The sequence below is a fragment of the Brachycentrus maculatus genome, unplaced genomic scaffold, assembly GCF_059751285.1.
Source record: "Brachycentrus maculatus isolate JH-2025_06_01 unplaced genomic scaffold, ASM5975128v1 h1tg000059l, whole genome shotgun sequence".
NCBI classification, from domain to species: Eukaryota; Metazoa; Arthropoda; class Insecta; order Trichoptera; family Brachycentridae; genus Brachycentrus; species Brachycentrus maculatus.
In genome coordinates this window covers 535666-657322 of record NW_028280813.1, presented here as the reverse complement: position 1 = coordinate 657322, position 121657 = coordinate 535666, and the positions used below count along the sequence as shown (strand labels likewise).

The 121657-nt window shown below is 40.0% G+C and overlaps 3 protein-coding genes across 4 annotated transcripts; 1 reads left to right on the top strand and 2 right to left on the bottom strand.

The window, feature by feature from the left end:
* Positions 1 to 10243: 10243 nt before the first annotated feature.
* ATPCL (ATP-citrate synthase) lies at positions 10244 to 51618 on the bottom strand. Its single transcript, XM_088256212.1, has 20 exons — positions 51483 to 51618; positions 28672 to 28907; positions 27637 to 27822; positions 27273 to 27463; positions 26022 to 26280; positions 25567 to 25779; positions 24533 to 24690; positions 23452 to 23626; positions 22540 to 22695; positions 21072 to 21198; positions 20058 to 20254; positions 18703 to 18818; positions 17876 to 18016; positions 16640 to 16779; positions 15844 to 16082; positions 15056 to 15198; positions 13772 to 13934; positions 12775 to 12908; positions 11776 to 11982; positions 10244 to 10545 (listed from the first exon to the last, which is right to left on the bottom strand). The coding sequence occupies exons 2-20, from the start codon at positions 28822 to 28824 to the stop codon at positions 10386 to 10388; spliced, it is 3258 nt and encodes a 1085-aa protein (XP_088112338.1). The 5' UTR covers positions 28825 to 28907; positions 51483 to 51618; the 3' UTR covers positions 10244 to 10385.
* Positions 51619 to 52867: 1249 nt separating this feature from the next.
* On the top strand, positions 52868 to 99992 carry LOC148311695 (uncharacterized). Of its 2 annotated transcripts, none has more exons than XM_088256184.1 (23): positions 52868 to 53153; positions 54811 to 55037; positions 55538 to 55662; positions 56728 to 57307; positions 58865 to 58990; positions 59394 to 59503; positions 60060 to 60207; positions 64580 to 64680; positions 65254 to 65392; positions 66008 to 66167; positions 66755 to 66902; positions 67328 to 67529; positions 70373 to 70524; positions 72060 to 72149; positions 73462 to 73580; positions 74205 to 74355; positions 90693 to 90885; positions 93214 to 93368; positions 93947 to 94132; positions 94940 to 95062; positions 95656 to 95832; positions 96824 to 96993; positions 97572 to 99992. In XM_088256184.1, exons 1-23 carry the CDS (start codon positions 52963 to 52965, stop codon positions 97699 to 97701), a joined length of 3903 nt encoding a protein of 1300 aa, XP_088112310.1. In that variant the 5' UTR covers positions 52868 to 52962; the 3' UTR covers positions 97702 to 99992. The 2 variants fall into 2 exon arrangements, with proteins under 2 accessions (XP_088112310.1, XP_088112309.1); XM_088256183.1 differs by having other exon boundaries at positions 56728 to 57319.
* A 2327-nt stretch (positions 99993 to 102319) lies between these two features.
* Positions 102320 to 120247, bottom strand: LOC148311694 (pickpocket protein 28-like). Its single transcript, XM_088256249.1, has 11 exons — positions 120244 to 120247; positions 117251 to 117452; positions 115571 to 115771; positions 111607 to 111746; positions 110535 to 110673; positions 109167 to 109311; positions 107928 to 108116; positions 107342 to 107432; positions 105375 to 105525; positions 103070 to 103182; positions 102320 to 102459 (listed from the first exon to the last, which is right to left on the bottom strand). The coding sequence occupies exons 1-11, from the start codon at positions 120245 to 120247 to the stop codon at positions 102320 to 102322; spliced, it is 1515 nt and encodes a 504-aa protein (XP_088112375.1).
* Positions 120248 to 121657: the final 1410 nt, after the last annotated feature.

Genomic DNA, 121657 nt, shown 5'->3' with positions numbered 1-121657 from the left:
AATGAAACACCGTAATTTTATTGAAAGCTTCAAGTGAACTAATGCTACAGTTTAAACTATGTGACCAACAGCATATAGAATTACTATGTAATCATATTACAAGTCAAAAGTAATAAATACAGCAGTTCCTCAATAAAGCAGTTGATTGTAATATAACGCGTTGTACGTTATTGCGGTAATATAGAAAACATAATTGAAACTTTGTAATTTTCCATTTTATAAGTAAAATAAATATATCGCTCACTCCTTTCAAGAACGCCATAAATAAAAAAACTTGATATTTCAGGAGAAAGTTTTTAAAGTTTAAAAATATAATACAATGTATTAAAAATAAATATCAAGCCACTTATTGAACTTTTTACTGTGCAACAGATCTTTTCAGGTAAAACCTGAATATTTTTTCTCCATTTGAAAAATATTTAGTATATTTAAAAAAATTATTTAACAATACATTTTCTTCAAAATGCAAAAACACTTTCTGCCCTGTAGCGGGTAAATATTAAGTTTAAAATATGCCTCTTCTGCTGGGATATAGTACATTTTCTGGGCATTCCGAAAACACGCACAATTAAAAATTGACGATTTTTCACTTATGACGTTCTTGAAAGGAGTGAGCGATATAATCATTTTATAACAGTTGTTTATAACGGATAACCTTTCCCATCCGGTGGTGGGTAGTCACTACACAGTAAAAAATTAGCAATTTTAAATTGGTAAAATACGGACATTCATAGCTAATCCCCTTAACCGGTTAACTGCCAAAAGCGTCTTAAAACGCATTATATTCTATGAACGGAGCGCCGCTCATACAAAAATTACGTCAAAAAACGCGCCGTTTCAAATAGGCTTTTAGTAAAGAAAATCAATTATTTAAAATGTACAAATATATTGAACGCATAGTGACATCTATTGAGAATATCTTTGCATACTTAGAATTGAAACAGAATTTGTTTTTACCACTTTAAATGTAAATTAAAGAGAGCTTTGTCGTCGGAACAACTAATGGCGCTCAGGGTTGTCCAATAATCCCCGAGTTGCCGTCACTGCCGAATCTGATGACAGGGATTTTAGTGTCCATTCTGATGATTTTTATATTAATTTTTTTTTTAATAATCATAGTTTCTGTGTGTATACTTTTGATATCAAACTAACATAAACAATTACTTTTGACATATAATTTAGTTTTCATATTTTCTATGACAAATTTTGTGACAACCCTGCACCATGAACAGTTAATTTAATGATTATGGATAAATGACTGCACGACTGGCGCGCTCTTCATTTATTTGATTAAAAACCCTTATCCGCACCCCAATGGTGCATAGGGCACTGCGTCATAAACGCAGTGTTATCTTGATTGTTTACACATGAAGGAAAGGTGATCAGCCCTCCGCTTCAGGTACCAGTCCAGGGTGATATTGAATAAATATGACAGTGAAAAAATCACTAATATTTATTTTACCCCCCTTGGGAATTGAACCCGGGACCTCCAGAACGGTAGCCGAGCGTGCTGACCATTACACTACGGAGGCGGACAAATATTAGATAAGTTTTATAAATAAACGTTATTACACTTTCAGTAACGATATGTTCAGAAGGTTTTATTTTTGTGGTAAAATTGGCGGCGTGCTGGGTACCGCCATACATGCACCTGCCGGCAGTTAACCGGTCAATCGATTATAAATGAAGTCAAAAATTTAAATAGAATCTTACTCAATGATTAAAGAAAACACTTCGTTTTTCACCACTTGAGTTTTATTATAGACTACATGTTTCAGAAGTTAAACTTCCATCATTCACATTATTACACCTTGTTCCATATAAAGGCCAAATTACGAATTATCTTGAAAATTTAGAAATCCAAAAAAACCTGTATTCTAATAATAATTTATTAAATAATATATTGTTTCAAAATTCATCACCATTGCTTTCCATTTTTCCTTTGTTTTCAAACTCCGCCCCTTGACTAACCCCTTCCCCTTACTTTCCCCTCTCCTTATTTAAAGAACAATTTTATATTTTATATTTTAGTTACTATACAGACCTGAATGATGGAAGTTTAACTTCTGAAACATGTAGTCTATAATAAAACTCAAGTGGTAAAAAACGAAGTGTTTTCTTTAATCATTGTCACACGTCTTACCACAAAGTTAATGCCGAAACAATAAATAAAATAAAGAATCTTATTCGTTAAACGAAACATTTTTTATTGACTGCGCAGAAGTCCTGCCTCACGAGTGAATGCCGTGAAAAAGGGACTTTTCTCTGTAACTCGCTATGAGAACTTTTACTTTTTGTGCGAATTACTCCTTATAAGAGGTTCCACTGTACCTTCCTAATAGTGACGCAACTCTTGTCTTCTTTGTCTCAGATTACTTAAAAACGAGAGTGCCTATGTTCATACAATGGTGATAGCTTCTATCATATAACATATTTATATTACTCTAAGTCCAAATTCTTGATTCGTTGAACAGTTCTAGCCCGTTACAGGATGGTATGGACTTATTTCAAATTTTAAAACCTATTTTTTTAGCGATAATAGTAATTCTAGTGATATGTTTGATATATTTTGAAAATCACAAACTGTCTACTTATCATATATATTTTGTATTTTAAAAGCGTTGTTAGCTTTGTGGTGTGGTAATATAACACTCTCCTTATCATTCGTTCTTTACTTTGCGTAATAAAATTCCCATAGTTGAGAGTCGAGTACAACTGTAGACTATAGTTGACAATCTAGTATGTACAAGTGTAGACTATAGTAGACAATCTAGTTTGTACATCTGTAGACGATAGATGATAATCTTGTAGTGATAAACTTCAATTTATAGATGACAGTCTAGTACAACTATAGACTATATAGTTGATAGTCTAGTATGTAGATCTATAGATGATAGATGACAGTCTTGTACAACTATAGATTATAGATGACTGTCTTGTACAACTATAGACTATATAGTTGACAGTCTAGTATGTAGATCTATAGATAATAGATGACTGTCTTGTACAACTATAGACTATATAGTTGACAGTCTAATATGTAGATCTATAGACGATAGATGACAATCGAGTATGTACATCTATAGGATGATAGATGACAGTCTTGTACAACTATAGATTATAGACGACAGTCTAGTAAAACTATAGACTATAGTTGTCAATCTAGTATGTACATCTAGATCAAAGTTGGCAGATTAGACTTATTACAACTATAGATTATAATTGACAGTCTAGTACATTTAAAGATAAAGTTGACAGTCTAGAATGTACATCTGTAGACTATAGTTGACTGTCTAGTATAACAATAGATTATAGTTGAGAGTCTACTACAACTATAGATTATAGTTGACAGTCTAGTACATTTACAGATTAAATTGACTGTCTCGTAAATTTGTAGATTTTAGTTGATTTAGTTGATCTAAAATGTACATCTCTAGACTATAGTTGACAGTCTAGTACACACTATAGATTTTAGTTCACAGTCTAGTACATTTATAGATTAATGTTGACAGTCTAGTACATTTATAGATTAAAGTTGACAGTCTGGTTCATTTATAGATTTTATTTGACAGTCTTAAATGTACATCTGTAGACTATAATAGTTGACAGTCTAGTACAATTATAGATTAAAGCTGTGTAGTCTACAGTTGACCTGACGAGGGAATGTTTACTCCGAAACGGGTAGCTGTGAAGTAGCGTTTTTAAGTGGTATTACACAAAGTAAACAACGAATGATAAGGAGAGTATTTTATTTATTACATTAAGATAAAATTTAGATGTTTCTGGGTTATTTTTAAAAATAAAACTAGTTTTTTTTTTTAAATAATTAAAACCTGCATTACAGCCCAAATTCGGAAATAAAAAATGCATACATGCCTCGGGCCTAGTACTTTTTTGAAAAGTGCAAACTGCTAACAGCAATATCCAAAAGGATTATTTCACTGTTATATATATATATATATATATATATATATATATATATATATATATATATATATATATATATATAAAACAGTGCAGCTACGTACGCACACATATCGCTCACTCCTTTCAAGAACGTCATAAATCACAAAATACTTGATTTTTCAGGAGAACGATTTTAAAGTTTAAAAATATAACACAATGTATTAAAAATAAATATCAAGCCACTTATTGAACTTTTTACTGTGCAACAGATCTTTTTAGGTAACACCTGAAGGTTTTTTCTACATTTGAAAAATATTTAATTTATTTATAAAATAATTAAACAATACATTTTCTTCAAAATGCAAAAACAACATTGTCTGCCCTGTAGAGGGTAAATATTAAGTTAAAAATATGCAGCTTTTGCTGGGATATAGTACATTTTCTGGGCATTCCGAAAACATGCACAACTGAAAATTGACGATTTTTGATTTATGACGTTCTTGAAAGGAGTGAGCGATATCATACTTACGAGTCATTTCCTAATTTTTCTAACACAGTGCCAATATCTAATAACAACACGTTCAATGAATAATGTCGCAACTACAAAATATGCTAACTAAATGATCTAGCGCGTGCTGGTCCAGAGATGGCGCTACTTGGACCAAATGTATCCGTCTCCGACATGCGCTGTAGCGGGTACGCCGAGTTGAAGAGACGAAAAGGAGGATAGAGACTGGCCATGAAAGAAGCAAACCAATCCTCACACAGATTATAACCCACAAAGAAGAGTGTAAAAACATATTTTTATTTTTAAATAAGTTTGCGTTTGGATGATAATTTAGGTGATTTGGGAGCCGTGGCTCAGAAGGGGTTGGGAGCTATTGCGGCACAGACTGTGTGCCTAGTACAAGCCCGGCGCTAGCCAACCCGGCACAGATTGTGTGCCCAGAGCAGGACGGCGCTAGCCAACCACAGACTGTGTGCCAGTGCACACCGGCACTAGCCAACCCGGCACAGACTGTGTGCCCAGTGCACGCCTGGAACAAGTCAACCCAGCACAGACTGTGTGCCAATGCACGCCTAGAACTAGTCAACCCGGCACAGACTGCGTGCCCAGTGCACGCCCGGCGCTATCCAACCCGGCACAGACTGTGTGCCAGAGCACGCCCGGAACTAGTCAACCCGGCACAGACCGTGTGCCAGTGTTGTACTTCTCCGAGTATCACCACCAGTGGAAACTCCTACTTAAATAAAACACAAAAAGTAAATAAAACACAAAAAGTAAATAAAACACTACAAAGTTACTTAAACATCCATTTAATTAAAAAAAATTCAACAAAAAGAATTGCTTTAAAACAATTATGTACAATACATATAGAGCTACAAAAGATTGCCGAGAAAATGTGTAAAAACGATATCGTTTCCGCCGTATTGCGTCGCGTTTTCGCCGTCAATTTGCGAAAAAACGCGTCTACGATCGTCGGTTGTCGCTGCATCGCTTGGGACCGTCCTACGCTCACACCGAGACAGGCATCGCTCCGAGCGGACGTTTATTCTTGAAGAGTAATGGCAACGAGTCGGAGGCTATTTTTCCCTACTTTAACGTCTACCAAATGGAGAGATTCCATTTCGGGAAAAATACCAAACGAAATCAGGCTACCGCTGTCCCCTATCTGCACCAAACGGTGCATAGGGCACTGCGTCAAATAGATGTTACTATCGTATAATTTTTTGACATCCCATCAAAGATGAAGAAGGATATGGAGGTCTGGGCATTTACGGGGCTTGGTTTAAGTGATCACTTTACACACGTGTAACATTCACCAATTATACCTATTATTGACAAACACGGGGCTGACGACCGTCATACGTTGGTTTTAGTGATCACTTTACACACGTTTTCTTCTTAATCTTGATGAGATGTCAAAAAATAATATGAAAATAACTCCTGTAATTGGAGACCATCCAGATTTTGTGAACAAGTATTTGGACACACTCAAAATGTTGTAGATGTTATTTGATCTTTTATCACACGTTCGCCAGGTGATCAGCCCTGCGATTCAAGTGCCACTTGTATTTACTATGACTCGGGACTTCCAGCACGATGGCCGAGCGCACTGACCGCTAAAAAGCGGACGCAAATGGCGAAAATCACGTAGATTTTTACACAGTTCCAAAGCCCGTTGTTAAAAATTATTTAAAATAATAATTAAGGTTACTATCTAATATATATATCATGGTCGTATAGGAGAAAGTGACCAACTAACAAAACGTAAAATGTCCAGGGGGGCCATTTAAGTCACTTTTGCTTGGCAACAAAATAAACACCAATGCAGTTAGTCATTTTTACTAAATAATAATAAAAACCCTTATCCGCACCAAATGGTGCATAGGGCACTGCTTCATATAAACGCAGTGTTATCTTGATCGTTTACACATGAAGGAAAGGTGATCAGCCCTCCGCTTCAGGTACCAGTCCAGGGTAATATTGAATAAATATTAAAGTGAAAAAATCACTTATATTTATTTTACCCCCCCTGGGAATCGAACCCAGGACCTCCAGAACGGTAGCCGAGCGTGCTGACCATTACACTACGGAGGCGTAGACAGTCATTTTTACCAAGTCAATATATTATACTTACAAGTTTAAATCCTTTGGGATGTTTTTCAGGGCAATATTAAGCTAGTAAGATATCAAATAGTCAATGATCACGTTTTTGTAAAAACATGTACTTGGTCACTTTCTCCTGTATGACTGCGATATATATATATATATATATTAAAAAAATATGAAAAAAACAGGTCTTAAATAATGGAATTGTTTTGAGACATGTGTGGGGATTTTCTGAGAGTTTTGCCGGCGTACGCACTGCGGAAAATTAACCATTTAAAACCCACCCTGCGAATGTGCGATACTGCGGCGTACGCGCTTTCAATATTCGCCGTCTGCGCATTAGCTTCGAACGAGCGCTCTCGAATATTGGGCAAATCGCTCGTTGGACATGACGCGTCACGGTGTATGCTTTCTTGTGACTCGGCATGCAGACCGGATTCATCGCATGTTATAAACCGGATTCATTTGACTTTATAGGTCGGGTTAATCAGACTTTATAGACCAGATTCACCAGATTATGCAGACCGGAGTCATCCGATTTTATAGACCGGATTCAAAAGATGTTATACACCGGATTCATAAGATTTTATATATCGGATTCATCAGACTTTATAGACAGGATTCATCAGATTTTGTAGACCGGATTTATCAGACTTTAAAGATCGGATTCAACACATTTTGTAGGCCGGATTCATTGAGCATTCATTAGACTTTATTCCCGGACCGGATTCATAAAACATTATATACCGGATTCAACCCATTTTGTGGGCGGATTCATCATACGTTATAGATCGTATTCACCAGACACATCACATGACTGTATGTGTTTTAAATATTCGAGTATGCAGAAACACTGCATAGTTTGCTAGATACAATTTTTTGATAAACACGGCCCGCGGCTAGGCATTTAATGAGACGTGTTTCCTTGTGACTCTTCATGTTTGAGCATGCGGAAACACTGCAGTTTGCTAGATACAATTTTTAGATAAACACGGCCCGTGGCTAGGCATTCAACATCACATGACGAGGCGTATTTCCTTGTGACTCTTCATGTTTGAGCAAGCGGAAACACTGCAGTTTGCTAGATACAATTTTTAGATAAACACGGCCCGCGGCTAGGCATTCAACATCACATGACGAGGCGTATTTCCTTGTGACTCTTCATGTTTGAGCAAGCGGAAACACTGCAGTTTGCTAGATACAATTTTTAGATAAACACGGCCCGCGGCTAGGCATTCAACATCACATGACGAGGCGTATTTCCTTGTGACTCTTCATGTTTGAGCAAGCGGAAACACTGCAGTTTGCTAGATACAATTTTTAGATAAACACGGCCCGCGGCTAGGCATTCAACATCACATGACGAGGCGTATTTCCTTGTGACTCTTCATGTTTGAGCAAGCGGAAACACTGCAGTTTGCTAGATACAATTTTTAGATAAACATGGCCCGCGGCTAGGCATTTAATGCGACGTGTTTCCTTGTGACTCTTCATGTTTGAGCAAGCGGAAACACTGAACAAGCACGGCCCGCAGCTGCCTGTATAAATGCCCTTGAGGTGTCTTTGCGGTTCCGACGACGGAGGATGGAGAACGGATCAGGTATTCTAGTGCATGCTCAGCGACAGGCGTGCAACACTAGACATACAAACTATGGCCATCTAGCGACTACGAGGTGCGCCACATTCTAAAGACACTACAACGACCACACGACATTCTACAAACAACAGTAGAACCACTCCAGGTCATGCTGATGAAAATTCAAGGTATACATGTAAAATCTATACATATAAATTACCTGAAGGTTCTACAGTCCTCACAGTAGACTCGGTTAGAAGTGTGGCAAGGCCTAATGGGGGGCGTATTCAGAGCCCTGGCGAGGGGCCGGTTTGGGGGACCGTTTTGCCGTTCACGGCTGCCATAGGTCGTCACCCCCGGTCAGGACTCTGAATACATGCCCAGTCTAACTTCACTCGGTTGGAACCGACCTATTGTGAGGACGTACGACCATTTGTAAAGGTCACAAGCCAACATGACTCTTTTTTAAGGTCAGTAGACTTTAAGGTTTTGAACTTGATGAATGGAGAGAAACAGTACATTATACTGTGAGGATGTTCGACCACTTGTAAAGGTCGCAAGCCAACATGACTGTCTTATAAGGTCAGTAGACTTGCAGGTTTTGAACTTGGTGAATTGACCAAAACCATACATTATACTGTGAGGATGTTCGACCACTTGTAAAGGTCACAAGCCAACATGATTCTTTTTTAAGGTCAGTAGACTTGTAGGTTTTGAACTTGATGAATGGAGAGAAACAGTACATTATACTGTGAGGATTTTCGACCACTTGTAAAGGTCACAAGCCAACATGACTGTCTTATAAGGTCAGTAGACTTGCAGGTTTTGACCTTGGTGAATTGACCAAAACCATACATTATACTGTGAGGATGCTTGACCACTTGTTAAGGTAACATGACACTCTTACAAGGTCAGTGGACTTGCAGGTTTTGAACTCGATGAACTGACAAAAACCGTACATACTGTGTGTTATAGAAAGTTAGGTTTTTTCCCATTTTACTTTAAAAACCATAATTTTAATAAAAAATCAACACTCGATTTTAAATATTTACGTCGCTTAGTATTCTATCACGCCCCGTCAACGACAAGCGTCAAATAGCGGTGCCGCTTCAAGCATCTTCGGAAATTTACTATATATATATATATATATATATATATATATATATATATATATATATATATATATATATACATATACATATATACAAAATGCTGTTTGGTATGTTCTCCACCAATACCAGAAACAAATACAAAAATCGGCAGTCATTTCAGAAAAATATTACCAATTTAAAATACACCTAACAAAAAGTACATATCGCTCACTCCTTTCAAGAACGTCATAAATCAAAAAACTTGATTTTTCAGGAGAACGTTTTTAAAGTTTAAAAATATAATACAATGTATTAAAAATAAATATCAAGCCACTTATTGAACTTTTTACTGTGCAACAGATCTTTTTAGGTTTAACCTGAAGGTTTTTTCTCCATTTGAAAAATATTTAGTATATTAAAAAAAATAATGAAACAATACCTTTTCTTCAAAATACAAAAACAACACTTTCTGCCCTGTAGCGGGTAAATATTAAGTTTAAAATATGCCACTTTTGCTGGGATATAGTACATTTTCTGGGCATTCCGAAAACATGCACAACTGATAATTGACGATTTTTGATTTATGACGTTCTTGAAAGGAGTGAGCGATATGTATATTGTCAATTTTTATTTCACTCCATCGTTTTCAGGGTGTTTGAAACAAAAGCATCGAAACACACGTCAGAAAATATCTGGAGAAATAGTGGTATTGTGGGAGTGAAATTTAAATTGATATACACGGTGTTTAGCGGCCGTCAAGAAGCACGCCGTCCGCCACGAGCATTGCTTTATAGCTGTTGTTCTCTTATATATTGGTATTTTGGATTGCGTGAGGAGTGTACTGCACACACACACATACATATACATATATATACATATATATATATATATATATATATATATGTATATATAGTATATATTTATGTAGTACGTTTTTTTTTTGCATTTTTGAACTAAGTAGAATCTACTTAGTAGATCTCCAGGATTCTCTAAGAATCTAGTAAGCAGAATCTACTATCCAAAAATGCAAAAAAAACATACTACAAAAATAATGTCCCTCACTGTGTTTTGAGTTTGAACAGCCGCGTAGGTAGTAAGGTAGGGTAGGTGTTTTTACATGTCACGCAGGTAGGTGCTGGTTTCCTGCCCGTATGGAATGCGTGTGCGTGTGAGCGCGCGGCGTCCGGTTGTGGCGGGTTCACTGGCGCGGCATGTAGGTGATGTCGTCCCAGGGGTGGCGGTAGAGCGGCTGCTGCAGGCGGTTCTGGTCGAGGAAGTGGCCCACGAGGCCGATGGTGCGCCCGAGCACAAACAGCGCGTTGATGGACCCCGCCGAGATGTACTGCTCCGCCTCCTCGCTGCGGACAGACAAGAGAGCTTGTTTAATGTAACTGCAGACAGTTGGTAGAATTCCATATTGAATTGTTGGGTAATTTATCCAAAATTATACAAGGTTTATTTGGTTGAATTCTACATTTATTTATGTATATGTTAATACGTGACGCGTTTCGTCTTATTAAGACATTATCAAACTCTTGCACTTGTCAACTATGCCCACATCTCCCAGTTCGACACTTGATAACTAATTACTACGGTGCAGTGCCGAAATGGAGATCAACCATTAATGACTACAGTTCAGTGCCGAAATGGGCATATACAAATATATACATTTAATTAATAATTTACATTTGTTTTGTTGTATGTATAAATAATATGTACTTTCTTTATTATATTTCATATATTGTCATTTTAACCCTTTGCGCATTGTTTTTGGTACGATCCATCAAATTTCCGATTGATGGAAATTCCGCTATTTATACTAAAGTGTAACTAATATGATTTTATGAAAATGATCTCTATGGCCGCACTCAAGTAGTACGCCAAACCGAGCATGCCGCCTCTATAGCAGCACTCTAGTAGTACAGTTAAACAATCATGCCGCCTGTATGGCGGCACTCCAGTAGTAGTTAAACAAGCATGCCGCCTCTATGGCGGCACTCGAGTAGTACAGTTAAACAAGCATGCCGCCTCTATGGCGGCACTCAAGTGGTACCGTTAAACAAGCATGCCGCCTCTATGGCGGCACTCGAGTAGTACGTTTGAACAAGCATGCCACCTCTATGGCGGCACTCGAGTAGTACAGTTAAACAAGCATGCCGCCTCTATGGCGGCACTCGAGTAGTACGTTTGAACAAGCATGCCGCCTCTATGGCGGCACTCGAGTAGTACAGTTAAACAAGCATGCCGCCTCTATGGCGGCACTCAAGTGGTACCGTTAAACAAGCATGCCGCCTCTATGGCGGCACTCGAGTAGTACGTTTGAACAAGCATGCCACCTCTATGGCGGCACTCGAGTAGTACAGTTAAACAAGCATGCCGCCTCTATGGCGGCACTCGAGTAGTACAGTTAAACAAGCATGCCGCCTCTATGGCGGCACTCGAGTAGTACGTTTGAACAAGCATACCGCCTCTATGGCGGCACTCGAGTAGTACAGTTAAACAAGCATGCCGCCTCTATGGCGGCACTCGAGTATAACGGCGCTATATTAGCTGTCCAGTATATAAAGGATAGTGTCCGTCCGGCTGACCTGGTGAAGTGGCCCGAGTGGCGGAACATGTCCACGAAGGCGGCCGCGATGAGCCCGTCCACATTCAGGATCAGGTTGGGCTTCTTGCGCGTGGTGACGGCCTCCACGTCCAGCGCGTACGTGAGCGTGGGGTGGCGCGGGAACTTGGCCTGCACGTAGCGCCGCATCACCGCCACACGCTCGTCCGGGTTGTTGATGGACTTCACCCTGCGGTGACCATGAGACACAAATTTGAGTGGACACAAGGTAGAAATAAGAGTGGCAATGAGGCACAAATTTGAGTGGTAGAGGTGGAAATAAGAGTGACAATGAGGAACAAATTTGAGTGGACGCAAGGTAGAAATAAGAGTGACAATAAGGCACACATTTGAGTTGACACAAGGTTGAAATAAGAGTGACAATGAGGCACAAATTTGAGTGGTAGAGGTAGAAATAAGAGTGACACTGAGGAACAAATTTGAGTGGACACAAGGTAGAAATAAGAATGACAATAAGGCACTAATTTAAGGTTGACACAAGGTTGAAATAAGAGTGACAATGAGGCACAAATTTGAGTGGCAGAGATAGATATATGAGTGACAGTACGACACAAATTTGAGTGGATACGAGGTAGAAATAAGAGAGACAATGAGGCACAAATTTGAGTGGTAGAGGTAGATACATATATGAGTGACAATGAGACACGAATTTGAGTCCTCACAAGGTTGAAATATGCATGATACTGAGACATACGAGTGGTCACAGGGTAGAACTACGTGTAACAATGAGGCATAAACTAGAGTGACAACGAGCTAGAAATATGAGTGACAATGAGGAACAAATTTGAGTGGTCACAAGGTAGAAACATGAGTAACAATATGGCACAAATTTGAGTGGTAAGGTAGAAAAATATGAGTGATAATAAGACACAAATTTGAATGGTCACGTGGAAAAAATAATAGGTAAAAATTAAAAGTCATCAAAACACATGAGCAGTATCGTATGGCCATCTCCCCTCACCTGTGGCCGATTCCCATGATGAGCTCCCCCTTGGCGCGCTTCTCCATCACAAACTCCATGGGGTGCTTGCCCGAGGCGCACGCGGCCCCAAAGTCCTGCGCGGCCTTGTCCAGCGCGCCGCCGAACCTGTCGCCCTGCGGAGGAAGTCGCCCGTTATACCACAGGTCTTACACAATACAGGAAATTCAAAATGAACAGACATATTTCGAATATGTGAGTTTGTAATAAGCCTTTCCTTCCCGGTGATATGTATTTACTACACTTTGACTCTAATTACGAGATCGATATAAATTTTGATAGGATTTACGAATACCGATATAGAATTTTACAGGATTTATGATGTCCATTATAAATTACAAGCATATAATACACTAATAACGAGACCGATATATATTGTGATAGGATTTACGAACACAGATATAGAATCTTACAGGATTTACGATGACCGATATAAATTTTGATAAGATTTACGATGACCGTTATAAGTTTTGATACGATTTGAGATGATAGATATAAATTTTGATAGGATTTAGATGACCGATACAAGATTTTGATAACCAATATAAAATTTGATAATATTTATTATGTTATGATATAAATTTTTATAAGTTTTACGATGACGGATATAAATTTTGATAAGAATTACGAACACAGATATAAATTTTGATAGAATATACGAACACCGATATAGAATTTTACAGGATTAACAATGACCATTAAAAATTTTGATAGGATTTACGATCACCGATATGGAATTTTACAGGATTTACGATGACCATTATAAATTTTGATAGGATTTACGAACACTGATATAAATTATAAAAGGATTTACAATGACTGATATTTTTTTGATGAGATTTAGAATGAAAAATATACATTTTTATAGGATATACATGGCCGATATAAATTTTGACAGGATTTACGATGACCGATATAAATTTAGACGGGATCCGCGACGACCAGAGGTTGAAGGATAGGTTTCAGGAGAGCCACTCACGATGGTCAGCAGGCCGCTGACGACGCTGGAGACAAGGTCCTTGCCGGCGCGCGCGCAGACCATGGTGTTGTGGGCGCCGCTCACGGCGGGCCCGTGGTCGGCCGTGATGACCAGGCACATCTCCAGGAAGCGGCACAGCTCCTCGTCCAGCTCCCGCTGGAACCTGCACCGGACAGAAACGCAACGCCCCGTCAGCAATACAGGATAAACTTGGCAATAATAATAATAATAATTCTGGATAATTTATACAGCGACATTTTCGTAAAATACTACCTCAAGGGCGCTTATACAGGTTTGGAATTTGATATCAAAATGATAAAACTTGTCAATCGGCTGAGTCTGAAGGGGGAAAAGTGGAGTCGCCGTATTATTGCGCCTTCTTCTCGGTCTTCTTGATCTTCTTGGGCTGGAGAATGGCCAAGATGTTGGGCAGGACGCCTCCCCGAGCAATGGTAGCGCCGGAGAGCAGCTTGTTGAGCTCCCGTCATTGTGGATAGTCGACTGCAGATGGCGGGGGGTGACGCTGGTCTTCTTGTTCTCACTGGCGGCATTGCCGGCCTTTGCATTGCATCTCCAACACCTTGGCAGCCAGGTACTCCATGACGGCAGCGAGGTATATGGAGTTCTGCTAATCCGAACGTCCAGACAATCCCAACATTCCCAGGAACGATTTTTATTTAAAAAAAAAGAATAACCCGCAAAGCCTCTACTTTTAGAAGCTTATTTGCATGTAAGATAGGTTTGAAGATAGAGAAGATTACGCGTTTCTATCAACTGTTGCGCGGTATGATGGATAATCCTGAAACTATCCGGAGCATCGGTCTGTATGTTCCCGATAGTTAGCTAAGGACAGCGTGGGCATAGATAGTTTCCCATTCCTATATACAGGAGCAACCTGCCGATGGTTATGCCTGTAGGAAGATATGCTGGACAATACCTGTTCCATGTGCCTGAGGGGGTATTCCCATAAGGGATTCTTCTACATCTTTAACAAGAGTCTTCTTGCTTACTTTCCATTTTTTGTCAATATATACACGCTTTGAATTTTAGTTTGTAATGTAAATAAATTTAATGGAAAAAGATTGAAAATGTGAAAGTAAAATGTGTATAGATTTTACTGCGAATTTACATATGAAAGCTCTCAATATCCCTGTCACTGCCAATCTAAATAAACACAAGTTTGTAAAACCACCACTAAGTTTTGTAGAAGCGCAAATCCCAGTGAAAGGGATCAGCAGCTAGTCAGCCAGAGAGACTGTTGGCGTGCGGGAGGCGGGTACTGACCACAGGAGGCTGAGCGTGAGGCCGACGCTGTGGCTCCTCTGCACCAGCTGGCTGATGGGCACGCCGCTGTAGGCGAGCTCCTTGCCCCGCTCGTCGCAGATGGTCGATATGAAGTTGGCCGGCTTGCGGATCAGGCCCAGTTTCTGCAAGCGGATAAACCAATCAGCGGGGTGTGACGAGGCGAGACGCCCAAGGACTAGAGGCGTTGCGATCAAGGAGGAGAGTAGGGACAATTGGGAGAAGGGGAAGAAGGCAGTCGGGACTAGGGCTAGAACGCAGTTGGGTATAGGGCCAGAAAAGCTCGGAAAAACGACTAGGAGTAAGGCCAGAAAACAGTTCAGAGGATGGTTGGAAGGATACCCAGAAGGCAGTCAATAAAAGTGGTAGAAAGCGGTTGGGAGAAGGGCCAGAAGATGGTCAGGAAAAAGGGTAGAAGACAGTCGGGAGTAGGGCCAGAAGGCGGTCAGGCGTAGGGCCAGAATATGGTGGGACTAGGGTTAGAATGCAGTCAGGAGTAGAGCTAGAAGGTAGTCAGGTGTAGGGTGAGCAAATGTCGGAAGAAGAGCCAGAAGACAGTCAGGAGTAGGGCCAGATGAGGGTCAGGAAATAGGGCCAGAAGGCAGTTAAGGAATGGGCAGAAAGGCAGTCAAGGAAAGAGCTAGAAGACAGTTAGGAGTAGGGCCAAAAGGGAGTCGGGAAAGGTTGGTAGTAGAGCCAGAATGCAGTTAGATTAGGGCCAGAAAGCAGTCAGGACTAAGAAGACGAATGAGAAGCTGATTAGTTGTTACCATGGCCCAGTCGTAGTCCATGGGCAGCTTGGGCGGCTGCACCTCCGGCTTGGGCACGATGGCGCCGGCCGCGACCAGCTCGCGGTAGGCGCGCGCGATCTCCGCGCCCAGCGAGTCGAAGGAGCCGGGCACGCGCGCGCCGTGCCGCGCCAGCGCCGCGTTCTTGGCCGCCGCCTCCTCCAGCTTGGAGCCGGCGCACGACCCCGCGTGCCCAAACTGCACCTCCGACGTGAACATGGCTGCAACGACACAAGGATGAGACATGTTTCAAGGGCTTGAAAATGAATGATGAGACGATTTGCTAACTTTTTAAAATTTTTATCTTTTGTTCCCTGTTAGAATAAAATATTTATAGTTTATATTAATAAATAATAATAAAACCCTTATCCGCACCCCAATGGTGCATAGGGCACTGCGTCATATAAACGCAGTGTTATCTTGATCGTTTTTACACATGAAGGAAAGGTGATCAGCCCTCCGCTTCAGGTACCAGTTCAGGGTAATATTGAATAAATGTTACAGTGAAACAATCACTTATATTTATTTTACCCCACTTGGGAATCGAACCCGGGACCTCCAGAACGGTAGCCGAGCGTGCTGACCATTACACTACGGAGGCGGACAAGTGTAAAAATTAGTTTGTATTAAATGTAATATAAGCTAACTAAAGAAATAAAAGAAAATAAATAACTCCTATAATTGTAGATAATCCAGATTTGTGAACAAGTATTGGACACACTCAAAATAATAAAAGGGATTTATTGGGATCCGGAAAATTCCGGCATGAGTGACTTACATGAGCATGTCCCTATGCACCACGCCACGAGCGGCTTGGTGAGCCTGCGCTCCAGTATGGCGCGGCACACGTGGTACTCCTCCACGCCGCCCACCTCGCCCAGCAGCACCATCATCTTCACGTTAGGGTCCTTCTCGTACCTGCCGCAAGGGTCGTGTTCGTGAATGTGAGATTACTTGGGCGAATAGTGCGCAAATGTGGGTGAAGATAGGGCGTAAATGTGGGTTGAAATAATGCTCAAATGTGGGTTAAAGTAAGGAATAAATGTGGGATACAATAAGACTTAAAATAATGCATAAATGTGAGTTAAAATAATGCATGAATGTGGATTAACATAAGGCATAAATGTGGGATACAATAAGGCTTAAAATAATGCATTAATGTTAGTTCAAATAATGCATGAATGTGGGTTAACGTAAGGTATAAATGTGGGATACAATAAGGCTTAAAATAATGCATTAATGTTAGTTCAAATAATGCATGAATGTGGGTTAAAGTAAGGCATAAATGTGGGATACAATAAGGCTTCAAATAATGCATAAATGTGAGTTAAAAATAATGCATGAGTGTGGGTGAAAATAAAATATAAATGTGAGTAAAAACAATGCTAAAATAATGCGTTGATGTAGGTCGAAATAGTGCATACATATGGGTTAAAATAAGGCATGAATGTGAGTAAAAATAATGCATGAATGTGGGTAAAAATATAACATAAATGTGAGTAGAAATAATGCATAAATGTGAGTTAAAATAGTCATAAATGTGGGTTAAAATATTGAATAAATGTAAGTTAAAATAAGTCATAAATGTAGGTTAAAATAATGCGTAATTGTGGGTTAAAATAATGAATGAATGTGGGTAAAAATAATGCATACTACTCATATTTACACACTATTTTAACCCACATTTATGTACATGTTATTTTTTTTAATAATGTAAGTTTATTGCGTAATACTCAAAATGTCTTTGATCATTTTTGGTATGTATGCTCTCACTCTCTCCCTTTTTCTCCCACCCACCCTCTATCCTTCTCCCTCCTTTGCTCTCTCACATTCCCTCTTATACCCCTTCTTTCTGTCTCCTAAATTCCCTTCCCCTCCCACTCTCATTCACTCCCTTTCTTTCTATCATTCTTTCCCTGTCTCCCGCCCTATTTCCCACTGTCTCCCTTACTCCCTCTCCTTCTCCCCATCGCTCTCTCTCCGTCTCTCCTTCTCATCCTGGCAGACGCCTTACCTAATGAGGTGGTCCAGGAAGGTGCTGGCGGGGTAGCGGTCTCCACCGATGGCGACACCCTCGTAGACTCCGTTTGTTTCCTTGGAGATTATGTTGTTCAGCTCGTTGGACATGCCGCCCGACTTGGACACGTACGCGACACTGTGAACATCACATCAAGCCGTGAGTTGTACGAGGGGAGAGAAATAGTATATTATTAGGCAGCGTGGAAGGTAAACGCAGCGTAGGAAGAAGGCGTATATCCTGGCTCGGCAACTCCGCGTATATCCTGGCTCCGCTGCAGCACTGGGGCGCTGCTCAGAGCGGCTGCAGACTGACACGATGATTGCCAACCTTCAGCGTGGAGTACTCGGGCCGTTGTATGAGGGGAGAGAAATAGCGAGTAATAGGTATTATATTACAAGGCGGCGTGGAAGGTAAACGCAGCGTAGGAAGAAGGCGTATATCCTGGCTCCGCTGCAGCACTGGGGCGCTGCTCAGAGCGGCTGCAGACTGACACGATGATTGCCAACCTTCAGCGTGGAGTACTCGGGCCGTTGTATGAGGGGAGAGAAATAGCGAGTAATAGGTATTATATTACAAGGCGGCGTGGAAGGTAAACGCAGCGTAGGAAGAAGGCGTATATCCTGGCTCGGCAACTCCGCGTATATCCTGGCTCCGCTGCAGCACTGGGGCGCCGCTCAGAGCGGCCAACCCTTAGTAAGGAGAAATTAATCACTAAGGGACTTTTTTTGAGTCAGGAGTTCCTCAAGGAACGTCTCTCGGGCCAATTTTTTTAAATTAATTGCCACAATGATTGGAAGTAACGATGCTACATAGTCACTGACCTGCCCGCGCGATAGAGTTTCGACTCAACGATATTATCAATCATGCCGGCAGTGTTGCCGATCTTGAAGCAGCCGGGTTTGATGCCACCGACCGTGGCGGGGCCAATAATCGTCACCTGGAAGTGAAGAAGAAGATGAATCACAATCACAACAGGGCCGTGAACAACATGCCCCCTATATTTAACATTGTACCCTAACTGTGAACTGCAATGTAATGTAACGTTGCGTGTGTGCCGCGGCACACTGGTCGGCTGTCCAAACTCAAAACACAGTAAGTTTTTTGCATTTTTGGACTAAGTATTAATTCGACTTAGTCCAAAAATGCAAAAAAACGTACTACAAAAAAATGTCTCTTACTGTGTTTTGAGTTTGGACAGCTGCGGTGTACCGCGGAAAACAGTCTAGTTATTTGAGAATAACACAATTGCTCCAAATTTAGATTGCCTGCGCTCAGTTGAGAAGGATCACATTTGGCATTAAACACAATTGTCCGTCTCCGAAGTGTGTACAGGGATGTGTAATGTCACCGTGGCTGTTTAACCTATCCATGGATAATTGCATGAAAGAACTCATCATCATCTTCTAAAGGCAGCGCCTTGTAGTGTCAGCCACTTGTCTCTGTCAGTCGCCATCCTCTTGAGCTGCGAATAGGAGGAGACGTCCATGAGCCGCTTCAAATCCTGATGAAAGAACTGAAAGGTTTAAATGTTGGAGCTAGAATGAATCATTTGACTGTCTGTTGCCTTTTGTATGCTGACGACGCTGTTCTTCTTGCCGATAGCGGAGAAGACCTGCAGGCGTTGGTGACAAAAGTGTATAATCTGTGCAAGGAAAGTGATTTATTGATGAATGTTAGCAAATCCAAAATTATGGTTTTTGAAAGAGAAGAATGCAGATCTGAATGTGAAATGTGAATGTGTAATGGTCAGCACGTTCGGCTACCGTTCTGAAGGTCCCGGGTTCGATTCCCGAGGTGGGTTCAAATAAATGTAAGTGATTTTTTCACTCTAATATTTATTCAATATGACCCTGGACTGGTACTTGAAGCGGAGGGCTGATCACCTTTCCTTCGTGTGTTAACAATCAAGATAACACTGCGTTTATATAATGCAGTGTTCTATGCACCGTTGGGGTGCGGATAAGGGTTTGATGATGATGATGATGGTACCTGAAGCGGAGGCCTGATCACCTCTCCTTCGTGTGTTAACGATCAAGATAACACTGCGTTTATACAATGCAGTGCCCTATGCACCATTGGGGTGCGGACAAGGGTTTGAATGAAATGAAATTTCTTAGTTTGGTAGGTGCGGTGCACCTTGAGTAGAGAAAATTTGCGGAACAATGGGTCTAGCTACCTTCTTGGCGTCTGCCACCTTGATCAGCTTGCGCGTCATGTTCTCGGGGATGCCCTCGGCGATGATGATGACGCAGCGGAGCTGCTCGTGGTTCATGGCCTGCAGCGTGCTGTCGTAGGCGGACCGCAGCGAGGCGAAGTTGATCAGCACCGTCGCGTCCGGGTGGCGCTGGAACCCCTTGTCCAGATCGCTGTAAACTGCGGAACAAGATCATTTTTATTTTTTTTAATATGTTTAAACGGTTGACTGCCAAAAGCGTCTTAAGACGCATAATTTTCTGTGAACGGAGCGCCGCTCATACAAAAATTACATCTTTAGACGCGCCGTTTTAAATGGGCTTTTACTAAAGAAAATCAATTATTTAAAATGTACAAATATATTGAACGCATAGTGACATCTGTTGAGAATATCTTTGCATACTTAGAATTGAAACCGAATTAGTTTTTACCACTTTAAACGTAAATTAAAGAGAGCTTTTTCGTCGGAACAACTAATGGCGCTCAGGGTTGTCCAATAATCCCCGAGTTGCCGTCACTGCCGAATCTGACAACAGTGATTTTAGTGTCGATTCTGATAATTTTTTAAAATCATAGTGTGTGTGTGTGTGTGTGTGTGTGTGTGTGTGTGTGTGGGCATATTAAATTCATTAAGTTAGGTATATTATCAGTGCTAATATTAATATAGGGGTAACCTCCAGCACATTACGGCTGTCCAAATTAAAAACACAGTAAGGGACATTTTTTTGTAGTATGTTTTTTTTTGCATTTTTGGACTAAGTAGAATCTACTAAGTCCTAAAATGCAAAAAAAAAAAGTACTAATGGAACTGAAGGAAGCGTACAAATTGCCCATCAGAAGCTACAATCATTACCCCCACAGACGGTGTATTGAAAGCGCGGCGGGCACAGAGTGTGTGCCATATCCGCAGCATGCGCTGATCGCATGCCTGACATGCGGCTGTCGCTGTCCAAGCGGGCACTGACTGTGTGCCGAGAGTGTGAGTTTGCGCAATTACCGGGTATGAATATCTCCTTGTTCCCGAAGAAGAACTTCTGCTTGTGGTCGGACTGCGTGAAGGGGTACACGACGGCCACCACGGACGGCTCCTTGCGGCTGCACACTATGTCAAAGTCCAGCATGTTCTGGAAGAAATGGCGGCGCCATCAGTTGCGATGTCGCTGACGTTCCAACTGGCGATCGGCGAGGTTGGATATATCGATAGGGTTGGGTATATCGCCAAGGTTAAATATATCGACAGCGTTGGATGTATCGCCAAGGTAGGATATACCGGTAGGATTGTATTTATATAGCCAGAGTTTGATATATCGCCAGGGTTGGATATATCGATAGGGTACGCTATAGCCAGGGTTTGATATATTGCCAAGCTTAGACAAATCACTACATAATAATGGATATATCGCCAGGGTTGGATATATCGATAGGGTAGGCTATAGCCAGGGTTCGATATATTGCCAAGCTTAGACATATCACTAATAGTGGATATATCACTAGGGTTGCATATTTCGCCAGGGTTGGATATATCGATAGGGTAGGCTATACGGCTGTCCGTAACTTAAAACACAGTAAGGGACATTTTTTTTGTAGTACGTTTTTTTTGCATTTTTGGACTGAGTAGAATCTACTTAGTCCAAAAATGCAAAAAAAACGTTGTACGAAAATATGTCCCTTACTGTGTTTTGAGTTTGGACAGCCGTATAGCCAGGGTTTGATATATTGCCAAGCTTAGACATATCACTAATAATGGATATATCAATAGGATTGTATATATAGCCAGGGTTGGATATATCACAAAACTAAAATATATCACGAAAGTAAGATATATCACCAGGGTTAATTCAATACATCGTCAGGGTCGGATATATCATTGAGGTTGGTTATATAGCCAAAATTTAGATATATCAATAATGTTTGATACATTGATATATTTGGATATATCGTTTAGTTTAGATACATCCCTAGTGTTGGATATATCGCTAAGGTATGATATATTGCCAGGGTTGAATATATCTCAAAACTAAAATATATCACGAAAGTACGATATACCACCAAGGTTAACTCAATACATCCTCGGGGTCAGATATATCATTGAGGTGGGTTATATAACCAAAATTTGGATATATCATTTATTTTAGATATATCCCTAGGGTTGGATATATCTCTAAGGTATGATATATCGATAAGGTATGATATATCACTAAGGTTTGATATATCACCAAGATAAGATATATCACCAAGGTTTGATATATCACTAAGGTTTGATATATCACCAAGGTATGATATATCACTAAGGTTTGATATATCGCCAAGGTTAGATATATTGCCCGGGTAAGGTTAGGTTTTTACTTTATCCATATAACCTTCGATATTTACAAATAACACTTTTAAATGGTCACACCCAATGGAGCAGAATCTTGGCGTACATCATGCTTCTTGATGTTCATGACTCCCCTTGTCGCGCCTACCTGTATGGCCCGGTTCTGCATGCCCAGCACTATGGACTTGGTGCTGCTGTTGAAGAGCTGCATCCCCTCGGCCGCGGGCCTGTCGCCGTCCCTCTCGCATATCGCGTCTAGCTCCCTCTTGCTCATGGGGCCTTTCTTCATCTCTGCGTCGTTAGCCTGCACAAAAAATCAAGCGATAGCTTCTATCTTAGCATTGCACTTTGGATATCGCTCACTCCTTTCAACAACGCCATATATCAAAAAAACTTGATTTTTCAGGAGATCGTTTTTAAAGTTTAAAAATATAATAATAATTATTAAAAATAAATATCAAGCCACTTATTGAACTTTTTGCTGTGCAACAGATCTTTTTAGGTAAAACCTGAATGTTTTTTCTCCATTTGAAAAATATTTTGTATATTTAAAAAAATAATTAAACAATACCTTTTCTTAAAAATGCAAAAACAACACTTTCTGCCCTGTAGCAGGTAATTATTAAGTTAAAAATATGCCTCTTTTGCTGGGATATAGTGCATTTTCTGGCCATTTCGAAAACATGCACAACTGAAAATTGACGATTTTCGATATGTGACAAACACTCAATTTTGTGTTTGATAATGTCCTTAGAAGAGGAAACGCGTCACGTATTAACATATACATAAATAAATGTAGAATTCAATCCAACAAACCTTGTTTGGATATATTACCCAACAATTTAACACATCAAAGTTCAAGTAGCCCCGTTCTACAGTATTACATTTTTATTTTTTTATTTTTTCCATTTGGCATGCAGTTAGGACACCTTGGCTCAGGGTGACAGATATCTAAAGTCGGTAGTGACAGAGAAGGGGGTTTTTGTCTTGCGCGATTGATGTAGACACACGCCAGTTCGCGAGCTAATCGCGGATAAGGTTTAGCGACGTCTCCACTCACCCCGGCGGCGGCGTCCCGGCGCATGAGCGGCAGCTGCGCGGCGGCGCCCGGCGCGAGCATGTCGCTCGGGATGGGCTCGTGGCCGAGCGCGTAGCGGCAGATCTGCGTCATGTGCGCCTCCGGCCCAAACACGTACAGCGGGATGCTCAGGCGCACGCCCACCTCGCGCATTTGCCTGAGGGACGAGAGGGATTTTAGTGGAGGCTGTATTGTTAAAATTAGTTTCCTTACAGCTCTCGTACTATCAATGCAATCATTACTATACTGCTCTCATTCCATTACTGTCATCATTCCATTACTGCACTCATTCTATTACTGTCATTATTCTATTACTGTCATCATTCCATTACTGTCATGATTCCATTACTGCTCTCATTCTATTACTCTCATCATTCAATTAGTACACTCACTCTATTGCTATCAATATTCAATTACTGTCAACATTCCATTACTGCTCTCATTCTATTACAGTCCTCATTCCACTACTGCACTCATTCTATTGCTGTCATCATTCCATTACTGTCATTATTCCATTACTGTCATCATTCCATTACTGTCATCATTCCATTACTGCTCTCATTCTATTACAGTCCTTATTCCATTACTGCACTCACTCTATTACTCTCCTCATTCCATTATGGCTCTCATTCTATTACTGTTCTCATTCTATAACAGTCCTCATTCCATTACTGCACTCACTCTATTACTGCCCTCATTCTATTTCTTTCCTCATTCAATTACGGCTATCATTCTATTATTGTCATCATTCCACTACTGTTATCACTGCATTACTACACTCACTCTATTACTATCAATATTCAATCTTTGTCAACATTCCATTACTGCTCTCATTCGATTATAGTCCTCATTCCATTCCTACCCTCATTCCAATACTGCTATCACTCTATTACTGTCATCAATCCACAACTGAAATCATTACTATACTGACGTTATTCCATTATTATTATTCCATTACTGATCTCATTCCATTTTCAACATTACATAACTGTCCTCATTCCATTACTATACTGCTCTCATTCCATTATCGACATTACATTAGGGCAGTGCGGTGGATAGCTACCTCAGGCCCTCCTGGTAGTTGGGCCCGCCCCGGCGCACGAAGATGGTGACGCGGTGCTCGCGCAGCTGCTCCTTGAAGGCCTCGATGGCGGAGATAATGCCGCGGAAGGTGTCCGCGATGTTGGTGAAGTTGGCGATGCCGCCGCCGATGATCAGCACCTGTCAAATGTAAGACGATAAGAACTCCGCAATATTCGGTGAAGATGAATATGCAAGTCTGGGTATTTGCAGGGCTCACGACCTGTCACACCTGGTTAAGTGATCACTCTAAAATATGTATTTGCAGGGCTTATGACCTGTCAAATGCTGGTTCAATCATATGGCCATACGGCCTCTACTCAAATTTTGGAAGCCATACATGTATGATCTCAGTCTCATGACTTTCTTCTTCATCTATGTTGAGATGTCAAAATGTAATAACTTTGATTTGAAACCCAGATTTGTGAACAAGTATTTAGAGACAATATTAAGCCAGTAAGATATCAAATAGGCAATGATCACGTTTTTGTAAAACAATGGACGTGGTCACTTTCTCCTGTATGACTACTCGATATTTTCAGATTTCAAAATAATTTAAATTCGAAACCCAGATTTGTGGACAAGTAGTTGGACACACTTAGAAAGAGGTTACCATAGGAGACTAGAGCGCTAGGCTACCATAGTGGAGGTACCCGGGTTCGATTCCCAAGAGGGTCAAAATATATATTAGTGATTTTTCAGTATAATAATTATTTAATATGACCCTGGACTGGTACCTGAAGCGGGAGGCTGATCACCTTTCCTTCGTGCATTCAACAATCAAGATAACACTGTTTCTATACGATGCAGTGCCCTATGCACCATTAGGTGCGGATAAGGGTTAGGTTAGGTATGCACCATTAGGTGCGGATAAGGGTTAGAGAGAGAGAGGTTTCTATCGGGCGTTGAGCAGCACGCCGTCCGCCATGAGCTCCTATTGCGAGACGTGGCACGGATCGCCCTATCCCTACCTTGCCTCGCACACGTGTCGGAAGATGGTGTGGGCCGAGTTCCTACCTTGCCGAGCGGGTGCGGCGCCTTGCACATGAGCCGGAAGATGGTCTGCGCGTAGGCGGCCGTCTGCGACTCGGTGGGCGCGCCGCTGTACTCGCCGTAGTTGGCCAGCTCCGCGGCCCCGCCCAGGTCGCAGATGGTGTCCGTGTACACCACGGAGGCGCCGCCGCCGGCCACCATCGTCCACACGCGCCCCTCCTTGTTCAGGATCGTCAGCTGGGGGACAAAATCAAGGTTAGAGGATTCACTCTAAGGCTAACCAACTAGTTTCATAAATTAAACCCTGAAGAGGGCAACAGGTTGTTGCCGAAACTAGTTGGTTGTTAATAAAAATGTGAGTGGAAAAAGCTCTCTCCTGTAAAGTAACAGATTTGCAGATAGAGTACTTTACGTAGGGGCCGTCTGGTACGTTTTGATCAATATACCAGTCTGTAATTGGTTGGTTTCAGCAGTGTTACCTTGAGGCTGGCGCCGCTCTTGGCGTCCAGCTCGGCGATGTAGCTCTCCTCGGGGTAGGCGTCGCGGCCGAAGGGCGGCGGGAAGTGCACGCCGCCCCAGGCGCGCGCGCAGGCGAACTCGGCCGCCTGGTCCAGCTTGGCCGCCAGGTCCAGCACGTGCACCTCCGTGCCCGTCACCACCAGCGGGTTCACCTCCAGGTACGTGAAGTGCAGCTCCGCGTACACGCGGTACAGCTCCGCCACGAAGGGCACCAGGAACCTGCGATGCAAGCGCAGTTATAGCCACACAGAGCGCAGTTAGCAAGGGTCTATAGCCACACAAAGTTCAGTTAACGCGAATATATAGCTACACCATGTGCAGTTAGTACATAGTCATACTAGGTGCAGTTAGCATGGGTATATAACCACACCATGTGCAGTTAGCACATCACCATACTAGGTGCAGTTAGCAAGGGTCTATAGTAAGACTGACTGCAGTTAGAACGGGTTTATAGCCACACAAGGCGCGGTTAGCAAGGGTCTATAGCCAAACCAAGTTCAGTTAACGCGAATTTATAGCTATACCATGTGCAGTTGGTACACAGCCATACTAGGTGCAGTTAGCATGGGTATATAGTCCACACCAGGTGCAGTTACCGCAGGACTCTAGCTACACCAAGTGCAAATAGCATGGGTCTATAGTCACACTGACTGCAGTTAGCAAGGGTCTATAGCCACACCAAGTGCAGTTAGCATGGGTATATAGCCACACCAAGTGCAGTTAGCATGGGTATATAGCCACACCAAGCCACACCACAGACTGGTTCGAGATATAGTCTTCGAATACGAGGAGAAGCTAGCATAGCACGAGGGTGTAAAACACCACCATCAAAGGGACATAAGAGTGGTTAGCACGGGTATATATCTACACCATGTGAAGTTAGCACCAGTCTATAACCACACCATGTGCAGCTAGCACGGGCCTATAGCCACACCATGTGCAGTTAGCACTAGCCTATAGCCTCACCATGTGCAGCTAGCACGGGCCTATAGCCACACCATGTGCAGTTACCACGGGCCTATAGCCACACCAAGTCCAGTTAGCACGGGTGTATAACCAACCAAATTCAGTTAGCACGGGTCTACAGTAACACCAAACGCAGACTAGTCCGAGAAATGCTCTTCAAATACGACAGAACCTGATACAGCATGATGCTGCTAACCAATAAAACCCTACAAGATCCTCGAAACGGCCAGAGAGCAAGAACCTACTTCCTCTTGGCGGCCGGCACCGCCTGCAGCAGCGCCTTCTCCATGGCCGGCGCGTCCAGGCCGTCGCCGGTGGGCACCAGGAAGGTCTTGGCCACGGCTTCCACGTCTCCAATGTCCACCCCGCCCTCGTGGTGGAACAGGATGCTGTCGCCGGCGCGGCCCGACGATATGCAGATGTACATCTCCTCATTCTGCAAGGAGAACAGACTGCTCAGATGTGTCGGAGATTGGAAGAACACCTTCCGGAATATGTGCAGCTGAGGCAGGTATAGTTGGGAAGATCAAGCGTGTATTAGATGGTGTGATCATGTATGGAGAATGGTTAGAGCAGTACATACGGGAGAGTAGGGTCACGGTGCCTTACCTGGGTGTGCGGCACGAAGGGCTCCACGATGAAGGAGTGCAGGCGGCCCTCGGTGGCGCCGACCACGCAGCGCTTGTCGGCGCGCTCCGCTATCCACTGCTGCACGCCCGCCAGGGGCTTGCCCACGCACACCAGCTGCAGCTTGCCTCGCCGCTTGATGAGCTGGTCCGCCTTGGCGACTAGTTTCTGTTAACATCAGACACCGTGTCAATCCTCTGCTGTGGACTTTCCACACACGTCATATTGGGGCATCAATAATTGCTTCATAGAAAAGTATAAAGAATGAGCAATTCAATACACCCCATAGAAGAGCATCGATGCCCAAAAATGAAGACTAATGCCTTAAAAACATCTAAATGGACTAACAACGCCTTTAGCCCATTTAGGGTGTTTTTAAGGCGTTAGTCCTCGAGAATGGCTTAGAAAATGAGCACCGATACCTTCAATGTACCCTAAATGAACTCAATGCCTTTACTAAACATCGCCAATGCCTTTAATCACCCTGAATGAATGAACAATGTCTCCAGTAAACATCAAATATGGCCTAAAAAAGGAAAGACCAATGCTTTCAATACACCCTAAAAGGTCCAACAGTGCCCCCGGTAAACATCATGAATGGCTCAGAAAACGGGGAACAATATCCCCTAAAAGGACCAACAATGCCTTGAGTAAACATCATCTATGGTTTGGGTACGTCCCATAAAATGAGTATAATGCCTTCAATGTACCCTAAAAGGGCCAATAGTGCTTTTTCAGTAAGCATCATGAATGGCTCGGAAAACAAGGACCAATGTCCCCAAAAAGGACCAACAATGCCTTCAGTAAACATCACCAATGCCTTCAATGTACCCTAAAAGGACCGACAACGCCCACAGTAATCATCATGAATGGCTTAGAAATTGAGCATCAATAATGACTTCAATGTACCCTAAAAGGTCCAACAGTGCCCTCAGAAAAGGACTAGTAGAGGACCAATGTCCCCTAAAAGGAACGAAGATGCCTCCAGAGCGGCCCCATAAAGGGCCCCGCACTCACCTCCGTCCGCAGCCAGGGGTTCTCGGCGACGATCGCCTCCCAGTCGTCCCCGGCCGCGTAGGCGGCGCAGCGGCACGGCACCATGGCGGTGCCGGCCACGGCGGCCGCCAGCAGCCGCTTGCCGCTCGCCTCGCTGATGGCCTTGGACGCCATGCTCTAGTGGGTGGGTGCGCGGGGCTCAGCCGGCGCGCATCGGCCTCTCGGTCGCCTGGGTACGCTCACTGCCTGCCACGCTCCTGGGGACAACGTACACACTCGAGGTTAGTCATCATCAAGCGTTCCTGAGTAGTCAAGAGGGCAAAACACTACCGAGAGCAAGGAGACCTATCACCTTGCATTCCTTGGTGGAAAACATACGTTATGGATTCTAAACCCACCTGTGACCTTGAATCCCTCTTATCTGGTACACTCCTGAAGAGAAGGAGGCCTCTCTCTTCTCTTCAGGTCAGCAAGTATTATCACGTGACCTTGAATCTCTACACACCTGGCACACCGCTGAAGGTAGGGAGGCCTCTCATTTAGCATTCCTAAGTGGAAAACATACGTCATGGATTCTGAACCCATCCTAGGTCACTGTGACCTTGAATCCCTCTTATCTGGTACACTCCAGAAGAGGGGGAGGCTTATCATCTAGCATTTATAAGTACTAAACATACGTCGTGGATTCTAAACCCTAAAAAGGTCAGCCGTTATTGACACAGTGACCTTGAATCTCTTTTATTTGGTACTCCTGAAGAGAGGGAGGCTTATCATCTAGCATTTCTGAGTAGTAAACCCTTCCTAGGTCAGCAGCTATTGACACTGTGACCTCGTGTTTCAACAGCCTGCCACACTCCTGACATGAGGAAGCCTATCATCTAGCATTCCTAAGAAGTAAGCATATCTAAACCCTTCCTAGGTCACCAGCTATTAACACTGTCACCTTGAATCTCTACAGCCTGCCGCACTCCTGAAGAGAGGGAGGCCTATCTTATAGCATTCCCGACTAGTAAACATATCTAAACCCTTCATAGGTCAGCAGCTATTGACACTGTGACCTTGTGTTTATACAGCCTGCCACACTTCTGAGGTCAGAGGGGGCTGTCATCTAGCATTTCTAAGTGGAAAACATACGTCGTGGATCATGAACCCTTCCTAGGTCATTGGCTATGATACTGTGACCTTGAATCTCTACACCCTAGCACACTTCTGAAGAGAGGGAGGTCTCTCATCTAGTATTCCTAAGTGGAAAACATACGTCGTGGATTCTGAACCCTTCCAAGGTCAGCAGTACCCATTGGCATTGAAACTTGATCTTGAATACATATTCACTGTCATTCCCAGATTATAATTAAGTGGATAAAATTAATAGAGATGCTAACTTCGTAAAAATTACGTCGACGCTTTCGTAAAGGTTGTTCATTGATGAGACAAACTGAAAACTGTAGAACTTGTTTGAAAAAAGAATGTCACCCTCATCTTGCTAAAAATCGTCACATTCACCACGTGTCAAAAACCCCAAAGTGAACGCAACCGCCGTCGTTCAATATGACGAGACTTTAGATAAAAAACAGTCAACAAACTATGTCAAAAGAGGTCAATAAAATATATCAAAAATGGTCTACAAAATATATTTTAAAAAGTCTACAAAATATATCAAAAACAGTCTACAAAATATTTATAAAAAAAGGTCAATAAAATATATCAAAAATGGTCTACAAAATATATTTTAAAAAGTCTACAAAATGCATGAAAAGGGTATATATTAAAAAAAGTCCTACAAAATATATCGAAAACGGTCTACAAAATTTATCAAAAACAGTCTAGAAAATATTTAAAAAAAGTTTTCAAAATATTTGGAAAAAGGTCTACAAAATATATGGGAAAAGGTCTACAAAAAATATGGAAAAAGGACTATAAAATATATGGAAAAAGGTCTACAAAATATATGGAAAAAGGTCTACAAAAATATGGAAAAAGGACTACAAAATATATGAAAAAAGGTCTACAAAATATATGGAAAAAGGTCTACAAAATATATGGAAAAAGGTCTACAAAATATATGGAAAAAGGTCTACAAAATATATGGAAAAAGAAATGTGTACAACAAAATATGGAAAAAGGTCCACAAAATTCATTGAAAAAACCTATATACGTAAAATACAACAAGGACGGTCTAAAAAATACATTAAAAAATATCTTCTATATACATTTTTTTAAAAGCTACAGAATACATAAAAAATGGTCTACAAAATACATAGAAATACTTGAAAATATATGAAAAATGGTCTATAAAATACATAAAAATACTTGAAAATACATGAAAAACGGTCTACAAAAAACAGTAATTTTTGAAAATATATGACAAAATACATAAAAATACTTGAAAATATATGAAAAAATGGTCTACAAAATACACAAAAATACTTGAAAATATATGAAAACGGGTCTACAAAATACATCAAAACATCGGTTTCGCGTGTCAGGCATAGAATTTGGGTCAGCTATTACGATGGGAAAGGTCTTACGAGCCTGTTAAGCAAGAAGGAACCAAGCGTGACCGTAGCAACAATAGCGACATGGGTGCTTTATGCAAATCCGACTGTCGATAGGGCACTTATACTGCCTTCAGGGTCATTCAATTAGGTCTACGCTATAATACGTGTAAAAGATGATTTATAACCAACTAACTAACCATCACGCCGCCAGCCGCAGGGGTAGGCAGAGAGAATAGAACGCCACACCGCTCTGTCTTTGCAAACATTCTGTTCCACGTTCATGCATCTCCTCATACAAACACGCCGACTGTTTGAACTCCTAACCTGACCCCATGAAGGATTAAACTTTACATATTTTAATAAAACGAAAAACGTGCGTTCGCATACGTCATCGGGTGTATTATGGGGCGTATCCCCATGTATTTATGTATCCGATTTATAGAGCTGTAATAATAGTGTAGTGAGGATTCGTTTATGCGACATCATTCGTTACCAACTTACGAAAACAACGTTTTCACGAAGGCGAATTTTTCAAAAGAAAATGACGAATGAAAATATTGATTATATCGGCTGCTATAAACACTTCACGAGTCTAATACAATCCTTTATAGGTTGAATATGTTAAATTAGATATTCCTCCCGAGTGATAATGCCCTATTCACCATGGCGGCCCTAGGTGAAGCAAGATGTCCGTATTAACGCCAGGTTGACAATTTTTTTCTGTATCCATGGTTGCCAAGTTGCAATTGTGATAATACCGTTCGGTCGGCAGAATGGATTTGTGCGTCTGAAGCAGCTATTAGGCATGCGGACACGCCAATTGGTCCATTGTGACGGTATTAAGATGTTCCGAGATGAAAACCCATACGAGTAACGTCTGTTTGAATGTTAGTCTAAACTCCAAACAGATTTCTGTAGTATCTATAATTCAATTCAATTTATTAAATTTTCATATCATTTTTTGACATCTCATCAAAGATGAAGAAGAATATGGAAGTCTGGGCATTTACGGGGCTTGGTTTGAGTGATCACTTTACGCACGTGTAACATTCACCAGTTCTACCCATTATTGACAACCACACTACTCGAATTCTTGGAAGCTCTATATATAATAATAAATGATAAAACCCTTATCCGCACCCCAATGGTGCATAGGGCACTGCGTCATATAAACGCAGTGTTATCTTGATCGTTTACACATGAAGGAAAGGTGATCAGCCCTCCTCTTCAGGTACCAGTCCAGGGTGATTTTGAATAAATATGACTGTGAAAAAATCACTTATATTTATTTTACCCCCCTTGGGAATCGAACCCGGGACCTCCGGAACAGTAGCCGAGCGTGCTGACCATTACACTACGGAGGTGGACGCTGAGCTCTATATATATGAACCAATTTTGAAACATTGTTCTTGAATCCCTAGAACTTAACTAGAGACATCTATTGGTGAGATGAAAAGAAGATTTTTATTGGGCAGAAATTCTTATATTAGTATGTGAGGTCCGAATCCTGGATTATAATCACACACATGAGAAACGCCAGAAAATACCATTTTCATTTTTAATTATTTAAGCTTATAATTTGACCAGATAATTTATTTACAGCATTTTGAGTGTGTCCAAATACTTGTTCACAAAATCTGGATTATCTCCAATTACAGGAGTTATTTTCATATTATTTTTTGACAAAAAAAGACTGTTATACCATTTAATATATAACATTAAACCGCGAGTGTAAGTCCCTCTCCAAGCACAAGAACTCAGTCTCCTTTTTTGGAGAGGCACAGCGAATCGAAATATAAAAGTTTTCCATATGTTTTTATGTCCGCCTCCGTAGTGTAATAGTCAGCACGCTCGGCTACCGCTCTGGACGTCCTGGGTTCGATTCCCAAGGGGGGTAAAATAAATATAAGTGATTTTTTCGCCGTAATATTTATTCAACATTACCCTGGACTGGTACCTGAAGTGGAGGGCTGATCACCTTTTCTTCATGTGTAAACGATCGAGATAACACTGCGTTTATATCAAGCAGTGCCCTATGCACCATTGGGGTGCGGATAAGGGTTTTTATTTTTATTTATTTATGTATATATTATTTTTTTGTTGAATAAATTGAAAATTCCTTTTAGTCTCTTAACTGTTGCAGCCGAGCATACCCTGGTGACGTTCTGAAGTCGCCGTCACGAGGCGTGTTTCGGTAATTGTATGCGCAGAGGTAGGTGGCCGGCTCGGTGGCCCAGTGGCGTGCGGAATGCGGAGAAAGTGGTCGGACGGGTGCCGGTTCGATGGCGGGCACATTTGGGCGGGCCTGTCGCAAGGCCAAAGAGAGGCTTCCTCGCTTGTCGGTCAGTTCAATTCACAATTGACTGCATTTTGATAATTACAAATTTTGATATAAAGTGTGGAAGCTCGTATGGAGTATTTAAAAAAAAAAAATTTAGTATTTATACATATATATATATCTATTTATATATCTATATGTATATAAATAATAATAATAAAACCCTTATCCGCACCCCAATGATGCATAGGGCACTGTGTCATATAAACGCAGTGTTATCTTGATCGTTTACACATGAAGGAAAGGTGATCAGGCCTCCGCTTCAGGTACCAGTCCATGGTAGTATGGAATAAATATTACAGTATATATATACATATATATACTGTATATATATATATATATATATATATATATATATATATATATATATATATATATATATATATATATATATATATATATAAATTATATATATATTATAATCACATCACTCACTCCTTTCAACAACATCATAAATCAAAAAACTTGATTTTTCAGGATATCGTTTTTAAAGTTTAAAAATATAATAAAATATATATTAAAAATAAATATCAAGCCACTTATTGAACTTTTTACTGTGCAACAGATCTTTTTAGGTAAAACCTGAAGGTTCTTTCTCCATTTGAAAAATATTTAGTATGTTTCACAAAATAATTAAACAATACCTTTTCTTCAAAATGCAAAAACAACACTTTCTGCCCTGTAGCGGGTAAATATTAAGTTAAAAATATGCCGCTTTTGCTGGGATATAGTACATTTTCTGGGCATTCCGAAAACATGCACAACTGAAAATTGACAATTTTTATATAGTATATATATAGCAAAATATACTAAGTATATTTTGCTATATAGCACAAGTCGGCTGTCCAAATTTAAAACACAGTAAGGGACATTTTTTGTACTAGTTTTTTTTTGCATTTTTGGACTAAGTAGAGTCTACTTAGTCCATAAATGCAAAAAAAACCTACTACAAAAAAATGTCCCTTACTGTGTTTTAAATTTGGACAGCCGAAGTGCTTCATAAGATGTCAGTAGCGTATCTATGCCCAATCGATGTATACATTTTAAACACATTATTATGATAAGAAAGTGGGCAAAATGTACTGAATGAACTAGCTAAATGTAGAGCGGTGTGTCGTCCACGGCTTCTCAAAGTGTGCCCGAAAAAATGTATATTTAAAAAAATTATATAAAGCGGTCACCTAAACCAGTGCTCCGCAAACATTTTCTATTTAAGGTGCACCTGCCAAATTAAGAAATTTCAGAGGTGCATATTTACCATATCGCTCACTCCTTTCAAGAACGTCATAAATAAAAAAAACTCGATTTTTCAGGAGAACGTTTTTAAAGTTCAAACATAAAATACAATGTATTAAAAATAAATATCAAGACACTTATTTGACTTTTTACTGTGCAACAGATCTTTTTAGGTAAAACCTGAATATTTTTTCTCCATTTGAAAAATATTTAGTATACTTAAAAAAATAATTAAACAATACCTTTTCTTCAAAATGCAAAAATAACACTTTCTGCCCTGTAGCGGGTAAATATTAAGTAAAAAAAATATGCCTCTTTTGCTGGGATATAGTACGTTTTCTGGGCATTTCGAAAACATGCACAACTGAAAATCGACGATTTTTGATTTATGACGTTCTTGAAAGGAGTGAGCGATATGTTTAATGCGCAGGCAATCTAAATTTGAAGCAATGGATAAGTATCACGTGTGTGATTATTGGCTAATAAATTAATATGAAAAATCACAAGACTATCGGTGGCATTCTTATTGACATCTGTAGGGAACTAAGGGAGATATGAAGGTTTAAACTTTACATATTTTAATAAAACGTAAAACGTGCGTTCGCATACGTCATCAAATATCCTCTACAGATTTCAATAATAATGTCACCGATAGTCTTGCGATTTTTCATATTAATTTATTAGCCAATAAACCATCATCGTGACAAAAATCTATTCCAATCTAAAAAAAAAGGCTTCTGAACCAGATCTGAAAACGCTGTGGGACAGTTTTCAATATATTTATTTATTTATTTTAATTTATTTCATAAATACATATATATTATTTTGTAACATCTCATCAAAGATGAAGAAGAATATGAAAGTCTGGGCATTTACGGGGCTGACGACCGTCATAGTCTGGTTTAAGTGATCACTTTACACACGTGTAACATTCACCAATTCCACCCATTATTGACAACCACACTACTCAATTTTTTTTTGAATTACCTAACGTCCAAGTGGCTCTGAAATCTAGCTACGGCTTATGCAACACCGTTTATCATGTCCCTACTCAGGCTTCAACTTTATAAGTTTCATAGCCTATGCCTACTCGTGAGTGGATTTACTCTTTATGTTTAAAGTTACTATAATTTCATGTAATTCATGAGTGAAAATTCTAGGCAAAAACACTCGCTGACCACACTACTCAAATTCTCGGAAGTTCAATATATTTAATTCAATTTGGAAACCTTGTTCTTGAATCAGTAAAACTTCACTACAGACATCTTTTGGTGAGATGTATTTGGACACACTCAAAATGTTTTTAGTAAACAATTAGTTAAAAATGGATAGATTTTACCACAAAGTGACTGCCGAATCAAGTAATGAAAAAAGACTAATCGATTTAAGAATCGGCCCCTCCCGCGAGCCCCACGTTGGGCGCCGCTGGGGGCCCACCGAGCCGGCGGCCAGCGTTTGCATAAGCAATAGCGACCTCTGAACCGCGAGACAACACTTCCGCTAGCGGCAGGCGCGGGGCGCCGGAGGGCCACGTGCCCGCTTCTCACGCGGGTCCTGCGCCCGGGCTAGAGGCGTGCCCGGTGGAGAGAGTATATATATATGTATGTATGTATATATATATATATATATATATATATATATATATATATATATATATATATATATATATATATATATATATATATATATATATATATATATAAACATATATATATATATATATATATATATATATATATATATATATATATATATATATATATATAAACATATATATATATATATATATATATATATATATATATATATACTACTACTACTACTACTACTACTACCACCACGCCGTTTCCCCGCAGGGGTAGGCAGAGAGGATGGAACGCCACACTCTTCTGTCCTGACATACACTCCTCGCCTCCTTCACATCCATACATCTAGTCATACATGCCCTCCGATTACGCTGACTTTTGACACCGCCAGATTTTAGGTTCTGATTGGTTGATATGTATATAAATATATGATATATAAGATGTTCGAATAGTGAAATAAGGAAGGAATGCAAAGCTGAGATAAGCATTATCGATAAAATTAAGAAAGGTGTGTTGAGATGGTTTGTGCATGTGGAACGTATGAGTGAGGAAAGAACGGTAAAATAAATTTACGAGGCGAATGTTTTTGGAAAAAGGAGCAGAGGAAGACCGAGAAAAACATGGCACGATCAGGTATGCCAAATACTTGAAAGTGGTCAGGTTAGGAGTCGTAACAATCGGCGGGTATGTATGAGGAGATGCATGAACGTGGGAGAGGCGAAGGATGTTTGCAAAGACAGAGTGGTGTGGCGTTCTATCCTCTCTGCCTACCCCTGCGGGGAAGCGGCGTGATGGTTAGTTAGCTATTTAGTTTGTATTTATATTATCTTGTCGCCTCTCTGAACTCTTCGAAACACCCATAGTACACGCGTTACAAAGTCAGGCAATAATGTATATACATAGTATTAATTTCACATTTTTCCTATAGTGACGTCACCGTTCTCTCGATACGAAGATCAACAGATTATAAAAGCAATAATTATACGTCCTTCCATAGACTAGCCGCCAATAGTTTAGCAATGACACCAACATTAAAATAACGCCATCATTTCTGTGACGTCATTCATTGCCAACTTACGAAAATAACGTTTTTTCGAAGGCCAATAATTTAGCAATGACACCAACATTAAAAAACGCCATCATTTCTGTGACGTCATTCATTGCCAACTTACGAAAATAACGTTTTTTCGAAGGCCAATAATTTAGCAATGACACCAACATTAAAATAACGCCATCATTTCTGTGACGTCATTCGTTGCCAACTTACGAAAATAACGTTTTTTCGAAGGCCATTAATTTAGTAATGACACCAACATTAAAAAAGCTCGTAAAATAATTGTTTCTGTGACGTCATTCATTGCCAACTTGTGAAAATAACGTTTTTTCGAAGGCGAATTTTCCAAAAGAAAATGATGAATGAAAATATTTTCTAGAATGTTTTCATACCGCGCAACAATGGATAAAAATGCGTAATCAAATTTTTATCCATTGTTGTAGTCTCTAGACTATTGTAGCCGAACATACCCTGGAGAAACTCGGTCGGGTAGAGCCAAGGATAATAGCCGAGAATACGCAAGTCTGGGTATTCCGCGGGGCCTCTGACCCACAGGCTGGTCGAGTGATCACCCCCTACACGCGCGCGACATTCACACTCGACCACGGTCGCCGGGCGTCGCGAGGACTAGGATCGCAGAGCGCAGAGGTCAGACAGGTTGGGTCGCGCTCGGCGGATAAGGTTAGTTATATCTGATAATTTATTCAGCAAACTAACGTCAGATTGCCAAATACGCTAAAACGAGATACAGCTAGAGAAATATATATATATATATATATATATATATATATATATATATATATATATATATATATATATATATATATATATATATATATATATATATATATATATATATATATATATATATATATATATATATATATATATATATCTTGCCGCACTGAGAGATGGCATCCCGACTGCATCCAGTCTACTCTCATCCTTCCCAAACCATCCCAAGCCGCCTTCCTTAGTTTGCTGGATAGTGCTCATCTCAGCCTTGCACCCTTTCCTTATATCACCATTGGAACATCTACCATACATGGTCTTGCCGCACTGAGAGATGGCATCCCGACTGCGTCCAGTCTACTCTCATCCTTCCCAAACCATCCCAAGCCGCCTTCCTTAGTTTGCTGGATAGTGCTCATCTCAGCCTTGCACCCTTTCCTTATATCACCATTGGAACATCTACCATACATGGTCTTGCCGCACTGAGAGATGGCATCCCGACTGCGTCCAGTCTACTCTCATCCTTCCCAAACCGTCTCAAGCCGCCTTCCTTAGTTTGCTGGATAGTGCTCATCTCAGCCTTGCACCCTTTCCTTATATCACCATTGGAACATCTACCATACATGGTCTTGCCGCACTGAGAGATGGCATCCCGACTGCGTCCAGTCTACTCTCATCCTTCCCAAACCATCCCAAGCCGCCTTCCTTAGTTTGCTGGATAGTGCTCATCTCAGCCTTGCACCCTTTCCTTATATCACCATTGGAACATCTACCATACATGGTCTTGCCGCACTGAGAGATGGCATCCCGACTGCATCCAGTCTACTCTCATCCTTCCCAAACCATCCCAAGCCGCCTTCCTTAGTTTGCTGGATAGTGCTCATCTCAGCCTTGCACCCATTCCTTATATCACCATTGGAACATCTACCATACATGGTCTTGCCGCACTGAGAGATGGCATCCCGACTGCGTCCAGTCTACTCTCATCCTTCCCAAACCATCCCAAGCCGCCTTCCTTAGTTTGCTGGATAGTGCTCATCTCAGCCTTGCACCCTTTCCTTATATCACCATTGGAACATCTACCATACATGGTCTTGCCGCACTGAGAGATGGCATCCCGACTGCATCCAGTCTACTCTCATCCTTCCCAAACCATCTTAAGCCGCCTTCCTTAGTTTGCTGGATAGTGCTCATCTCAGCCTTGCACCCTTTCCTTATATCACCACTGGAACATCTACCATACATGGTCTTGCCGCACTGAGAGATGGCATCCCGACTGCATCCAGTCTACTCTCATCCTTCCCAAACCATCCCAAGCCGCCTTCCTTAGTTTGCTGGATAGTGCTCATCTCAGCCTTGCACCCTTTCCTTATATCACCATTGGAACATCTACCATACATGGTCTTGCCGCACTGAGAGATGGCATCCCGACTGCATCCACTCTACTCTCATCCTTCCCAAGCCATGATACTGTTCTAGACAGGGTTGGCCCAACTGGTGGAGGTCACCACGGAGGGTCGGGGTGATAGTGACAGACGGGATGAGCGGTTGGATCAGGTTGGATCCGGAGAATCGAAGCAAGGACGCTGACGTCACGCGAGAGCTGATCTTTGAACCGTGAGTGCGGTGACGTCACGATAGGAAAAACGAGAAATTAATATTATGTATATACATTATTACCTGACTTAGTAACGTGTGTACTATGGGTGATTCAAAAAGTTCAGAGACGAAATATATGTACCTGTTCACATTTTGGAGTTTCTTGCAAGTATTTGTAGACATACTTATTAAGTATGTATACAAAACGCTTTTTTTGAAGAACACAAATAATTAGTTTCAAGTATTACATTATAGAAAACATATAGATGTCTCTAGTGAAGTTCTAGTGATTCAAAAACAAGTTTTCTAAATTGGTTCATATATATAGAACTTCCAAGAATTTGAGTAGTGTGGTTGTCAATAATGGGTAGAATCGGTGAATGTTACATGACGGTCGTCAGCCCCGTAAATGCCCAGACTTCCATATTCTTCTTCATCTTTGATGAGATGTCAAAAAATAATTTAGAAAACAAACGCTTCGAAGAACTTACCGAAACGTCCTCGCATTTTAGACTTGTACCAGAATATCAAACAAAACGAATCCCACTAGACTTTAGACATTGTAACTCTGAAGAAAAAATGTCGACGCAAGCGAATGTCGGAGAAAAAAGGGTCCGAAAGTGCGCAAGCCGTGGTTTTCTATATGCCCACGGACGTAATAATTAATTTTCATTAGATTTAAATTAAATTTCAAACGTCATCATAGCATTTAATGAATTATAATAGAATTTTCAACGTCATTATTGGCATAAATGAATTTTAATGGGATTTTCAACGTCATTATTGGTTTTAATGCATTTCAATAGAAATTTTGAACGTCATTATAGAATTTAATGATATTTCGAACGTCATTAAAGGATTTAATGAAATTTTAAACGTCATAACAGGATTTGATGAATTTTAGTAGAATTTTTAACGTGTTTGACGTTTAATTGGCTGCTACGATATTTCTAACGTCATTTTAGGATTTAATGAATTTTAATACAATTTTAACGTCATTATTGACTGTAAAGATATTTCGAACGTCATTTTAGGATTTAATGAATTTTAATAGAATTTTCAACGTCATTATTGGCTGTAATGATATTTCGAATGTCACTATAGGATTTAATGAATTAGAATACAATTTTTAAAGTCATCATTGGCTGTAATGATATTTCGAACGTCATTATAGGATTCAATGAATTTTAATAGAATTTCAACGTCATTATTGGCTGTAATGATATTTCGAATGTCACTATAGGATTTAATGAATTTTAATACAATTTTTAACGTCATTATTGGCTGTAATGATATTTTGAACGTCATTAGAGGATTTAATGAATTTTAATACAATTTTCAACGTCATTATTGGCTGTAATGATATTTCGAATGTCACTATAGGATTTAATGATTTTTAATGAAATTATGAACGTCTTTATTGGCTGTAATGATAATTCGAACGTCATTATAGGATTGAATGAATTTTAATAGATTTTTTAACGTCATTGTTGGATTTAATGAATTTTAATGAAATTTTGAACATCATTATTGGCTGTAATTATATTGCTCCTAATACCAACTAAATTCGTCCTTTCCTCACTCGCTCGTTCCACGTGCCCAAACCATCATTAGACACTTGATCATGCCAAGTTTTCATCGGTCTTCATGTGCTCCTATTTCCAACTAAACTCCTTCTTTCCTCACTCACTCACATGTCGAACATCATTTAGCACTTGATCATGCCGCAATTATAAGTGCCGGCGAAATGTCGTGCGTCGGGGCCCTAAGCGCGCGCGGCGGGTGCACGCGCACCGGGAGCGGCTAGAAAGCGGCCTGCGCGCACGACCAACACAATGCCCGAGCCGCTGACCCCTGAGGCCGGCGCTAGATACCCCCGAATGCGGCCACACGCACCTATATTACCTCGACTGACTATTACTAGTCGTAATAATCGTCGGGTATGTATGAGGAGATGCATGAATGTAGAAGAGGCAAAGAATGTTTGCAAAGACAGAGTGGTGTGGCGTTCGATTCTCTCTGCCTACCCCTGCGGGGAAGCGGCGTGATGGTTAGTTAGTTAGTTTACTACTAATGACTCTAGTATCGCGGGTTGGGACGTTATCGCCCGGCGGGAATATGGGAATGCAGGATTTGTGTGCGCAAGGATAGTGTGGCGTTCCATCCTCTCTGCCTACCCCTGCGGGGAGACGGCGTGATAGTAGTACTAGTGATATGGTCCTGAAGTACTCTTGTATGTTACAAGTGTTAATGTTACGTGGAAGAGGCGAAGAATGTTTGCAAGGACAGAGTGGTGTGGCGTTCTATCCTCTCTGAATGTTTGCAAGGACAGGGTGGTGTGGCGTTCTATTCTCTCTGCCTTTTTTATAATGAATGTTACGTTATATTCGTATGTATAAATGTTTGAATGTTACGTTATATTCCTATGTTACAAATGTATGAAAGTTACGTCATATTCGTATGTTACAAATATTTTAATGTCACGTTATATTCTTATGTAACAAATGTTCGAATGTCACGTCATATTCGTATAAAACAAATATTTTAATGTCACGTCATATTGGCATGTTACAGATGCTACGTTATATTCCTATGTTACAAAAGTTTGAATGTTATATTCGTAGGCCAATTTTTTTTAATGATACGTCATATTCCTAGGATACAAATATTTGAATGTTACGTTATATTCGTAAGTAAATATGTTTAAATGTTACGCCATATTCCTAGGATACAAATGTTTGAATGTAACGTTATATTCGTATGTTAATATGTTTAAATGATACGTCATAATCATAGGATACAAATGTTAGAATGTTACGTTATATTCGTAAGTAAATATGTTTAAATGTTACGTCATAATTCTAGGATACCAATGTTTGAATGTTACGTTATATTCATATGTACAAATGTTTAAATGTTACGTTATATTCGTATGTTACAAATGTGTGAATGTAACGTTATATTCGTATGTTACAAATGTTTAAATGTTACGTTATATTCGTATGTTACAAATATGTGAATGTAACGACATATTGGCATGTTATACATGTTGGATTGTTACGTTAGTTCGTGTATTACTAAAGTTCGTCCTACATTTTCTAGAAGCGATGGAAAATATATATTTTTTTAAATTGTCGAGTCCAACTATAGTACGTGTTTAGTATCTAGAAAGCTACTGTAATGGGTGTCGTCGCACACAAACGTCGATGGTTTTGCATATTTACCGGGCAAATAAATCTCCAGTGGCTGACTGAGATGCTAGAAGAGTCGTTCCTATTGAAAAAATCAATACATAATCACCTAAATCAAAGTTCAAGTGTCACAAACACACACTTATATGTAAATACATATCACTCACTCCTTTCAAGAACGTCATAAATAAAAAAAAACTTGATTTTTCAGGAGAACGTTTTTAAAGTATAAAAATATTTTACAATGTATTAAAAATAAACATGAAGCCACTTATTGATTTGTTTACTGTTCAACAGATCTTTTTAGGTAAAACCTGCTGGTTTTTTCTCCATTTGAAAAATATTTGGTATATTTAAAAAAATAATTAAACAATACCTTTTCTTCAAAATGCAAAAACAGCATTTTCTGCCCTGTAGCGGGTAAATATTAAGTTTAAAATATGCCCGTTTTGCTGGGATATAATACATTTTCTGGGTATTCTGAAAACATGCGCAACTGAAAATTGACGATTTTTGATTTATGACGTTCTTGAAAGGAGTGAGCGATATGTGTACATATCGCACATCCATATCAAAACTGCATCAACTCAAAAATTATGATTTTTTTAAGATAATCAATTATTCGGATTCTACAAACGAAGACGCATATCGCTCACTACTTTCAACAACGTCATATATCAAAAATCGTCAATTTTCTCTCTCTGCCTACCCCTGCGGAGAAGCGGCGTGATGGTTAGTTAGTTGGGAAAGTGATTTATTAAATTTTATACCGTTCCTAATTACAATGTTATTATATTATGCTGATGATGTACATTTAAATAGGTCCTTTTTAGGGCCACTAAACCTATCCATATATTGGAGTTTCTTGCAAGTATTTAACACATCGCTCGCTCCTTTCAACAACGTCATATATAAAAAAAATCGTCATTTTTCTCTCTCTGCCTACCCCTGCGGAGAAGCGGCGTAATGGTTAGTTAGCTGGGAAAGTGATTTATTCATTTTTATACCGTTCTTAATTCCAATGTTATTCCAATATTATATAATGCTGATGATGTACATTTAAATAGGTCCTTTTCAGGGCCACTAAACCTATCCATATATTGGAGTTTCTCGCAAGTATTTAACATATCGCTCGCTCCTTTAGACAACGTCATTTATTAAAAAAAATCGTCAATTTTCAGTTGTGCATGTTTTCGGAATGCCCAGAAAATGTACTATATCCCATCAAAAGCGGCATATTTTTAACTAAATATTTACCCACCACATGGCAGAAAGTGTTGTTTTTTTATTTTGAATAAAAAGGTATTGTTTAATTATTTTTTTAAATATACTAAATATTTTTCAAATGGAAAAAAAAAATATTCAGGTTTTACCTAAAAAGATCTGTTGCACAGTAAAAAGTTCAATAAGTGGCTCGATATTAATTTTTAATACATTTTATTATATTTTTAAACTTTAAAAACGATCTCCTGAAAAATCAAGTTTTTTTGATTTATGACCTTGTTGAAAGGAGTGAGCGACATATCCGAACCGATTTTAAAATCTGATAAATACTATGAACTCATCTGTGCAAAGTTACAATGCTGATAGCGACATCGTTTATTTTGCAAACTTTATACAGAGTTATCATCAAAATAGCACTTTGTGTGAACGAAGCCACCACGTGCTGTCACCGACCTTGCCGCGCCAGCAAATGTCGATAACTCGCAAGTGTGTCGCTAGATATGTCATATCTGTGCGTGATATACGGCGAATCAGGTGTACGTGTGTGTGTCATCAGACCAGAGAGTCGGGAAGTCAGGCTGGGAGCGAGACTTTCTTAATATGTTCCAATTATACCTGCCTCAGCTGCACATATATACCTTCTGATTCCTCCACTCCTGACCCTGGCATACAGTCCTAGCTACTAGCCATACATGCTGTGTAGACTCTCGGGCCTACTTTCCCATATATACTGCTCTAACTATACCCCCCACATGGCTACACCATCTAATAGACCCTTGATCTTCCCAACTATACCTGCCTCAGCTGCACATATATACCTTCTGATTCCTCCACTCATGACCCTGGCATACAGTCCTAGCTTCTACCCATACATTTTTAATTGATGTTTTACTTAGTAAATACCATTATTTCTTAAAATCTACTGTGACTTTGAAAATGATGCGGAGAGCATCGAAACACGTGGGACAGTAGATTTTAAGAAATAGTGGTATTTACTAAGTAAAACATTAATTAAAAATGGATAGATTTTACCACAAAGTGACTGCCGAATCAATTAATGAAATCTAGCCATACATGCTACGTAGACTCTCAGGCCTACTCTCCCATATATACTGCTCTAACCATTCTCTATACATGATCACACCATCTAATACACCCTTGATCTTCCCAACTATACCTGCCTCAGCTGCACATATATACCTTCCGATTCCTCCACTCCTGACCCTGGCATACAGTCCTAGCTTCTAGCCATACATGCTATGTAGACTCTCGGGCCTACTCTCCCATATATACTGCTCTAACCATTCTCTATACATGATCACACCATCTAATACACCCTTGATCTTCCCAACTATACCTGCCTCAGCTGCACATATATACCTTCCGATTCCTCCACTCCTGACCCTGGCATACAGTCCTAGCTTCTAGCCATACATTTTTTTAGATGTGCTATATTTGTGAACAAGGATCTGGATTGTGTTTGTTATATTTGCTTATAATAATCCTGGATTATAATATTTGTGAACAAGTATTTGGACACACTAAAAATATGAAATTTTCCTATTATCTCGTACGTCACGGGGTCTACAGTGTAATGCATCGCATCTTCACATATCGCTCACTCCTTTCAACAACGTCATATATCAAAATACTTGATTTTTCAGGAGATCGTTTTTAAAGTTTAAAAATATAATAAAATGTATTAAAAATAAATACCTAGCCACTTATTGACCTTTTTACTGTGCAACACATCTTTTTAGGTAAAACCTGAAGGTTTTCTCTCCATTTGAAAAATATTTAGTATATTTAAAAAAACAATCAAACTAAACATTTTCTTCAAAATGCAAAAACAGCACTTTCTGCCCTGTAGCGGGTAAATATTAAGTTAAAAATATGCCGCTTTCGCTGGGATATAGTACATTTTCTGGCCATTCCGAAAACACGGACAACTGAATATTGACGATTTTTTATATATGACGTTGTTGAAAGGAGTGAGCGAACATTGGGGCGATCTCGACCGACCTGATCCAGCGTCAGGCGAACTGCAAGCGACTGTTTACATAACATCGCGATAAGGCAAGAAGCTGAACAATGCTGGGCTGATGCATTGATAACGCCGCGTAAACATTGTCAGACCTCCCAAGGTCAACACTCTTCACTTTCGGCACCTCGGATATCAAACAGTAACGCTTGTTCAGTTTTAGTGTCCAGCAGGTTAAGTGGCCCAAAAAAGGACCTCTACAAATGTACGCATATATCGCTCACACCTTTTAAGAACTTCATAAATCAAAAATCGTAAATTTTCAGTTGAACATGTTTTCGAAAGGCCCAGAAAATGTACTATATCCCAGCAAAAGAGGCATATTTTTAACTTAACATTTACCCGCTGCAGGGCAGAAAGTGTTGTTTTTGCATTTTGAAAAAAAGGTATTGTTCAATTATATTTTAAATATACTTAATATTTTTCAGATGGAGGAAAAACCTTCAGGTTTTACCTAAAAAGATCTGTTGCACAGTAAAAAGTTCAATAAGTGGCTTGATATTTACTTTTAATACATTTTATTATATTTTTAAACTTTAAAAACGATCTCCTGAAAAATCAAGTTTTTTATTTATTATGTTCTTGAAAGGAGTGAGCGATATATATGTATACATATATATATATATATATATATATATATATATATATATATATATATATATATATATATATATATATATATATATATAGTCAGCACTCTCGGCTACCGTTCTGGAAGTCCCGGGTTCGATTCCCGGGGGGGTCAAATAAATAAAAGTGATTTTTTTCACTGTAATATTTATTCAATATTACCATGGACTGGTACCTGAAGCGGAGGGCTGATCACCTTTCCTTCATGTGTATACGATCAAGATAACACTGCATTTATATGAAGCAGTGCCCATTGGGTTGCGGATAAGGGTTTATATATAGGGTTTATATATATATATATATATATATATATATATATATATATATATATATATATATATATATATATATATATATATATATATATATATATATATATATATATATATATATATATATATATATATATATATATATAAATATATATAAACATGTAATATACACACTGGGTCAAATTTGAGCGGCGCGTCACGCCGGCGTGTGCCGGACGGGTGCTGGGCCCGTGCCCGCGGCCGGCGCCGATAACCCCGCGTAACCCCGGGATTACGCCGGCAAACGGCCACATTGGCGCGGGTCGTGCGAGATAAAGTGCCGGCGCGCGAAAGTGTTACGCAACGACGATAGAGGAGGAGGCGTGACCTCGCTGATACTCCGCCTAGACTTACTCCATCCTTCTTCAGGTGTCCAGAAGAAGAAAATCCTCCCTCTTGGACTTGCACAGTTTATTTATTTATTTAAACTTGACGTACAGAAGAGAGATAAGTACATTGGCGGGCCTATTGCTAAAAAGCAATATCTTCCAACTAACCAAAAACAGACTAGTGATATTAGTCAAAACGTTTGATACCATATATAGCTGTTTGCAATCAGAGGTTGATAGTTCTTGAACATTTAACAAAAATATACATTACAAATTAACATGTCCGCCTCCGTAGTGTAATGGTCAGCACGCTCGGCTACCGTTCTGGAGGTCCCGGGTTCGATTCCCAAGGGGGGTAAAATAAATACAAGTGATTTTTTCACTGTAATATTTATTCAATATTACCCTGGACTGGTACCTGAAGCGGAGGGCTGATCACCTTTCCTTCATGTGTAAACGATCAAGATGACACAGTGCCCTATGCACCATTGGGGTGCGGATAAGGGTTTTATTTATTAATTAACATATAAAAAAACATAAATTACAAATTGATGATAATAAGGAAGGCAAAGGAAGAAGGGAGTTTAGGGAAGGAGGTAGAGGGAGGAGGTTTGATGGACAGTTAGGGTTCTAATGATAGATAGTAATGTCTCAGACGTTTCTTGAAAGTTATTAGAGAATGTGCATTTCGTTCACTCCTTTCAAAAACGTCATAAATAAAAAAACTTGATTTTTCAAGAGAACGTTTTTAAAGTTTAAAAATATAATACAATATATTAAAAATAAAAATCAAGCCAAAACTGAACTTTTTACTGTGCAACAGATCTTTTCAGGTAAAACCTGAAGGTTTTTTCTCCATTTGAAAAATATTTAGTATATTTAAAAAAAATAATTGAACAATACTTTTTCTTCAAAATGCAAAAACAACACTTTCTGCCCTGTAGCGGGTAAATATTAAGTTAAAAATATGCCTCTTTTGCTGGGATATAGTACATTTTTTGGGCATTCCGAAAACATGCACAACTGAAAATTGACGATTTTTTATTTATGACGTTCTTGAAAGGAGTGAGCGATTTGTTTACGCGGAGAGGTAATTCACTCCATAGTCTGGCCTGGACAGAGAAGGAATTACCGAAGAACGATCTGTTACATCAAGTTCAACCTCCTTCCCTAAACTGCCTTCTTCCATTGCCTTCCTTATTATCGTCAATTTGTAATTTATGTTTTTTTTTAATGTTCTAGTACTACCTACCCTCTGATTGCAAACAGCTATATATGGTATCAAACGTTTTGACCAATATCACTAGTCTGTTTTTGGTCGGCTTGAAGATATTCCTTTATAGCAATAAGCCCGCCAATGTACATATGTACACCGTACACGAAGTTCAAATAAATAAATATATGTATGGAAATGAAATCATAGTTTATCTGCTGTTGAGATGGAGAGATTCACACAAATCGCTGTTATCAGGAGCCACTGTTACCATTCAAGATTGACCATAGAGATACAGCGTGATAACTGAGCAGATATCACTCACTCCTTTCAAGAACGTCATAAATAAAAAATCGTCAATTTTCAGTTGTGCATGTTTTCAGAATGCCCAGAAAATGTACTATATCCCAGCAAAAGCGGCATATTTTTAACTTAATATTTACCCGCTACAGGGCAGAAAGTGTTGTTTTTGCATTTTGAAGAAAAGGTATTGTTTCATTATTTTTTTAAAATATAATAAACACCTTTTATACAGAAAAAACCTTTAGGTTTTACCTTAAAAGATCTGTTGCACAGTAAAAAGTTCAATAAGTGGCTTGACATTTATTTTTGATACATTGTGTTATATTTTTAAACTTTAAAAACGCTCTCCTGAAAAATCAAGTTTTTTGATTTATGACGTTCTTGAAAGGAGTGTATATATATATATATATATATATATATATATATATATATATATATATATATATATATATATATATATATATATATATATATATATATATATATATATATATATATATATATATATATATATACCATTCTTTCCTCACTCGCTCGTTCCACATGGCCCAAACCATCCCAATACACAATAATTCTTAATTTTACCGATAACATTTTGAGTGTGTCCAAACACTGGGTTTTTATTAAATTTTAAATGAGTAATTTCAGTCAATTCTGCTGGTTACAATGTAAAAATACAATTTAAAACATTATCTTCTTATAAAGTTCCCTCCGATAACGAGGTACCTATCTCAACGTTATAGGGGAGTATTAATGTAATTATCTGTGCTCGCCACTGCCTATTGCATGTTAGAAAAAGTAGTGCGACAAAAAAGTGTTTTTCGGTTATATATTCCATATTTTTTGTATCCATTTGTTCTTGAAAGCAAGGCCTTATATACATAATAATAATAATAATAATAAAACCGGAAATATTATCGATACGAATGAAAAAAAAAGCGTTGGACCCGTTCAATTTTTAAAAAGTTGCAATACCTGTTTTCCGGCACGCAATATTCGTAACGCGGCCTGTCCCGTTATGTGCTGCTCTACAAAACACAAAAGTACGTCGAATATTGCGTAAATTTTGAGTTTTAACGCATAAAAATTACGCAAATGGGTGAGAAATCCAGCGCGATCAGAAACTGGTTGCGAATCGATCAGAAAATTTCTAAAAACGGTACAATATTTCGACGCTTGGCACGAATTTTGCACGACCGACGGATGTAAGGTTATATTTGGATAGAAATTTAGATGAACGATGAGTAAAATGTCAAAAGATGATGAAATATGTGTAATTTAAAAGAAACTGACTTGCAAAAATGATTTTTGACGAATCAAATCGAATGTCATATTTCAGAATACCTGATTTTTAGGGAGATCGTTTTTAAAGTTTAAAAATGTATTTAAAATAAATATCAAGCCACTTATTGAACTTTTTACTGTGCAACAGATCTTCTTAGGTAAAAACCTGATGGTTTTTTCTCTATTTGAAAAATATTAAGTATATTTAAAAAAAGTAATTGAACGATACCTTTTCTTCAAAATGCAAAAACAACACTTTCTGCCCTGTAGCGGGTAAATATTAAGTTAAAGATATGCCGCTTTTGCCGGGATATAGTACATTTTATGGGCATTCCGAAAACATGGACAGCTGAAAATTGTCGATTTTTATATATGACGTTGTTGAAAGTAGTGAGCGATATGTAATACGAAATTTGTAAAAGCCCTTATGTTTGCGTTTTTCGACAGTCGAAGCGAATTTTGAATGGTGAATTTTGCGTATTTTCAGTTTTATTTGGTTAAATTTATTCAATTAACAAACTACTTCCACCTGCAAGTAACTGTAATATCGCGTGTTTACATAAAATTAAAACATGTATTTGAAAAAAAATCAGTGCATAAAGTATGTCAAAATGGTGAATTTTTTTGTTTTTTGGGCCGGATTTTTGAACGAAAAAATGCGTTATTTTTGGGGTCTCGTTACATTTTAAACTGCGCAAATATAGGTATTATTTTGTACATTAAAAACTGTTAAATGTTAAGTTATTTTGGATTTGTGGAAATTTTTCCTGTTGACACGTACATTGCACAGTACTTAGAATCTATTTCCTGACCTCCAACGAGGCATTTAAAACGAGTACTATGATAAATAAACACCTTTCTGTTTGCCTATTGTAGTGTGGCGTGCATTTTAACTCATAAATAAATAAATAAAATCATTTTAAGTGTTACGGCGGGCGATAGTCACACCAGATTTCTAGCGAATGGCGTACGCGCTTTCCATGTAGTTGTCAGAGCGACACGTTTATACCTGAATTTAATACGTTCACAATAGAAAGAGAGGTTCAAAATTGCTATTCAGTCGCTCGTTTTATTCACCGTGAGTGAAATATGTAAAAACAGCGCATAATACGACCGTACCTGGGTCCTCATTTTTATAGACCCGTTCGAAAGAACAGGGAATCGACCGGCATGGCGCTGTCAGTCGCGATCGCCGCCGAATTGAAATTCGATAAATTTCGGTGCTTTTAAAATTACTCGCTGTAGAAATATGGCTTTGCTCACCCAGAATCCAATTGGAAGCGGTATGTCACGATTTAACCGTCGTAAAGAGCGCGACAACTCGACGAGCGCGACACTAAACGGCAGATTCAAAGACTAAGGCAGATTTCCACTAACTGAAATCACAAATGAAATCAGCCATCTTCGCATTGACAATTGACGTCACGACGGCTATAAAGATTTGATTTACCTAACCTGCTGTATTTTTGTCTATGGTGCCTTTTGTTACTGTCAACATTTTGACTAATAGTGACGTACTTTTTGGCATTGACACATTGACACATACTTTTTCAAAAATACTTAGTAAAGAAAAACATTTACCACTTATTTAAAGTATATCCAATAAGTTAAAAAGGGTTAACAATAATTTTTAAATAAATATTTACCTACCTTTCAGACGATTTTAATATATTTCTGTGTCCTTATGACCTGTGCTTTTTGTCAATGTTTTGAGCAAGGACATGCATCATATGAGAACATACTTTTTTTGCATTTGATTTTTATGAACGTTGAATTTTAAATTCAACAGTTTAATGTTAAAAATTTAATATAATTTAACTAATATACCTTCGTCGGATGAAATTCAATTTGAATGCTGCGGTAAACTAAAAGATTTGAGAAATCAACATTCTTTGATATTATTTTAAGATTCCTATTTTCGTTATTCGTATTGCTTAGTAACATTAAACCAATGCACATCAATTATATGAAAGAAGTTTATTGATTACAATAAAAAAAGAACATACGAAATAATCAGTATGTGTATAAATTATGTACTAAACAGCCGGTGTGCGACTGAACCACCAAAAATGTTCAATTTATTTTGTAGTTAAATAACGACTTTAAAAAAAAATTACAGTTAATTTGGCTTTTAATTTAAACGATTTAAAGCTTGTCGCACTAATCAGAGTAGAACCACCTCCGTATGGTAAGGACGTTCGTCTACTGTACTGGATTTCCCGGGTACGATTCCCAGAGGGTTAAATAAATATAGCTACCTGAAGCGGATGTTTGACCACCTTTCATTTATATGAGTAGGCAGAGAGAATCGGATGCCACACCACTCTGTCTCTGTAAACATTCATCGCCTCTTCCACATTCATGCATCATCTCCTCATACATACCCAATGATTATTACGACTCCTGATCCGGTCGCTTTCAAGTATTTGACATCCTTTTTGTGCCAAGTTTTGCCGATATAAAAAACTATGTTTTTAAATGATGCAGTGCCCTATGCACCATCGGGTGCGGATAAGGGTTTGGAGTTGGAGTAAAATATTCCATCCAAGCCCTTCCCTAAAGTCGGTTATCATGTTGTTGTTTTATTTTATTTTTATATGGTAACATCGTCAAGGTTTCCAATAATTGTCTATGACGAGTGTCTTCCGTGGACGCCGCGGTCTTCCGCGAAGTGACAAATTGATTGAAAATACTGGATTAAGTAGGATATAGAACACATTGCAAGTTGTCCGAGCGTCTAGCGATGATGGACGAAGACTACAACAACGACTCGCAGGACTCTCCGGGCAGCGGAGGCGCCATCAACGAGGACGACAGGATGAAGGATGGCGCTGTCGGCGACAGGAGAGGAAGCGACGACGGGTACATGGACGATTATCAAGACGAATACGAAGACGAGTTTAGACAAAACAACAGGGGCAGAGGCAATTTCAGGTTTGCCGCGAAAAATGTTAAACAAAACAATTGATAATCCTTTTAAAATGCATTTTTCGTGAAAGTGAGGTTATGTTTGTTGCTAGCCGAAACGTCAAATGATATTATCCTTTATCTAGTATTTACCTGAAGCGGAGGGCTGATCACCTTTCCTTCATGTGGAAACAATCAAGATAACACTGCGTTTATATGAAGCAGTGCCCTATGCACCATTGGGGTGCGGTAAGGGTTTTTATTTTATTAATTATTTAATATTTACACTTTTCCATTTGACCAAGATCTTTTCGAATAATCTCGTTACGATCTCTTAATAATGTCTCAACATAGACGCAGATGTTATTGGAACGTGAATGTCCCGAGTGTTTACAGATCCTACTACCTGTCATTGACTATTTTGAGTGAAAAACTAATCACCCTAACACCTAACCTTCACACAGCTTCCCCGCAGGGGTAGACAGAGAGAACAGAACTCCACAACACTCTGTCTTGGCAAATAATCTTCGTACCCATCCAGAGTAATATGGAATAAATATTAGAGTGAAAAAATCACTTATATTTATTTGACCCCCCTGGGAATCGGACCCGGTACCTCCAGAACTGTAGCCGAGCGTGCTGACCATTACACATTCACATTTCACATTCAGATCAGCATTCTTCTCTTTCAAAAACCATAATCTTGGATTTGCTAACATTCATCAATAAATCACTTTCCTTGCACACATTATACACTTTTGTCACCAACGCCTGCAGGTCTTCTCCGCTATCTGCAAGAAGAACAGCATCGTCGGCATACAAAAGGCAACAGACAGTCAAATTATTCATTCTAGCTCCAACATTTAAATCTTTCATTTCTTTCATGCAATTATCCATGTACAGGTTAACCTTTTAACCGCGTTCACTTTGTTCCTGAGAGACGCCCGTGCGCGGCGGTATTTTGCCGTTTTTTAAATGATTACTTTTATCATGTATTTAGTTAAGAAACGATTTATTTTCCTAAACAAAAATGTTCAATGGGATTCATTGAGCCTTTTTGGTACTCTATAATACACTTGTGTCACATTATTCTTGAAATATATCGTAATATAAACAAATTAGATCGTAACATAAATAAATCAAAGCACGCATCGTGTGTCACTCTTACCCACTGGCGATGCGTAGCGTCGAGAGTGAGACAGATATAGGGCATGATTATGGCGCGGACTAATTACCGACCGCAAGAAAAATCAGGGATCTGTTCTTTTATTTATCCTTGTGATGTTACAAATTATTAGTCAGATATTTCAACAGATGTCATAAGGCCAAGGATTGACGTATTATTTTATCCAAAGTTCCACACCATGAAAAAATCCCTCCAAGTTGAACTGAGGTTCGAAACTTGGAGTGAAGTAAAAACACAAACGGTTATGTCAGCCGCGTACAGGGAATGTTTTGTGAAAACACATACGGTTATGCGAGCCGCGTGGATCCGGTTTAACAGCCACGGTGACATTACACATCCCTGTTTAACACTGTCTACTCCCCATCGCATATTTTCAACATCGCAGATTTGTCTTATTTCAGAGTTTCTTACTCTGTCACCAAGTGTTAGGCCTGCAATGGTTCAAATAGTCTTAGAGATTTTGAGAACATTTTCTTACCGATTGATTTGTGTCCGCAGATTCCAGGGCCGCGGGCGCGGCGGCCGTGGGGGCCCGCCGCCCGGCTGGATGGGCGGGCCGCCGCGGTTCCGCGGGCGCGGCTACGGTCCCGGCGGGCCGCCGCGGGCCGGCCCGCCGCGCGGCCCCGGCGGGCCCCCGCCGCCCTTCTTCCCGCCAGCGCGCGGCCACCACCCGCACCACGGCCCCCCGCGCCACCCGGACCAGGGCGGCCCCTGGGGCCCACCAGGTGAGTCGCCCGGAAACGTTGGACTTTAAAAAAATTAATAATTTAAAATCATCAGAATCGACACTAAAAACACTGTCATCAGATTCGGCAGTGGCGGCAACTCGGGGATTATTGAACGACCCGGAGCGCCATTAGTTGTTCCGACGACAAAGCTCTCTTTAATTTACATTTAAAGTGGTAAAAACCAATTCTGTTTCAATTCTAAGTATGCAAAGATATTCTCAATAGATGTCACTATGCGTTCAATATATTTGTACATTTTAAATAATTGATTTTCTTAAGTAAAAGCCCATTTGAAACGGCGCGTCTAAAGACATAATTTTTGTATGAGCGGCGCTCCGTTCACAGAAAATTATGCGTCTTAAGACACTTTTGGCAGTCAACCAGTTAATCATCTATAAACCTTGTACATAATAAGCCAGGTAAATAATAAATGCGATTCCTATAAAAAATATATATATATATAGTTCTCTGTTATTAATATTCAATTAATTTACTAGGGATGATGGGTCCAGGAGGTCCGGGCGGGCCGTTTGGGCCCCCGGGCATGATGGGCCCGGGCGGGCCCCCTCCCCCGCACATGATGGGCCCCGGAGGCCCCTTCATGGGACCGCCTCCAAATATGGTACGTAAAATGATGATTTTTTACTAACACTTGAAAGAAAAAAAACCCAGCTTATTTGTATTTATAGCAAAAAATACACTCAGTCAACAATATCGCTCAGTCCTTTCAACAACGTCATGTATCAAAAATCATAAATTTTCAGTTGTGCATGTTTTCGGAATGGCCAGAAAATGTACTATATCCCAGCAAAGGCGGCATATTTTTAACTTAATATTTACCCGCTACAGGGCAGAAAGCGTTGTTTTTGCATTTTGAATAAAAGGTATTGTTTAATATTTTTTTTTAAATATACTAAATATTTTTTAAATGGAAAAAAAACCTTCAGATTTTACTTAAAAAGATCTGTTGCACAGTAAAAAGTTCAATAAGTGGCTTGAAATTTATTTTTTAATACATTTTATTATACTCTTAAACTTTAAAAACGATCTCCTGAAAAATCAAGTTTTTTTAAAATATGATGTTGTTGAAAGGGTGAGCGATATGTTCATTCATAATATCTCTACCAATTGATCATTATGTTTTTTATTTTTATCGTATTGACTACTAAAAGCCGACTAGTCAGCTTTTACAACATTTTTAGTGTGTCCAAATACTTGTTCACAAATCTGGATTGTCTCCAATACGGTACGGTAGCCGAGAGTGCCGACCATTACAGTTGGACATAAAAGGCGGAGAAAATGAATGTAAAATAGTAGATAAATGAAACACTAAAATAAGAGTAAAATAGTCTTCTTCTCCGTCTTAATCCTCATTGCTGAGGGTTGTGACCCTTGCAGAAGCAATGACTCTTCTCCAGTTATCCCTTGACTGCGCTGCACGTAGCGCTCCAACCACTGAGGTGCCTGCTGCTGCCTTAATTTGATCGGTCCATCGTGTGGGGGATCTTCCTCTCCCTCTCTTTCCCTCCAGGCTACCGATCACAACTAGTCGTTCCAGGCTATCCTCGTTGCCACGCGCAACGTGTCCAAAGAACTGGAGAATCCGTCGGGTACAGATATTGGCCAGAGACAGTAAAATAGTATAAAAATAAAAAAATGATTCAAATACGGTTTTGATATATTCCAGCCTGTGCCGGAACTTTGGGTGGAAACAAAGACAGAAGAAGGAAAGTCATATTTCTACCACGCGCGCACCCGCGAGACCACCTGGACCCGACCACAGGAGAACCCGCACTGCAAGGTCATCACGCAGGGCGAGGTGGAGGCCATGGCGCAGAACCAGCTAGTGCCCAGCGGGCCCATGGGGCAGAACGGCGGCCCCATGGGCCCCAACGGCCAGATGGGCCCCAACGGCCCCATGGGACCCAACGGCCCCATGGGACCCAACGGCCCCATGGGCCCAAACGGCCCCATGGGGCCCAACGGCCAGATGGGCCCCAACGGTCCCATGGGCCAGAACGGCATGGGCCCCAACGGCCCCATGGGCCAGAACGGCCCCATGGGGCAGAACGGACCGATGGGCCCCAACGGCCCGATGAACCAGGGTATGGGCCCGATGGGCGGGCCGCCGATGGGGATGGGGCCGATGGGACCCATGGGTCCGATGGGCCCCATGGGCCCCATGGGGCCTAATGGACCCATGGGATTCATGCAGAACCAGGGCCCGATGAACCCCATGCAGATGGGACCTATGGGCGGAATGCAGGGTAAGATGGACGGTGAGTGGAAGTGAATGCATTTTCAGTTGAGTGATTTAATACCACAGCGTAATGGTCATCAGGCTTGGCTACAGCGCTGGAAGTCCTCAGTTCGATTCCCAGGAGAGTCAAACAAAACATATATATTTTTGTGATTAACACATTGTTAGCGGGAAACGCTTAAAAGCGTATTTTCCATACTGTCGGTAGAGAGCGAGAGACGCCTGCAAACATTGTACAGATGGGAATTGGGTGTTGCGGCTACTTGTGATTAGTATACTGAGGGTCGGGCGGCAGACTGCCAGAGTATAATTAGGGTCCTTTTCCATACTGTCGGTAGAGAGCGGGAGACGCTTGCGAGCGTTCTATTTGCTTACTTTAGGTAGAGCGCGAGAGACGCCTGCAAACATTGTACAGATGGGAATTGGGTGTTGCGGCTACTTGTGATTAGTATACTGAGGGTCGGGCGGCAGACTGCCAGAGTATAATTAGGGTCCTTTTCCATACTGTCGGTAGAGAGCGGGAGACGCTTGCGAGCGTTCTATTTGCTTACTTTAGGTAGAGCGCGAGAGACGCCTGCAAACATTGTACAGATGGGAATTGGGTGTTGCGGCTACTTGTGATTAGTATACTGAGGGTCGGGCGGCAGACTGCCAGAGTATAATTAGGGTCCTTTTCCATACTGTCGGTAGAGAGCGGGAGACGCTTGCGAGCGTTCTATTTGCTTACTTTAGGTAGAGCGCGAGAGACGCCTGCAAACATTGTACAGATGGGAATTGGGTGTTGCGGCTACTTGTGATTAGTATACTGAGGGTCGGGCGGCAGACTGCCAGAGTATAATTAGGGTCCTTTTCCATACTGTCGGTAGAGAGCGGGAGACGCTTGCGAGCGTTCTATTTGCTTACTTTAGGTAGAGCGCGAGAGACGCCTGCAAACATTGTACAGATGGGAATTGGGTGTTGCGGCTACTTGTGATTAGTATACTGAGGGTCGGGCGGCAGACTGCCAGAGTATAATTAGGGTCCTTTTCCATACCGTCGGTAGAGAGCGGGAGACGCTTGCGAGCGTTCTATTTGCTTACTTTAGGTAGAGCGCGAGAGACGCCTGCAAACATTGTACAGATGGGAATTGGGTGTTGCGGCTACTTGTGATTAGTATACTGAGGGTCGGGCGGCAGACTGCCAGAGTATAATTAGGGTCCTTTTCCATACTGTCGGTAGAGAGCGGGAGACGCTTGCGAGCGTTCTATTTGCTTACTTTAGGTAGAGCGCGAGAGACGCCTGCAATCATTGTACAGATGGGAATTGGGTGTTGCGGCTACTTGTGATTAGTATACTGAGGGCCGGGCGGCAGACTGCCAGAGTATAATTACTGGTGTCACTCGCGCTCTACCAAAACTAAGCAAATAGAACGCTTGCAAGCGTCTCCTCTCTACCAACAGTACGGAAAAGACGCTTTTAATCGTTCCCCGCTAACAATGCATTAAGTGATCAGTTGAGCTAGCCTAGTGTAAGAAAGAAATAAAAATGGAATTGTGCGTAGAATTAAATGTGTTCTCCTCCGCAGTGGACCAGATGGGCGGGCAGCGGCCCGAGGAGGACCAGAACTCGGCGCAGTCGGAGGACGGAGACCAGATCGAGGACGGGGCCTCTCCGGGCGGCCAGTTCAGCCAGCAGCCCCCCAACATGGCCGGTAATTACACTAAAAATTGAAAAATAACTCCCATAATTGGAGATAATCCAGATTTGTGAACAGGTATTTGGACACATTCAAAATATTGTAAAAAAATTAACTGGTCAAATTATAAGCTAAAATAATAAAATGAAAAAGGTTATTTGCTGGCGTTTCTCATGTATGTGATTATAATCCAGGATTCGGACGTCACATACAAAGGAAAGAGTTTCTGCTCAATGAAAAGCTTCTTTCATCTCACCAATAGATGTCTCTAGTGAAATTGGAAACATAGTGCTTGAATCACTAGAATTTCACTAGAGACATCTATTGGTGAGATGAAATATTCTTCGTAATCTGTGTGTAGATGTCAAAAAATAATATTCTCAATTTGCCCGAATTTCATTATTTTTTTCTCTTGCAGGGATTCCTCCGAAGGGGCTTTCGGACGGGCCCCCTCCGCAGCAGTTCTCGCTGCCGCCGCCCGGCTTCCCGCAGTGGGGGGCGCAGCCCCAGTGGCCCCCGCCCACACAGGTAGGGCTCTGTCTCAAATGCGTGCCGGAAGTCTGTTAATCGCGGTTTCTCAGAATGCTTATATATATAGCAAACTAGCATTTAAGGCGTATACATTAAAAACATAAATTAAAAAGTAAGGAAGAAGACTCTTGTTAAAGATATAGAAGAACCCCTTATGGGAATACCCCATCAGGCACATGGAACAGGTGTTGTTCAGCATATCTTCCTACAGGCATAACCATCGGCAGGTTGCTCCTGTATATAGGAATGGGAAACTATCTATGCCCACGCTGTCCTTAGCTAACTATCGGGAACATACAGACCGATGCTCCGGATAGTTTCAGGATTATCCATCATACCGCGCAACAATGGATAGAAATGCCTCATCAAATACACATTCCTTCTAGTCCCTTAACTATTGTAGCCGAGCATACCCTGGAGGAACTGGGTCGGGTAGAGCCAAGGATAATACCCGCACTCTCTCATGTAGAATATGATATTTTGCGGGCGCAGTTCCCCTCTGGCCTTGCGAAACGCATCGCACATGTCTCATCTCCCGATTGCGTATCCGCAGCAGGCCCCGCAGGCGCCCCCGCCGGAGCTGGTGGCGCTGGCCGCCGAGTGGACCTCCCACCGGGCCCCCGACGGCCGGATGTACTACTACAACACCAAGAAGCAGGAGAGCGTCTGGGAGAAGCCGCAGCCCCTCAAGGACTTGGAAGGTACGTCAGCCGTTTAGCTTTTGACCAAATTTTAAATAAAAACACTTGTTATTTCCACTTGATAATATGTATAAACTTTAAATATATCATACAGGAGAAATTGACCAAGTGCATTTTTTACAAAAACGTGATCATTGACTATTTGATATCTTACTAGCTTAATATTGCCCTGAAAAACATCCCAAAGCAATTTTAAACTTTTTTAAAAAAATTTTGTCCGCCTCTGTAGTGTAATGGTCAGCATGCTCGGCTACCGTTCTGGAGGTCCCGGGTTCGATTCCCAGGGGGGGGTCAAATAAATATAAGTGATTTTTTCACTCTAATATTTATTCAATATTACCCTGGACTGGTACCTGAAGCGGAAGGGTGATCACCTTTCCTTCGTGAGTCAACGATCAATATAACACTGTGTTTACAATGCAGTGCCCTATGCACCATTGGGGTGCGGAAAAGGGTTTGAATGAATGTTGAAAATGACTAACTCTGCATTGATGTTTATTTTGTTGCCAAGCAAAAGTGACTTACAACATTTTGAGTGTGTCCAAATACTTGTTCTCAAAATCTGGATTATCTCCAATTACAGGAGTTATTTATTTATTAGTCAAGAATTTGAGTAGTGTGGTTGTCAATAATGGGTAGAATTGGTGAATGTTACACGTGTGTAAAGTGATCACTTAAACCAGTCTATGACGGTCGTAAGCCCCGTAAATGCCCAGACTTCCATATTCTTCTTCATCTTTGATGAGATGTCAAAAAATAATATAAAAGTGACTTAAATGGCCCTCCTGAACATTTTACATTTTGTTAGTTGGTCACTTTCTCCTGTACTACTACGATATGCGTAATCAAGCGGTTATATGTGACTGCAAGATGCAAAAGAAAAAATGGTAGTTACAACCGTCAGAATTATGTGGGGAATTTGTGGGGAATCGGGACTTTGTTTTTTTTACCCAATTCGGGGAAATTGACATTGAATTTCGGGGAGTTCTGAAAATTGGCATCGGCAACACTGGATGTAACATGCTATTTCTTACAACATTTTGAGTGTGTCCAAATACTTGTTCACAAAATCTGGATTATCTCCAATTACAGGAGTTATTTTCATATTATTTTTTGACATCTCATCAAAGATGAAGAAGAATATGGAAGTCTGGGCATTTACGGGGCTTACGACCGTCATAGGCTGGTTTAAGTGATCACTTTACACACGTGTAACATTCACCAATTCTACCCATTATTGACAACCACACTACTCAAATTCTTGGAAGTTCTATATATATGAACCAATTTAGAAACCTTGTTCATGAATCACTAAAACTTCACTAGAGACATCTATTGGTGAGATGTAAATTTACGGGTCGTAAGCCCCGTAAATGCCAAGACTTCCATATTCTTCTTCATCTTTGATGAGATGTCAAAAAATAATATGCTATTTCTTGTTTGTCTATGCTTATTTTTGATCTGTATTTTCTTCTCAAAGCCTCTCCTGCCTCCTATTTCCTTCTTTCCATATTCTTATCACCCATGTATGATTCACTGATACGCACATACACACCCTCTTACATACACACACACACACTCACCCCAACCACAAACATCACTTTCATTCATCACTAATAATAATAATAAAACCCTTATCCGCACCCCAATGGTGCATAGGGCACTGCTTCATATAAACGCAGTGTTATCTCGATCGATTACACACGAAGGAAAGGCGATCGGCCCTCCGCTTCGGGTACCAGTCCAGTGTAATATTGAATAAATATTAGAGTGAAAAAATCACTTATATTTATTAAACCCCCCTGGGAATCGAACCCGGGACCTCCGGAACGGTAGCTGAGCGTGCTGACCATTACACTACGGAGGCGGACTCACTAATTATAATAATAATAATAATAATAATAAAAGCCTTACCGCACCCCAATGGTGCATAGGGCACTGCATCATATAAACGCAGTGTTATCTCAATCGATTACACACGAAGGAAAGGTGATCGGCCCTCCGCTTCGGGTACCAGTCCAGTGTAATATTGACTAAATATTAGAGTGAAAAAATCACTTTTATTTTATTTTACCCCCCTTGGGAATGGAACCCGGGACCTCCAGAACGGTAGCGGAGCATGCTGACCATTACACTACGGAGGCGGACTCACTAATTATAATAATAATAATAATAATAATAAAACCCTTATCCGCACCCCAATGGTGCATAGGGCACTGTGTCATATAAACGCAGTGTTATCTCGATCGATTACACACGAAGGAAAGGCGATCGGCCCTCCGCTTCGGGTACCAGTCCAGTGTAATATTGACTAAATATTAGAGTGAAAAAATCACTTTTATTTTATTTTACCCCCCTTGGGAATCGAACCCGGGACCTCCAGAACGGTAGCCGAGCGTGCTGACCATTACACTACGGAAGCGGACTCACTAATTATAATAATAATAATAATAATAATAAAACCCTTATCCGCACCCCAATGGTGCATAGGGCACTGCATCATATAAACGCAGAGTCATCTCGATCGATTACACACGAAGGAAAGGCGATCGGCCCTCCGCTTCGGGTACCAGTCCAGTGTAATATTGACTAAATATTAGAGTGAAAAAATCACTTTTATTTTATTTTACCCCCCTTGGGAATCGAACCCGGGACCTCCAGAACGGTAGCCGAGCGTGCTGACCATTACACTACGGAGGCGGACTCACTAATTATAATAATAATAATAATAATAATAAAACCCTTATCCGCACCCCAATGGTGCATAGGGCACTGCATCATATAAACGCAGAGTCATCTCGATCGATTACACACGAAGGAAAGGCGATCGGCCCTCCGCTTCGGGTACCAGTCCAGTGTAATATTGACTAAATATTAGAGTGAAAAAATCACTTTTATTTTATTTTACCCCCCTTGGGAATCGAACCCGGGACCTCCAGAACGGTAGCCGAGCGTGCTGACCATTACACTACGGAGGCGGACTCACTAATTATAATAATAATAATAATAATAATAAAACCCTTATCCGCACCCCAATGGTGCATAGGGCACTGCATCATATAAACGCAGAGTCATCTCGATCGATTACACACGAAGGAAAGGTGATCGGCCCTCCGCTTCGGGTACCAGTCCAGTGTAATATTGAATAAATATTAGAGTGAAAAAATCACTTATATTTATTAAACCCCCCTGGGAATCGAACCCGGGACCTCCGGAACGGTAGGCGAGCGTGCTGACCATTACACTACGGAGGCGGACTCACTAATTATAATAATAATAATAATAATAATAAAACCCTTATCCGCACCCCAATGGTGCATAGGGCACTGCTTCATATAAACGCAGTGTTATCTCGATCGATTACACTTGAAGGAAAGGTGATCAGCCCTCCGCTTCAGGTACCAGTCCAGTGTAATATTGAATAAATATTAGAGTGAAAAAATCACTTATATTTATTAAACCCCCCTGGGAATCGAACCCGGGACCTCCGGAACGGTAGGCGAGCGTGCTGACCATTACACTACGGAGGCGGACTCACTTATTATAATAAGAACAACATTATCAGTGGATTTTTGTAATTATAATTTCATAATGGCTGGTTTATTATAAGCTTAATAATAAAAATGAAAATAGTATTTTCTGACGTTTCCCATGTGTGTGATTATAATCCAGGATTCGGACCTCACATACTGATATAAGAGTTTCTGCTTGATAAAAAGCTTCTTTACATCTCACCAATAGATGTCTCTAGTGAAGTTCGAGTGATTCAAGAACAAGGTTTCTAAATTGGTTCATATATATAGAACTTCCAAGAATTTGAGTAGTGTGGTTGTCAACAATGGGTAGAATTGGCGAATGTTACACGTGTGTAAAGTGATCACTTAAACCAGCCTATGACGGTCGTCAGCCCCGTAAATGCCCAGACCTTCATATTCTTCTTCATCTTTGATGAGATGTTAGAAAATAATATGAAAATAACTCCTGCAATTGGAGATAATCCAGATTTTGTGAACAAGTATATTTGGACACACTCAAAATGTTGCGTATTGTATTGTTATAGCTGTAAAAATCCCAAATAAATAAAAAATACATGGTAAAAAATACACAAAATACCGTGGTCAGTCGTATCATACTTCATGGCGGACACTGACCGGAGCATTTCGTCATAATGTGACACGTTACGATGAGAGCATTCAGGCAGTCGGTACAGCGAGCCGAGCTCTCCGTCCATAGTTTCGGATGCTGGCTGATGCTCGCCGCGAGCGATGTTACGACGTTACGTTACGACGAAATGCCTCGGTCAGTCTCCACCTTCAGGCTTATTGCCAAGGAGCGATACCTTCCTACTGACTGATTTGTATTTCTTTTCCAGGCTTCCAGAAGCCGGTAGCCACCAACGTTCCCCCGCCGATGATCACGGGACAACCTTCGCTCGTGAGCGGCGTAAACGTGGCCAACGCGCCGCCGGTCAATGTGAGTCGGATTCCACCTAAACTTATGCAAGTTACATTTGTGTGTTGACAAAATGTACAAAGACGCATCGTTCTTATACTGGGTAATGTATGAACGTTTGTGGACTTTTTGCTGTGAAGCGATATCTTCCAACCGACCAGTCTAATGATACAGGTCGAAGTTTTTACTTTACACGGCTGTTTGCAATGAGCGGGCAGATAGTGTTTGTACATGATTGAGAAGAAGTCTTCTTCTTCTTACTTGCTTGATGTAGGCCTTGTGGCCTGTTTTTAAGAGGGATTAGACGTGGGGTTCTGGTTCAATTCTCCTCACACGCGCATACCATTGTCTCCTCAAAGTCTCCTTATAAGCGGTGTTATCTTGATCGTTAAATATACGAAGGAAAGGTGATCAGTTGGCTTCAGATACTTTTGCTACAGGGTCGCTTTTGACCCTCTTGGGAATCAAACCCAGGACCTCCAGCATGGTAGCCTAGCGCGCTAACCACTATGCTAAGGAGGCGGAGAAGTAATATACTATAATGTAATTGAATGTCATAATACAGATCCTTATATGTGATTGAATGGTTTCCAGAGTGTGCTGTTGCAGAATTCGGTCGCGGTTGGCGGCACGCCGGCTGCAGCAGTCGTGTCGCAGGCGGACTCCGTTCCCGCGGTGAACTCCACGCCCATGGAGGTGGAAACCGCCACCAACGCCAAGCCGGCCGATGCTCGTACGTATACCTTGTACCTCACCTAGACTGCGAATGTCCGCAATCCTCACTACATAAGAATTCCTCTCATCCTGGCTGGTCCGCCACTCTTTTTATAATGATATCAATCAGATTTGACGTGGCCGAATGACGCAATCTATTTTAGATCTACCCACTTCCATTTTTTTAAAGCCTCTACTGGTTTACGAGTGATTTTAGCTCTAACAGACAAAGTACATTGGATTAACGATAAATGAAGAATATAGAAGGAGTTGGAGATGCAAAATAAAACAATAATAATAATTGTAATACACCTGTAGTGTAATGGACAGCACGCTCTGCTACCGTCCTGGAAGTCCCGGGTTCGATTCCCAGGGGGGGTCAAATAAATATATGTGATTTTTTCACTGTAATATTTATTCAATATTACCCTGGACTGGTACCTGAAGCTGAGGGCTGATCACCTTTCCTTCATGTGTTAATGATTAAGATAACGCTGCGTTTATAATATGCAGTGCCCTATGCACCATTGGGGTGCGGATAAGGGTTTGAAGGATGAAGGATGATGAAATCCAAGACTTTAATTATTATTTTATGCAAGATGTAACGATGGTTTCACTGTGCGTCTCTGTGCAGCTGCGGGCGCGGGTGCCGGCGCGGCCGCCGATCCGGACGACGCGGCGAGGAAGGAGCGCGAGGCGGAGGAGGCCCGGAGGGAGCGCGAGAGGGAGCAGCTCGCCAAGCAGCAGGACAAGTCCCGCCCGGTCTCCAGCACGCCCATATCCGGAACACCTTGGTATCTGATCGATAATTAATTCAACGCATTGTTGTCGGGCGGGTTTTGTTCATCGACCACGCCCCTGATTGTACTCTGGCAGTCTGCCGCCCGACCCTCAGTATACTAGTCACAAGTAGCCGCAACACCCAATTCCCATCTGTACAATGTTTGCAGGCGTCTCTCGCGCTCTACCTAAAGTAAGCAAATAGAACGCTCGCAAGCGTCTCTCGCTCTCTACCGACAGTATGGAAAAGGACCCTAATTATACTCTGGCAGTCTGCCGCCCGACCCTCAGTATACTAATCACAAGTAGCCGCAACACCCAATTCCCATCTGTACAATGTTTGCAGGCGTCTCTCGCGCTCTACCTAAAGTAAGCAAATAGAACGCTCGCAAGCGTCTCCCGCTCTCTAACAACAGTATGGAAAAGACGCTTTTAAGCGTTTCCCGCAAACAAAGTGTTAAATAAATATTGAGAGTGAAAAATTGCGTATATAAATTAATTTTTACTCCCCTGGGAATGGAACCCAGGACTGTACAGTGTTTTTTGCTGTCAGACTGTGTCTGTCTGTCCGACGATGCTGACACAAGCGCTCTGCTTGCAGGTGCGTGGTCTGGACGGGAGACGGGCGCGTGTTCTTCTACAACCCGACGGCGCACTCGTCCGTGTGGGAGCGACCGGAGCAGCTGGCGGGCCGCGCGGACGTAGACCGCGCCGTCAGCAACCCCCCGGAGGCCTTGGCCGACAGTCAGGTAAGAAAATTTGTCGCAGCTTTAATAAATCTTTTATAGTAATAAAATAAACGTCACAGTTATTAAAAATATATCATGCTGATAAAAAATCTTTCATAGTACTCAAAAAATTAGTCACAGTAATAAAAAAATTGTCACAGTAGAAAATAAATATCTGTCACAGTACCTAATAAGAAATCTGTCACAGTAATAAAATATGTTATGATAATAATAAAAATATCTGACGGTTATAAACTATCTTTTGAAATAATAAGAAATCTGTCAGTTATAAAAAAAAAGTAACAATAATGAAAAATCTGTCATAGTATGTAGTAAAAAATCTGAAAAATATCTCATGGTAATAAAAAATCAGTCACAGTATCTTGCCTTCAAGTCGCTGTGAGATTCTCTGTAACGATAACTCATTTGACGTTGTTCTATGCCAGGCGGCGGCGGCGACGGCCGCGTCGCAGGCGGCGGGCGTGGCGGCGAGCGCGGCGCCCGCGGTGGCGGCCAGCCTGGCGGCCGCGGCGGCCAAGCGCGCGCACGCGGCGCCCGCGCTCGCCACCACCACCGTGCGCGGCAGCGACAGCGAGGACGACAGCGAACCCGACGCCAAGAAGAACCGCCCGGAGCCGGCGGAGACAAGTGAGTGGCTCGCCAGGAGCGCCAGGAGCAACAGGAGCAGAATCACTTACAGTGCTTACTGTGCCTTGTCCTAACCTAATCCAACCCTGACCTCACATTGTAGCAGGCATAGTGGCATGAGGCGTGCCCTCTATATAGGCCCTCTATATAGAAAGCAGTGCCGGCCCTAGGTTACTCGCATTTCATACAGAAACACGACCAGTGCCTACTCGGCTGTCCAAACTCGAAAAAGTTTTCTTAATTTTCAATTTATTTATTTTCAAATTTTTACATTAAATAAATACAAAAGTCTAAAATATGCAAGAACTATTCGGCTGTCCAAACTTAAAACACAGTAAGAGACATTGTATTTGTAGCACGTTTTTTTTTTGCATTTTTGGACTAAGTAGATTCTACTTAGTCCAAAAATGCAAAAAACGTACTGCAAAAAAAATGTCCCTTACTGTGTTTTAAGTTTGGACAGCCATACTATGCCTTATCTTTACCCAACCCTTCTGCCTACACTAATCAAACACTCTTTCATCTCTCTAGATCCCAATCAAACATTCAAATAAAGCATTATTATTTCACATGTTTGGAAAGCACACTGCAATATTTTGTAACAATAGAAATCCATAAAAATATTCAGCATTTAACAATATTTATAACATTTTGAGTGTGTCCAAATACTTGTTGGCAAAATCTGGATTGTCTCCAATTACAGGAGTTATTTTCTCACATACTAATAAAAGAGTTTCTGCTCGATAAAAAGCTTCTTTTCATCTCACCAATAGATGTCTCTAGTGAAGTTCTAGTGATTCAAGAGTAATGTTTCAAAATTGGTTCATATATCGCTCACTCCTTTCAAGAACGTCATAAATCAAAAAACTTGATTTTTCAGGAGAATGTTTTTTTTAGTTTAAAAATATAATACAATTTATTAAAATAAATATCAAGCCACTTACTGAACTTTTTATTGTGCAACAGATCTTTTTAGGTAAAACCTGAATGATTTTTCTCCATTTGAAAAATATTCAGCATATTAAAAAAATAATTAAACAATACATTTTCTTCAAAATGCAAAAACAACACTTTCTGCCCTGTAGCGGGTAAATATTAAGTTAAAAATATGCCGCTTTTGCTGGGATATAGTACATTTTCTGGGCATTTCGAAAACATGCACAACTGAAAATTGACGATTTTTGATATATGACGTTGTTGAAAAGAGTGAGCGAAATGTTAAAATGATTGACGTAAGATGCCATTTGCAAAAATTAAAATATCTTCCTATAATATAACCATATCCGCTCCCTAGGTGGAGCATATGGAGTCCACAAACTGTCTCCAGCCTTTTCTGTCGGCTGCAAAATCTTCCTATATAATAATAATAAAACCCTTATCCGCACCCAAATGGTGCATAGGGCACTGCGTCATATAACGCAGTGTTATCTTGATCGTTTTTACACATGAAGAAAAGGTGATCAGCCCTCCGCTTCAGGTACCAGTCCAGGGTAATATTGAATAAATATTACAGTGGAAAATCACTTATATTTATTTGAACCCCCCTGGGAATCGAACCCGGGACCTACAGAACGGTAGCCGAGCGTGCTGACCATTACACTACGGAGGCAGACTTCTTCAGACCTCTTCAGACTTCAGAGAAATCTTCCTATAGTGTGATTAATTTTGACTTTGATGCCAACCTTTTTTGTTTATATATAGTGTCGGAAAATAATTGATAACCCGGTGTTAAATGGTGTCTAAAATGCAAAATACAACTTACCATTGATTCCACCATAGCTGGCAAGGGTTTTTTTTAATTTTTACAGCATCAAATTTGTCATTTTTTTCTTCTTGCCGATAGCAGAGAAGACCTGCAGGCGTTGGTGACAAAAGTGTATAATGTGTGCAAGGAAAGTGATTTATTGATGAATGTTAGCAAATCCAAAATTATGGTTTTTGAAAGAGAAGAATGCAGATCTGAATGTGAAATATTGGTAAACGGAGAGATTTTGGAACAGGTAGATGATTTTGTGTATTTGGGTAGTATGTTTTCTAGGGATGGAAAGATTGATAAAGACTTAGAAAGGAGAGTGAATGCTGGGAACAAAGTTAATGGTGCACTGAAATCAGTTATAGCAAATAAAAACCTATCAGCGGAAGCTAAACTGGCAGTGCACAACGGAGTCCTGGTTCCAACTCTAATGTATGGAAGTGAAACATGGAGTTGGCAAAAGAAGGATGAAAGCAGACTGAATGCAGTCGAAATGCCATCTCTCAGAAGAATGTGCGACAAAACGATGTATGATAGATGTGCAAATAGTGAAATAAGGAAGGAATGCAAAGCTGAGATAAGCATTATGGATAAAATTAAGAAAGGTGTGTTGAGATGGTTTGGACATGTAGAACGAATGAGTGAGGAAAGAACGGTAAAACAAATTTATGAGGCGAATGTTAGTGGGAAAAGAAGCAGAGGAAGACCGAGAAAAACATGGCACGATCAGGTATGCCAAATACTTGAAAGTGGTCAGGTTAGGAGTCGTAACAATCGGCGGGTATGTATGAGGAGATGCATGAACGTGGAAGAGGCGAAGAATGTTTGCAAGGACAGAGTGGTGTGGCGCTCTATTCTCTCTGCCTACCCCTGCGGGGAAGCGGCGTGATGGTTAGTTAGTTAGTTTTTCACGTCATTTCAACGTACGATATGTTAACACGTTGAAAGGCGTGAGCGACATGATGTTTGAAAATGATTCGGAATGCATGAAAACACGTGTCATAATGGATTTGAAGAGATAGTAGTATTTACCGAGTAAAACTTAAAAATTCCATGTTTTCCTTTACCAATGTTGGCCGTCTCTCCGCAGCCCTTCCGGAGAAGAAGGTGGCGCCGTCGGGCACCATCGACGCGGGCAAGGAGGCGGCCATCGAGGCGGAGGTCCGCGCGGCCCGCGAGCGCGCCAACGTGCCCCTGGATCTGCGCGTCAAGTCCTTCCGGGAGATGCTCGCCGAGAAAGAGGTACGTCGCTCTCATTCAAAGGTCTCAACGTAACGAAAGATTAAGACGAATCGTGTCTCGTTTTTATATGAAAGAAGATGGAAGTCGGAGAATCCCAGGGCTTTCGTTCTGACATTTGACTAGCTCAATAGGGTATTATCTCTCTCTCTCTCTCTGGTCTCAATCCTGCGGATTGGTCGGTAGCAACAGATGACATCTCTTTCGCCATTCTAGCCTATTTCGGGAAGTCCTCTTCATCTCCTCATACGTGGAGCAGCCCATGTCTTGGTGTAAGTTGCTTAGGTATTGGCGGCGTGGGCGTCCTCTGGTGTGTATTCCCTCTTTTATTTGGTGCAGGAAACCCTCTTGTCTCAGCACGTGGCCGATCCATTCAGCGTGTCTTTTGGAGATAGCCGCGAGTAGGTGCTTCCTTTCCTTGACCAATCATAGTACCCCATCGTTGGAGATGTGGTCTCTCCAGGATATCCCGACATTCTTCTATAGATCTTTGGGGGGGTGAGTGATGAGTGAAGAAGACGGTCGTATTGAATAGGTATTTATTGGTCAACAAGGGCTACACGAAACGGTACGGTGTAGCGATGACGTAGTGTGACGTGACGGGATAGAATCGATAACGTATCTGCGGAGTTGTAGCGTTGTCGTAGATGGACTGTCGGGCAGACCGGAGTATCTTCGTGATGTTGACGAGGGTGCTGGACTGGAGATCGTAGCGAGGTCTTGATGCGGTGTTCTCGTGACGACGTCGGTAGATGGGTGTCGACTGTATGATGATACTGGCTACGTTCCCAGTGTGGGAGTGAGATGTCGATCGTCGTAGTCGCGCTGCTGGTGGAGAAATGAGATGTGGATCTTCGTAGTCGCGTTCCCGGCGGAGGAACGAGATGTGGAGGCACGGGCTGTACCCCTTTTATATCGTTTGGGAACTCTTTGTTCCTTTGTCTCGGTTGAGGATCAAAGTCTGTTGACATGTTAGTCAAAACAAATCCAGCTAGCCTTTCACTGGACGTGTGCACTTCTTTTGTTCCCGGTCACTGCCTCCTTTGTTCTACATAGTTGCAGTTTATGGATTCTGAGAATTTACTAATGTTAACGGTTTATTGACCGCTACAGATCCACATCTCCAACGCATTCAGCCTATTCTTATCTCTTTCAGATAGGCACCCGAGCGATAGGTATTATCACTCGGGAGGAATATGTAATTTAACATACTCAACCTATAAAGGATTGTGTAAGACTCGTGAAGTGTTTATAACACCCGATATAATCAATATTTTCATTCATCATTTTCTTTTGGAAAATTCGCCTTCGAAAAAACGTTATTTTCGTAAGTTGGCAATGAATGACGTCACAGAAACGATGGAGTTATTTTAATATTGGTATCATTGCTAAATTATTGGCGGCTCTATTTGTTGATGTCTATGGTCCACCCTCCCTTCATATTTATATAACACAAATGGTGGTGGTAAACATTATTTTCGTAAGTTGGTAACGAATGATATCTCAATTCTTTTAACCCTCTGTCGCCCGTTTTGCAGGTGTCTGCGTTCTCTACTTGGGAAAAGGAACTCCACAAGATCGTGTTTGATTCAAGATATCTGTTGCTGACTTCCAAGGAGCGAAAGCAGGTAAACCTCCGATCAAATTACCAATATTTTAAATGTCAAATTATAACTGATATTTGAAGTGTCCAATAATAATTTAACAATATTCAAAATGTTAAATAGTTAAATGTTTTAAAGTCTCATATATGTTCACCTCCATAGTGTAGTGGTTAGTGCGCCAGGCTACCGTGCTGGAGGTCCCGGGTTCGATTCCCAAGAGGGTCAAAATAAATATTAGTGATTTTTCAGCCTAATATTTATTTAATATTACCCTGGACTGGTACCTGAAGCGGAAGGCTGATCACCTTTCCTTCATGTATTTAATGATCCAGATTACATTGCTTCTATACGATGCAGTGCCCTATGCACCATTGGGTGCGGATGAGGGTTAGAATATTGGTTAACCTGCCGTTATTTGAAGCAACCTTAAAGGCGAATTGCCATGATGTTTGCCGGCCGTCGGCGTTGATAAAAAAAATGACAAAAAAAACCTCATGAACTATTGCCAAAATGCAATACGTCAAATGATGCTTAGAGCGTCCAACAGTCACCAACATTATAAATGTCAAATACTTACTGATATTCAAAATGTCAAATAATCACTTTTATTTGAAATATCAAACTTTTATCAACATATCGCTCACTCTTTTCAACGTCAAATATCGAAAAACTTGATTGTTCAGAAGATCGTTTTTAATGTTTAAGAATATAATGAAATGTATTAAAAATAAATATCAAGCCACTTATTGAACTTTTTACCGTGCAACAGATCTTTTCAGGTAAAACCTGAAGGTTTTTCTCCATTTGAAAAATATTTAGTATATTTAAAAAAATAATTAAACAATACCTTTTCTTCAAAATGCAAAACCAACACTTTCTGCCCTGTAGCGGGTAAATATTAAGTCAAAAATATGCCGCTTTTGCTGGGATATAGTACATTTTCTGGGCAATCCGAAAACACGCACAGCTGAAATTTTAAAAATTTTGATAAATGACATTGCTGAAAGGAGTGAACGATATATAAAATGTTTAATAATTAACCTTATTCAAAATGGCAAACAAATACCGATATTCGAAATGTCAAATAGTTATTAATATTCGAAATGTCAAATAATCACCGATATTCGAAATGTCAAATAATTACCCATATTCAAAATGTCAAATAATTACCCATATTCGAAATGTCAAATAATTACCCATATTCGAAATGTCAAATAATTACCCATATTCGAAATGTCAAATAATTACCCATATTCGAAATGTCAAATAATAACCGATATTCGAAATGTCAAAAAATTACCGATATTGGAAATGTGAAATGCTTTTTTTTAACTAGGTGTTTGACAAGTACGTGCGGGAGAGGGCAGAGGAGGAGAGGAAGGAGAAGCGGAACAGACTTCGGCAGCGCAAAGACGACTTCAGGGCCCTGATGGAGGAAGCCAAGATCCACAGCAAGTGAGTCCGTTCTCCCGTTTACACTAGGCTGATGTTATATTGGCCTTATTTTTTTACAATAAACCAATTCTTTGTCCTTCTCCGTGGTGTAATGGTCAGCGCGTTGAGCTACCATGCCGGAGGTCCCGGGTTCAATTCCCAGGGGGGTGAAATTGAATATTGATGATTTTTACACTCTACATTTTGAGTGTGTCCAAATACTTGTTCACAAAATCTGGATTTTCTCTCAAATGCCCAGACTTTCGTATTCTTCTTCATATTTGATGAGATGTCAAAAAATAATATGAAAATAAAAACTAACTAACTAACTAACTAACCATCACGCCGCTTCTCCGCAGGGGTAGGCAGAGCGAATAGAACGCCACACCACTCTGTCCTTGCAAACATTCTCCGCCTCTTCCACGTTCATGCATCTCCTCATACATACCCGCCGATTGTTACGACTCCTAACCTGACCACTTTCAAGTATTTGGCATACCTGATCGTGCCATGTTTTTCTCGGTCTTCCTCTGCTGTTTTTTCCACTTACATTCTCCTCATAAATTTGTTTTACCGTTCTTTTCACACTCAAAATGTCATATTGCTTTGTGGATTTTCCGTGTCAAATATAATTTATTTCACCAGGTCTTCGTACTCCGAGTTCTCTGTGCGGTACGCCAAGGACGACCGCTTCCGCGGCGTGGACAAGATCCGCGAGCGCGAGGGCCTCTTCAACGAGTACGTGCTGGAGGTGCGCAAGCGCGAGAAGGAGGAGAAGTCGCTGCGGCGAGACCAGGTAACTCGCGCAATACTACCGTCTTACCGGCGTTTCTTGCCGGCGCCCGTTCCGGTTCCTACTTGATTTGTTAGCCGTGAAAGTTTGCCGTTTGACGGCAGATCGCGATATTGTGACGAATCGTGTTTTTGTGACAAATCATGTTTTGTTGCATTACGAGTTTTTGTGACAAATTATGTTTTGTTATATGTCGTGTTTTTGTAACCAACTATGTTTTATAACATATTGTATTCTTGTAACAAATCATGTTTTGTTACATGTCGTGTTTCTGTGACAAATTGTTCTTTGTTACATATCGTGTTTTTGTTACAAATTATGTTGTGTTACGTTACGTGTTTTCGCGACAAATTATATTTTGATACATATCTTGTTGTTGTTACAAACTATGTTTTGTAACATAACGGTTCTTGTAACAAATCATGTTTGTTACATGTCGTGTTTCTGTGACAAATTATCCTTTGTTACAAGTCGTGTTTTTGTGACAAATCATGTTTTGTTACATGTCGTGTTTTTGTAACAAATTATGTTTTGTTACATGTAGTGTTTTTGTAACATATCGTGTTTTGTTACTAATCATGTTTATGTAACAAACCATTTTTTTGAAACATTCCTTTCTCGGTTACAATTCGTGCATTTGCCTCAATACGGTCACAATATTTTTCACTGTAACAAAAAAAGTAGTGAATTTTTATGTTTTAATTTTATAAAATTTTTTGACATCAGTCTTGATTTTTATTTTTTCATTTTTACATATTTTTTTACAAAATTCGATTTTATTTTATGATTAAAAAATAATGTCAATTTATTTTTCATTTAAATAGAACATAATTGTGTTTATTTCATCGATATATTATAATATTTCCATGATACGTAACGCATTTGTGACGATTCGCGTTTTTGTTACAACTCGTGTTTTGGTTACATCTGATGATCTACTGTTTGAATCCAAGCAAAGTACTGTGAACGCATTCTCCGTCCAACGCTTTTCATATATCGCGTTCACATCGCTTTGCTTGCGATTCGTTTTTATGTGTCCAATTTAAAATATTTAGCCTTTACGCGCCCGAGCATTATTTCAAATAATATTCTAAAAATAAATTAGTTTAATTTTTAACAAATTTGTTTGCAAAAAGTGCCGCGATCGCCGGTCCCGTATGGGACCGCAGGGCGTTGGACGACGTTAATCCTCGGTCCCAAACGGGACCACTCGGGCGCTCAAAGGTTAAATGACGCTTTTAATTTTTGATATATCTTGAATATGTTGAATAATTTTTCAGCTCTTTTTCAGCGCTAAGTATGTAAAATTGTTTATAATTTTATTATCACTATCATACTGTACGTATTCGTGGACCAATCGGGTGATAGGATGAGCGGTTAGGGTTGCCATATGTCGGGATTTTTTTAATATATTTTTTTTTAATCCTAAATTACCAAACTATATTTGCAGATATGTAGTAACTAAACATTCGTCAGGCGGACTACGCAATTGAAAACGTGAAAATTATCAAAAGTATTTATTAAAAATAGTAACTGGTTACACGGCACTTAAGTTTGATTTATTAGGAACGAATGCAAGAGACTACACCTTAGTAGTAATAATAATAATAAAACCCTTATCCGCACCCCAATGGTGCATAGGGCACTGCGTCATATAAACGCAGAGTCATCTTGATCGTTTTACACATGAAGGAAAGGTGACCAGCCCTCCGCTTCAGGTACCAGTCCAGGGTAATATTGAATAAATATTACAGTGAAAAAATCACTCATATTTATTCTTACCCCCCCTGGGAATCGAACCCGGGACCTCCAGAACGGTAGCCGAGCGTGCTGACCATGGCGGCGGACAAAATATATATAAATACCCAGTATTATCATGATCGTTGATTGCATGAAGGAAAGGGAAGCAGCCCTCTGCTTCAGGTACCAGTCCAAGGTAATATTGAATAAATATAACAGTGAAAAAATCACTCATATTTATTCTTACCCCCCTGGGAATCGAACCCGGGTCCTTCAGAACGGTAGCCGAGCGTGCTGACCATCACACTACGTAGGTGGACAACTATACCACCAAGTTAACAATGCTTTTAAAATTAAATTAAGAAATCACTTATATTTATTTAAAATTTATGAAAACTGGCTACATTTGTGTTGCCAGTTTTCAGTCTAAATATCCACGGGGTCCGGGGAATGTATGGCAACCCTATACCAGCGTGTGAATGCATTTAATATGTTTTTATGAGTATTTTGACGATTACAAATTTAGGAATTGATCAAATGGATTGTTTCAGGATTCTACTGGAAATAATATGTATTTCGTTAGTTGGAAGATATTGCTTCCATGCAATGTTTTTGCCAAAAGTGTAAAATTTACTTTAATTTAATTTTGAGATGGGACAGACGTAGAAACAAAAACGGAAGTGTCCATTTACTGCTCCGTTTCGGTGATATCCGAAGCGCTTTTTTCTTCTTTAAACCGACCGCAACGAACCCCACGCTTCGCTGAGACTCAGGCCGGCCAAAGAGAATAGAAAGCAAACACTTCTAGTATGATTAATTTCACAATCTTTGTGAAGCTATGGGAATGATAAAAATCTATTAAACAACAATGCTTACGTGACAACAGCTGTCAAGAAGCACGCCGTCCGCAATGAGCGACGTCTAGCGCTGCGTGTGTTGCTGTTACGTTCAACAGATGGCGCTGCCATTGCTGTTAAAAAAAAACTGTTTAAAAATTAACACGATTTTATCTGCCACATAAAGACACTCTTTGCAAGTGCATACCAATCACGTCAACGTTGTGTCAAAATTTCAAAGCAATCTCTCCATGACTTTGGGAGACTTGCGATTTCAAACGAACCAACATTTACATACGATTCGTAATGGATATTATATTTATTTTTTTATTTTTTTATTCTTTAAAATTGTCGTTTGCATAAGGGTTGAGTACGAATCGAAGGTTTATTGTCAAATTACAAACGGAAACGTTGGTCGAACGGGGTATCGCTGGAAAGAGCTTTTTAAACGCGATACTAAGCACAGCTTTATGACTAATAATAAATCCCTTAACGCATCCCAATGGTGCATAGGGCACTGCTTCATATAAACGCAGTGTTATCTCGATCGATTACACACGAAGGAAAGGTGATCAGCCCTCCGCTTATTAGAGTGAAAAAATCACTTATATTTATTCAACCCCCCTGGGAATCGAACCCGGGACCTCCAGAATGGTAGCCGAGCATGCTGACCATTACACTACGGAGGCGGAGGGGCTTTATGACTACTCACTTTAAAAACCCAACATTATCAAATGGACACTTCCGCGTTTGTTTGCAGCCGCGCTAAGCGAAAAGGCAGTAAGTCATTATCGATAATTTGTATTTTTGACTTACAAACAATCAAGTCAACGTTATAGGTGTTTCATCTTGAAAGGAAACATCTATCGTATTTTTATAAGAAAGAAGATGGAAGTCTGAGCGTCCCGGGGCTTACGACCTGGCACATCTATACTCTCGTGTAACGTTCACCAATCTGCTCGTTATTGGACATCCATATTGCATTATTACTTGTATATATGCAATGTTCTTGGATTCCTTTCATATGTGGGTACAAATTCAATAGGTTTGGGTGTATGGCTGATTGCGGCGCCATCATTTGAGGAATTGGTGAAGTATTTATCAAGCTTTTGAACATTAGATTCAGAGAATATTGTAGAATCACTCCTATGTATGGAAGCGAAGCATGGAGTTGGCAAAAGGAGGATGAGAGTAGACTGGATGCAGTCGGGATGCCATCTCTCAGTGCGGCAAGACCATGTATGGTAGATGTTCCAATGGTGATATAAGGAAAGGGTGCAAGGCTGAGATGAGCACTATCCAGCAAACTAAGGAAGGCGGCTTGGGATGGTTTGGGAAGGATGAGAGTAGACTGGATGCAGTCGGGATGCCATCTCTCAGTGCGGCAAGACCATGTATGGTAGATGTTCCAATGGTGATATAAGGAAAGGGTGCAAGGCTGAGATGAGCACTATCCAGCAAACTAAGGAAGGCGGCTTGGGATGGTTTGGGAAGGATGAGAGTAGACTGGACGCAGTCGGGATGCCATCTCTCAGTGCGGCAAGACCGTGTATGGTAGATGTTCCAATGGTGATATAAGGAAAGGGTGCAAGGCTGAGATGAGCACTATCCAGCAAACTAAGGAAGGCGGCTTGGGATGGTTTGGGAAGGATGAGAGTAGACTGGATGCAGTCGGGATGCCATCTCTCAGTGCGGCAAGACCATGTATGGTAGATGTTCCAATGGTGATATAAGGAAAGGGTGCAAGGCTGAGATGAGCACTATCCAGCAAACTAAGGAAGGCGGCTTGGGATGGTTTGGGAAGGATGAGAGTAGACTGGATGCAGTCGGGATGCCATCTCTCAGTGCGGCAAGACCATGTATGGTAGATGTTCCAATGGTGATATAAGGAAAGGGTGCAAGGCTGAGATGAGCACTATCCAGCAAACTGAGGAAGGCGGCTTGGGATGGTTTGGGAAGGATGAGAGTAGACTGGATGCAGTCGGGATGCCATCTCTCAGTGCGGCAAGACCATGTATGGTAGATGTTCCAATGGTGATATAAGGAAAGGGTGCAAGGCTGAGATGAGCACTATCCAGCAAACTAAGGAAGGCGGCTTGGGATGGTTTGGGAAGGATGAGAGTAGACTGGATGCAGTCGGGATGCCATCTCTCAGTGCGGCAAGACCATGTATGGTAGATGTTCCAATGGTGATATAAGGAAAGGGTGCAAGGCTGAGATGAGCACCATCCAGCAAACTAAGGAAGGCGGCTTGGGATGGTTTGGGCGTGTGGAACCAATGAGTGAAAAAGGGATAATTGAACAAATTTATGAGACGAATGTGGTTTGTAATAGAAGCGGAGGAAGACCGAGGAAAAATTGTCATTATCGAATAATTTAAATACTCAAAAGTGGTCAGGTCAGGAGTACCAATAATCGGCGGGTATGTATGAAGAGATGTTCGAATGTAGAAGGGGCAGAGAATGTTTGCAAATATAGAATGGTGTGGCGTTCTATTCTCTCTGTCTACCGCCGCAAGATGTGGCATAACAGTAAGTAAGTCGGTTAGAAGCAGAGGAAGACCGAGTAGAACTTGGCATGATCAAGTATTGAAAGTGCACAAATAATCCTGCCATTTCGCTTATCGCGGCTAGTATATATATATATTCACAACATTTTAAGTGTGTCCAAATACTTGTTCACATATCTGAGTCTCTCCACGTGGGAGTCATTTTTACATCTCTGTCATCTCAACATAGATGAAGAAGAATACGGATGTCTGGGCATTTACTTTTTTTTATTTTTTTTATTATCTGCCAAATAAAAGCTTTCGCAATCCGACCATAGATGGCTCTAGTGTCATGAGTTTATTGATATATATAGGAGTTCCAAAATAATTTTTAGAGTGGTTTTCAATCATGAGTTGAATGAGTGATTACCCAGACTCCCACATTCTTCTTCGTCTATGTTGAGATGTCAAAAATGTGTCATATTTATTTTTTAAATTAAGACATTTTCATCCAACCATAGACGGCTCTAGTGAACTCACACGTACAGTGTAATAAGATCAATGATACATGTATGAGTTACAACAATTTGAATAGTGTGGTTGTCAATCTCGGGTAGAAAGGAAGAAATTTCTTCTTCGTCTTTGTTGAGATGTCATAAATGTATCTTATATAATATTTATTTAGACATTTTTATGTACAAATCACAGAAAACGAAGGATATTTGATTTTATATTTATATATATATATATATATGTGTATTGGTAAAAGCAGCATAAGTATATGATGTATCAATGAATAGCGCTGGCGTACGTGGCCACGCGGTTGCGGAGCTTTGCGGACGGGCGGAGAGGCGCCATCCGCGCGTGCCTCAGCCGATCCCGCGCCGGCGGCCGCCTAAACTATGACAATGTAATGTATGATCAACCTTCGACATGATTTATATTGAATGAGACGCGTCATTCGGCACCGTCGTCGTGACAAATTGCCGCTCACTCGGCGCGCTGGCGGTCAGTCCAGTGTCTGGGCGTTGTACCGGGTCGTATGTGTGTGTGTGTGTGGGGAGATGATGCCGTGCGGCGTTCTATCCTCTCTACCCACCTCTGCGGGGAGTGACGTGATGGACAGGGATCACTTGACAATATCTCATTTAATTATTTGTTTGCATTGATACCATCATTCGTGATAACAATAAGCATTGATGCTATTATTCGCGTCAATAACAAGCATTAATGCTATTATTTGTAATAACAATAAGCATTGATGCTGCGATCAGTGATAACAATAGGCATTGATGCTATCATTCGTGATGACAATGAGTATTAATGCTACTATTGGTAATAACAATAAGCATTGATGCTATCATTTGTGATAACAATAAACCATGTTTTGATAATTCGTTTTAAGAATAAGCATTGATACCATCATTCATGATAACACTAAGCATTGATACTTTTATCCATGATAACAACAAGCATTGATGCTATTATTCATGTTAACAACAAGCATTGATACTTTTATCCATGATAACAACAAACATTGATACTCTTATCCATGATAACAACAAGCATCGATACTCTTATTCATGTTAACATCAAGCGTCGATGCTATTATCCGTGATAACAACAAGCATTGATACTCTTATTCATGTTAACAACAAGCATTGATACTTTTATCCATGATAACAACAAGCATTGATGCTATTATTCATGTTAACATCAAGCGTCGATGCTATTATCCGTGATAACAACAAGCATTGATACTCTTATTCATGTTAACCACAAGCATTGATACTTTTATCCATGATAACAACAAGCATCGATACTTTTATCCATGGTAACAACAAGCATCGATACTTTTATCCATGATAACAACAAGCGTCGATGCTATCATCCGTGATAACAACAAGCATTGATACTCTTATTCATGTTAACCACAAGCATTGATACTTTTATCCATGATAACAACAAGCATTGATACTTTTATCCTTGATAACAACAAGCATCGATACTATTATTCATGTTAACATCAAGCGTCGATGCTATTATCCGTGATAACAACAAGCATTAATACTCTTATTCATGTTAACAACAAGCATTTATACTTTTATCCATGATAACAACAAGCATCGATACTTTTATCCATGATAACAACAAGCGTCGATGCTATCATCCGTGATAACAACAAGCATTGATACTCTTATTCATGTTAACAACAAGCATTGATACTTTTATCCTTGATAACAACAAGCATCGATACTATTATTCATGTTAACATCAAGCGTCGATGCTATTATCCGTGATAACAACAAGCATTAATACTCTTATTCATGTTAACAACAAGCATTTATACTTTTATCCATGATAACAACAAGCATCGATACTTTTATCCATGATAACAACAAGCGTCGATGCTATCATCTGTGATAACAACAAGCATTGATACTCTTATTCATGTTAACAACAAGCATTGATACTTTTATCCTTGATAACAACAAGCATCGATACTATTATTCATGTTAACATCAAGCGTCGATGCTCTTATTCATGTTAATGTTAAGCATTGATGCTATTATCCGCGATAACAACAAGCATTGATGCTATTATCCGTGAAAACAACAAGCATCGATACTCTTATTCATGTTAACAACAAGCGTCGATGCTATTATCCGCGATAACAACAAGTATAGATGCTATTATTCACGATAACAATAAGCAGATTCTATCGCATTTCAAAACACCATCACCCCAAAGATTTGTTTACCCCCGTACCGCAGTGGTCGGCGCATTCAACCTCCGTGAGCGATGTCCCGAGTTCAATCCCCGCAGGGACCAAACGAATATAAATAATAATTTAATTCTTTCACTCGGACACCGGCACCCGAAGTTCAGGACTGACCGCCTCGAGGCCTACGATCGGGCCAGCGCAGTGCCCTATGCACCACTGGGGTCCGAAATGAGGTCGAAAGAAGGACTTGCGGTATCCGACGCCTAGTGATATTTAAATGAGATTTTTGCTATTGCGAGTCCCGATTTTCGTCACGGCAGACACTCAATTCATCGAGATGACCGGCAACTCACGCACACACATGCACTTGATGGTGCATAGGGCACTGCATTATAGAAACGCAGTGTTATTGATCATTAAGACACGAAGGAAAGGTGATCAGCCCTCCGCTTCAGGTACCAGTCCAGGGTTATATTGAATAAATATTAGAGTGAAAAAATCACTTATATTTATTTGACCCCCCATGTGTATAATAGTCAGCAAACTTGGCTACCGTTCTGTCCCGGGTTCGATTCCCAGGGGAGGGGGTCAAATAAATATAAGTGATTTTTTCACTATAATATTTATTCAATATTACCCTGGACTGGTTACCTGAGGCGGTATGCTGATCACCTTTCCTTCGTGTGTCAACGATCAAGACCACGCTGCGTTTATATGATGCAGTGCCCTATGCTCCATCGGGGTGCGGATGAGGGTGTGAAGAAGAATATATAAATGTATGTAATTTTTAAAAATTGATACTCATTCGTGATATTCAAAGTATGATAAATCCCGGTCAATTGATAGTCTGCCGTGATATTGAATGTCCTAAATATACAACACCCTTCAGAATGCTCCTTTCCATACTGGTTTTATGGTGTGTGCGGTAACTTACCGAAAATTAATAAGACTTACCTAAAATTACCAAAAAAATGTGCCATTACCGGAATATCGGTACTTGTTAGAATACCAATTAACCGGTAGTTTTGGTAGACATTAATATTTAAAAAAAATTGACATTATTATATATGATTCAAAATACAGGCGATTTGGATCATATGCCTGTATATAACTCTTTTCCTGCGTTTGGCACGCAGTCTGTGCCGCACCCAGCGCAGTACCTAATTTCTTCGAATCTTGCATGAATATGTTATTCTTTTCCGGCGTTTGATGCACAGTCTGTGCCAGCTTGGATACCGCCAGGCACGAAGTTTGCGTCGCACTCGGCGCAGTATCTAATTTCTCCGACCGCCTATAGGAATATTGCATGAATTTCTCTTTTGCGGCGTTTGGCACACAATCTGTGCCGGATTGGTTAGTGCCAGGCACACAGTTTGTGCCGAACCTGATGAAGTATTTTATTTCTCCGGATTGCCTATTGAAATCCGGTATGACTTCCGGCTTACTCTCTCCATACATGATACATTTGTGATATTTCCCCCCCACAGTGATATATCGCTCACTCCTTTCAAGAACGTCATAAATCAAAATTCGTAAATCTTCAGTTGTGCATGTTTTCGGAATGCCCAGAAAATTTACTATATCCCAGCAAAAGCGGCATATTTTTAACTTAATATTTACCCGCTACAGGGCAGAAAGTGTTGTCCTTGCATTTTGAAGAAAAGGTATTGTTTTATTATTTTTTAAAATAAACTAAATATTTTTCAAATGGAGAAAAAACCTTCAGGTTTTACTTAAAAAGATCTGTTGCACAGTATAAAGTTCAGTAAGTGGCTTGATATTTATTTTTAATACATTGTATTATATTTTTAAATTTTAAAAACGTTCTCCTGAAAAATCGAGGTTTTTGATTTATGACGTTCTTGAAAGGAGTGAGCGATATGTGGTGTGTTGAACACTCATTGTGTTGAGAAGCATTCATTCTGTATTGCACGAGCAATGCGGCACATACTGTGTGCCTAGCGCACCTTGGACCATCCAACCTGGCACAGACTGCGTGCCAATCTAGGGTAAATTCGCCGGGTGTTGTATATATGGGAAATTATTATTCAAACATTTTTTCTATTGTAAGTACATATAAAAAAGATGTGTATTTTTTTAATATGAAATATAAATTTTAGAATAAGAGGTATTTTTAATAAATTATCGAACAATGTTTTATTTTTTTAAAAAGAAAATTGTTCCAAAAATTGAGTTTTTTATTCTTCAAATTATGAAAATTAAATATTCAAGAATTTTAATAATTTTATATATTATATTTTAAGTTGTAAGAAGTAATTCAAGTCTCAATATAAAAACACTTTAAAATTATTTTTTCACTTTAAAATTTCACTTGGTTTACTCGTGAAACCTACATATACATTATCTGCAATAAATAAAATAAGACCCTTGTCCGCACCCCAATGGTGCATAGGGCACTGCCTCATATAAACGCAGTGTTATCTTGATCGTTTACACATGAAGGAAAGGTGATCAGCCCAGTCCAGGTACACGTCCGCCTCCGTAGTGTAATGGTCAGCACGCTCGGCTACCGTTCTGGAGGTCCCGGGTTCGATTCCCAGGGGGGGTCAAATAAATATAAGTGATTTTTTCACTATAATATTTATTCAATATTATCTACAATAGGGGTCTCTTTATTATATTAAATACCATGATAGGGAACATTTTATAATGTTACGTACTGTGATAGTGACCTTTTCCTAATGTCAAATACTTAAAGAACCTTTTTCTAACGTTAAATATTAATTTAACGTCAATAAGGAGCAGGAGGAAGACCGAGAAAAACTTGGCACAATCCGGTATGCCAAATACTTGAAAGCGGTCAGGTTAGGAGTCGTAACAATCGGCGGGTATGTATGAGGAGACGCACGAACGTGGAAGAGGCGAAGAATGTTTGCAAAGACAGAGTGGTGTGGCGTTCTATTCTCTCTGCCTACCCCTGTAGGGAAGCGGCGTGATGGTTAGTTAGTTAATTAATTAATTTCAAACATTAAATATAACAAAAAGGGCTTTTCTAGCCTTAAATACTAATCTAGGAACCTTCTCCTAATTCTACAAGTAGGGATATTTTTCTGATGATAATATATACTACAATAGAAACCTTTTTTATGTTAAATACTACAACAGCGACCTTCTGATGCTAAATTCTACAAATAGTGATATTTTTCTGACGATAAATACTACAATAGGAACCTTTTTTATGATAAATACTACAATAGGAACCTTTTTTATGATAAATACTACACTAGAAACCTTTTTTTATGATAAATGCTACAATATAAACCTTTTTTATGATAAATACTACACTAGAAACCTTTTTTTATGATAAATGCTACAACATAAACCTTTTTCTCATGATAAATACCAAAAAAGGAACCTTTTTTCTAATGGTAAATACTATACTAGAAACCTTTTTTTAATTATAAATAATACAAAATAAACCTTTTTCTTACGATAAATACTAAAATAGGAACCTTTTTCTAATGATAAATACTACAATAGAAACGATTAACATTACATACTACATTAGGATCCTTTTCTTACATTAAATACTACAAAAGGAACCTTTTCTAAAACTTTAAATACTACAGTAGGGACCTTTTCCTAATGAACCTATACGAACCTTTTTCTAATGATAAATACTACAATGCGGACCTTTTTTATAACATTCAATACTACAATAAGGACCTTTTCAGCACTATAATTTGAATACAAAATGTATATATTTGAACACATTCCTTACACTGCAAGATGCATAAACTGTTTTTATATTGGGACTATTTTTTTTAATGATATATTCTGTGTGTAAATGTATTTAAAATGGGTATATTAATTTACCCGTATGTTTCAAATGTATTTAACCATTAAAATATTTTTAGATACATATTATTCATAAGTTATCGTTAGGGTATTTAAAAAACTATGTCTTTTTTACTAAGCTCCATAGAAAAACATATGTTTTAAGATGATCTTGAACCATGCAAAACATATGTTTTAAGATGATCTTGAACAATGGATAAACATATGTTGTAAGATGTTCTTGGACCATAGAAAAACATATGTTTTAAGATGATCTTGAACAATAGATAAACATACGTTGTAAGATGTTCTTGGACCATAGAAAAACATTTGTTGTAATATCATATTGAACTATTAAAAAGCATATGTTTGAAGATATTTTAAGCATAGAAAAACATATATTGCGAGATGATTCAAATTTAAAATAAACATATGTAGCTCAAAGGTTTTAAACCATACATGTTTCAAGGCGATATTAAACCGTAAAAAACATACATATTAAGGTTATTTTAACCATAGAAAAACATATGTTGTAAGATGATCTTGAACCATTAAAAAAACGTATTTTGTAAGATGATACATAGCCATTTTGTTATATTTCAAGTTATATTTCAATTTGTGGACGTACAATGATGCCTCGTATAACGTAACAAATTCGTTCTAGGAGCAAGTTTGTTATAGGAAAAGTTCCTTATATGAAACGCTTTTTCCTATTACAATACATGGCAAAAAAAAATAATTCCTTCTGGAATAACTTAAAATATGGTACTGTAAAATAGTACTTCTTCAAACCCTTATCCGCCCTCCAATGGTGCATAGGGCACTGCATCACATAAACAAAGTGTTATCTTGATCGTTAACACACGAAAGAAGGGTGATCAGCCCTCCGCTTCGGCCACCAGTCCAGAGTAATATTGAATAAATATTTTCCCCAACGGTGCATAGGGCACTGCATCACATAAACAAAGTGTTATCTTGATCGTTAACACACGAAAGGAGGGTGATCAGCCCTCCGCTTCGGCCACCAGTCCGGGGTAATATTGAATAAATATTTTCCCCAACGGCCCATAGGGCACTGCAGCACATAAACAAAGTGTTATCTTGATCGTTAACACACGAAGGAAAGGCGATCAGCCCTCCGCTTCGGGCACCAGTCCGGGGTAATATTGAATAAATATTTTCCCCAACGGCCCATAGGGCACTGCAGTACATAAACAAAGTGTTATCTTGATCGTTAACACACGAAGGAAAGGCGATCAGCCCTCCGCTTCGGGCACCAGTCCGGGGTAATATTGAATAAATATTACAGTGAAAAAATCACTTATATATTTTTAATTCACCCCCCCCCCCTGGCCGGCTAGGTTATGCGAGGCTTCACGGTAACGGATCAAAAAATTAGCCTTTAAAATACTTTTTTTTTGTATACCTAAAACCCCTCAGCGATGTCTTTAAAAAATAATCTGCTTAATAAAAAAGCTTCTTTACATCTCACCAATAGATGTCTCTAGTGAAGTTCTAGTGATTCAAGAACAAAGTTTCTAAATTGGTTCATATATATAGAACTTCCAAGAATTTGAGTAGTGTGGTTGTCAATAATGGGTAGAATTGGTGAATGTTACACGTGTGTAAAGTGATCACTTAAACCAGCCTATGACGGTCGTAAGCCCCGTAAATACCCAGACTTCCATATTCTTCTTCATCTTTGATGAGATGTCAAAAAAATAGTCTTTAAAAAATATATATTTCCCTTGTCACCATTTGGACGCATGACTTGTATGATGAGCTGTGTTTCAAACCAAGCTCGGTTAGCGATCTCGGTATTTCGGTCTGACGTCTTGAATCTTGATAATATTGGTCCATCTGTGAGGGGTTTCAACATGGTAGGAATAAATTATGGTTTAAATAAGACTGATAAATGAAGGGTATCTCCATGTTTGATTTTAGAGAAAGCGATTTCAAAAACGGGTGTGGCTTATTAAAAATAATGCGTATTGACTGTTTTTCGGAAAAGGTTATTTCAAAATTTATGTTGACTCTTTTCCGGCAAAGGTTATTTCAAAATTTATGTTGACTCTTTTCCGGCAAAGGTTATTTCAAAATTTATGTTGACTCTTTTCCGGCAAAGGTTATCTCAAAATTTATGTTGACTCTTTTCCGGCAAAGGTTATTTAAAAATTTATGTTGTCTCTTTTCCGGCAAAGGTTATTTCAAAATTTATGTTGATTCTTTACCGGCAAAGGTTATTAAAAAAATTATATTGCCTCTTTTGCGGCAAAGGTTATTTTAAAATCCCTGTTGACCTCTTTCCAGTGGCTGATTTTAAATCCAAATCGTCCTTTTTCTGGCAACCAATTAAAATAATCAACCCTTTTATGTAAATGTAAATTTTTACATTATTAAAAAAAGAAAAATAGGTTTAAAGACTCAAATATTGTCTTTTTTTTCATGTTTGATTTTAAAATCGCTCTCTCTATACTAATGTGTAAAGGCAACTAGCCGTAAGTCAAGTTGCGGCTGTTTGGCATAACACGGCTCAAAGCATTCTTATAACCGGCCTCTATCATATACAATCACAGATTTTGCTATATCCCTTTCCTTTACCGAGATATTCATTATCCAAATAGCCGCAAAATTGTATTAATTTGATACATGTGTTGGCAAAAAGCATCATTTTAAGTTAACTATAAACGCGCTTATCTCAAAACCACTGTTTTTAACTTGCGGCTATTTGCCTTTGCACATCAGTATAAATATATGAAAAAATCCTGTTAAAAAAATATGTATATTAATAAAATTTTGCTAATTTTTCAGGTATTTTTTTCAGCTCTACAAAAAATTTCGAATAAAAACTAATTTTTACTTTATCTTTCAGCGTTATTAATATAATTTTTTTCACAGTGCCGGAACGTTGGAAGCGGTCTTTGATAATATTTCCAAACGACGACGATTCGCCTTTTAAAAAACGCGATAAATGACGTTCTTAGCGCTTCAGCGTCGGGCATAAATTGCGTTTAAAATGACCACTGTGCGGGGGCGTCTTTCCACATCTGCAAAATAATGAAAAATGAACATTGTCTTTGAAAGATGGCCATAAATTTGAAACTGGTGGGAATTTTAAAACGAAAATTACTGTATGACCCCAAGCATTTAGATGTAATATATTTTTTTGAGGTTCCCAATCTGTGTTCCGTATGTCATTCTGTTCCGGTTGATAATGTCCTACCAGTGGCATCTGTGGGCAAAATCTTAAAGCAGTATTGCTCTGGTCCATCTTTCTTACGTTCAGAGTGAGATACGAGACATTTGTGTTGCCTTTAAGAAGTCTTAAAGACTCTTATACGAGTCATCCGTGTTTCCTCTAAGATATCCTAAAGACTCTTATACGAGCTATCTGTGTTTCCTTTAAGAATTCTTAAAGATTTGTATACGAGTGATCCGTGTTTCCTTCAAGAATTCTTATAGACTTGTATAAGAGTCATCCATGTTTTTTTTTGTACTATTATCTCATATACGAGTCAATCGTGCTTCCTTTGAGATATCCTAAAGACTCACATATCGCTTACTCCTTTCAACAACGTCATATATCAAAAAACTTGATTTTTCAGATCGTTTTTAGAGTTTAAGAATATAATGAAATGTATTAAAAATAAACATAAAGCCACTTATCGAACTTTTTACTGTGCAACACATCTTTTTAAGTAAAACCTGAATGTTTTTTCTCCATTTGAAAAATATTTAGTATGTTTAAAAAAATAATCGAAAAAAACCTTTTCTTCAAAATGCAAAAACAAGAATTTATGCCCTGTAGCGGGTAAATGTTAAGTTAAAAATATGCCGCTTTTGCTGGGATACAGCACATTTTCTGGGCATTCTGAAAAAATGCGTAACTGAAAATTGACGATTTTTGATATATGACGTTGTTGAAAGGAATGAGCGATATGAGCTATCCGTGTTTCCTTTGAGAATTCTTAAAGACTCGTCTACAAGTCATCTGTGATTCCTTTAACCTGTTTACCGGGCGGTCCGGTGTCCAATTATGCAACTTGTAACGGGCGCGAATACTGTTTCACTCCGTGTCTTAAATTCATGCGGAGACATGTATGGATGACTAATACCCTTGTTGTTCGATAAATATACGTCCATATATATAATAATAAAACCCTTATCTGCACCCCAATGGTGCATAGGGCACTGCTTCATATAAACGCAGTGTTATCTTGATCGTTTACATATGAAGGAAAGGTGATCAGCCCTCCGCTTCAGGTACCAGTCCATGGTAATATTGAATAAATATTACAGTGAAAAAACCACTTATATTTTATTTTACCCCCCTTGGGAATCGAACCCGGGACCTCCAGAACGGTAGCCGAGCGTGCTGACCATTACACTACGGAGGCGGACATATAATATAATAAACATATATTTGAACGACGTATTCATATGTCCTACTTGTACTCGTTTGCGTTGGACGTATTTATGCTTCCCGCCCGGTCAACAGGTTAGAATAGCTTAAAGTCTTTTATAAAAGTCGTCTGCGTCAAACGTTTACATCAAACAAAAGGCTATATCGTCGACTTTGGAAATATAGAGTCCCAGATGAAATATTGTATTTGGAGCCCTCATCCCCACCGCACATCCGCGACGCCTTTGCTAATTTGGTTCTCCCCTTCTTTTCCCGTTTGGGCGGTCCTCTCGGCCCGGGAATCCGTCTCTGCCCGGGAATCCCTCTTGGCTCGGGAATGGCGGCGCGCAGGTCAAGAAGGACTTCCTCGCTCTGCTGCGCGAGACCAAGGAGGTGGACCGCCACTCGCACTGGTCCGACGTCAAGAAGAAGCTGGAGGCGGACGCGCGCTACAAGGCGGTCGACGGCTCCAGCGTGCGGGAGGACTACTTCCGGGACTATGTCAAGATGCTGAAGGAGGAACGGCGCAAGGAGAAAGACAAGGGTTAGTAATAAGAGAGTTTTTTTTTTTAATTACCTAACGTCCAAGTGACTCTGAAAAATAGCTACGGCTTATGCAACGCCGTTTATCATGTCCCTACTCAGGCTTCAACTTTATAAGTTTCATAGCCTGTGCCTACTCGTGAGTGGATTTACTCTTTATGTTTAACCGGATCCACGCGGCTCGCATAACCGTATGTGTTTTCACAAAACATGCCCCATACGCGGCTGACATAAGCGTATGTGTTTTTACTTTGCTCCAAGTTTCCAACCTCAGTTCAACTTGGAGGGATTTTTTCATGGTGTGGAACTTTGGATAAAATAATACGTCGATCCTTGGCCTTATGACATCTGTTGAAATATCTGACTAACAATTTGTAACATCACAAGGATAAATAAAAGAACAGATTTCTGATTTTTCTTGAGGTCGATAATTGCCAGCGCCATAATCGTGCCCTATATCTGTCTCACTCTCGACGCCACGCATCGCCAGTGGGTAAGAGTGACACACGGTGCGTGCTTTGATTTATTTATGTTACGATCTTATTTGTTTATATTACGATATATTTCAAGAATAATGTGACACGAGTGTATTATAGAGTACCAAAAAGGCACAATGAATCCCATTGAACGTTTTTGTTTAGGAAAATAAATCGTTTCTTAACTAAATACATGATAAAAGTAATCATTTAAAAAAAGGAAAAATACCGCCGCGCACGGGCGTCTCTCAGGAACAAAGTTAACGCGGTTAAAAGGTTGAAGTTACTATAATTTTATGTAATTCATGAGTGAAAATTCTAGGCGAAAACATTCGCTATCTCGCTAGAGGCATGAGTTTATACATTTCAAAGATTCTAAGTCGGCAGTGAAGTTACTTAGGTGTATGATTTCAATTCTTGATTTTACTCAGGTAGTGAATTTACTTATGTGTTCTTATATCTGTCCGCCTCCGTAGTGTAATGGTCAGCACGTTCGGCTACCATTCTGGAGGTCCCGGGTTCGATTCCCAAGGGGGGTAAAATAAATATAAGTGATTTTTTCACTGTCATATTTATTCAATATTACCCTGGACTGGTACCTGAAGCGGAGGGCTGATCACCTTTCCTTCATGTGTAAACGATCAAGATAACACTGCGTTTATATGACGCAGTGCCCTATGCACCATTGGGGTGCGGATAAGGGTTTTATTATTATTATTATATCTATGTGCTCAACTTATCATTACACTTGACTAACTTATGATTAAGTACCGTCTGTGTGCGAGGCTGGAAGTAATAAGAGAGTCAAGTGCTTTATGTATACAGCAGGGATCCGAAATAGTGTCGATGAATAATGGTTGAGTGGAAATACGATGACTGACCATTTTCTGTAAATGTTTTTGTACTGTTCCGTGTCTGTCTGCTGTGCTGGTCGGGGTTGTGGGCATCTGTGTACCGGCCAACGTCGAGTCGTGATCGGATCTAGCTGACTAATTGAACTAAACACTAATCCCTTTCACTGCCTACACCGGGGTACTTCTAGAAAATTTGGTGATGGACTTACAGCCTTGTATTATTTAGATTGGTAGTGACAGGTATATTGAAAGCTTTTAAATGTAAATTCACAGTAAAATCGGGATACAATTTTATGTTGTTTCACATTTTCAATAAATTTCGCAACTTAGTTCAAAAAAAAAAAATTGCTTAGCAAGAGCAGATCTGTCAGGAAGCCTAGATGCTTCTGTATCAGGTCTGGGTATGCAGTGGGACAGCTTTCAATGTATACAGCAGGACCTCTATACCAGTGTTCCTCAAACTTTTTCTACTCAAGGTACACCTACCAAAGTAGATTCTACTTAATCCAAAAATGCAAAAAAAACGTACTACCAATAAAAAATTCCTTACCGTGTTTTAAGTTTGGACAGCCGATCTATTAGAGAGATGAAGAAGCCTTTTTGTTATGGGATTATTCAAACGGGGATTTTAGAGTTTACGTTTTTTGCCAGTATACTTACACTATCGTCCGCCTCCGTAGTGTAATGGTCAGCACGCTCGGCTACCGTTCTGGAGGTCCCGGGTTCGATTCCCAAGGGGGGTAAAATAAATATTAGTAATTTAGTCATATTTATTCAATATTACCCTGGACTGGTACCTGAAGCGGAGGGCTGATCACCTTTCCTTCATATGTGTAAACGATCAAGATAACACTGCGTTTATATGACGCAGTGCCCTATGCACCATTGGGGTGCGGATAAGGGTTTCATTATTATTATTATTATACTTACAATATATATAACTTAGTTTTGTATCAGTACCGAGTGAATGCTCTCATTGGGTGTTTGGTCTGCCCGCAGATCGAGAGGGCAAGAGCGGCAAGAAGGAGAAGAAGGACAAGGAGCGGGGCCGCGACCGCGAGAGGGAGCGCGACCGCGAGGAGCGGGAGGAGCGGGAGGGCGGCGCTCGCAAGGCCAGCAAGAGCAGCGACCGCAAGGAGGGCAAGGCCAGCGACGTGAGTCCATCGGAACGCTCTCTGTTATGTGTGTGTGATCTGATCGGGTGCTAGCTTGTTGGTACTTTGATCGTGGGTAAATAAGTAACAGTACTAGCTGTTGGTACATCGATCGAGTAGCAGTATTCATTTATTGATACTTTGATAATATATACATAATAATACTAGCTTGTTGATACTTTGATAATTGATAGGAAAATAACAGTGCCAGCTTGTTAATACTTTGAGCATATATATATATATATATATATATATATATATATATATATATATATATATATATATATATATATATATATATATATATATATATATATATATATATATATATATATACATATATATATATAGATTTATATATATAAAAAAAAATAACGGTACTAACTTGTTGATACTTGATCCTAACAGTGTCAACTTACTTACGAATTTTGATCACTTTTTTGGGATCGCTTATCCATACTGTAAATTGCGAAGCGCCCTTGAGGTGATTTCTCACTAAAACGGCTGAATGCTTGCATTGTGGTGAGGTACAGGCGAAGCGTTGTAACGATAGCCCCCGGGGGGCGGTGTGTCCGCAGGCGGAGGAGCCGGCCGACTCGGCGGACTCGGACGCGGCCGCCAAGGACAAGGCGGCCAGGGACAAGGCGGCGCGCGCGGAGGCCTCCATCAAGGAGCGCGAGCGCGAGGTGCAGCGTGCGCTCGCCACCTCGCTGCGCGACCGCGACAAGGAGCGAGAGTTCCACAAGCGGGACGAGGCCGTGCAGGTGACGGAACTCTCTTATTGTCATGCTCTCCCGTTCTAAGTGGTCCTCATTCCGGCCGATGTAGAGGCCACATAAGGGTCATTTATGCAATATTCCTATCCAATAAGCCCTGACAATGGCCATTTGTGTAAAATTCCTATCCAATCAAGCCCCAATAAGGATCTTTTATGGAATGTTTATATCGAGTTGAGCCCTGATAATGGCCATTTATGCAAAATTCCTATCCAAGTGAGTCCCAATAAGGACTGTTTATGTAAAATTCTTTTTTTTTAAAGAGTCTCAATAAGGACTGTTAAGATCCAATTGTGCTCTGATGATTGTAATTTATGTAAAATTCCTTTCCAATTGAGTCCTGATAAGGATTGTTTATTCAATATTTATATTTTAATGTGCCCTGATAATGGTCATTTGCGCAAAATTCTTTCCCAATTGAATCTCGATAAGGACTGTTTATGCAATATTTATATCCAATTGAGCCCTGATAATGGCCATTTACGCAAAATTCCTTTCCAATTGAGTCCCGATAAGGAGTGTGTACGCAATTTTAATATACAATTTTGCCCTGATAATGGTCATTTATGCATAATTCTTATTGAATTGAACCCTAATTAAGGACCTTTTATGCAGTGTTTTTATACAGTTGCTTATTTGAGCCCATATAAGGGTCATTTATGCAGCATTGCTATTCAATTGAGCCCAGAAAAGGACCATTCTTATTCAACTGAGCCCCAAAAAGGGCCATTTATGCAGCACTGACATTACTAGTCCTGAAAAGGACCAACATTATGAACGTTTAACCTGATGCAGCACTTCAACGCGCTGCTGGCGGACCTGGTGCGCAACCCGGAGCTCACCTGGAGGGAGGCCAAGAAGCAGCTCAAAAAGGACCACCGCTGGCCTCTAGCTGATCTGCTCTCCAAGGAGGACAAGGTCAGTGGCGCCCGACCCGACCCAACCCTGCCCAGACCAACCCAACCCTGCCCAAACCGACCCAACCCTGCCCAAACCACCCTAAACCCTGCCCAGACCAACCCAACCCTGCCCAAACCACCCTAAACCCTGCCCAAACCAAATGTCATATTGCTATTTAGAATTATTTAATTGGTAAAAAATCTCCTTTCTTGTACTAACAGAAAAGGTAAAAATATTTTTTTTACTAATTTTTCATTTTTCATAAATTTTGTGAAAATATTGTATTTTGATTTTTGCTATTTAAAAAAAAAAATCAAGGCTCATTTTTCCCATTGGTCATTTTTTCTAATTTCAAAGTACAATTTTTATTTTAAAAAAAAAATCAAAACTTGTTTTTGCATTTAATTTTAAAAAATAAATTCTATTTATAATTTATTTTGTTGGTCTTTGCAATTTTTCTTGCATTTTGATTTTTGACTTTTTTTTATAAATCATACATTTTTTATTGCTACTTATGCTAGCCATGTGTTTGTTGCTTTTTTCTATTAAATTTCACCATTTTAAAACGGTCATAATTTCAATCAGCTAGATTATTATTATTATTGATACAGGAGCGCCTGTTCACGACGCACACGGGCTCGCTGGGCGCCAAGCGGCGCGACAAGTTCCGCGAGATGCTGGACGAGCTGGGCGCGGCGCGCGTGCCGCTCACGGCCGCCTGGCGCGACGTGCGCAAGCTGCTCAAGGAGGACCCGCGCCTCACCAAGTTCTCCGCCTCCTCCGAGAAGGTGCCAAATGTATTCTGTTATTTAAAATATGCGGTCGATGATAATACAGTGTGCGATAAAGAAAACTTGGCTTTTCGCCCACTGTTTTATCGGAAAAACACTTTAAGTTGAAAATGTATTTAATATTTGTTTTAATTTAAAGTGTTCTGACGATAAAACAGTGTGCGACAGAGATAAACCAAAACACACCCTGTACCGCCGATAAAACAGTTTGTGACACTGATAAAACTAAAATACACACTGCTCCGTCGATAAAACAGTGTGCGACACTAATAAACCACACACTGTTCCGTCGATAAATCAGCGTGCGACAAAGATAAACATAAACACACGGTTTGTTCCGTCGATAAAACAGTGTACGACAAAGAAAACACTGCTTTCCGAGCGCTGTTTTATCGGCAGAACAGTGTATGTCTTCGTTTATCACACTGCTTTATCCACTTCAAATTCAAATGTGTTTAAATGTGTTATTTTATTTTCAAAACTTAAAGTGTTCTTTAACCCTTTCCGGTCCCTTAAAATTAAAAAAAAAAAAACAAATCTAGGTAGACAGTTACATTCCAATTGGAAAATAATATTTTCTCCTCTGCTCCACATACTGTTGTAATAGATACGAGTGACAAAAATGTAAGCTTGGAATTTAAATAAATAATGCTAATGATGAAAAAAATGTGGAATACCATCCGACATGGGACCTCAGAGGAAAAAATCCATGTCGAATGAGATTCCACATTGGACCAGTAAGGGTTAGGGCGTGCGACAGAGGAAATGCTGCTTGTCGCACACTGTTTTATCGGCAGAACAGTGTGTGTCTTAGTTTTTATCTATCGCACACTGTTTTATCCACTTCAAATTAAAATTTGTCAAAAATCGAAATGAATTTTCAAATACAAAGTTTTCCGCCGATGAAACAGTGTGCGACAAGCAGCACGCCGTTTCGTCGATTCGATTGTGTAGAAGGATGTAGTGTAAGCTTGGAGACGCGTTTCAGTGCGAGCGCGAGTTCCGCGACTACCTCAAGGACCGGACGGCGGCGGCGCGGCTGCAGCTGCGCTCGCTGTTCCAGGAGACGCGCGCGCTGTCGCACCGCTCGCTGGCCGCCACCAGGGACAACCCCGCGCACCTGCAGGAGCTCGAGGCGCTGCTCAACCAGGACGCCAGGTACTAGCGCTTCTTACAAAACACAGTTTACACCCTTATCCGCCACACCAATGGTGCATAGGGCACTGCATCGTATGAACGCATGGTTATCGTGATCGTTAACACACGAAGGAAAGGTGACTGGCCCTCCGCTTCAGGCACCAGTCCATGGTAATATTGAATAAATATCATAGTGAAAAAATCACTTACATTTATTTGACCCCTCCCGCTGGGAATCGAACCCGGGACCTCCAGAACGGTAGCCGGGCGTCCTGACCATTACAATACGGAGGCGGACAAAATACAGTTACTTGAATTTTATTACGAAATTCAGTTTTTTTTCAACGATTTTTTTTAAATACAGTACTTATACAGTTCTCTGATTTTTTTTCACGTAATACAGTTATTTGAATATTATGACAGTAGTGCCCACGAAAAATTACAGATAATGGAACTGCATTTGGATCACCCCCATGATCCAGTCTCGGCAGCATCTCGATTCGACTAACAAAATTAAAAATCAATGACTGAAATCGAATAACAATATATTATATTTGATTTGGTGTCAAATTGACCGGACAACCCGTCCATTCTTCCAGGTACATAATCCTGGAGCACATAGCCGAGGAGAGGACCCTGGCGCTGACGTCCTACCTGGAAGAGCTGGAGAAGCGGGGCCCCCCGCCGCCGCCCACAGCCACGGAGCCGTCCCGCCGGTCCAACAAGTAACCGCCGGCACGGCACAGCCGACTCTCGGACAATCAGTCGGCCGCTTCGGAACCAATCACCGTCTTTTCATGACTTGCGTTTGAATAATATCGCGAGTTTATATAAATTTCATCACATGAATTACGAAAAATTAGCGGATAATTCTAGTTTTGATCCCAGCACGGATTTGTAAAAAAATATATGTCAATAAAAGCTGGCACAATTTTTTTTCTTCTCATTTTTATGCACTAGTGCATAGGGCACTGCGTTTGATTGTTGCGGAATCGTCCTGTTTTTAAATTATGGCAAACCACTTGCAGTCTAGTCTCTAAGGTTATTTTTGTTTGTATATCAGCCGGGGATTGAACCCAGGACTTGTGCACGGTAGCACAGTGGATACATCACGCCGTATTACAAAATAATTATAATTTAATATAGATATTGGGAATTTTGAATTTATTGAGAGATTCTATGAAAAATTAAACTTTTAAGCTGTGCCAGTTGAAAAAATTTAGTTATTACGCTGGTATTTAAGCAGTCCGAGTTAAAAAAATTATGATATTAAGCTGGTATTTAAGTAGTCTGAGTTAAAATGATATTTTGCAGTCTGAAGACATCATATTATTAAACTGGCATTTTAGCAGTCCGAGTTGAAAATGTCATTTTATTAAACTGGTATTTAATCAGTCAGAGTTGAAAATATCATTATTTAAAACTGGTATTTAAGCAATCCGAGTTTAAAATGCCATGATTAAAGAAAACACTTCGTTTTTTACCACTTGAGCTTTATTATAGACTACATGTTTCAGAAGTTAAACTTCCATCATTCAGGTCTGTATAGTAACTAAAATATAAAATATAAAATTGTTCTATAAATAAGGAGAGGGGAAAGTAAGGGGAAGGGGTTAGTCAAGGGACGGAGTTTGAAAACAAAGGAAAAATGGAAAGCAATGGTGAAGAATTTTGAAACAATATTATTTATAGAACAATTTTATATTTCATATTTTAGTTATTATACAGACCTGAATGATGGAAGTTTAACTTCTGAAACATGTAGTCTATAATAAAACTCAAGTGGTAAAAAACGAAGTGTTTTCTTTAATCTTTGTAACATGTCTTACCACAAAGTTAATGCCGAAACAATAAATTAAAATGCCATGTTATGAAACTGGTAATTACGAATTCCGAGTTAAAAATAGCACCGAGTTGAAAATATCGTTATCAAATTGGTATTTAAGCAGCCCGAGTTTAAATGCATTTACTAAGTTATACGAGTTGAAATCGTTGAATTTTGTGATTAGCCAGCTTTTATGATTTGATTATGTTCTATTTTTTTTAATGATTTTTTTAAAAAAGTGTATAATGTATGTAGCTTGTGTAATGATAGTTTTTAAATTTAAAAATGGTAGCCGTTACATGAATAATTTTAAATAAAACACATTCACTTATATAATGGTGTAGTTTTAGGTTATTACCATAATCTCACATCTCGTGAATGTCATAATCTCGCAGCTTGTGGATGACAATACTGCCATTCGTGAATATCACAATCTCACAAGTTATGAATATCACAATATCGCAACTTGTGAATGTCATAATCTCGCAGCTTGTGGATGACAATACTGCCATTCGTGAATATCACACCTCACAAGCTATGAATATCACAATACCGCAACTTGTGAATGTCATAATCTCGCAGCTTGTGGATGACAATACTGCCATTTGTGAATATCACAACCTCACAAGTTATGAATATCACAATATCGAAACTTTTTAATATCATAATCTCGCAACTCATGATTATGACAGATTCTCATCCCAAACCAGACCAATGGATACGACATGTCCCTCACTCCTTTCAAGAAAGTCATAAATCAAAAAACTTGATTTTTCAGGAGAACGTTTTTAAAGTTTAAAAATATAATACAATGTATTAAAAATAAATATCAAGCCACTTATTGAACTTTTTATTGTGCAACAGATCTTTTTAGGTAAAACCTGAATGTTTTTTATCCATTTGAAAAATATTTAGTATATTTAAAAAAAATGATTAAACAATACCTTTTCTTCAAAATGCAAAAACAACACTTTCTGCCCTGTAGCGGGTAAATATTAAGTTAGAAATATGCCGCTTTTGCTGGGATACAGTACATTTTCTGGGCATTCTGAAAACATGCACAACTGAAAATTGACAATTTTTGATTTATGACGTTCTTGAAAGGAGTGAGCGATGTGTTAAATAATTAAATTTACCAATTATATATTACTTTGTAAAATGTTGACTTGGATATTGTTAATTTAATTTAATTGGAATAAATACATTTTCTTTAATTATGTTTTTATTTTTACACACTATAAACTAAATACACAATATGGGGGCTTACCTCCCAAGGAAATACATATTAACATTTTCGAATTTAAAAAGTATTCTAAAACACAAACTGTTTGTCGCATACTGTTTTATCGTATAAGCACTTTTTAAATTGAAAATTCAAGGAATACATTTCGATATTTATAGCAAATAAAAACCTATCAGCGGAAGCTAAACTGGCAGTGCACAACGAAGTCCTGGTTCCAACTCTAACGTATGGAAGTCAAACATGGAGTTGGCAAACGAAGGATGAAAGTAGACTGAATGCAGTCGAAATGCGATCTCCCGGAATAATGTGCGACAAAACGATGTATGATAGATGTGCGAATAGTGAAATAAGGAAGGAATGCAAGGCTGAGATAAGCACTATCCATAAAATTAAGAAAGGTGTGTTGAGATGGTTTGGACATGTAGAGCGAATGAGTGAGGAAAGAACGGTAAAACAAATTTATGAGGCGAATGTTAGCGGGAAAAGAAGCAGAGGAAGACCGAGAAAAACTTGGCGCGATCAGGTATGCCAAATACTTGAAAGTGGTCAGGTTAGGAGTCGTAACAATCGGCGGGTATGTATGAGGAGATGCATGAACGTGGAAGAGGCGAAGAATGTTTGCAAGGACAGAGTGGTGTGGCGCTCTATTCTCTCTGCCTACCCCTGCGGAGAAGCGGCGTGATGGTTAGTTAGTTAGTTAGTTACGTTTCAATATTTTCATTAAAAGTGTTCCGCTGATAAAACAGTGCGGATAATCAAAACACACTGTTTTATCAGTTGAACAGTTTTTAAATTAAAAAATTACAGGAATCGCTCATGACAAGGACAATTACTCTCAAGGGGGACCTCACATGACACGCACAGAAGAGGAAAGAAATACATATTGATATCTTTTAATTTAAAGTGTCCCGCTGATAAAACAGTGTGCGACAGAGAAAAACCAAACACTGTTTTACCGGCGGAACACCTTTAACCGGATCCACGCGGCTCGCATAACCGTATGTGTTTTCCCAAAACATTCCCTGTACGCGGCTGACATAACCGTTTGTGTTTTTACTTTACTCCAAGTTTCGAACCTCAGTTCAACTTGGAGGGATTTTTTCAAGGTGTGGATCTTTGGATAAAATAATACGTCAATCCTCGGCCTTATGACATCTGTTGAAATATCTGACTAATAATTTGTAACATCACAAGGATAAATAAATGAACAGATCCCTCATTTTTCTTGCGGTCGGTAATTAGTCCGCGCCATAATCATGCCCTATATCTGTCTCACTCTCGACGCTACGCATCGCCAGTGGGTAAGAGTGACACACGATGCGTGCTTTGATTTATTTATGTTACGATCTTATTTGTTTATATTACAATATATTTCAAGAATAATGTGACACGAGTGTATTATAGAGTACCAAAAAGGCACAATGAATCCCATTGAACATTTTTGTTTAGGAAAATAAATCGTTTCTTAACTAAATACATGATAAAAGTAATCATTTAAAAAACGGCAAAATACCGCCGCGCACGGGCGTCTCTCAGGAAAAAAGTAAACGCGGTTAAAAGGTTAACAGTAATAAATGAAAAGGTATTTCTGGTACATTTCTTTCAAGAAATGTACCAGAAAGAACAATGTTTTACCGACGGAACACCTTGTAACAAATGAAAAGGAATACATTTCTTGAAAGAAATGTATTCCTTATTTTTTTTTTTTACAAAAATGTTAATAAAATTAGTATATAACCACTCACCGAGATTTTTACATCTACCGGTTTCGAGACGTACCCGTCTCTTCGTCAGGACAATCACTAACACAGCATGCAAACAATACTCCCTTCACCACCATAGCACCATTTACACACTCAAAACTACACAAAATGTCTAACACATGCGATTTTTGGTCGACCCGAAGACCAACATGCACTATAGTTTTCAATACAGACATGCGTTACGAGCCGAGGTTAAACGTACATTAAAATTAGACTAGGAATCGAATCTACTTAAATACTTGTAGGATGAAAGGAGTGGGGGGGGGTTCGAATTGGATATTGACGAATCGTGTTTAACCGATGTCGAATCAAACAATGGACTATATGTAAAATGTATTCCTTTTCATTTATTACTGTTAAAGGTGTTCCGTCGGTAAAACAGTTTTCTTTTTGGTTTTTCTCTGTCGCACACTGTTTTATCAGCGGAACTTTTTAAATTAAAAGATTTCAATATGTAAGTTTCAAGGTAAAATATTTACGACATTTCTGAATACGGGTGATACAATGCTCTGAAGGTTAGTTGGTGTACTCCAGATAGGCGCTCTTCCCCGCCAGCGGCGTCAGCCGGACCAGCGTGTTCAGGACGCAGATGAGGATCTCCACGCACGAGATGACGCTCACTCCCAGGCACAGCGCGCTCACTCCCCCGAAGGAAGCTGCAACCAGATAACAGCTATCAGTCTGCAGTCGCTCTGGGCAGCGCCCCAGTAATGCAGCGGAGCCAGGATATACGCCTTCTTCCTACGCTGCGTTTACCTTCCACGCCGCCTTGTAATATAATACCTATTACTCGCTATTTCTCTCCCCTCATACAACGGCCCGAGTACTCCACGCTGAAGGTTGGCAATCATCGTGTCAGTCTGCAGCCGCTCTGAGCAGCGCCCCAGTGCTGCAGCGGAGCCAGGATATACGCCTTCTTCCTACGCTGCGTTTACCTTCCACGCCGCCTTGTAATATAATACCTATTACTCGCTATTTCTCTCCCCTCATACAACGGCCCGAGTACTCCACGCTGAAGGTTGGCAATCATCGTGTCAGTCTGCAGCCGCTCTGAGCAGCGCCCCAGTGCTGCAGCGGAGCCAGGATATACGCCTTCTTCCTACGCTGCGTTTACCTTCCACGCCGCCTTGTAATATAATACCTATTACTCGCTATTTCTCTCCCCTCATACAACGGCCCGAGTACTCCACGCTGAAGGTTGGCAATCACCGTGTCAGTCTGCAGCCACTGTGGACTGGACTTTGAGACTTGTTGAATGCTACCTACCGATTAGGTCCACGAAGGTGAAGATGACGTCCTTGTGCATGATGACCTTGGGGAGCTGCAGCGCCAGGCGCACCGAGGCCAGGCGGTCAAACAGGGACGACTGCGATGCATTCCTGTGCAACACAATACTTGTTAAGTTTATGTTACAAGTGTGTAAAAAGTAACCACTTAAACCAGCCAATGTGAGCCCTGTACATACCCAGACTTCCATATTTCCACCTCAATACACTTTTTCTATGCTAAGTTATCAATGAAATATTCTTCAAACCCTTATCCGCACCCGACGGTGCATAGGGCACTGCATCATATAAACACAGTGTTATCTTTATCATAAACACATGAAGGAAAAAGGATCATTCAGCTTTCCGCTTCAGGTACCAATCTATACCAATAAATATAAGAGTGAAAAAATTCACTTATATTTATTTGACCCCCCTTGGGAATCGATCCAGGACCTCCAGCACGGTAGCCGAGCGCGCTGACCATTACACTACGGGGGCGGAAGTGGCTTTTATAGTATTATTTATTCATTTTTTAATTATTATTAGGTTTTTTCATATGTATATATGAAAAATAATAGAGGCAATATCTTTCAACTAACCAAACACAGGCTAGTGGTACAAGTCAAGGATTTTACTTTACACAGATGTTTGCAATGAGTGGGTAGATAGTACTTGTACATAACGCTCACTCCTTTCAAGAACGTCATAAATAAAAAAAATTGTCAATTTTCAGTTGTGCATGTTTTCGGAATGCCCAGAAAATGTACTATATCCCAGCAAAAGTGGCATATTTTTAACTTAATATTTACCCGCTACAGGGCAGAAATTCTTGTTTTTGCATTTTGAAGAAAAGGTATTGTTTAATTCTTTTTTAAAAATAACTAGTTATTTTTCAAATGGAGAAAAAACCTTCAGCTTTTAACCTAAAAAGATCTGTTGCACAGTAAAAAGTTCAATAAGTGGCTTGATATTTATTTTTAATACATTGTTTTATATTTTTAAACTTTGAAAACGTTCTCCTGAAAAATCAAGTTTTTTGATTTATGTCGTTCTTGAAAGGAGTGAGCGATGAGAGAGAAGGAGTAAGGAGTTGCCGTATGAATGGTTCAATCATTACTCTACTCGAAGTGTACATAAAAAATGAAAATGCATAGTGTGCATTGAAAATGCTAGGATTTGTCCTGCGTACTGCCAGGGTTTTCGAAAATACCCGCGTGCTGAGAACTCTTTATAACTCCTTGGTGCGAAGTAGACTCGAGAGTGGCTCCATGATCTGGGGGCCACACGAGCTTAAGTACTCTCTTATGGTAGAGAAAGTCCAAAAGAAGTTTTTGAGGTATCTCTACATGAGAGAGTACGGCTATTATCCTCGGCTCTACCCGACCCAGTTTCTCCAGGGTATGCTTGGCTACAATAGTTTAGAGACTAGAAGGAATGTGTATTTGATTACGCATTTTTATCGATTGTTGCGCGGTATGATCGATAATCCTGAAATTATCCAGAGCATTGGTCTGTATGTTCCCGATAGTTACCTAAGACAGCGTCGGCATAGATTGTTTCACATTCCTATACACAGGACCAACCTGCCGATGGTTATGCCTGTAGGAAGAGCTACCGCTATGTTGAACAATATCACATTGGATATTGATCTGTTCCATGTGTCCGAAGGAGTTTTCCGAAGCGAGATTCTTCTACACATTTAACAAGAGTCTTCTTGCGTAATTTTTAATTTGTTTTTTTAATGTATACGCCTTAAATGTTTGTTTGTAATGTATATATTAATTATTGAATAAATTGAATTGAATTGAATTGAATAATGGTACATCTGCAAGATGTCCGCCTCCGTGGTGTAATGGTCAGCGTGTTTAGCTACCGTGCTGGAGGTCCCAGTTTCGATTCCCAGGGTGGGTGAAAATAAATATTAGTGATTTTACACTGTAATATTTATTTAATATTACCCTGGACTGGTTCCTGAAGCGCAAGAGTGATCACCTCGCCTTCATGTAAGTAATGATCAAGATAACACTATGTCAATTCGATGCAGTGCCCTATGCACCATTGGGTGCGGATAAGGGTTATAAGTAAAAGTAATAACAAGATATCCGGATGATATGATGGACAGTTAGGGCTCCGAGGGTAGATAGTCTCCTGAAGGGGTACAGAGAAGGCGCACTCTTGGTGTGGAGATGCGGGCTGGTCCAGTGCAGGAATGGCTGAAGGATGATGTGTTATGTGGAGGAATTGAAGGTGTTCTCTCCCGAGAAGTGTGCAGATAGATCCCTCGGAGAGTTGGTCATACCGACCACACGTTAGTGCGCTGCACGTGCGGGATGTAGTTGGTCTCCGTGCACTGGGGCACGCACTGGCACTTGGCCAGGTTGGTCGGCAGGTTCACGAGGATCTCCATGCTGCGCCCGAGGCACGCCATGCCGCTGGCGTCGCACGGCTTTCCATCTGACAACAAATCATATCACCATGTCATCAAAGTAGACTGGATGCAGTCGGGATGCCATCTCTCAGTGCGGCAAGACCATGTATGGTAGATGTTCCTATGGTGATATAAGGAAAGGGTGCAAGGCTGAGATGAGCACTATCCAGCAAACTAAGGAAGGCGGCTTGGGATGGTTTGGGAAGGATGAGAGTAGACTGGATGCAGTCGGGATGCCATCTCTCAGTGCGGCAAGACCATGTATGGTAGATGTTCCAATGGTGATATAAGGAAAGGGTGCATGGCTGAGATGAGCACTATCCAGCAAACTAAGGAAGGCGGCTTGGGATGGTTTGGGAAGGATGAGAGTAGACTGGATGCAGTCGGGATGCCATCTCTCAGTGCGGCAAGACCATGTATGGTAGATGTTCCAATGGTGATATAAGGAAAGGGTGCAAGGCTGAGATGAGCACTATCCAGCAAACTAAGGAAGGCGGCTTGGGATGGTTTGGGAAGGATGAGAGTAGACTGGATGCAGTCGGGATGCCAACTCTCAGTGCGGCAAGACCATGTATGGTAGATGTTCCAATGGTGATATTAGGAAAGGGTGCAAGGCTGAGATGAGCACTATCCAGCAAACTAAGGAAGGCGGCTTGGGATGGTTTGGGAAGGATGAGAGTAGACTGGATGCAGTCGGGACGCCATCTCTCAGTGCGGCAAGACCATGTATGGTAGATGTTCCAATGGTGATATAAGGAAAGGGTGCAAGGCTGAGATGAGCACTATCCAGCAAACTAAGGAAGGCGGCTTGGGATGGTTTGGGAAGGATGAGAGTAGACTGGATGCAGTCGGGATGCCATCTCTCAGTGCGGCAAGACCATGTATGGTAGATGTTCCAATGGTGATATAAGGAAAGGGTGCAAGGCTGAGATGAGCACTATCCAGCAAACTAAGGAAGGCGGCTTGGGATGGTTTGGGAAGGATGAGAGTAGACTGGATGCAGTCGGGATGCCATCTCTCAGTACGGCAAGACCATGTATGGTAGATGTTCCAATGGTGATATAAGGAAAGGGTGCAAGGCTGAGATGAGCACTATCCAGCAAACTAAGGAAGGCGGCTTGGGATGGTTTGGGAAGGATGAGAGTAGACTGGATGCAGTCGGGATGCCATCTCTCAGTGCGGCAAGACCATGTATGGTAGATGTTCCAATGGTGATATAAGGAAAGGGTGCAAGGCTGAGATGAGCACTATCCAGCAAACTAAGGAAGGCGGCTTGGGATGGTTTGGGAAGGATGAGAGTAGACTGGATGCAGTCGGGATGCCATCTCTCAGTGCGGCAAGACCATGGCTTCCTTAGTTTGCTGGATAGTGCTCATCTCAGCCTTGCACCCTTTCCTTATATCACCATTGGAACATCTACCATACATGGTCTTGCCGCACTGAGAGACGGCATCCCGACTGCATCCAGTCTACTCTCATCCTTCCCAAACCATCCCAAGCCGCCTTCCTTAGTTTGCTGGATAGTGCTCATCTCAGCCTTGCACCCTTTCCTTATATCACCATTTAAACATTTATCATACCTTGTTTTGCCGCACATTCATCGCAAGAGATTGCAATTCTAAGAACTTCATAGTGGTTAGTTTAACGCAGAGAAAATCATAGCCTAAGCATAACTCCAAGAGAATTTCTCATAAGGTATCAGAATCTCAAATCTAAGAAATGATATTAAAAGCTGTCCCACTGTTTCCATTGATACAGAAGCATCAAGGCTTCTCGACAGACCTTCAATTCTAAAATTTTTGTTCAATATTGGTGTAACTACTAGTTCGGTGATGAACTTACTGCCTATAATGTAGAAGAATGGCCGACAGCCGCAGAAAACTAGTGACATCCTGCTCCGGCAGTCTATCTGGCACAGAGAATTACTGTAGGCCTGTGGGAGACAGAAAGAAGAAGGCAAGTTTGAAATATCAGTATAGCAAGCATATTGAAAGCTGTCCCACCGCATGCCTAGATCTGATACAGAAGCATCTAGGCTTCCTGACAGATCTGCTCTTGCTTCTTCAAAATTTATTGAAAATTTGAAATAATATAAAATTGTATCCCGATTTTACTGTGAATTTACATTTAAAAGCTTTCAATATACCTGTCACTGCCAATCTAAATAAATACAGGTTTGTAAATCCGTCACCAAATCTTCTAGAAGTACCCTGGGTGCAGGCAGTGAAAGGGATTAGTATTTAGTTCAATTAGTCAGCTAGATCCGATTCCGATTCGACGTTGGCCGGTACACAGACGCCCACAACCCCGACCAGCACAGCAGACAGACACGGAACAGTGCAAAGACACTTGCAGAGAATAGTCAGTCATCGCATAACAACCAAAAGAAATACTATAAAAATCAGTTATAGCCATAGCAAGTGTTTACCGGAATGGTCTTGGAGATGTCCTCCCAGGGGAAGCGGCAGCCGCGCTGCGAGGGGCGCAGCTGGGCCACCTCTTTGTCAGAGCGCACCTGGAACACCCGGAACACGCTGTCCACCTCCTGCCCGTCCTCCACGGGGCCCGTGGTGGCCGACGTGGTCTCCGCTATCTCCCACGGGGAGTGGATGTAGTACTGGAAGCGCGCGCCCTCGGGCGTTAGCAACAACACTAAGGCACACCTCCCAGCACAGCACACATATCGCTCACTCCTTTCAAGAACGTCATACATCAAAAAACTTGATTTTTCAGGAGAATGTTTTTAAAGTTTAAAAATATAATACAGTGTATTAAAAATATACATCAAGCCACTTATTGAACTATTTACTGCGCAACAGATCTTTTTAGGTAAAACCTGAAGGTTTTTTCTCCATTTGAAAAATATTTAGTATTTTAAAAAAAATAATTAAACAATACCTTTTCTTCAAAATGCAAAAACAACACTTTCTGCCCTGTAGCGGGTAAATATTGAGTTAAAATATTAAGTTCTGTGCTTTGCAAAGCACACAAATCACAATTCAAAAGTCATCACTTGAGAGTAATTGCCATTGTCTCGGGCAGCTTAGGGAAATTTCCTTTTTTTATTTAGATGGGAGTGGCATTTATTATTTACCTTGCTTATTATTGTCCGCCTCCGTGGTGTAATGGTCAGCACGCTGGGCTACCGCACCAGAGGTCCCAGGTTCGATTCCCAGGGGGGGTCAAATAAGTATAAGTGATTTCTCAATCTAATATTTATTTAATATTACCCTGGACTGGTACCTGAAGCGGAGGGCTGATCACCTTTCCTTCATGTGTATAATGATCAAGATAACACTGTGTTTATATGACGCAGTGCCCTATGCACCATTGGGTGCGGATAAGGGTTAGAAGAAAAATTATACAAGGTTTATAGATCATTAAGTGGATTTTTCTTTCTTTAATTAAAAAAAAGTTTTATTTAAATCTATGTTGGGAACAGGAGGGATAATTTAGTGTGGGCCAATGAACTTGTCAGCATTTGCTCATTGCTGAGAGGAAACCACGTAGAACTGCTCAGGAGAAGCCGCTCAGAGTCTGCTGACTGTCCTCAGCAGGCCTCCCGTTCCACTAGAAGAGGGTTCTGCATTTTGTGTCCTAGCTTGCGTGTAACCTCAATTGGAGTTTGACTTTGGATGACGTCACTCCGCAGACTGTCCTAGCTCACCGTGCCCGTGGAGTTGATGATGCTGATCCGGGCGTAGCACTTCCCGCTCATGAAGTTGCACGAGAGCAGCTCCTTCTCGGGCATGGCGGGAGAGAAGGCGTCGGGGCTCTTCAACTGCCCGCTCCAAGTCTCCACGCTCTGGTATCTGCACAAACAATATCCACTCGTCCATATGAACACACATGAATTGATATCTCAGCACAGAAATTCATCTAAGAGTGTGTGGTGATTCGGGTAGGTCCCTAAATGGACCTCACAAGCTGTCAAACTTCTTCAAACCCTTATTTTAACCCAACGGTACAAAGATCATTTGCACAGCTTCAAATAATCGCAGTATTATCTTGATCGTTAGCACATGAAGGAAAGGTGATCAGCCCTCTGCTTCACGTACCAGTCCAGGGTAATATTGAATAAATATTAGAGTGAACAATCACTTATATTTATTTGGCCGCCCCGGGGAATCGAACCCGGGACCTCCAGTATGGTAACCGAGCATGCTGAACATGACACTATGGATATATGTATATGTACTTATCACAAGTAGCCGCAACACCTAATTCCCATCTGTAAAATGTTTGCAGGCGTCTCTCGCGCTCTACCTAAAGTAAGCAAATAGAACGCTCGCAAGCGTCTCCCGCTCTCTACCGACAGTATGGAAAAGGACCCTAATTATACCCTGGCAGTCTGCCGCCCGACCCTCAGTATACTAATCACAAGTAGCCGCAACACCCAATTCCCATCTGTATAATGTTTGCAGGCGTCTCTCGCGCTCTACCTGAAGTAAGCAAATAGAACGCTCGCAAGCATCTTCCACTCTCTACCAACAGTATGGAAAAGGACCCTAATTATACTCTGGCAGTCTGCCGCCCGACCCTCGGTATACTAATCACAAGTAGCCGCAACACCCAATTCCCATCTGTATAATGTTTGCAGGCGTCTCTCGCGCTCTACCTAAAGTAAGCAAATAGAACGCTCGCAAGCGTCTTCCACTCTCTACCAACAGTATGGAAAAGGACCCTAATTATACTCTGGCAGTCTGCCGCCCGACCCTCAGTATACTAATCACAAGTAGCCGCAACACCCAATTCCCATCTGTACAATGTTTGCAGGCGTCTCTCGCGCTCTACCTAAAGTAAGCAAATAGAACGCTCGCAAGCGTCTCCCGCTCTCTACCGACAGTATGGAAAAGGACCCTAATTATACTCTGGCAGTCTGCCGCCCGACCCTCAGTATACTAATCACAAGTAGCCGCAACACCCAATTCCCATCTGTACAATGTTTGCAGGCGTCTCTCGCGCTCTAGGCAAGCGTTTCCCGCTAAAACGTGTTAACTTAACCTAACCTAACCAAAACTAACCTAACTCTTACCTGGAAAAGACGGAGTTGAAGGTCCTGCAGATGCCCATCTCTGTCATGACGGTAACCCAGTTCACGGGATGCTTCGGGTCGTGTAGCCTCGCCCGGAGTCCAGAGACAGGAGATACTGCAGCAGCCACTTCCATCAGAGCTATTCCAACACAACATATTGCATTTTTTAGTAGGCTTTTTTTTTAAATATAGTTACATTTTTTAATATAATTTCTGTACATATGGCAATCTTATCATTTTAGTTTCGCTGTGCCTCTCCAAACTTTTTTGGGCATACAATTTTTGTATACCTCCGTAATATAATCATGTATTACATGAAAGTATTATAATATCAAGTTATTCATTTACAGCGACGGAAATAAATAATTTGTAAAAAAATCGGGTATAAAATCACAAACGTTTGTTTACCGTGTCATTATACACACATGTTGTAGCGTGCTGTGCCAGTAGTGCGCAGATTGTCTTACGCGGCGGTCGTGTCCCTACGCCAGCTATTACAGCTACTTGGGATGTATTTTTTTCTCTCATTTTCAGATACTTACCAGAGCTACCATTACAAAATTATTACATTTCAACTTCCACTATGGTCAATAAAAGCAACATTTAACATTCACATTTTTCTCGCCATCAAACCACATTTTCATATGGTGTACAAAATACATATCTCCGGTGCACATGGAATTTTTAGCACCAAAAAATAAAATATAATTTAATAATAATAATATAATAAAACCCTTATCCGCACCCCAATGGTGCATAGGGCACTGCTTCATATGAACACAGTGTTATCTTGATCGTTTACACACGAAGGAAAGGTGATCAACCCTCCGCTACAGGTACCAGTCCAGGGTAGTGTTGAATAAATATTACAGTGAAAAAATCACAAATATTTATTTGAACCCCCCTGGGAATCGAACCCGGGACCTCCAGAATGGTAGCCGAGCGTGCTGACCATTACACTACGGAGGCAGAAATATAATTTAGTAGACTCTAAATATCTATTGTGTTAGATTTAAACATTTAATATGTAAAGTTCTTCTGCTTCTTAAAAGGAAGAAGAAGAAAATGGTACCTATGCCGGCGAAAGAGCTGTCACTCTCGTACTTCCAGAAGAGCCGCAGGTTGGAGCGGAAGGAGACGGTGGCCACGAGGCGGACAAACCCGTTGAAGTATTCGTAGCGCTCTTCGTCGTCTTTGGTCACGTTCCACTTGCTGAAAGAGAGAAGGACCAATGTGCGTGTGTCGTAGACCAATACGCATATTGGTATTTGGTCTGACTTATAACGCGTGAGATTTATACTTAGTACAGAAATGTTGTACTATAACTAACTAACTAACTAACTAACCATCACGCCGCTTCCCCGCAGGGGTAGGCAGAGAGAATCGAACGCCACACCACTCTGTCTTTGCAAACATGCTTTGCCTCTTCTACATTCATGCATCTCCTCATACATACCCGACGATTATTACGACTCCTGACCCTACTATAATAATAATAATAAAACCCTTATCCGCACCCAATGGTGCATAGGGCACTGCGTCATATAAACGCAGTGTTATCCTGATCGTTTACACATGAAGAAAAGGTGATCAGCCCTCCGCTTCAGGTACCAGTCCAGGGTAATATTGAATAAATATGACAGTGAAAAAATCACTTATATTTATTTCACCCCCCTTGGGAATCGAACCCGGGACCTCCAGAACGGTTGTACTAGTCAGTAGTATCTATATATGAATTTTTATTATTTTCCAGTTGATTTACTCTTGGTCTAAAGAATTTTCATTTGCAGAGTAACTTAGGTGGGATATTCAATGGCCTGCAATCTAATTTTATTTAAAACCCAGGTAACATTTAATATAATCACAATGATTAAAGAAAACACTTGTTTTTTACCACTTGAGTTTTATAATAGACTACATGTTTCAGAAGTTAAACTTCTATCATTCAGGTCTGTATAGTAGCTAAAATATAAAATATAAAATTGTTCTATAAATAAGGACAGGGGAAAGAGGTTTGTTTTCAAACTCCGTCCCTTGACTAACCCCTTCCCCTTACTTTCCCCTCTCCTTATTTATAGAACAATTTTATATTTTACATATATTTTAGTTATTATACAGACCTGAATGATGGAAGTTTAACTTCTGAAACATGTAGTCTATAATAAAACTCAAGTGGTAAAAAACGAAGTGTTTTCTTTAATCATTGTAACATGTCTTACCACAAAGTTAATGTCCAAACAATAAATTTAATATAATTGTTTTCTTTTCTTAAAACACCGTTTTTGTATTGAAAAATAAAGTTTTTCTTACAAATAAATATATGGTTTTGAAAAGAAAAGATTCATTGAAAAGCAAGGAGTTTAAAAAAATTATAAAAATGTTTTTTCAATATACATTCCAGAAGAAAATGTAAATACAATATCCGTTATTAAAAAATATGTGCGTGGAAACAAGTCTGGCTTCTCGCGCAGCCGATCGCTTTCTAAATTGTGTGTTTGGGAGTTCCCATCCACTCACAAGTAGGTACAGGTTACAATGATTAAAGAAAACACTTGTTTTTTACCACTTGAGTTTTATTATAGACCACATGTTTCAGAAGTTAAACTTCCATCATTCAGGTCTGTATAATAACTAAAATATAAAATTGTTCTATAAATAAGGAGAGGGGAAAGTAAGGGGAAGGGGTTAGTCAAGGGGCGGAGTTTGAAAACAAAGGAAAAATGGAAAGCAAAGGTGAAGAATTTTGAAACAATATATTATTTAATAAATTATTATCAGAATTTAGGTTTTTTTGGATTTCTAAATTTTCAAGATAATTCATAATTTGGCCTTGAAACATGTAGTCTATAATAAAAGTCAAGTGGTAAAAAACAAGTGTTTTCTTTAATCATTGTAACATGTCTTACCACAAAGTTAATGCCGAAACAATAAATAAAATATAGGTACAGGTTATTAAACTTTTAGTATTGGAGTCCAAATAGGGCCCTGGTGTTGTACAATCAATGTGTAAAGGCAACTAGCCGTAACTCAAGTTACGGCTGTTTGGCGTAACACGGCCCAAAGCATTCTTATACCCGGCCTCTATCATATACAATCACAGACTTTACTCCATCTCTTTCCTTTACCGAGATATTCATTTACAACATTTTGAGTGTGTCCAAATACTTGTTCACAAAATCTGGATTATCTCCAATTACAGGAGTTATTTTCATATTATTCTTTGACATCTCATCAAAGATGAAGAAGAGTATGGAAGTCTGGGCATTTACGGGGCTGACGACCGTCATAGGCTGGTTTAAGTGATCACTTTACAATAATAATACTTTTTAATTATAAGCTTAAATAATAAAAATGAAAATGGTATTTTCTGGCGTTTCTCATGTGTGTGATTATAATCCAGGATTTGGATCTCACATACTAATATAAGAGTTTCTGCTTAATAAAAAGCTTCTTTACATCTCACCAATAGATGTCTCTAGTGAAGTTCTAGTGATTCAAGAACAAGGTTTCTAAATTGGTTCATATATACAGAACTTCCAAGAATTTGAGTAGTGTGGTTGTCAATAATGGGTAGAATCGGTGAATGTTACACGTGTGTAAAGTGATCACTTAAACCAGCCTATGACGGTCGTCAGCCCCGTAAATGCCCAGACTTCCATATTCTTCTTCATCTTTGATGAGATGTCAAAAATAATATGAGATATTCATTATCCAAATAGCCGGAAAATTGTATTAATTTGATACATGTGTTGGCAAAATGCATAATTTTAAGTTAACTATAAACTGGTTTATCTCAAAACTACGGTTTTTAACTTGCGGCTATTTGCCTTTTCACATTAGGGCAAACCACGTATGCCACCTCTATGGCGGCACTCAAGTGCTAAGGGTATTCACAACACTTATAGTGTGTCCAAATACTTGTTCACAATTCGGAGTCTCTCCACTTGGTTATTTTTTATTTTGGACATCTCAACATAGATGCAGAAGAATATGTCCAGGTAGTATAAGTCTATAATAGTATAATTGTCCGCCTCCGTAGTGTAATGGTCAGCACGCTCGGCTACCGTTCTGGAGGTCCCGGGTTCGATTCCCAAGGGGGGTAAAATAAATATAAGTGATTTTTTCACTGTAATATTTATTCAATATTACCATGGACTGGTACCTGAAGCGGAGGGCTGATCACCTTTCCTTCATGTGTAAACGATCAAGATAACACTGCGTTTATATGACACAGTGCCCTATGCACCATTGGGGTGCGGATAAGGGTTTTATAATTTTATTTATAGTATAAGTCTAGGTATTTACAGATTTGTGAACAAGCATTTGTTCTCTACTATTAACTCCTAAAGCAAGCTTTAGCGGAAGCTAAACTGGCAGTGTACAACGGAGTCCTGGTTCCAACTCTAATGTATGGAAGTGAAACGTGGAGTTGGCAAAAGAAGGATGAAAGTAAACTGAATGCAGTCGAAATGCGATCTCTCAGAAGAATGTGCGACAAAATGATGTATGATAGATGTGCGAATAGTGAAATAAGGAAGGAATGCAAAGCTAAGATAAGCATTATCGATAAAATTAAGAAAGGTGTGTTGAGATGGTTTGGACATGTGGAACGAATGAGTGAGGAAAGTACGGTACAACAAATTTATGAGGCGAATGTAAGTGGAAAAAAGAGCAAAGGAAGACTGAGAAAAACATGGCACGATCAGGTATGCCAAATACTTGAAAGTGGTCAGGTTAGGAGTTGTAACAATCGGCGGGTATGTATGAGGAGATGCATGAACGTGGAAGAGGCGAAGAATGTTTGCAAGGACAGAGTGGTGTGGCGCTCTATTCTCTTTGCCTACCCCTGCGGAGAAGCGGCGTGATGGTTAGTAAAAAACTAGTTAGTTAGTTTTTTATTAACTCCTAAATACAGTCAAAATGCGAGAATGTGTGACAAAACAATGTATGATAGATGTTTGATTAGATTAGACAAGCCGTAGCTTAGATTTCAGAGTCACTTGGACGATAGGTTATTCTCAGCCGGTTCTAGTTACCGCTTGATGTACTGCTCGGCCAGAGCGTCGTCCACGCGCTCCGTGAGGCACACGGTCACCGCCGGGAAGTTGATGGACCACTGGCGGTAGTCCTTGCGGATGGAGACCACCGTGGGGTTGGTGATGAAGCGCGTCAGCTGCGTGCGGCACAGCAGGAACGCGCTCACGAAGGCCACCAGCACGGACGCCACCCAGAACAGCCTGCGATCGCGATACTGTGTTAGTGATGTTCAAATGGTGGTAGGAAATGGACCAGTTGAGAATATGACCAAAAACCGAATAGAATTTAAGAAAAAATTAATTGAGTTTTTACTATAGTATTTTTTTATTATTAACCCTTACTGGTCCAATGTGGAATCTAATTCGACATGGATTTTTTCCTATTAGGTCCCATGTCGGATGGTATTTCACATTTTTTTCATCATTAATAATAAAACCCTTATCCGCACCCCAATGGTGCATAGGGCACTGTGTCATATTAACGCAGTGTTATCTTGATCGTTTACGCATGAAGGAAAGGTGATCAGCCCTCCGCTTCAGGTACCAGTCCATGGTAATATTGAATAAATATTACAGTGAAAAAATCACTTATATTTATTTTACCCCCCTTGGGAATTGAACCCGGGACCTCCAGAACGGTAGCCGAGCGCGCTGACCATTACACTACGGAGGCGGACATCATTTTTCATCATTAGTATTATTTATTTAAATTAAGTTTACATTTTTGTCACTCGTATCTATTACAACAGTATGTGGAGCAGAGGACTAAAGATTATTTTCCAATTGGAATGTAACTGTCTACCTAGATTTTTTTTTTAAATTTTGGGGGACCGGAAAGGGTTAAATTTAATTAGTATTATAACATTTTTTTAACACAATTTAATACAATCTTATATTTTGAGTTGCGCTGAGCCTCTCCAAAGATACCGAGTTCTTGTGTTTGAGAGGGACACTTTCCTTCTTTTATTTGTTGTTAATGACATGTTACACATTTAAAAAAATATATTACTGGGAACATATATATTTATACAGTGTGTATCTTGTTTAGTTTTCTATTGTATAGTCTGTATATCGCTCACTCCTTTCAACAACGTCATATATCAAAAATCTTCAATTTTCAGTTGTGCATGTTTTCGGAATGCCCAGAAAATGTACTATATCCCAGCAAAAGCGGCATATTTTTAACTTAATATTTACCCGCTACAGGGCAGAAAGTGTTGTTTTTGCATTTTGAAGAAAAGGTATTGTTATAATTGTTTTTAAATAAACCAAATATTTTTAAATGGTGAAAAACATTCAGGTTTTACCTAAAAAGACAGTAAAAAGTTCAATAAGTGGCTTGATATTTATTTTTAATACATTTAAGTATATTTTTAAACTTCTTTAAACGATCTGAAAAATTTAGTTTTTTATATATATGACGTTGTAGAAAGGAGTGAGCGATATGAACCATTTTCAAAACATTGTTCTTGAATCACTAGAACTTCACTAGAGACATCTTTTGGTGAGATGAATATCATGATCTCATGTAGGGATTATTCAAAACAGGGATTTTAGAGTTCACATTTATTGCTAGTATAATCATGATATGGCCAACACGAGACGTCTATAAGTCACTCTGTCACGCGCCATCTCCTTGGCTTCCTCGGAAAAAGTAAGTTCGTCAGTCAAATATCTTACCTCTCCACAAAGTGTATGTGTGTGGTGACGATGTGGTTGAATCCGTGAATGGTTGTGTTTTTGCTGAACTCGACAAAGTTCTCCCTGAGGATGGACACAGCTCCTTCCAATCTAGGTCTCAGTTTGGCGAACCTTGGCTTGCCCCCCCTCGACCCAAACAGCCTCCATAGCCTGGGCCTGCTCTCGGCCTTGCTAGAAGCGCCTGCCAAAGATGACAGTTTTTATAATTACCAAGTTGAAAGATGAAGGATTGAATAGTGCTCCCGGTAGACGGTTTGTGCCAACTTGGAAAGTGCTCTCGGCACACAGTGTTTGCCAACTTGGAAAGTACTCCCGGCACACATTCTATGCTAGCTTAAAAAGTGCTCTCTACACTTAGTGCCAGCTTGGGCACTGTAGTAGCACGGCACTAATCTGTAAAGGCAACTTACCGTAACTCAAGTTGCAGCTGTTTGGCGTAACTTTTTTTTTTGAATTACCTAACGTCCAAGTGACTCTGAAATCTATCTGCGGCTTATACAACACCGCTTTTGTTTGGCGTAACATGGTTCAAAGCATTCTTATACCTGGCCTCTATCATATACAATCACAGATTCTGATCCATCTCTTTCCTTTACCGAGATATTCATTATCCAAATAGCCGCAAAATTGTATTAATTTGATACATGTGTTGGCAAAAAGCATCATTTTAAGTTAACTTTAAATGCGTTTATCTCAAAACTACTGTTTTTGACTAGCGTCTATTTGCCTTTGCACATTAGGGCGAACCACGTAGCCGCCTGTATGACAACACTCCAGTGCTTATGGTATTTATTTACATCATTTAGAGTGTGTCCAAATACTTGTTCACAATTCGGAGTTATAATATAAAATTAACTCCCAAGGAGAGTCTTGGGAGTTAATTTTATATTTTTGACATCTCAACATAGATGAAGAAGAATATGGAAGTCAGGGTATTTACAGATTTGTAAACAAGTATTTGTTCTCTACTATTAACTCCTAAATGCAGTCAAAATCAGATCTCTCAGAAGAATGTACGACAAAACGATGTATGATAGATGTTCGAATAGTGAAATTAGGAAGGAATGCAAAGCTGAGGCAAGCATTATCCATCAAATTAAGAAAGGTGTGTTGAGATGGTTTGGGCATGCGGAACGAATGAGTGAGAAAAGAACAGTAGAACAAATTTATGAGGCGAATGTAATTGGAAAAAGGAGCAGAGGAAGACCGAGAAAAACTTGGCACAATCAGGTATGTCAAATACTTGAAAGTGGTCAGGTTAGGAGTCGAAACAATCGGCGGGTATGTATGAGGAGATGCATGAACGTGCAAGAGGCGAAGAATGTTTGCAAGGACAGAGTGGTGTGGCGCTCTATTCTCTCTGCCTACCCCTGCGGGGAAGCGGCGTGATGGTTAGTTAGATAGTTAGTTATTAACTCCTAGAGAGAGAATTTTCAATATTTTGAACATTTTCTCTGTGGGAGCCCATCTCAGAGCTTCGAGTACTATTTTTGGGCAACAATAATACTATTTGATAATTCTGCTTTTTTAGATTACCTGAACGTATTCTAAACATTTTTGAAGTCAGATATTGGAGAGAGAAATTTCTATGACTGATGAATTTCTTTATCGCTATCTTTGACTGAAAGAATATCACATTTTTGGGCTACAGGGTGTTTCATTATAAAAATAACAATAAAAATACATTTTTTTGACATCTCAACAAAGATGAATATGGAAGTCTGGGCATTTACAGGACTTACGACCGTTATAGGCCTCGTTAAGTGATCACTTTACACTTGTGCAATATTCACGGCGATTGACGACAACCACACTATATGAAGGTATTAGGAACGTCAACCCCGTTCGAAATTGGCTTTCAGCGCTTACAGCTTACAAAATTGTATTAATTTGATACATGTGTTGGCAAAATGCATCATTTTAAGTTAACTATAAACTAGTTTATCTCAAAACTACGGTTTTTAACTTGCATCTATTTGCCTTTTCACATTAGGGCAAACATGTATGCCTCGTTAAGTGATCACTTTACACTTGTGCAATATTCACGGCGATTGACGACAACCACACTATATGAAGGTATTAGGAACGTCAACCCCGTTCGAAATTGGCTTTCAGCGCTTACAGCTTTGACTGTTGAAGCATTGGTGAACCGGTCAGATGAATGCTGCGAGTAGCTCAATATTTTTTTAGATAATAATTTTTTAATGTGTGTTTTTTAAGTGGTGAATCTTAGAAGGTGAATATGGCAACACAGCTCTGAAGTTAGCCAACATAACAACTAGAGGTGAAACAAACATGAACAGACTATAGTCGTCATTTACAGTAACGCCAACCGAACAATACGACACACTGTAGCTGTCAAAGGTAAAATAAATATGAATGGACTAAATGAACGATGTCCGCCTCTGTAGTGTAATGGTCAGCACGCTCGGCTACCGTTCTGGAGGTCCCGGGTTCGATTCCCAGGGGGGTCAAATAAATATTATTGATTTTTTCGCTGTAATATTTATTTAATATTACCCTGGACTAGTACCTGAAGCGGAGGGCTGATCACCTTTCCTTCGTGTGTAAACGATCAAGATAACACTGTGTTCATATGAAGCAGTGCCCTATGCACCATTGGGGTGTGGATAAGGGTTTTTATTATTATTATTATTAAATGAACGAGGTAAAATAAATATGAATACATACATTTTTAGAGCTCCTAGAAATATGATCAATATGATGATACAGAACATGTGAGTTTACAACAGCCATCTTTGTTGGATTGAGAATTTTTTTCACTTAACAGAGACCCTTTATTTGCATTCAAGATCCGAACTCGGATTATTTCACATACTGGAAAGCGCCTGAAAATCTGATTTTCAATTTTTTTATGCAGCGTATTATTTGACCAGTTATTTATTGCAGCATTTCGAGTGTGTTCAAATACTTCACAAATCTAAAAATACCCTAACATTCACCAATTTTACCCATGACTAAAGTGCAAACAGCAAAACCCCTAAGGTTACCCAAAAACCTTGGGACATTGAAAGAACATCCTGTAATACAAATGACTAATGGTTTATTGGGTTAAGTAATATGACTAATTGAACTCCTATCAGATTCATTGAAATATGTGAAAATACATTATGGTACATTAAAAAAGCTTTTAGCCTCAAAGTGAGAATGTCCAGTCTTTTATTACCTTTGTGCTATGATTTTTAAACATTTATAATAAAAGAAAGTAAATATCTTCTTTTTCTTCTTCTTCATGAGCCCTCTGCCCCCCACTGCTGGATATAGGCCTTTTGGTCACCTCGGGCGTGTGTGCGTTATTGAAACGGGAAGCCAGAAAAGGATATTTAAAGAATTCTTACTTACAGATCGTTTATTTATATAAGCTCTTACACTTCAATTAATAATAATAAAACCCTTATCCGCACCCCAATGGTGCATAGGGCACTGCGTCATATAAACGCAGTGTTATCTTGATCATTAACACATGAAGGAAAGGTGATCAGCCCTCCGCTTCAGGTACCAGTCCAGGGTAATATAGAATAAATATGACAGTGAAAAAAATCACTTTTATTTATTTTACCCCCCTTGGGAATCGAACCCGGAACCTCCAGAACGGTAGCCGAGCGTGCTGACCATTACACTACGGAGGCGGACAAACACTTCAATTACTATTGATAATTACTATTAATACTTAATCTAATGAATTTATGAACTATGGAAGTAAAAATGTGAAGCTAGATAAACACGTCCATTCGGACCAAGCGGTGCAGGCGAATCTCGGCCTCTTCTCTTCGGTTGGCTGCGATCGTTGATTTCGTTCGGGAATCTCCGTAACGAATTTGTATTTTTCAGCGGTGCCAATTTGCCGGTGTAGCTAGACGCCTACAGCCTCTTCCCCTTCTTTCCATTTCCTCCGGTGGGTTGCTGCTTGCAGCCAGTTTCTACCCCCCACAGCGACTGTCTTCGGGCCATCTCTTTTGGGGTCTTCCGATTTTGATCTAAGCCATTTGACCAAGGTCTAATCTCCCAAGATCGTAAGATTCTTTGTAAGGACCCCTCCTGTCTTGTAATATGTCCTGCCCATTGCCATTTGAGCTTTGGCATGTGATCCATGATGTCCTCTACTTTGGTTCTTTTCCTGGTAACTTCATTTTTTATTTTATCTCTCAGGCTAAAACCAAGCGTGGATCTTTCCATGGATTGCTGTGTGCATTAGAGCTTCTCTGCATTTCTCTTTGTTAGAGCCATAGTCTGTAGTGCATATGTGTATATAAAGTAAAAATATGTTTCACTAACTGATTCGACAGCCATTTTGTGGGATTTAATTAGTAAATAGCACTTCTTTTCTTTTGTTATATATCCTCAGATCTGTCTGTTCCGCTATCC

Coding starts and splice junctions, on each gene's coding strand:
- ATPCL (XM_088256212.1), bottom strand. CDS start 28,824: ATGGCGTCCAAGGCCATCAGCGAGGCGAGCGGCAAGCGGCTGCTGGCG. Junction 18,819..20,057: donor AGGTGGCAGACGCCAAGAAG/GTAGCTAGACCC, acceptor CTTCACTTCCAG/GTGACGATTATTGGCCCCGC. Junction 16,780..17,875: donor TTCCTGGACCACCTCATTAG/GTAAGGCGTCTG, acceptor CCCTTGCGGCAG/GTACGAGAAGGACCCTAACG.
- LOC148311695 (XM_088256183.1), top strand. CDS start 52,963: ATGATGGACGAAGACTACAACAACGACTCGCAGGACTCTCCGGGCAGC. Junction 93,369..93,946: donor AGGAGGGCAAGGCCAGCGAC/GTGAGTCCATCG, acceptor GTGTGTCCGCAG/GCGGAGGAGCCGGCCGACTC. Junction 96,994..97,571: donor CTGCTCAACCAGGACGCCAG/GTACTAGCGCTT, acceptor CCATTCTTCCAG/GTACATAATCCTGGAGCACA.
- LOC148311694 (XM_088256249.1), bottom strand. Junction 115,772..117,250: donor CACATACACTTTGTGGAGAG/GTAAGATATTTG, acceptor TCGCGATCGCAG/GCTGTTCTGGGTGGCGTCCG. Junction 108,117..109,166: donor TCATCAACTCCACGGGCACG/GTGAGCTAGGAC, acceptor GCGCGCTTCCAG/TACTACATCCACTCCCCGTG.